At 41.1% G+C, this 108,506-nt stretch overlaps 1 protein-coding gene and 1 long non-coding RNA gene across 2 annotated transcripts; both read right to left on the bottom strand.

Annotated features, from left to right (window-relative positions):
• Positions 1-3,970: 3,970 nt before the first annotated feature.
• LOC147243870 (uncharacterized) lies at positions 3,971-27,816 on the bottom strand. The gene is made up of 4 exons (XR_015110381.1): positions 27,602-27,816; positions 25,846-25,945; positions 19,964-20,059; positions 3,971-4,727 (listed from the first exon to the last, which is right to left on the bottom strand). It is a non-coding gene; the product is annotated as an uncharacterized LOC147243870 (long non-coding RNA).
• Positions 27,817-28,934: 1,118 nt separating this feature from the next.
• Positions 28,935-98,949, bottom strand: hcn1 (hyperpolarization activated cyclic nucleotide-gated potassium channel 1). Its single transcript, XM_086188529.1, has 8 exons — positions 98,333-98,949; positions 91,179-91,602; positions 67,229-67,390; positions 56,308-56,526; positions 49,893-50,039; positions 47,011-47,251; positions 41,157-41,321; positions 28,935-33,891 (listed from the first exon to the last, which is right to left on the bottom strand). The coding sequence occupies exons 1-8, from the start codon at positions 98,680-98,682 to the stop codon at positions 32,753-32,755; spliced, it is 2,847 nt and encodes a 948-aa protein (XP_086044655.1). The 5' UTR covers positions 98,683-98,949; the 3' UTR covers positions 28,935-32,752.
• Positions 98,950-108,506: the final 9,557 nt, after the last annotated feature.

Genomic DNA, 108,506 nt, shown 5'->3' with positions numbered 1-108,506 from the left:
CTTTTCATACTTTGAGAATGCATCATAATGCAGGACTACAGGAGCCGACAACACTCAAATGTGGTCTTTTATTCACTCAGTGTTCTCACACATGTCGGATGGCAACGAGAATATTGCAGGCAGTGTTCACTCCATCATAACTCCTCTCTCTATCTTTCCCTCTTTCACAGTGCAGCACTGCAGTGCCTCTCTGCACATGCCCAGACAGCCTGGGAGAGCCACAGCAAGTTGGAGCACACTAGAAATATTAACAGCCTGCATCACAGGCACATTCATGGACTCTTGTAAGCTCTGTTTGCATTCAGAACTGAAGTCTTATTCAGTGAAAGTGAAAATGAATTCTTCTGTGACACTGTGAAAGGTTCAAATTCAATCAGTGGGCGTGTAAGAATCAAACCTGTGAGTTTCTCTTAACAGGGTAGTCTCTTGTCTCAAGGTCACCATGCTTCCCACAAGCTTTTCATGCAAGCTGTTCAGCACAGAATGAAGACAGATGGTGGAGCTTTGAACAAAATCAGTACCTTCCTTTGGTCAATAATGACATTAACTCATTTTTAATTACCATCATTACTAGTGACTTAGTACTTTGTGTGTGTGTGTGTGTGTGTGGTCCCATATAATCTTCCTGCAGCAGTACATATCTCAGAGTGATTCTTGCCTGCATTTATATTTTATTGATTTACGTAAACCACATTCAATTACCTCATAAGGGAATATATTTCACAAAGTAAAAAATGAGATCTTTTAACTAGTCCAGTATTCAGAAGGCCTGGTGGTTTAGCAAACTGTTAGCAAGGTATTTAGAGAAGTCACAGCTGGCATCAGACGTCAGCATAAAACCCATCTGGCAGATGTTCGATTTCAGGTGAAAATGAAAATCAGGTTGATGTCAAAATCCAGCTTTTATCTGAAATCTTTAGTTTACTGTCACTGTAGGGGCAAGCAAAGTTCAAGACATGAAACAGAAACAACGTATCATCCCATCAAACCCGAGCAAGAGGCCACGAACCCCAGCGCATCCCTCAACAGCCCCTTTCAGTAGTTCCTTTTTTTTTTTTAAATCTCTCTAATATAATGAAGCACATACCGTCAGCATAGCAACCCGATCAGAAAGCAGAGCCCAGCAGGTGGACAGACTCTGGTGGCATGTCAGCAGGTTAATAGCTTCTTCCTGTCATTTCAGTGGGAACCATTTTCCCCACCACTTATCACAGCAATTCTCTCCCTCTCTGTACATGCAGCAGCTGTTCAAAGGTTCGCTGGTGAGTCACATCGGGTGTTAAGGGATGTAAAGAGGGTGTTAAGAGAAAGGTCTTGCTGTTCATCTGCTGTAGTCATGCCCATCCATAAAGAATCCAACCTGTAAAATAAAGTGCTACATGGACATAAGGAGGATGACGAATGTGATGGTTGTCCTCAGTATGACATCAATTACATTCAAAGTAATGCTGCATTGTATAAACAGCATTTTATTTATTTATTTACAATTCTCTTGGAGGGAAATTTTAAATCAGGCGGTGGTGCAGTGGTCAGCGCTGTCGCCTCACAGCAAGAAGGTGTGGGATTCGAGCCCCGGCTTGGGCACGGGATCTTTCTGTATGGAGTCTGCATGTTCTCCCTGTTCCTGTGTGGGTTCTCTCTGGTACTCCAGTTTCCTCCCACAGTCCAAAGACATCAAGAGGGGACGAGGCTGATTGATACTCTAAATTGACTGTGAGTGTTTGTCTGTCTGTATCCCTTGGCCTTGCAATGGAACAGAGACCCGTCCATGGTGAACCTCGCCTCTTGCCCAAAAGCCACCAGGATAGGCTCCAGCCCCCCCGCAACCCTTGACAGGATAAACAGAAGAAAAAAGATGGATGGATGGATGGAAATTTTAAACAGAGAAAATGTAGGTTAAGTGTGATATTTGAGACTACCAAGTGTGGACAGAGTACTTAAAATAGAAGACTTTCAGTACTCAACAACTGCAGAATCAAGAATGCAACAAGGGTCTCTGCTGGATTGATCATAAACCAGAAATTCAAATAATATACATTAAGTATAAGGCCAAACACAACCTCACAGAGAGCAAATTTTGACCCTCTGGAATATTGTAAAAAATGTAAAAGGCTACTAAAAATGCATTTTATTTCTCCAAATCCAAACAAACTATTAGGTGCAGCAACAGACACTATTTCATCCTCTCCATCTCCATTCAGTCTTCACTCCCTAATTTCACTCCTGTGATGCTCCAGTCAGCGGTCACCCTTCCAAACTTCTGCCCTGTGCAGCACTTTTGGGTCCATATTTCATTGGTTCATTTGCAATCAATCGTTAATTTTATTGGCTGCAAAGAAGTGGATGAAAGGTTTGGGGGTAAGCCAAATTGTAGGTAGCTTGGGAACCTGACGAATCTATGAGCTTGTGTTTTAATTTCTCTGGCTGATGTGATTTAGTCTGGTACTTTACATAGGCCCAAAGCACAAACTTGAAGAAAAAAAAAGAACATACAATTTGTTACTTCAACCTCTGGAAACTACATGTGACTGCACATGCCTGCTCAATGCTGCTGCGATCAATAAAAATAACCTCAGCGCAGCGTCCTTGAGATGGCCACATTTCAGCACTCCCCCCTGCCACCCCCTCCTCTTGGCTCATTTTATAGCCAGCCACACACACACACACAGTCCAGAGTGCCTCCTTGACTCCATCCTCCCTCTTTATCCTACCTTCACATCCAAATAAAAAAAGGTACTGGTCTCTTTACACTGGCCTTCGTGACAAGGTACCATGTGTGAAGCAGCAGTGGGATTTAATTAGAGGAGAAACAGCAGGTAATGGAACAAATACAGAGTGATGTAAACCAACTGAGGAAGGAAATAAGGCAGAAGTTGTCGAAAAACTATTAGAAGATGAGTCAGTCAGGTGCTTAGCACCGCTGCGACTCGCTTCACCTTCACTTAAATGCCTGACAGGACTGCTGGCACTTCCCATTTCAAACAGATAGTTTAATTTCTTCAGACATGGAAAATGTGCTGCACATTTCTAGATACGGATGCACTGATATATAGAGCCAGTGAGCAGATGGTTGGGACGCGGCAACCCATGCAGGACAAATGTGAACAAGAAGGAATTCTATTTCTCCGCAAGGCATTTTTGTACTAACGTGACATTTCACAGATCTAAAATAATGCATTTGGGTTTCACAAAACTATATGAAAACAAAACACTTATGTAAGAGTGTTCTGTGGCAAACTTAGCTAACCAGTCAAAAACGCTTTTACTTCAGACGGTTGCTTCCCCTTCTCCTGTTGTCTTCTGTGCTTTTCTCCAGCTCGTGCTATCTTAGTATGATCGCTCCTGGGGGTGGTGGTGATCAAGACTGGTCTGGTAATATTGCTCATCATCATTTAAATTAGTCCTGAAGCATTGGTTAGAATTGGCCTCGGGTAAAAGTGAATTTACGGTCCAGTTGAGGAATCATTCACCAGTACACGGCCTCATAACGTGTACCAGGAAAGCCATTATCATACTCATTTGCTGTGGTTCCACACTTGAATTTGCAGCAGTGACAGTCATCATTGATTTTCGCTCCAGCAGACTTCACTTTAAGATACAATTTTGTTTAGTTAGCTGAGATTAATTGTTTTGAGTGGTTTACTTCAGGAGTTTGTGTTGGTCAGACTGACCTGGGCATCTTCAATTCAGTGCTACGCATTGATCCTTGTTGGCCAACTATGACCACAAAGGTGAGATATCACCTCTGGATAGTGGGTCTTCATATCGCACAAATTCTTTTATTGGAACCTTTACTGGAACAGACATGCTGCATTTTCCCACTTATCCTGCCGGGCCTGTGGGCTCACTCACACGTCAATTGCTCCTGCCGTCTACTGCACTGCAGGTCATGGACTGTGTACACAAGAGCTGGCTGTCAGCATGATCTTTTTCAATCAGGAAATCGTACACAATCATCAAGCAATGACTTGAGTTGCAGGATTTTTTAATTTTCATGGGCAGAAATGCAATTACTAAATTATAAAAGGAGACTGACTGTTATTAAACTTGACTGACGCAATGAACCTAAAGTTGTCCCCTTAATCTAAGATTGGTTTTATTAAAACATAAATTAGAAACTGGTATTAGCAGCATTTGCATTTTGTTGTTGCTGCTTGTCAATCTGGCCTCTCCCTACTGTTGCCTGATATGGCTTTTGGTCTGATGACCCACTTGAACACAGCTTTGGCTCCAAGTTCTTCAAGTCTTCAGGTTTTTATTGGCTAAATTCTGTCTGTGTTTAAAATAAAACGCCATTTCAACATACTGAATATGGGCGATATGGGAATTGTACTGTAATTACAAGCCAGAGACAGATTCCTTCCAAGTCCAAGTCACATCTCAACCCCCCCATCCTCCTTCTCCAAATGTGGTAGTTATGACCCCCCATTATGTCTTTTATTTAAGATAATAGCAGACTAACGTACATCTGACGCAGCTCAGCTAACATTAAACATGTTTGTTAACCTCAGTGTTACATTCTTACAAGTGACTGACCAATTCCAATGCATTCCCAGGTGCCTGATACAGTTTGAAGTGATCGATCCATCCAGCATACGTAATTTTGACATCACAAACTCTGAATGTGGCAGTTCTTGTGAAGTTTCTACACACGGAATCTATGCCAAATGTTGCAGATGTGCTGCTCGCTGTGGTTTTCTTGCTGCAGTATTTGTGGCTGTGCACACCTGAAAAATGGAAGACACAGATAGGCATGAGGCATGAGGGAAAGGACATTCATCTTGTCAGAGAGTTCACAAGTTCAACAGTCCTATCGCCTGAGGCTGTGTCTCAGGTCTTTAGAGGATGATTCACGTCAAGTGTGTTGGACTCGAGTCCACATCTTCATTTGTCATCTGTCTTTTGGCTGGCAAAAAAAAACACATGTACCTTTCAAGAAGCACCCCCCCCCCCCCGTATGTGTATGGCTACACAAATGTCCCCATCAAGGTACTTTCTTATTTCATCAAATATTTAGCATAGAAATGATGATAAAAGCAAAAAAAAAAGATTGCTCTGCTGCTGGAAGAAAGCTTGAAATCTCGGTAGCAACAGTGACTGGCAGCTCTCAACATTACCACGAACATTTAACCTCCTACGATATAATTACAGCCAAACCCTGACAAGTTTGCACTGATTTTTCCTCATTAGACATTCCTGCTCCTTGTTCAAGCTTATGTGCAGTCATTTTCACCCTAATGAAACCATCTTAATCACTATAACTCATGCAGAATGCTGCCAAAACATCTGACTGACCTCTCTGAGCCGATATCGCCCGATTGTATCAGCTAATTATATTTCATGCAAGCTGGCCAAGGTGTCAATCATGCAAGCCTTATAGTCAAAGCCTTTGCAGTTTTCTTCTTTTGATTGATTTACCCTTCAGAAATGCCAGTGATCGGTTAGTCATACATTTTAAATGTCAGTATGGGGGTAACAGTTGGTGAGAAGCAAACAAAGTCAAACTGACTGTGTAGGTGGCAGCTTCAACTCAAAATTACTGCGGATCTCACACTGCGGGTCCAGCTGTGTCATTAGAGAACTCGCAATCAGCACCAACACTGCTTACATAAAAGAAAGGAGCATCTTTAAGTGTTAAGATTCCTTTTACCAATAAATACTTTGATGATTTCATTGTAACAAATAGCCTTTAAAGTCACCCAAAACATTTACATTTTCCCTGCATTCGACTGATAAGGTTTCCCTGTCAGCCTCCTGCAGCCACAGCACTCACATTCCTGTGGGATGAAAATGCTCCATCCTTGAGGACACCGAAGCTGTAACTTATCTCATGCATCTACATGCCATGTCAACGATATTTTAGTGTCAAACCAGAACAATCTGACCTTGATCAGGAATGACATATAGCCACAATTTATGAACTGTCACCACTCCCTGCATCTTTGATGAATAATAAACCAAGAAAACTGACTCCAATTGCACTTGATCAGCATTTTAGTTTTACATATGTCTTATTGCTCCAAATATTAATGCTGTCAATGAGGTATTCTTATAGTCTCATTTTAAAAATTTGATGTGTTAAGATGTATTTTTTTACTTTCATTTAAAAAATGTTAAAAAATCCACTAATGTATATAATGCTGAGAAATAGCAAGAAAGTATCTTTAAGTGTAATTTTAACCATGTTAAATTACTGTTGTTATTGCGTAAGAAAGGACATGAGCAGCAAGGCTTGTGATTATATAATTCAAGGCAATTTGTCAGAATATCAAAGGTGACTTGCAGCATCCCTCCTTCCTGTTTTATTTCTCCATCATATACTGCATTTAACCTCTGAGTGGTGTTCGGGTCTTTTCGATGTGAGATATTATTGGCCTTGGCTCATTTTCTCTTTTGAACATGTAAATAAACTAATTTTCACATTTATATTACATCATTAAATATGTGTTGTTAGGGTGTACTGCTGGGCCCCAGGGTAAGACAAGTGTTGGCATTGTAGGTAAAGAAAAAAGTTAACACTGCTGTGTAAACCTTCATCCTGTCTTCCTCTCAGTTGAGTGTGTGTTTGAGCATGTGTGTGCGTGCGTGTGGTCACTTGTGATATTTTTCATTTCGCTGTACAACACTTTTGTTATCTTGATGACGCTGAACCCAGACAGACAGTCTCCTCCCTGAGGAGACGGCTCTATCTCGGAAGAGCTGGCCAAAGCTTTGATAAGACCTCTAATCGAAAGAGGAAGAACCTGAACTAAGTGAGTGATGTTATTGTAATCAGAAGGTTACTGGTTTGATTGTTCAGCTTCCCAGACACCATGTCGACGTGTCCTTGAGCTCCTAATTGAGTGTGTTTGAGGACCACAAAAGCAGAGAACGCGCTACATAAATGAAGCCAATTATTAGTACTAAAAATAAACGTGTTGTGTGGCAGCACTGTATGTTTTGCAATTGCTCAGTTTTGATAATGTAACCCTTTGTATATGGCATTGTGGAGCATCCCTCTTGCATGACACTAAAAAGGCAAATCTTCAATTTAACAAAGTCATTTGAAGTGCATAATTAGAATTAATTGAAGCAAATATCATGCAGAGAGAACTTGATACAGAGAAAATTTACATCATATTAACATGCATGGAGAACACCAACACAGTCAGACATGCCTCATTTACATAATTTCTTGAGTTTGAACACATACCCCAGCACACTTGGGGCACACCTCTGGTCATCCGAGAGGCTTCACCACCAACTGGAGCATAATGACCAACAGCAGTCCTCGGAGCATAGTTGTATAGATGCAAAACGACCACATCTACTGTTTGTAACCACTGTCAATCCTGTGATCGACCAACAACGCCATGTCCTGCTGCTCACTTCAACTGTTGACGTGTAAATGATCTTATTATATTGCACAGGCCACAAAAATAATCATTACCTAATACAACTGATGCATGGCACTCGAGCATGAGACACCACTATAAGCAGACAGGAACCCAGCATGAAACATGATAGCTAACTGGCTACTTGAGGTGCATAAACAACAAACAATTTTCACACATGCATGCTTGTATTGTGCAGTACGTGCTGTTGTGTGTTTGTCCCCTCTAGCATTTTGCATTCCTACTGATTGAAGACCTTTAACCGGAACAGTAAGTACATTTGAATATTTGGATAGTGTTGAAGCATAACTTCTCATACTCTGTATCTGAACTGTTCAGAGGTCTTCAAGCATTTTGAATAATGCATGAAACAGTAACTTTCAGGTCAATGTTGGGGGGCGGCAGTGGTAAACACAGCATCAATATGGATAAGTCTCATGCAGCCTCATCACTGGAGTCTTGGCCAGTTCGCTCCCTCACTCTCTCTCACCTCAGCCACATTGCCATCTCACTCTTTCATTCTCTCTAACACACAAACTCTCAGCACTGGTAGGGTGTGATTGCATAACACTGACGCTCACAGCTGCTGGTTTATCATTTATTAAAGCCTCTTTCAGTGGCATAATTTGACGTTCACAGTATGGGACAGTAATAATTCAGGTGACAAGCTGAAAAATGTGAGGTGGACCAGGAAATGGAGCTAACGGAACTTAAAAGAGGTGTGTTCCTCCTTCAGTATCAGTGTCAAGTGAAATAAGATGCTGAAATCATACAAGCGGGTGACAAATGTGTTAAATTAGAGCAGCTTCAGTGTGCCCTAGCATCGCTTTAACACATCTCCGGAATTCCACTGGAGAGAATGAACTGGAATTTTGACAGACCAACAATTCTTTAACCCGAGACAGCATACAGTTGGTCTCAGCCCTTGCAACTGCCCGATTGTGTGATTCAACTTCAAAGTTAAACACCCACAATGTGACCTAAGGAACATGTGCAGAACTCTTAAGCCATTTTAAGACCAATTGAAGCGTTACAGTTGCATTATCTTGGTATGCTAGCTTCAGTCAAGCTATCACAACACACAACTCCTCCCAAAAAAGGGGCATATAGGTCATAAATAAGTGGTGTAAATGAACCGCATTGATGTTAAAGTGACATTGCTGGAGTAATTATGGCCCCAGGAAAGTGGTAAATCAGGGGCCATCAATATAAAGACAAAATCTGTGTTACAGGGCAGGCATCATTAAATTTTGGTGCAGGACATCACAACTGCAACTTAACCTTGGAAAAATCCAATTTACATTTTTAAAACCAAACCATAATCTCATCCTAATGATCAGCAAGTGATTTTTACCTAACTTACCTTAATACAGCATCTTAAATCATGCTCATGTGTCATATCGGGGGACTGGGACTAGCATGTCCTTTTTTAGGATGGGAGAAGTTTCCATTTCCTCTGCCCAGTTTCTCACCTCTATTCCTTTTAGTTTCTACTTCAGGATTGATTTAATTGTCACCATCTCATCTCATCAAGATTAGACACAAACATACCTAATATATTGCAAACTGAGGTTATGAACTCATCTAACACTATTATTTAGAGGAAGTAAGACTAAGGGCCCTTTTGATTCCATCATCAGCATTTATTGTATGCCGCTGCGTTCTGGCCCTGGATCAAAGTCACGGCGGAGATGATCATCTCAAAAGGAGAGACCTTGGCTCTTTCACAAAACTGATTAGCAAACAGTGTCAGTCAACCAGAGGGCTGCTAACTTTGAAAATGTATGAATCAGTGTTGAGCGGTACCTGCACATTTCATCCTGCTAATTCAATTATCGGAGAGCAACAAGGACAGAGGGATGCTGGTGACAAACTTGGGATTCAGAACATGACAGAATGGAGAAAGAGGTGAGGGCAATCGAACACGAGAGGATAGGTGGGAAATTTGATCTCTGTCCTTCAGAGGTTCGTTAATCATTTTACCTGCAGAATAATGTAATTCATATATTTCAAAATGGAAAACAACATTACAGAAAAGTGCAGAGACTGATACGTATTTTGCACGAACTGTAAGACTGATTGTGAGTCAACGGTAGAGAGATTTTAATTGCAAAAAGAGGAACACATGAATGACTTTGCCCAGGCCAGCAAAAAAGGGAGGTCTTAAATCCTATCTTCTGTTCTCTTAAAATCAAATTCACTATCATACACTCACTTCTGGTGAGGCTGAACCATATGTTCAGTCATGGTGCTCTGGATGATGGATGTATGAACCACGTAGGTTTATGGGGTGTTGGTGGGAAGACAGGAATGAAAGCCCCATTTCAAGGTTCTGACAGTGACTTCAACCCTTATTCTTAAGGGACAGGATGAAGAAAGACTGTAATGAGAGGAATGACTGCAACGCGCAAGGCCCCTTACATTTTACAGTCACCTGGAAGTAACAGTTAAATGAAGGATGGGTTTTTGGTAAAACCACTGGAATTAATCAGGCACCCTGTCAAATGAATAAACAGATTCTCAATATAATAAAGAATCTGTAGGAAGGGAGCAAATGGCTGGTCTGCCGTCTGGATGTGTGACTCTCCTGACTGATGTGTTCAGCATCATTGAGCACTTCAGATGAGGTTCCCGGTTCATCCTGTCAAAGGTGACAAAGTCTGCAAACTCTATTGTCATATTTTCATCTAATTAACTCCTTTTATCCAGTCCAAGAAAAAGGAATTCATTCTGATTCTGTGGATGCACTTTTAATTGGCTGTGCAGAAGCAAAAGCATAAGAAAAATGATTTGAAAATCCTCCAAATCGATATGACAAATGTGCTGCAAAAGGAGAAAAAAAACAATGCACTGTCACCGCCCTCGGCATTCATCCTTAACCATCGGGCTTATCACCATTTCCAGCAGTGAGCAAATTCCTGATTAATGGCTGCCACATGTCAGCTACGCAAGTCATCAGGGTATGCTCGGTTGCATAAGAATGGGCAGGGTGTGAATTGGATGCACAGAACCAAGAGCCCTGGGTTTCCTCTGGGGAACACTGTGTATGTTTTTAAGAGTTGGAGGCCTGGGCTTAACTGACCTATCAAACCTCAAACATTTGACTTCACACATTCATAGCAAGTGAGCAAAATAGAACATCATGTTCTGTACGACCGTTACGGTGACCTTGACCTCTAACCATAGACCATTCTTAGGTCCTGGTGGATGTTTAAACTATTGTAAAAGAAATAGTCAAGGGATCCCTGGGTGTGTTTGTGTGAGGCGATGGTGATGTTCGACCACCAATTGTTCGTGTGCTCTTACGGAGGTGACAGTTACCTTGACCCTCTGACCAGTTTCTCAGTTCATCCTTTAGTTCCAGTGGGCATCAAGGCATTAATGTGAATGCAACAAAGAGATGCACAAACATACACAAGGCACACCAGGACAGACATCACAAAAACATAATTTCAGAGGCCTAAAAACTATTTGGAGTCAGCTCTTTTCAGATAAGAGTGCTAATCCTGGCTAGCTCAGCTTCTTGAATCGATCTCACACTGGTTGTGGTGTCACCTACTTGTTGCTCATCCATCACAGAGTCTCTTAATGAGTCATTCCTTGGAAATTATGATGTCTGTACAAAAGTCCAAGGCAAACCATAACAGCTTACCTTATACATATTATCACATAGTTATACCAGCCTGGACCACAGTCATAGACTGACGTTTCCATCCCTGCAGCAATGCAGTCTGTGGAATACTTTAATGTTCAGACAAGGGTTGAAAAGCTCTCAGAGCCCTTGTAGCAACATCAAGTCATTATTGTAAATGCATCTGCTTGGTAACATGATATGAAAAGACTTGCACAGCCTTCTTTGAAAGAGAGTAATCATATTGTACTTCATGAGAGCAACGTGCTTTAGCCACCTGCACATCTTTCATTTGTAATTGCATTAATGATGCAACATTGCTGATGTGGCTTGGCTGACTGCTTAACCACATGGCCACTGAGCGTGCCTATTATACTTCAGGCTGATCATCTGTGTCTAGCTGGCCACTTTTGCGCCACATCTGTACATCGTGTTCACTCTGTGATGTAATGCTTCCTCTTTGGAACCATTTGGTTGCCACACAGCCTCTGTCAGAGCAGCAAGGGCAGGTCCGGCAACATTACGGGGGGATGTTGGGTCACACAGATGGCTCGTTCTGCCCTTAAAAGATTTTTTTTTGTTCACAAGTGAACACCTCATCACGGACGCACACGAACACCCAGAAATGAATACATAAAAATGTATAAATTGTAAAATGGAAAATCCACATTTGTGTGGGATGATCTAAAAAAAGAAAAAGAAAATCTAAATACTTTTACACAGCTGTCCCCAAACTAGTGGGCTTGATAGGTCATCTGCGTACTACAGACACAAATCTGCTCTACAACAAAATCCCAGAATCAAGGGCTTGCATGTTAAAGAAGCCACAAATATCTACTTCTTAAGACGCTGGCACTAATTCATGAGAGGACAAAGAAAAAAATTACCTCGTCTCTCTGTTGGTTCAATCTTAATACCAGATTACATCAAGATCAGACATCTGTCCCACAAGGATCTGAATAAAATGCACAATATGATTTATGAGGTACTCAGATTAAAAGTATCTGTTTGCCAAAGTGTGTTTATATGTCTGGATTGCTTTAACAGACATAAACTGGATGAGGAGTTATTGTGAGTGGGTTATTCTTTTACTTTTAAGCTTGAGAAACAGTGGTAGTCGTACATAGATCATAAACAAACCCAACAAGCTGGTACCCAGAGGGGTGATTCTTGACGGAGGGAGGAGACAGATGGCAGCTCATTCCTGACAGTTCAGATCTGTAGTGAAATTGAAAAGATAAAACCTAACATTGTAATCAAATGTTAGATCAGTTATTGTTCCTCAGAAATCTCACATGCAGAAAATAACTGCTGTATGTTATTAAGGTATTACTATGGCAGATATCTGTGCTGATGAATATTAAAAAATAACACTTTTATTCTGTCCCAGTGTTAATTTGAAGCAGGCAACTGGGCCCATGAAGAGTTTCAGCCTTTGAAGCCAGTTCTACATCATGGCCAAACTATGTAATTACAAGGGCTGAGCAATTTTATCGATTCTGCGATACATATCAATATTTTGTTTCCCCTGAGAGTATCGATTTTTCAGCCGTGAGTATCGATACATGAAGCCCCATTCAAATCCCCCGTGTTCCGCACTTTGCAGGAAGAGCACTGAGGTCTGCCAGCCGCTAGTGTTGCTCTAGAGCATTTCTAGATTCAGGAGAATGGTGGCGAGCATTGTTCCCTCTAATTTTTCATGTGTCTGGGTACACACACAAGCTCCCTGAGCACACTGAGGATCAATGTGAGCAACATCAGTCGTATCAAATTAGAGCAGCAACTTCTATTAGTTTATTTTTAATATTTTTGGGGGTTTACAACTCAACCGCTGAGCTACCATCACCGTTCTCTCATCTCTGCCGCACTGTTGTTAGCAAGCTAACCTGCACGGTGCCACAGCGCGTATGGGCAGGGCACATACGCAAGCACAGTCAATGCTATGATTGGCTGCGTAACCTAAGTGAACCGTATCGTATCATTGGCTGGACACCTGTCACTCATCGAGTCTATGCGCTGCATAGATTTTCTTGTGCGCTGAGAATGTGCGAGCGGTGCGAAAATTGCGCAAGCACGCAGTTTAGAGGAAACATTGGCGGCGGGTATAAATCCAGCGCCTGTATGCTAAATTACGGAGCCCATTGCCTACTTTATTTGTCAGGATTTGAGACCTTATTCGGTGGTGGAAAACACCGGCTTTAAGCGATGAAGCCCCGCTATGCTATAGTCACCCGCAAATTGAATTATTGGCTGCCATGGTTTATTTCTAATTAATCTGGTGGCTGGAGTGGCTAGTAGCTACCTCATATGTTCAGTGTCAGTACTAAAAATGCTGCCAAAGAAGGCCACTTGCTGCACCATTGTTCACTTTACTTTTCAAAAGCTTGCAAGCTACAATTTGAACTCAGTTTCAACAAATGAAACTAATTTTCTCACCACATCTTTGATTCTTTTTGTCCAGCATTCGTGAGCTGCCAGAGTGAGCCATATATTGTGTAATTGATTCTTTCAATTAATTCAATCCAAGTCAATGGAACACTCACAAGACGTCTCCAAAATCACTTTGTCTCTTTAAAATCTTTCATAAAAGGATGTAAGTGTATTGAACTGTATCGAGAGCTGAATATCGTGATATATATCGTATCGTGAGCCGAACAGCGTGTATCATATCGTGAGATTACTAGGGCTGTAGCGATGCACTAATTACAAGTATGGCATCCACTACATGACACACAAGGGCCTAAAACAATATTTACCCATTGATTTGCTGTTCAGTGCAGCTGTACACCTTCACTAAATGATTCACGTAATTATCAAAATTTCATAGGTTAATCCAGATTAAGCTGTAAATTAACAGATTCAGTAGACCGGACAGTGTTGTTATGTGGATGCTGAACCTTTTTGCTTCTATTGGGATGAATGAAGCCTCACCACAGATGCCGTCTCAATTTTTTCCCCTCAATTCATCAATGCCATAAAGTCAGTACAGCTACAATTTTACATCACTGCACAAATGAAAAACTACATTTTCGAAAATAGAGTGGGATGAAGAATACATTGGCCATAACAAAGATAAAGCCACAAATGAAAGGAACCTACCAACATGCAACTAGCAGTATTTTCAAAAATATAATACACTACTGATACCACATGGTCCCTCGGAAACAAATGCACCAGTTTTTCTAGTCCTGCCATGCGTCAGATCCTCCCCCTATTTGTCCAGCAACCAGTAGGACAGGGGCAGGTAAGATGTGACATTTAGAAAGAATGATTTATGACAAGGGGTAAGGGTACATTAGCAGAATATTTGTGGCCATTCTGGTATTGTGGTTTAAATAATTGTGCGATAAATGGCTTTTAATTGATGATTTCAAAGTCAATACTTCATAAATAACTGAGCTCATGAGAGAAAGAGCCCACAGTTGCACCTTGTTATGACTCTGAACTCTGCAGACCACTTAGGGCAAAGTACATTCACAAAACATGGACCACCTGCACACTCAGAGTATAGTTTGTTCTGTTGTTCCAGCCAGGAGTATGACCTCTATGAGGACAATAAACAACAAAAAAAAATTCCTGTGGGGCTCAATGGGCATTTTCGCTGTTAAAAGCCAGTAGCAGCGGAAGTACCATAATAGAATTACATCAGATCCTTTTCATATTCTATTTTTTAGGGGAAAAAAAATAAAATAAAAGCTTATGTCGTAACAGACGGTTCAGGATTCCAGAGCTTATAGACTCAGAGGTCAGTCACAACTCAATCCATTAAATTACAAATACATGTTTTGCATACTCCGCGTGTAATTCTGGTCAGTGACTCCCAGCTACTGTCATTTTCATGTGTCAAGATGGATGCATGCGTGACTTGGCTGTGTGTGAACTGGCCTTGGAAATCCTGCAATCTGTTCACTTCCTTGTCCTGATGATACACAGAATAGAAGCGGAGGGGAGAAATCATAATATTATTATTAATATAGTTACAGATACTACAACAAAAAGTCAATTCATAAGGGATTTACTTTAATCTGGCAGGGTTTAACGATGGCAGGATTATTTACTGTTACGCAGGAGGCTTAAGGTGTCACATGTTCATGGAGTCTAGGAAATGGATAGGGCTCTACATTGGTGGGAAACCTTTGACATCCATTTACCCTCCAACTGACCAGATTACAGATTACTTTGATGATTAATAACTGATAATGAATGACCAGGATTTGAGTGCATCTATGCACATTGTGGAACACTCAGCAAACCAATACTATCTCTCTCTATCTAGCGATAGATCTATGTATATCTCTCTCTCTCCCTCCATCCATCCATCTACATCATGTAAGAGTAGAAGAAGCTTACAACCCAAGCTCACATTTTCTGATAAAATATTGTCATCTCTTTCCAAACATTTTTGTTCCTCAAATTTTCTGAAGGGAAATTTCACATTCTCTAAAAACCCTCTAGAAATACCTGGTGATAAACTTTTTAATCTCATTTCTGCAGATACGTGAAGCCTTTATTAGATGATAAGGGTGCACTTTTGTGTTCACGGCCTAATTAAAAGTGCATGAGATGATGAGCAGGCTCAGACCTGATCCCAAATGCTGGAGTGTGCAGCTGTTTGTGTAGGAGCAGACTAATGTGAGCACTGAGGTGAAAACATGCCCTGCCGCACCAACTAGGTGGCGCTGGAGAACATACACTTACTATAATTCTTGTTGTAGTATATCACAACAACAGTGTCCTTGATGTACATCGAACAATGCTTGCTCCATTAGACTTACTTCCTGTAACCACTAGTGGTGCTATGACTTAAAATCAGCTAGTAGATTTCAGACCAGCACAGGCCAAGTGATGGCAAGTTACAGCAGTTTCCTGTTCAATAGCAAAATATCACAACTAGCTACCTCGTCAGAGTAGCAACGTTTTAAAGAAAACCAGTCATCAGATGCATCTGTTAAACTCACAAGGAAAATAAGTGTAAAACAAAAAGACATCATTCCTGGCTGCCACCAGGCGGTGCTAAGACTAATATGCCCAAAAAGTGAATGGCTTCTTTTGTGACACATACTAAAACCCCCCCTCTGCCTTGCTTTTGCATAAGTATGCTGATATTTCCTCCAAAAGATGACCTCCACAGCAGACAAACCTATAAAGAATTTAAGAACTAAACACACTATACTGTGTGTAATAAACTATTTAAGATCATAGACACAAATCTAAATCTTAAGTCAACATTTAGAGGGCCAAAAATGTGTTGGCTATCAAGAAAAAAATATAACGCTAAAGCCCTAATAGGGATTCACAGCTGACCTAGAAATATTTACAGCCATTTGACTGATATCACATAGAGTGTAACCAACAACCTAAACTTATGACCTCACAGTTAAATTATAACCAATTGCTAATCACACTAATGCAAAAATCAATGTGTTTCAGTCTAGAGTGGAAAAGCTCCCAGCCACGGCTGTCATCATGCAGCTAATGCAGAGAAATGGTGGTTAACCACAGCAACGATAAGCAACTGGGGCATTTTAATGCTGCAATCTCACGTGCAGTCACATGACACAACGCTCGAAGGCCATTCAATGCACAGTGAGAAACAGCTACGAAGTTACAGGGAAATAGATGAGATGGGTGCAGCAATTTTCTTCCCATTAGCAATGACCAGTTTCCAATAAACACAACATTGCTAAAGTCAGAATGGCTTGTGTGCACCCAGTGAAGGTTATGTTCCATTATGTATCTGGTCACGCAACCATTTTTATAACAGGTATTACAGTAGCATGTAAATGATCAGTCAGTAATTGATGTAGTATGCTGAATATAGGCGTGCATATTGTAATTGACATTTCATTAAATTTGAGTAGCAAAATAATGAGGGGATGTGATGTGTTCATATCAGCTCTTGAACCTTATTAAAGCAGGCAGATGTGACTGGGTACCTTTCAGCTCTCATATGAATGTAGAATTAACCTGGCAACAGGCACAAGCAAAAACACAACATGAAGTGTGTGAAACACAGTAAATAAGTTCAACACATCACACACTAACTAGAAATACACCACTTCTATGCCTCCTTAATTTGTACCTCACCATGCTTTTTTAAAAAAAAAAAAAAAAAAGGTGCTGAATCAGTCTGACTGCCCCATTCTCTTGACACTATCTCACAAACACTTGGAGGGAATTTCTCCAAATTTGTTTACAAATGCTGACTGGTACTCAAGGACGAACAGGATCTGCACAACAAAAATGTTACAAGGAATCTATATTTGCAGTTAGGGATAATTTTATAGTTGTTTTGAGATACATGCAACAGAAAACTCTACATCAAAAAACTCTACATCAAAAGGGAAACCGTAATGTCACAAATTATAGATTTACTTTATGTCTTTTGTGTCAAGAACTCATTGATGCATTTGTGTGAAATATTTTGCAATGCAGCTCTCTACACACACTGAATATAACATGAGGTGTGCACAGAGGTGAATTTCTGTTTTGCCTGTAAATCACACACACTAACATTTTGCAAATATAAAATTGCCCTCAGTGTAAACTGATTACCACTTTGGCAATCTACTCTGAATGACCATTTATCTCTGTAAATGGTCAGTAACCTTCCATGTCTGTGGTGCTCCATCATTCTAATGGAGAGTCCAGAAATTAATTATTATTACACACATCATCCCTACAGTAAAGTGGAACCTCATTACATAGCAAAATAACAATGATACAGAGAAGCTTAATGGGAAGAGTGGTGAACATTATGTGTCGCAGAAGGGAACATCCCAACAATGTCAGGCATGTTGTAGCTAATGACACGGTGCTCTTACTCAGGCAGATATGATGGTGTTAGCCCGGGATGTAAGCAGGGATTTGATCAAAGCCCAGGGAATTGACTCAAGAGCAAGAGTAATAATATCACAAAGAGACACTTGCAAGAAGAGACACTGGATAGCAGGCAGGTCAGCCACACATGAGTTCAGCAGACAGGAGAGAAATCCAGACACGGTCTAAATATACTGGGAACAACAAGAGGAACACGAGCAACACTAAATATACTCGAACATGGAACGGTTTGACAGTTTGGCTACAACTATAACCAAGACAGACTTGACCAAAAAAAAATATCTTGGTGGTAAGTGTAAGATCAAAGCAACAGACAAGAACTGTATTCTTTAGGTTTGAAGAGATGTAGCTCCATACATCCCCTGTGTCAAATAAATTAGCATGAGGGGGCTACAGTAGACCAACTTTTTTTTTTTTATTAAACAACCATTTCTCGTTTCTTTCCAGCACACACTGCCTCATGTCAGAGATTAGAGGGTAAGGATGGGGCTTGATTGTAAGGAAACTAAGCGTATGAGGTGGGCAGGGTGAAAACAGTGCTTTTATGTTCTGTCCTCTGTATGACAGTCATGGTGTTTTTCCTCCCCCATGAACAGACGAGAAAAGTAAAGCCACCTTCAGGACTATCACTACTCCATTTCACATTTGCATGCTGCCTGATCTATTCTGCGAATGAACAGGTGCCATCTTGGACCAGTTACACTGTCCTTGGCTGGCTGGAAAATTATTAGGGCTGCAATAAACCAAAGAAATTCTTGGTCAACTGAAGCCCCGAAAATTTCAACAAAAAAAAAAAAAAACGACTAATTTTATATATGAAAAATATACTGAGTCAACTATCAGCACAAAACCTGTTGAGGAATATTTAGACAATTGTTTTTATCACGTTATAATAATTGACCGACGCTATCATTTGTCCTGCGCGCAGAGCGAGACTGAACGGAGGAGCTCAGCATCGCGGCTGAGACACAAATAGACTTTTAACTTAAAACTTTACTCTTAAACACAAAAGGCAAGTCCACAGTAAGAATTTTAACAATTAAAACAAAACAATTATCAGACTAAAACATTGAAATATCAATTCTGATATGTTCATGTACTCAAAACTGACGGTGCAACCTAAGGTGGACAAGTTAGCTTACCGTTTCTAGGTGATACGCCGTCGTGTTTGTAGTGGAGCTGTGATATGAAAACTGTTGTTTGCAAACTTTGCATTCAACTTTTTTTCCATTATCTATTTTCATGAAATGCTGCCACACTGCAGATGTCTTTGACATGGTGGACGAGGACTGACTTCAAATGAAACTGTCAAAATTAAATATACGTTCATCAAACCACCAGACGTTGGCCTTCTAGTACTCTTCAGTCTGTGTCTCTAGCGGGTCGGGCTTGTCCTAAATAGCAAAAACAAGGGGGGTGTTCAAAGATAGTTATCTGTGAAACAGGGGTGCTTTCGGTACTGTCCTCCTGATGAAATTAACGAGGCAAAAAAAATCGACCAATCAGAATTTTGGTCGAACCAGAATGTATCGACTAATAAATCGACCAGTCGACTGGGAGATTACAGCCCTAAAAATGATTACTTTTAAATATTCTGTGCCGTTACTGGAAGAATGCACAGAACTTCACACGTTTTCACATCACAGTGACCCACATCTTGTACTGAATGATAAACAATGGATTTACTGTCTGTGCTGGAGTGTATATTTTTTTGTGACAATGTATGAGTACAAGAGGGTTGGTCTGTGACAAAAGCATGCACCGTTACACCACTTGCCACAAAAATCCGGAACCAGAGTATAATTCCAATTTTAATTTCATCATTCAGTAGAAGTCAGCTGCTATGCATTTTTTGGACACAATATGCACAGTTCAAATATTTTGCATTAAAATGTGAAGATCTGGACTGATTTGCTTTGGATTCAATGGACAGGAATACTAAATTGCATTTGTTTCCAGCAGGAAAAATTTTTTTTTTTAAATCCTTTTCAGCATTATAAGAGAGTAGAAAGGTTACTGTCAAGGCTCATTGCATCAATTCATTTTGCTCAGCATTGTACTCTCCGGTTGTGTTTACAGCATGTATGGTTTCTCCTGGTGGGGTCCTTCCCCATCTTACCATTCCACCTGCAGACCTGGCTCAGCATCCTGATCAGATGCCTGCTTCACTCTCCACACCCACTGGTTCGAAGACTCAACTCAACCCCTCTGGTTGCTGTGGAATCATCGGAGGCAAAGAACTACTTTTAGGTTCAAAATGACTCTTATAAAAGTCCATTCATGAAGTAACTGATTCTGGCACAGAGTACATTTGTCAACAACATCCAATGAGCACAAGGCCTTGACCTTTCGTGGATGTCAGGTCTCCCTTTGCCCCTTCTTTTGTTCATATTGTAGTCTGGCATTTCCCGGAAAGTATTAATCCTGGCTTGTTCAGTCAGATTAATGTTGGAGAGAGAAGGAGCGGATCTGGTTAAAGGATATTGTACGTCGTCCTTGATGCAGTTATCAGATAATCTGCCGATCAAGGACCCCTTAAGAGGACCCCTGCTGCATGTGTGGGATCAAAGACACGACTCATTCAGCGGGAGGAATTGCATCAGAGACTGAAGATACAGAGCTTCTCATGGGCTGATGTATTCACAGTCGAGTGGGTAATGCATGTGGATTTTTATATCATAACTGTAGCGCATCGCAAGACTCTGGATTAAACTGAAGATTTATGGTGTGTGACAAATTAATACTTCCAGTAAAAACCAGAGAGAATGTCTGCATGGAATTGAAGATGAATAATTATCATCAAGTCTGCAAATTTAACTTCAATTTATCCAGTATCCCTCTCACTGCAATTTATCGTAATTACGTCTAGATTCAAAATATCAACATCCTATTTCAATTTGAACATTTTACGTTCTCTCATTAATACGGAGTAAACAACCTGACTTGGGAATTTCAGTATCTCAGAGTTTTTTGTAATGTGAATATTCAAATGTTTAATACACAAAACACTTGAGTGTCCATGTTTCTGTAAATCGACAACAGTGCAACTTTGATGCAAATCAAATGAAGTCTGGCTTAATTCTTTTAAAAGTAGCTGACGCTATGACTATAACTTATATTCAGCTTGTAGCAGTCTTTTGGTCAGGATTCTGAAATGAGACTTTTTTTCCCCAAAGTGACCCATTGCTAAATTCTTAATTCCTTTCTGATAAATTTTGTGATGGATCTGGTTGACCCACTAGTAGGTGTACACCAAAAAACATCTGTTTTCCTTTTACCACCAGGTGGCGCTATGGCTAAGTTACCGCTAAATTTAAGGGATTCTTCCTCAGCCCACCCCAAACTACACCTCTCCACCAAATTTGAAGACATTTAAATCTGCAAATATCATAGAAAACATTACCCCTACTGATGAATCAGCACTGAAATGAGGCTAACTCGTTAATTCAATTAAAATGTTAATAGTATCATCACACAAATCCTATAATTTTCTTATTATTATTATTTTGTATTTGAAATGAAAAGGGAATAATTAACAGGGCTGGAGCGCCAGGTCTTCTTAGCAATAAACCAAAAATGCTATGCTCTACACCACTGGTTCTCAAATGGGGGTACGTGTACCCCTGGGGGTATGTGGAGGTACTCCAGGGGGTACGTGAAGCTTTACAAAAATATATATACATTTTTTAAAAAAGCAGTAAGCTTAATAATAATTAAGTCTTGAGAAATAATTATATTTTTAAAAAGTTTGATAAAATACAAATGTTCATACACTGAATTTTATATTCAGCATTCAATTTTAATATCCTTAAAAAAACAGACTCTCCCAAAACCAAGTTAGTTTGACCCATTGATCCAGCATCATTCGTCAATAACCTGCCGTTGCCATGACGACGCACTGTAACGATGGAGATGTGGCTAAAGCTTTGCAACAAGCAGCAATGCGGCTGAAAATACAGAGAAACAAAGTAGAAAAAAAAAGGCGAAACCAGAGCTGACGAAGTACCGGAAGTAGGCACCCAAGGCACTGTGTTTTTTTTGCGGGGAGCAATTAGCCGACGCTAGCAAATCATTGCTATTAGTTGTTTAACTTTAATAAATCAGACACTGATGGCACAGCACTGTACCTCCTTTATTTTGTACCAAAAATGTTTTGCGTATGTCAGGGGGTACTTGACAAAAAAATATTTTAAAAGGGGGTTCATCACTGAAAAAGGTTTGAGAACCACTGCTCTACACCCTGCTACTATTTACTTTGTTTTGCTCTGTGTTGAAAGCAGATTTGGGATCATGGGAAGGACACAAGAGGAGGGTAAAGATGCAGGAATAAAATAAATCCCCCAAGTGTAATTGGTAGAAAGATGTGATCCATGACGGAGATGATGAAGCACCTCCTGCAGCAGTTCATCGATTGGTGTTTGAAAAGCATCAGCCAAGTAAAGCCTGGTAGATCACGAGTTCAAGAAGCAGACAATAATCACGTGGAATTTGTGTTATTTCACTCTCATGCATGCTGAGTTTCTCTGCATTCATCCCTCTCCTCTCAAAATTATTTTGCTTAAAATCAGGATTCTGTGTGTGTGTGTATAAGAGAGAGAGAGTGTGTGGGTTACAAGATAACAAGAAGCCTCTAACCTCTTCAGTGAGGTCAGCGGAGACGTCCAGCACTCATATCTGAGGTTAAACGCTATGTGAAGGCAAGGTGCTCCGGAAAGGTTCAAGTGACTCATAGCACATCTGGGTACCACACGCACCAAGGAAGCCAAAATAGAAGGAAAAAAAAACATCCTGCCAGACAGAAGAAATGTCTAGTTCTCAGCTTGATCCCTCCAGGCTGAGAGGAAAAGATCCTGTATGCAGTCTGTTGCTCCAAGAGCTCATGGGATTGATTATTCAATCAACTGATCGATAATCATGAACAGCATCAACAAACCAATTGGTAATCAAACCAGTAAATCATTATTCAAACAAACTAATCAGTTACTGGAGGGGATTTATGACTTGGAAGAGTGGCACCTTTTGAGCTCCAGTACAAGTTTACAAACAAATTATAGGCAAATTGCTTGTAGTAAGTTGTTTTTTTTTTTTTAATTGTTAATTCCACAACATTGCTCGCAAACTCTAAACAGACTGAGCCGTACCAAAATCTAGTCTGGTACTCTTAAAATTGTGATGAGTTTTTCCTCCTCATTCCTCCAGGATTTGCACTGATGCTGCATCAGTTGACAAAAGCCTGACTGTGAAATGATAGGGAGAGCAAATTTCCAACACTGCTGTTATGTCAATTTACGTTGTTACGTCGTACACGCATGGTTCAGAAGGCCAACAGGATGCATTTTGCTTCAAGGAAAGCTAATAGCATGGATGAGGCTAAAAGCATTTCTCACCTGCTGCTTGCTCTTATCATAATAATAAAAGTGTAAGTATGGATTTGTTACATTTTGTTTTCCAGTGTTTAATTCAAGCTTGATGCCTCCTTACATAAAGTAATGATCCCTGTCTCTTCAACACATTGAGGCTGACAGCGTATCATTTAAACACTGCTAGGGATTGGTAATCTGTAAACCCAAGTATCTGTATTGGTATTAACGCTGTAGACACAAACTATTTTGTAGTTTTGTCACTCGTGTGATATGTCTTATGATGTGTTCCTGAACCAACAGGATGGCAGCAAAATCCCTGTATGCATGAGGAAGAAGAAAGGATGCTGCTGTCATTTGGGACAATGAATCAGAGAAAATGTCCCCTGAGCAGTTGCTTTCTGGAGGGAGTACAATGACAGAGTGAGAAGGGATAAATGTTGGCCAGAGTGGAGGTGCTGTTGGATGTTATCAATCTCAGTAGCACTAGCTAGCAATTTTGATTCTACTACCTGACCACCTTTGACCTTCAGTCATTGGTTGGTCAAGGTCATGCTTGTGGTGTTGCTCATGCCTGCCACACCGCAAAAATATGGCACTGTGACTGCTGCATTGGATGCTCTGATCGTCATAACAGATAAAAATACTACCTGACCTCAGCATAAAACGAACAGAGAGCAAATCTACATGATGTATGTCACATTTAAGCATATTTTGATGTTGATTTAATGACAATTGCAATATCAAGATGGAATGTAAATATTCTAGATCACTATTATCATTTTCATTGAGAAAGCTATGATTGTTAATGTTATCTTCCGTCTGTAGAATATGATGTATATGAAGGATACCTCTGCCGCACCACAATATTTAGTTAAAACAACTCAATTAGCCTTCAACAAATTTTGAACATCACGATTTTGATAAAATTTCAATTAAATGTGCAGCCTTCATTTGCAGGTTCACTTCCTAATGTAAACAACTTTCTCTATGTGGGTAAAAATTAGCACTGCAGTCAAGTCATACAGATTTACACTTAATACACAAAACTACTACTATCTTTTCTATCTATAATATCTTTTTTCTGGCACAAACCAACATAAAAAAGGAGCGCGGCTGTTGTGTATGTATGTGTGATCTGTAGACAAATAGAGTGGGCAGATGCAGGCAGAGACAATGCAGCAGAGAAAGAGGCCAAACAGCAGCAGGGCAGCCTTTGCATTCTAATTAGAGTCCCTTGTTTTGGCTGAAAGCTCCTGTCCAGCAGGCCAGGACACTGCATCTCATCAGGGCTTACACAGTCACCGAGTAAACACACACATAGACTGAGCCAAATGAGTGCAACTTAGGACAGTGGGGGGAGATGTGCTCAAACTGAAAATGAGGGGAGACCATAAGGGGTCCACAATCAAACTTGGAGGGCCACACAAATTCGGTTAAATTGACATCCTCAGAAAGCAAGTCTTTTTAACTGGACTGTGACCTTGCATGAGCACCCGAAGGAAAGTCACACAATTTAATTTTGAATGTCTTGAGCAGGCCGTTAGAAATTGAGATAAAATGGCGGGAGTGAAGATAAACACTTATTTGATTAACCTAATGAAATTCGATCACATGAACAAACAATGTCAGGGAGCTTCCTTTTTGTTATCCGACACGCGTTGTGCATACAGTAATTAATTACACGAACACTGTTTCAGACAAGGATAAAAGAAGAGCAATTTCTAGCTTGATATCATCGGCAAAGTCAAAGCTAACCAAATTCACGTGCATCACTTTGAGAGTTAAACCTGACAGCATAATTAAAAATGGAAACCAGGGCACAAACAGTTATTGCCCCTCTATCCTTGAAAAACATATTTCTTTTACTCAAGTATCCTGGATTTAAACACAGATGCCACCAAACCCATTAAACTTCACGGTGTGGAGAATAAAAAGTAGCTCATTAAGTCCTTGATGAATAGTAACCTGTTAACCAATAAATCAAATGTTATGACCATTTATGAGATTAATTAAAATCTAAATGGTAAGAAATAACCGATTTAAAACCCATTATTTTTTGCAGGAAATTGTTCGGTGTGTAACTGTAACAACAAAGTACCAGACAGGCTGCTGCACACCCTTAAATACATCCTTGTCTCCTTGTGGTTCAACTTATACGGCTGCTAAGTTACATTAATATACCAAGGACAGCGTGTAACTTACATGATTGTTGATGTGCACATTCAAATTGAATTTGTATTGGATGACATCACTGCTAGTTTTGTGTCGCAAGTCATTTCAAGGTTAAATGGCATGTTCTTTCACCGTGATGTTGAGATAACAACATAGGTGGGTTTTACGTGGGACCTCAACCTCTCCCTGACCTACCACAGTCAATTCAGTCAGTATCTCAATCTAATTACTAAAGTGAAGTTTTTTTTATTTACATGCTATAATGGAATACAAGTTTTCTGGAAAAAAACACCACCACCATTGATTAAACCTCCACTGTTTTACGCTGCTGAATCAGGGGTTTGAGGTGTGCACCACACAGGGATCCTGAATACTGTCTCCATGGAGCTATTGTCATGTCACAACCACACAGTGTTTTCTAAGTTTGTGGATCCGCAACACTTTAAAAAAAAAAAAAATCATTTACCTTGTCAGGCAGCTGGATTCCCAAGAGAATTTGTTTTAGCAGGATTCAAGTTACGTGCTTGTCCGTCCACACACCCCATTGGTTTGGGCCAATCAGCATCCTTCGAGGAGACAGGGGTGTGGTTTCAGATGCGATGACAGTAAAAAAAAAACTATAGAATCAGTTGTATGCCAGCTCTGAAGTTAAAAAAAAAAATTCTCAAAAAGATGTTTTCATTATTCTACCAACTGGCTTCTGTATTTTACATGCATTGTTGGTTATTGGCCACTTGGGGATTCAGTGAGCCAAAACCAGCTTGTGTTCAGCAAATGCATGTACAAGCAGCAATTCAAATTTTTTTTGGTGTAAGAGAGGACCTGATTACAGGAACGTAATGAGAATTGGTCATGTCACATATTGCATGATATAAAGTTGCCATGGCAATGGAGCCAGAATGTATTTTTTTTATATATATATACCGTATATATATTTCTGAGACTCTGCAGCTATAACAGTCATACTGCATTAAGTTGCTAAAGTTATGGATTGTCCTGTAAATACAGATTTACAGAGCACTGGATAGTGTTTGGTGGAACCGAAGAAGGTCCGCTATTTCAGAGAGGATTTCCGAATTGACTTTTGGTTTCCAGTTCAAAGGGGTTAATGGACACTCAATGCCTGTCAAAGTCTGTTTTATTTTTTTCCTTTTTAACAGAAGCAAATAATGTTGACTGCCTTTCCGATACCAGTGTTTAAGGATGCTAATCAGGCCATGCAATCATCCCATCAAGCCTGGGTATCCCTCTAATTAAACAGAAGTCCTACAATTTTAGCAGCTGAGTGTTGGATGAATGGATGGGCTCAGTCCCCCAGCCACAATAAAGATTTGACGAGCTTCATCCCACCTGTGAGCAATGTATAGAGGAAGATGCAATTCAACACTGGCTGTATGTGTATTCATGATCAGGTAATCAATTTGCATAATGCTACCCAACATTCTGGAGCTCGACTACATTAATTAGAACACTTCATCACTCACATAACAGTGCAGATGTAATGTGTTAATTTACAGGGAAATTCTGTTCTATTTCCTTGTGTGTTTGGGTTGATAGAGGCCGTAATGGTGGGAATATTTGCGTTAGTGAGCCACAAAAGGTAGACTTCAACTGTTTGAGTCAAAATCCACTAAAATGTTTGTGGCCTTAGCTTTTTTTAAAATCTCAATACACAACCCTACTGCACAGGAACAGAAAATGAGCCGCATTGACTGCTCACCTTTCCGGCTGATTCTACAATAATGACAGGCAGCTCAGTGACACTGCTCAGCGTCGCGTCGACGCGTCGTGACGTAAACGCCAAGGATTGTGATTGGTCCGCTCAGAGGAGGTCGCCGAATGCATGAAGAGGTGGAAGAACCTCCGCGACAAATATGTGCGTCTCCGGGAAAAAAAAATGGCCACAAGAAGTCATGTTTGTCATGTTCAAAGTTTACAGTTTGATTAATGAAAGCAAACAGTCGTTCCAAGAAAAGCACTGGACTTTCTGTTGTAAATAGTTTTGTTTTGTTTTGGAATCCGACAACAGCCCCCCGAAGCCATACAAAGACACAGTCACACACCCCTAGCGGCTTGGCGGTGATTTGCAGAGCAACGCGTTCCCTCGACGCAGAACATCGAATGTTCAAGGGTCTACGCCGTCGCCGCGACGCAGAAGCATAAACCAATAGTGGAGGTGAGTGTGTAGTACACAGCGTGGCCGCTAGAGTCTTGGGTCTTACCTCAGGTTAGCTTTAGCGGTTAGCACCTGCAGGGAGCTCCACAACTGCGGGCGGTTCAGACGACGTCCGTAGACGGGTTCTTGTTCAGGTTTTTAGTTGGTGAAGGGTTTCAGAAAATAAAAAATATAGTCAGCTTTTAGCTTCAAGACGGGAAAAAAAACCTTACTTTCATATGGCGCATTTTTCAGCTCAGTGCTGACACACACAGGCTTTTAGTACTCATCAGCACACCTGGGCCCCTGCGTTTAGCACTAAGCCCCGCCCACTACCAGCCAGCAAAATGGAGAAAGTAGGAATTACAGATATTATGAATTTGTCTTTGCTTTACAATTTTCACGATATGGGTCTCTTAACAGTAACACTCACCATTCAAAATCTTGCGACCGGCTAAAACACTATAATTTCCTTTAAAGTTCATTAAGTTCTCAAAGCATTGTTAGATCTACATCAATTACTAACACTACAATTGGTAGCGTTTGTCAGAAAGAGCTGTATTATCATTCATTCCTATCATTACCATTATAAACCATGTTAGTCGCAGCTGCACCACTTGTATAATGCTAAATATGGAGGTTTACCACAAGAGACCGCACATTCAGGGATTTCTCGTGTTAAAAAAGTATATTTTGCAATTGAATATTCAAGCAATAAGCTGCGGGATGGTTACAGGCCTACTCTCTGTGTTTACCACATGACAGTGAATCAGGTTGCTTTGGTCATTATGGAGAAGGACAGCTTTTGTTGCCAGAGTCGTATCTCACATGCTAAAAAATTAATTTCCTCTATATACAAGTACTCGCACTGAATCATACATAAATGAGGGCAGTGCTCCTTTTGATAATGGACTGACGGAGCGACTGAGGCATGTGTCACCCTGGCGTAACCCCAGTGAGCCCGCCTTTCAAAAGGTAACCTCAAACCACCTCTGTAATTTCAGCCGCGCTCAACTTGTGTTTTAAAGCAGGAGGGAGAAAGCGGTCGACCTTGCAGTGTTCAAGTACTTAAAATTAATTCTTCGAGGAAGTTTGCAGACAACCATTAAGAAATGTGTTTCACATGCGAAGTGAATGGAGGTTTCTGTCAGTAACAAACGGCCTACATTTACTGCCTTGTCCTATTAAAACCTACCTTGTGTTTGATGACTTTTAGGACTGATAACTGCATTTGAAAGGTAATGAATGGAAATCCCTGTGGGCCCGATATTTCACCTCGCTGTAACTGCTGACACACACTGTTTCTCCATTTTCGCCTCATTTCTGCAGCGCCGGTCGCCGTCAAAACAACAGACTGACACACACTTTGCTTTTTAAATGACAATATGTCGTTTATTTTCTATATTTTAAAGGTTTATTATTTACAAACAAAAATAAACAAAAAAAAGAAAATCAAAAGATTTTTTGACAAACACTGTTTGTCTGCATATTGTTGTAAGAAAGTTTACATTTATCTTTCTTTCCTCTGTATCAAGTAACCAACTGACAGTTCTTCTTCTCTAAGCCTTGGATTACATGAATGAGCTGAACAATGACCATGTGAGTGGCGTTTAAGAGGACCGAGCAGCTCCTTGTATAGCTTCCACGTCCCTCTCTCTCTCTCCACTACGCATATATCATCAGTAAACATATGAAACCTGTGATCATCAAAACCAAATAAAAAATTTGGTTTTTCCACTCTGGGCATTTCTGTACATTTTGCATCTCTTTTTTTTTAAATTCTTCTTGAACCAACCAACCAAAAAAAAAAGAAGAAAGAAACAAAACAAAAAAGAAACAAAACAAAAAAGAAACAAAACAAAAAAACCAATTATAAATATACAAATATATGTGCTGGTTTGTTGAGTCTCTATACTGCTAATATGTAAGCTCATTAGTTTGTGTACATCACCATTAATGCCCATTCCAGTATGTTAGTTGTGATTGGTATAGTGAAAAAAGCACATAGTTGGGAAGCTCTCCCTCCAAAGGCAAGTATCAAAAACAGCACAAACCAACAGTGCTGCTCTCCATCTGGACTGTACTAGTTCCTATACACTATGGCATATTCACGATTAAGCGCTCTTCGTTGTAAATCTCCTCACTTAGAACCTCTACAGCATCGGGGCAGCACTCACCGATATTGCTCCCTTGCTTCAGCATCTAGCTAAAAAGAATATGTACCTTCTTTTTTTTAAAATTATTATTATTAGTAGTAAATCAGAAAGTGCAATTTAAAACAAAGACAATGACTTAGAATGTTTTGCTTTGGCCAGTTTCCTTCCACACATCAACCCAAACATCAGTGGCTATAGCTACAAAGAAAGGTATAAAGGTGCTCCAAATTTGTACAATGTCTCATTGAGCGTGATATTACTGCTTAAGATTGCACTTTTTTCTTTTTCTTTTTTTTCTTTTTGAACTGTACAGTACATGACCTCAATAAATATTCTATATAGCTTGACTGAGAATGTGTGAAAAAAACCTGCCTCTAGTAGTTCACATTGTAAGTAAAGATACCAATTGGATAAACGGAGACATTTGGCCATCGTTGCTTACTCCTTCCCTGTCTAAAAACACTGAAGACATAAAAACACATAAAGGATAGTAAGAATGAATGTTGTGTGCGGAAGTGACACCCCCTCCCCCTCCCCCGTACGTACCGAGCTCACACTCATTAACAAAGGATGGAACATGGCTATAGTTTAGGCACAAATACTTAAGAATGTCCATGTGAAAAGTCAATGCTTCTGTTCACACACAGAGAACATCTAGGCAGACAGACGATGAACAAAACGGAATCTAACATTACATTTAACATTTTTGAGATAGTATCTTTTTTAAGTATTTGTGACAGTGCATGCTTTCATGACAGTGGTGGGTTGAGTGTATTGTATACTATCGACACAATCTGTAGCAAAGACTTATTTTTTAAAACGCTGTCTCAAAAAGGCTTAGCCGCTCTAAACTGACTAGATTTAGGTGCCATGAAAATTATGACTCGAAATAGGATAATAAAGTTGGCAAATGATTGTGTTCTACTACATAGGAAGGCCGTTAACACAATACACAATCTACTGTGTGACCTGTATGCCATAATAGTTGGCTTTGATTTTAATTCAGCTCTGTTTTTGAGTCACAATGTTCTTGGTTGGCCGCTCTGACCCACAGCATCAGTCATTTTGGAGTAGCTAAGCCCACGTTATGGATTTACATGAGACACAAACCTTAATGCAAACTAGCCTTCTTATCCTCACCTGCAGCAGCATAAAAACACCCCTCAGTGAAAATGTCACCTGTACACTTGGACCTTGCTCAGACTGCCAACCTAAATCTGACTTTTGGTACATCCAGATTGATTTTTAGACAGTCTTGACAGCCAAAAATGACAGCTCATGACATGCAATTTGATTTCACCTAACGTACCTCAGGATTTAAAAGTTTCCTTTTGAATAACTTATAACAGACAAAACTTGATCCAAGAAGGCCACAGAGCCGGACAGATGTTTCCCGGCACATTCTCAAATTTGCATGCCACCTATCATCGTCAGGTCCCGCAGAATCCATGTTCCCGCTAATTTGCTGATGGCACCATACATCAAGCTGCAAAGCCACTGTGACTGCAGCACGGTACATCATGCTTTACACCCGCCTCTTGCCGAGTTTGTCTGGTTGTGGTGTGCATACGTTAGTTCATGACACCCGTAGATGGGTTGGCGATGTCTGGACACAACAAACCTGATTGCATCACGAACAGAAAACGATAAGATTCGAGTAACAGCCCGCAGTCTGAACAAGGCCTTGGATACCCAAAACCTAAACCTTTGTGCAACTGTGATACGTATAAGAAACAGTGATAATGCAAGCCTCATTCTTATGTCATACATTTCTATAAAATGTTGATTTTGTTTCAGAAAATGAAACAGAAACACACATAAGCTCTGCACGACAACTTTGAAATCACCTTGTAGGTAAATATAGTGTACCAGATGAGAAAAAGAGAGGGGATAATATACAGTGAGATTCCTAAATGTCGTCCAATCATACGTCAGCGTCATGTTTTAGCTTTTTGCATTAAGGTTTGTTGATCTCTTATGAATTTGTCGCATATAGATGATATCCAGGTTCCTGATAGAAGTAAGACATTGTTATGATAGAGAGAATGCACCACACAGTATCTGTAAATACTAGATCTACAAAACTATTTACAGCACACATATAGGTAATCTTTATGTCACAGTCTATTGCATAATGGTGATAATCTTTAGTTTATAAATATTATAAATATACACAGAATTTTTAAGCAACATTACATCTCAACCATCTGAAATTAGGAATAGAAAACAAGAGCATCCATCCATGTTTTTTCACACTCCATTCTCCTCTAAAATAAAGAAAGCAGCATTTCTACCATCTAGTTTCCCTTTGGACCCGTAACACTGTCATGGTTTGCACGCAAGCCTCTGTTGGGGATCGAAAGGTTCAGCAGACTGTAGTTTTGTTGCCGAGAGAAACGTAAAACTTCAGTACGGTATTGTGTGGATTTCTGAAGATTCATAGTGTGTGCTTTTGGAGATTGTTAGTGTTGCTTGCATTTGTTATTCCACAGTGGTGCCTAAAGCTGCTTAAACAAAGAAGATTTTTCTCTCTTCCTCAGTGGTAGAAAAAAAACACAAACAAAAAAGAATCATCGTCAGAATCCATGATGCATTCCAGTTTAAAGAAAAAAAGAAAAAAAAACAAATAAAAAAACTTCATACATTGTATATAATTCATTATATTTCTCAGAAAGGAAGACTCATGTTTATACTACAGCTTTTAAATTGCCATTGCCAAATATTGTAGTTGGATTTTACACGCAGTCACATGCACGCACACATTCTTACACACACACAAAACCATATATATATATATATATATATATATATATATATATATATATATATATATATATGGTTTAAAATAAAAGAGATGTATCTGTATAATATACATTCTTAAATAGGGAGACAATGTGTCTAAAATATAATACAAGGGCTTGTATTTACAGGATTTCTATGAGGTTATTTTAGAAGAAAACTGGAGAGAAACAAAAATGCTGAAGTTTTTTATCTCTTTGTTGTATCTCCATTTTTGAAAAATGAATTGGAACATATTTAAAAATGAAAAGGGAAACAGGGGATCATAAATTCGATGCAAAACGCATTTTGTCTTGCTCAGTCTCTGTACTGCTGAGGACAGAATCTCTCCTAGAACCCGGGGATTCCTTGTGCTGGGTTGTGGATGATGATGCTGCTGCCACTGCTGCCGCCGCTGCCGCCGCTGCAGCTGAGCGCACTGGGGGCAAGGCTCCTGACGACATCTGGCGGAATAGATTGACCCGCTGGGGCACAGTGGTGCGGATGCCACTCTGCAGACTCATCCCCTGGATTGCTGCTGCTGTTGGTGGTACGATGGAGGCCAGAGAGTCTCCTGAGGCTGGGTGCACTCTGGGCCCCAGAGACGTGTCATGTGGCAGTGATGGTTGGGAGGCCGATAAGTGTCGGACATCTCGACTCAAGCTGCCTGACTGAAGAGCCTGGGTGCTCTTGTGGATATCTCCTCGCTGAGGTGAAGGGACCTGCTGCTGCTGGGGAGACTGCTGCTGCTGCTGCTGCTGCTGCTGCTGCTGCTGCTGCTGCTGCTGCTGCGGCGTAGCAGAGCCTGAGGCAGCAGATGACACAGCTGGTTGCTGCGAGAGCTGCTGCTGGGAGGAAAGAGATTGCTGGGTGATGGGCTGCTGGATAAGTGACAGCTGGGAAGCTGTGGGTGAGCCATACTGGAAGCTTCGGCTCGCCAGTGGGGTCTGCACTGGTGGACTACACATGGCAGCCGTGAAGGAGCAAGGTGACATGATCGCTCCTTGCTGCTGCAGTGGGGTCTGTGGGTTGGTTGAGGAGGAAGTCAGGTTGCCGTGTGACATGCTGGGAGCAGGGTAAACCGCCTGTGCTGCAGCAGCGGCGGCGGCGGCAGCTGGCAGCATGCGGGCAGCAGAGGCATTGGCAATAGCTGAAGCACTGTAGGTCATGGGTACAGAGGACTGCTGGAACTGATTCGTGCCAAAGGCAGTGGAGAAGGGTGGCTGGGCAGGTGAGTTAATGATGGAGTTTCCTGACATTGGTGTTGAGTTCATCCCGGTGACTGACTGCTTGCGGTCCACCATCATCACCATCTCCCTGTCCTGACGGATAATCTGCTTCAATATCTCGTTCTCCTGTGTGTTGAAAACGCCGGCATTCAGATCCTTCTGGAACTTCTGCAGCAGCAAGGAGTTCTTCTTCCCTGTCGGGGAGCAGTCAGGAGAGGTGAGCATATACAGCCGTGGCGGGTCATGGTTGCACTAAACCACAGGAACAGGTCACGACAGTCATAATCAAGATGCAGTTTGTATGTTTCAGCAGGAAAACCTCCAAATGTTTGGAGTACTTTGGACAAGTGGTGTCAAAGACTTTGATAGAGCTCATTCAGCTTCTTCTGATTATTTATTTATTACATTCACGCCACTAATGCCACAATATGTTTTACTTACAAGCTGCATCTTTTCAGATCCACTAAACTTTGTCATACTGAATGTGAAGTGTGGGGACACTGAATGGTAATGACAGTGGAAAGTATCAGGTTTGAGAGGAGTGAAGGACACATAAGGAGACAAAGATTACTGAAAATATATGGCGTGATAGCGTTGACTGTGAAAGTGCTGATGTGGACAATGAAACACAGAATACTGATGAGTCGTATCCACACATCATGACACTGGACAGTTTCTCTGAAGAAAAGACAAAAAGTCTAAAGGACTAATTTGAAGTCACATTCTATTTAAATCACAGTGACAACTCAGCTAAAACACATCACAAGGACATTTCTTTTTTTCTTAAATATTACACACAAGGTAAGAATAAAAAAAATCTATTCCTATCGCACTACCTTACCAACACTGTATGGTAAATCTTACCACAGAATGCTTTCCAAAATATTTGTTATTAGCATTTTCATCAAGAAAATTATTTGGTTTTTTCATAAACCAACTGGCCCGCAAATTTAAGTTATAATAAAAATAGCAACACATAGCATACTGGTATGAAAAGTGCAATTGTCAAGGGTCTCAGAAGTGTCATTTACTGTGCCGCATTTAAATCCCTTTGAGACAAAGTTGTGAATAGTTATATTTGGCTATGTAAATAAATTTAACTTGGACTAATTATATTCTATAAAGGGCACCATGGACCCACGGGCCTGGAAATCGTTCCCAGCTAGTCACACGTCACAGACCGTAAATATAAAAGCTTGACAGATGGCTTCAGTAACACATTTTGTTGTTTTGGGAGCAAAACTGTGGTAAAATGCTACCAAGGGCATGAAAACCAAAAAAAAAAAACAAAAAAAAAACCAACTTGAAATTGATCTTGAGAGAACCGTCTCTTTTAATAAGTTTTGATAATTAAGATCTATTCATCGTGGTGAGTGTATTTTACGGGTGTATCCGCAGTAATTACTGTTGGCCTCGCGTATCGACAGGCTGTGAAACGCTCTTTGTCAGTAAGGAAGACAGAGTGGACTTAAAGTGCCCTGAAGGCTTCAGCCCCAGTCGCTCAATCAGACCTCTCTCTCCTTGAGGGCAGAAGATTTTATTCCCCCCCCCCCCCCCCATTTAGTTTATAGTTGAGCAGCATTTTCTGGACAGCTGTCTTCTCTCAAGGCTGGCGAAAAAAATAAATAAAAAGGAAGGCACGCATCTAACTATGAGACAGGTCCCTCTAGCTGAAAAGGGATTGACGTTGTGTTTGCAGCCATTTCTCAGAATCAAGTTCTCTCACTTCAGACGTTGCTACGGGGTCTAAAAACTAGCACCACATACTCACTAGAGGCCTACGTTTAACTTACAAGGCTTGTCTTATTGCATTTTTAAAGGTGATAGGGTTAAACTCTGTAAAATTGAAAGGACAACACATAGTTATCATTTTTTAATGCATTCGTATGGGGAAACTGTTTACTTGGGACAGAAGAATACAGCAGAGAGCTGCTTAGAAACAGCCCAGGCGGCACCGCACGGTCAGAAATACACTGGACTGGAACGTCGGATTGATGATTTACATGAGAGTGAAAAGTTAAAATTGATGTTAAAAGCTAACACGGGACTTAAAACCAGCAAAATTCCAAATTAATTTCCTGCTGTGTGGATGTTAAGGTTAAGATGTTCAGCAGACATTTAAGTTTTGTCTCATAAATCAAGATGGCGCTGGCCAGAGACATTAGGAAAATACGACTTCAAATAGAACTGAGTGAATAAGTATTCAAGTGGACGTGTTTGACATGACAGCAAATTTTGGTCAACTGACATCTCAGCCTACGTTCAACCAAATTATTGGTCACACTGCAAAAAAAAACAAAGTCTGACATTTAATATAAGACGGAACCACAAACAAGTATTATCTCAGTGGCTAAAGGGGTTTTATATTCCGAGTAATGAGAAACCAGACTTTTGCAGTGCCGCTCTGCCAGGTGGAGCAATAGCAGGGAGGTCGGAGGCATCTACATTTTTTAACAACAAAATGCATCACTATAATATGTTCACATTACTTGGGCATTAGGCAGAAGAGTTAATTTCCTGACACATAGTGCTCTGTCAACAGGCTGTCAGAGGTTTCTAGCAGCAAGCTGTCTGTCTTATCTGTTGTTGTCCCAGCTGCCCTTCACCATTCCTCTCTGGCCTCCTCTTCTTTCTCGCCCCCATCGTAATCCCTCTTTGACATCTTATTCTTTCTGTTGTTTACTTTGCGTGCAAAAGATGCACAAAGAGTTATTAAAGACAGATTGTATGAGCTTATTAGGAGAGGAAAATCATTTATAATGAATCAGAAGAGCTGCAGAAGTTCATGCACTTGAGATTCATCAGCTGGATGACAGAGAACTGACGAGTACGACTGAGTTTGAATTGTTCCGCCACGTTTTTCACACACACACACACACACACACACACACACACACACGCACACACACACACGCACACGCACGCGCACACATGGAGCACGTGTGAGATTTACTTCTGTCCTGATACACTCCATATCGAAACATCAGCCTGCTTTGCTCACTTAAGCACCAAGAGAGGAAAACAGGAAGTTCAAACTTAACAAAGCTTTAAGGATATTGTATTTTTCTCGTCCACAATTTTCTGGACTGTTTTCTCTACAGAAATATTCCCTCACCTACAAATCTGGGTAGAAAAACCTTAAGATGTTATACCTTAAGAACAAAAATTAAAACAAAAACAAAACAAATAAAACATGAAGAAAATGTAAACTCCACTCATGGTTAAAGAAATATTTCTTATACTCATACTGAAAATAAAAAAAAGTAAAAGTAGATCAGATATGGGTTGAATCACCATTTTGAAATGATAATGTACAGCATTACATGACCAGATTTTCTGTCCTGTCCCGTGTGATTACTTGAATTCATACAGAATTTTAAAAAAATAAGGCATTAAAAGTAATTAACCCATACCTGAAATTGAAATTGGTCAAGTAACACACAAAAAAACAAAAAAAACAACATTAAGTCTGAATGTGAACAAACAGTGAAATAAAGAACGCAGTGTTGCATAAAAATTAAAAAAAAAATGAACACATTTTCCTTATATTCATTCATATTCATGGCTTTACAGAGCAGTAACATTGTACACTGTAATTATAATGCAATCTGGTAAAATCCTTTCAGAATTAGCAAGTCATAAGTTCAGGGTTTGTTATTTTTTGTCATTTGGTACACCACAGATCTTTAGAGAAAATGTTAAACGGGTCTACGTGTGTGGGAAAATGATTCTTTAATGAACTTCTAGGCAGTCGTCCTCCCTGCACATGGTCAACATGAAATTAGTTTGTGTCTAAATAGAGTTTTGGCATCTGATTAGAGACTAAATGTTTTTCCAAATTAATAACATGAAAGACAGAAGTCGTATTTCACGCCAGACAATCAGAAAGGAAGCTTTTCTGTTGGTGAGAACATGAATAAATAATGAAATGGGATTTCTTGCATGTAACAAAACAACTGTATGTGTAATTGCATTAGTAAAGTTTTTACTAATCTGTGTGAATAAACTTTGAACATAACATTCAAAGAATGTATTAAGAATGTGAAAACCAACGGGGCTGTGTTCATAATCCAGTAGATTATTCTATGAGTATCAGTATCAAAATAAACATGACATGTAAACACTGAATGAGAGATCTTTGTTTCCTCGATTGTCTTAGTTGTCGACATTTTGAATGTGTCCATCAAAACATCTGTAGGACTAGAGTGGATGGCGTATGTGTCACTGATGCAGCTGAACAGTTAATGTAACCTTCTTTTTGGAGGATGAACTTGAGACCGGATCCATTAAGCAAGCCTCTAGGTCAATCTGCCCCTGTTCGAATGTTGGAACTGGAATGAAGTGTTTACCTGATGCCTACTCGTCGGCCAGGACACTCTTGAAAACGAGATGTGCTCGTCTCAAGACGGACTCCTGGTCAAATAATTTTTAGATAGATAAAAGATAATGTCAAATGTGCAACACGTTATTGGTTTCAAAGCATGGTTACTTTTTTTTTTTCTTTCCTTTTTTTTTTTAAGAGCAAGACAAGCATGTAACCAAATGCAGTTCATAACGATACAACCAGCAAGGATCATGACAAAGTATCTTCCCTCGTATGAGACAAAACCCCCTTCATGGTCAGTCTGACAGGACGGATCCAATCTATGTCACTCTGAGAAGTGTCAATCAGAGTGAGCAGCTCTCATTGTCTAACTTAAAGCTGCTGGAGTGAAAATCGGCTGGTCAAAAAAGGGCAAATGCAGATAATTCTTGTTGAGAGTAAAGGGCAGATGTTGGGAGGGGCCGATGAATTCATACACTTGTGTTTTGAAAATAATACATTACTCCTAAATATTCAACCCTGTCTCCGATGACTTACGTTCACATAAAACAAATTTGCACATTTCTTTGGGGTGTTAAATTGATATTGAACTTGCAAAAGTAGAAAATAAAATCGTAGAATGACATGACGTTTGTATACGGTAGCAAGTGTGTGAGGTCTGGGTGAGCAGAACTCGGAGAGCCCTTTTTTTTAAAATAAAATTTAATTTAGTGGTATATTTAATGTATTATATTCTAATATTTTGATCAAATCCAGCTGGCAGAATGATTGTTGAATATCAACGTAAGTCTGAAGAGAAAAGGTTGTCTCATTATGTGAAACACTTTTTTGTTTGTTTGTTTTTTTTTGTTTAAATTTTATTCCGATTGACTTGAGTGAATGGACTCATCTCAGATCTGCTGTTTATCGCCTGGAGCTAACTTCCCTGACACGACCCGAGTCATCAAATACGCTACAAAAGCAAATCAATATCGGCATGTTTGTGTCAGCCACAAGAATACACAAATAAAGACATGACAAAGCAAAACAAGAAAAGAAAAGTAGATAAAGGATGAATCTGAACCGTTGAAGTGGGACACTCTTAATTATGCAAATTCAACTTTTGTACACAGGTGATCGTTGTGGCAGGGAAACTTTTCTAACATGATCTCTGTTCGTGTTGACTGACATTTTGCTGCAGCTTTTTCATTTAATGCCGCAGTTTACTGCCATCAGGTGGTTTTATTAACTTTACAGCGGCTGAGTTACAAATGAAAATGACTACAAATTCAGTGGTAAAGGGTTTTTTTTTCTTCTTCTCTTGCATCTGCCTCTTTACATTTTGAGTAATTTTGAAAGAAATAATCATGGAATTAAGAAATTGTATCCTTCGTAAAACAGGCACTGAGTTGGACTTTCATGATATCAACTCTTAACAATAAGCATACTTAGACCAACAACACATCAGGAAAAATGACTTAAAAATGAGTTTAACCAAATAAATTATTTTCATGGGTTGAATGGGACAGAAAAGTGTAAAGGAAACATAATGTGATTCAATTTTACTCTCCCAGAATCATAACTAGAGAATCCCTCTCTTCTGCAGCAACCCTACAGTGTTAAGAATTTTGCTCCGATTATGGAGTGAAAATAAGGATGAGAGTGATTTCAGAAAGGTTGGTGAAATACACAGATTCCATACGCGTGTCAGTTCGCGGCGTCTCATTTTTAGCTATGGTGGCTTTAGATGGTTCAAATGACATGATGTGTTGGGTGCCACAGGTCCTAACAGCTATTACCTCTGTAAAAAGTTTAAAGCAGATGTATTATTTGTGGGTCTTTCTGCAGGTCAGCGCTATACTTAGCTACAGAACATTAGCAGTGTCAATATTTGAGTCACATTCTTGATGCCGTGCCTGCGCTTTATTAATGTTGGATGGTTATAGTGCTGTTTCAAGGCGGTGGATGTGATGCTATGCTACATGAATATGTACCAGATTGAACTTCGCATCAGCAGATAACCAACAGAAGAACTCAACCAATAAATCTGTAGTAAACGGTAATCAGTATTCTACTCTAAGGAGCAACTTCTCGTCGAGACTGTGACGGACAATGAATGCGTCCCTGTTGGTGTTGGATCTGTCTGTGTCTAATTAACTGAAAACAATGCCAAGCTCAGTGTACAGTTGGAGGCATGAGAAGATGGGCTCAGCTCCAAAACACCCAGTGAAGGTAGCGGCGCTGTGGGAAGATGAGCTGAGTGGCAGCAGAGGGCTAGTCGAGCTTTCCGTGTATCAGGTAATGATTGGATCCTGTCATGTAACCGGTGGAGAGGCGTAATCAAGGACACATTAATCTGAGTCATAAAGATGCATATATTAAAGCAAAAGTGAAAACATACCTAAGGTGATCTTGATTTATTGTTTTTCGTATCATTTCTGATGAGTAGGTGAAAGGTTGATGGCTGAATGGGAGAATGTGCAACACTGGGAGTCAGCGAAACCAATTATTGCCCTCTTTATTTCTTACATGTGCCCCTTTTCATATTCTGCATTCCCGAACCATTCATCTTTATTTTAGTGCAACAGTAACCTGAGGTAATAACTGAATGGGGGTCCTGCCCGTGGACCTGGTGGATGTGCCTGAACCGACTTCCTGACGTCACCTGGCCCTGCTCAGTTTCTTTTTATTATTAAGGGGTTTGCTTCAGGTTGATTTTGAGAACTCTGATATGGGGTGCTGCTCATACCCAGGAGTGCAGATGAGTGGAAAGAGGCCAGACACACATGCATGTGAGGTTAGCTTCCATCCACTCGCTGGCGTCCAGTGGGGGGTCAACACCAAACCAACAAGGGGGGGCGACCTGACTCCCTACAGGACAGCGACATGCACTGCCTTCCAGTTAATCCAACCACAAAACTCTACTTTGGTTCTTTAGAAGGATTAATGCTGGTTACAACAAATTTTCTTGATGGTTAATCAGGACAAAGACAAGAGAGTTAAAAAAATGAAAGCATACAGGTCATGCAGCACAAGATGGCAGACACGATGCTTTGATGAGGAAAGAAGGCAAACAAATGACAAGACAACAAGGCACAATGACAGGCAAAGAGATTCGATCAGTCAGATAGGACAGGAGAATCAGTCCGTTCTTACCGATGCGATCCAATCGGTCGATGGCGACGGTTTCAAAAGCGCGTCGCATCATGGGATACTCCTCGAGCACCTCATTGAAATGGTCAACAGATAGCGAGAAGAGTCGACAGTAGGTGTCTGCACGTACGCTGGCTGTTCGTCTGCCCTTGGTGAGCAGACAGATCTCTGTAAACACAAACGAAAAATAAAGTGAGAGCGTGGACACATTTAAGACACCTGGAAAAGAGACCGACCACGGAGTGAAAGAGAAAGATAGAGAGAAAGAGAAGAGATAAAGGAAGTCATTTCACTAACAACAGATTACCATATAGATGAACCTTGAATATAAAAGTACAAGAACAGAAGCGTTTGTGAACTTAAATAAAACCTGAAGGAGCATCAGTCGTTCTGTCACTGGCATTATATGGAGACAACTCATCTTCCTGCTGGGAACTAATGGGCTTTTAATGCGATAGAGAAGTTAGCTTTCCCCCAAAATAAAACAGTCCCTGTACAGCATCACTGCATCGCTCTTCAAATGTAATATGTAACTCAATAGCGGTCTCGCTTCTGTGGCCTTTTACATGAATAATTATATAGAGACTGTTTTATGATACCTTTAAAACAACAGCATTAAAAGTGTCTCTCCTTCATATCAGGACACAAAATGGCATGCATGTTGCTTCCTTTCTTTTATCTCGCCTATAAAATATGAGGCAACGGCGACGATCACAAATAACAGCGTTAAGGCTGCTTTATTGTCTGTCGTGGAGGAAACTTGTCTTGGATGAAGGGAAGTGCATCAAACCAGAAGTTAGCAAGACAATTTCGAAAATAAAAGGTATGAAATATGCACAAACATTAACCTCAGCTAAAAACAATCCATACTTGACTTTCTTGTAGGCACGAACATCTTAATATATGAACAACTTTACAGACACACACAAGCCATTAGGGGAACCTGCAGTTATCGTCCCTGCTGCTCTGTCTGTCCTCTAGTTGTTTTTAATATGCACAAAAAAATATCCCATATTTTTCTTATTTGTGTGATGTCGGATGGACTGTTTACAACAATCGCTGCCAAAAGTGAAATTTGAGATGAAATCTCAACGAAGAATAGTGACAAACAGACATATTTGACATCTACGGCTCAAATTAAAATTATTTGATTGTGTTAGGCTGCACGGTGGTGCAGTGGTCGGCACTGTCGCTTCAAGCAAGAGTTTGAGTCCTGGCTCCATCACAGGATCTTTCTGTGTGGAGTCTCCATGTTCTCCCTGTTCCTGTGTGGGTTCTCTCTGGTACTCCAGCTTCCTCCCACAGTCCAAAGACATCAAGAGGGGACGAGGCTGATTGATACTCTAAATTGACCGTAGGTGTGGCTGTGAGTGTGAATGTTTGTCTGTCCATATGTGTTGGCCCTGCGATGGCCTGGCGTCTCGCCCGAAAGTTGCTGCGATAGGCTCCAGCCCCCCGCGACCCTTCACAGGAAAAGCGGAAGAAAATGGATGGATGGATGGATGGAGGTTAGGTTTGTTTATGTTTATCCTAATAAATCTTCCGTTGCATCTCTGTGTGGACGAGAAAAACTCAGGTGTGAGGGGAAACTTGTCGCCCACACTGACCCTTAACACAAAGCCTGATTAAGCCTAATCTATTAATGGAAAGTGTGTGACAGATTTTACTCTTTAGGGAGACGAGTCTTTGTTGTTGAAGAGGATAAGTAGAATTTCCTCACCTGAGCATCATATTTATTTTTTAAAAGCTGTGATGGTCTCCCCTTCACCACATCCATTTCCCTCAGTTTTCATGAATCAGTAAATCCAGATTCTGTACAACTGCATGTAAAACACTACCCGAGAGTTAAGAATCAATTTCCCTGTTGGTGTTCAGTCTTGTTTTAAAACCCCAACACTCATCAAACTCCATTTGTTCTTCAGGCCAACAACTTTCATCTTCATTAAATCACTAAATGTTGACGTGGTTGTGGTGTGATCTCTCATGGCATGAAAATAGAGCACAGAGTGTGCGTGATGTGAGGGAAACACTCTCAAGCTGTGGGTGTGAATAAGGTGTTGGTGCTGTTATATTGGAAAAGCTGCCTAGAGGAGCAATGGCAGTATTCACTTGCTTTACTGGAGTACTGATACCACCCCACAAAGTTGTTACAAGTAAAATTCCTACACTGAAAATGTAAGAAAAACATGGTTGGATATAATTTTCCTAAAATGTGCAAACAAGAATAGTTCAACTTTTCTTTTTTTTTTTTTTTTTATTAAATTGCAGGGTTCAAAACAACTCTTCTTCGCTCAAGAGGGCCAGAGCAGGAGCAATCAGTGGCCACTACAAACCCCTGCAGTGAGAACCTCAAAGAATACTAGGTATGCCTTTCATTCCAAGTACAAAAGCAGTATTTTAGCTCAGTTATGTCAACATTGTGCAAGGTCTGGTTAAGTTTAGGCACAAAAAAAACACGACTTTGGGTTAAGGAATGATGACAGATTGGGTTAAAATACAAAAAATGAAAACAAAAAAAAAGCTGGAACTAGCTCGTTGACGCACTAAAACCAACCAGTTCTGTCACAGAAGTACAGTCATAATGACACTCTGAAAACTAGCTTGTTCAACATAATGTTTGTGATTGTAATGTACTGCATGTATGTGCATATTCAACCTCTGAATGACAACCCAAAGTCCTCATTGTATGTCGGACTCCAACCTTTTACACCCACATATTTTTCTGTCTAAATACCAAATATCAGTCATTTCATATCAACAACACAACATGGAGTTTTGGGCCATTTTTGATCCCTTCCAAATGCTGATAAGATATACATGTAAAATTATTTCTAAGGAAAATATTAGAACAGTCAGGTGGAGGGCCTTTGTGTGTGTACATATGAGTTTGAAGGTGTGTGTTGTCTGTGTGTGTAAGGCGAGGCGCTGTAAACACCTCGCATGATGTGGTTTGACTCGTGCCCATTGCCTTGTCACAAAGCATCATCGCTGACCCCAGCAGGGATAATTTGCCATCACTTCAAGTGTCACATACTCTTATAGCATCCACCCTCCTCTCCTCCTCCTAGCTGAGACTAAGAAGATGAAGACTCTCGGGACCGATAGGGAATTTCATCTGCTGCCGGTCATTGTCCTAGCATTATTCCTCATTCGTCCCTTCGCCTCAGAGTGACTTCATCTTTAGAGCCCTGATGTACCAATATGTAATCCCGTTCAAAGAGGCCCAGGGGTGATTACTGTGATACCTTTTTAGCATGCAGGTGTGGCATTGACCATGGTTGGAGGTGCTTTGTGACCTACTGTCCTCGTAGATGTCCTGCTCATTACTATGCTAATAGTTTCCTGTGGCTCAGATCGTTCTGTTACTCTCTCTCGCTCCCCCCTCTAGTTTCTGTCTCAGTCCCCCTCACTGCCTTCTCATTTTAGCTATGTTTGGCCTGGTTGTAAGGCGAGGCTGAATCATCGGAGAAAGAGAGTAAGGTGCCTTGCACAGCCAGCTGCTCCCAACTCAGGGCTCATCTACTACTGCCATACACACTGGTAAAATCACCAGCTGGGCAGAAAACAGGAGCAGGTGGCTCGGTACAGGCAGAGCACAGCAAAATGAGCCTTGCATCCTTTATTATTATGACAGATACAACACATATTTTTTGTCTGAATGAGTATTAATTACTGAGGAACATCTCCTGTTTGTTCAGCATGTTCAACTGATGTGATCTTTCTCTGTTTCAACTCTCCCTCAGGATCTTTTAACCCTAATTGCACTTTTAAACTCCTCAAGAAACAGCTAAATTAACACGTATTGACCCGGTTAAGCAGCAAATATAAGATTGAAAAGTGAATGTTTTCGTGACATAACCTTCAAAATATTGTAGACAAAGCTGGTAAAAGATAATCCAAAAATCCCTGAAAAGCACGAACTGTCTGGGTGTCCTAATACAGTTCCTGGATTTATAGATTTTGGTCTCAGGAGGTCAGTTATCAGGGGAGCAGTTGGGCTGAGACTCCTGTTTGCTTTTAACAATTGCCTTCAGAGAAGAGCAGGGATATTTATCTCCTGCAAAGAGCCTCGACTTTAGCGCTTCTTAACAGCATGCTTTTATGATACAACGGTCTCCAGCAGAAATGTTACACAAAAATGTGCTGGAAACTCTTTGATAATGAAGTATTTGAGTCATTTTTTAAGACCAAATATGCGATGATTACAGCTTTTAGAATACCGGGACATTTCTTTTATGAGGTGCTGCTGAAGACATCTTCCGCACATCGATTGATCATTAAAGGGATTTTAGTGTCAGTTAATTTAGTTTTTAAAATTCACCAGAGAGAACACCAAGAGAAGTAGAAAAATAAATATTTTAGCTTCCAAAAAGCTGTTGCTATATGGGAAAGCACTCCGGCTGCCATTCCAACAAGCTTGGCTCTTCTTCTTCATCTGCAGGGTTCAAGACCAGGTTGGCGGGGGGTTGGCGGGGCCTCAGTTTGTACAACAACTTGAATGAGGTCTTGAAAACCTTGAGCAGTTGTTATGAAGAGGTTGAATGTAAAATCAATAAAATAAGCTTTAAATAATTAAAATATAGAAACCTGAAAAGCATTTTACACTCCTTTTTTTCAAATGATATTATTTTTGTTTATGTAGCAAAAAATTCAATCCAAATTGCCCATTTTTCCTCAGTTGTCCCTCAGCTGCCATAATTATTTTAAGTCTTCTAATCGTAAGCAATAGCTCGTTAAACTGCTGTGGGTTCTTTACTTTAGTCTGAATGGGTTGATAAATGCACTCGAACTGCCATTATGATCTATTTGTCAGAGTCCTTGTTGGCCAAAGCTTCTATCCTGACACCTCGGCTTAGTTTCTTAGGCAATATCTGCTTGTTCTGTGGCACAGTAATTCTTTAGTGGAATATATTTTGAGCTGCAGCCTCAAAGGATGAATTGCTTGAATGTGATGTACTGCTGCACTGCTACTGCCAGATAGATCTTTCTATTCGACACGTCCATTTCTTATAGAATTTTCCTCTTTTGCAGTTTTGCAGAGGGGTTGGTATGGCAGCAATCCTGTGTCTTGAAGAAGCGGTTTTAAAAAAAAAAGAAGCCTACTAATTTGTGTTCTGATTCACTGCTTTGGTCGGCTTTTCTGGGAGACTTGAAGCACACCGAGCAGGAGAGTGAAGGTATTCTTAGAATCCTCAGCTTCCTTCTATAGTGGGGATGAACTTTAAATAAAATATGCCAGAACTTCTAAAACAGGAAAATTTGCTTTCGCAAAGACAATGTTTGTTGTTGATTTTTTTTTAAAGAGTAAACAATGAGCAATCAAATTAAGTCTGACATTTTAAAAAATTCAACGATTTGGAGAGGCAGTGGGGCTTGTGCTGAGGGAAAGACAGAGAATTAAAGCAGAGCCGAGAACAAACCAAGGACACTGCTCCTGATTTTATACAATGTGGAAATGGCTTTTGTCATTGTATATGCAGCAGGAATGTATGGAGGGGGATGAAGAGTTCATGCTTGTGTGTGTGTGTGTGTGTGTGTGTGTGTGTGTGTGTGTGTGTGTGTGTGTGTGTGTGTGTGTGTGTGTGTGTGTGTGGGTGGGGGAGGAACCTTTGTATCCTTAGGGATGCCTGATCCACGCCTTGGCCTACTCCAGCAACCAGATGAGAGGTTATATAACTGCAGAAGCTGACTAATGTCCAACACTGGTTAATGAGAATCTACAATAACTTCAAACAGCATTAAACGGAGAACAACCTCAGGCACGTCTCACTACATAAGTGAATCAACACTGAATTCATGTGTGACCATCGAGGCTGGGAGAATGTTTTATGGTGGAAAAATATCCGATTGTTCGTACCTCCAAAGTAGGATCCATCAGTCAGCTTCATCTCCTTGTTGAACTTGGTGATGACGCTCGCGACGCCATGTTGAATGAAGTACATCTTCTTCCCCACCGTGCCTTCTCGGATAATGTAGTCGTTAGGCTGAAAGACCTCGAACTTTAACTTGCTCAGCATCCCCGTTACAAAGTTGGGATCGGCGTTGGCAAACAAAGGCATGGTGGCCACAAGCTTACGGCAATTGAAGTTGACTATTTCCTGATGGAAGAAACAAAAAACAAACAAATAACATCATGTGAGGAACTGTTGCCATAAATAATTCAGGCCTTTTTAAACTAAAACACAACAGTAATCATCAGGTAATACCACACAAACAAACCACAAAATCTCTATCTGCGAGCACAAAATGAAGCGGATGCCTATTGCTGCTTTATCCTTAATACTTCTAAAGCACTTCCCATCACAGCTGGGAAGAAACTTGTTGGCAGACTGGTCAGATCCTGATGAGTTTGCCCTCTGGTGCCGGCAGCAGGCCATCTCTCTGGTCTCATCCTGTCCCCTCAGGCCCAGCAGGAGATTAGGTGCTTGTTTTCTGTTTACCTACACATCTCTGTTGCTGTGCAGATGGAATGCCGGGGCGCTGGGCATCTGCTGTGTTGTGTTGTTGACCCCCCATGAGGGATAACTTCTCTTCCAAGTGACAACAGGACTTTAACAGAGAGATAACCAATCTCTGGGATGCTTGCAAGCTTGATGAGGGGCCACGCAAAGAAAAGCTCAGATGCCAGTGTCAGCTAATGCCACGGGCTCTGACCTCAATCACGGACCAGAACTAATGAATCAGATAGTAAGCAGTTTTTATGCCCAGCCAGGAGTCATCTTGGGGAAACAATCTTTGGCTATACCTATTTAAAGACTTGTCAAATGGTAGAGAAAGAGATGCAGCTAGACGGAAGCAGGGAAAAAGGAAGAAAGGGAGATGGAGCTGGGCTATTACTGCACATTGACTATTAACTAACAATTATATGCGAATCACTTCCCAAAACATAAAAGTATCTACATTTTACACAATTCAATTTACTACAATGTGACGATCAAAAAGGCTTTACTTGCCCGAGAAAGAAAAATCCATCACAATGGGCATTTTATATCTTTGTGTCATTTTCTCAAAGCTTTTGTTATTGTGTGGTAATACTGTTTCAAGCAGTGGCAGTTCGGGAAAACAACAACAACAACAACAACAACAACAACAACTCCCTTTTTGCTCTTTTAGCAGAAGAATTTCAGGATTATTTCAGATACCAGAGCTTATCAAGGATGCATTTTTTTGGCAGCTAGCAATCAATTGTAAGTGTCCTTGAACAGCAAGGAGAGTTTTTAAAGTACTTTCTGTCCGCCACTGCATAACACTGACAATCATTGTGATGAATTACCACCCTAAAACAAGCCGGAGTTATCTGCAAGGGGACCTATATAGAATACCAATTAATAGAACCACAGCTCCACACTGGGGTGGTAACACTGTACGCTTCATTACCTTTGACCCACTCAACTCTACATGCACCCTTGGAAGTCAAAACTGCTTGAGCCAAAACTAGCAGCCTAAATCTTGTAATGAATGACATGGCAGAAAGTTAAAGTATACTTAGGCTGATTTCACGGCTCTCCTTTGGCCCAAAGGTAGTCTGAGTGCTGCTAAGCGGAGCTGATTCTAATCCCAAATTGACCCCAGTCCACATCCTAAATTGTGCCGGGACACAATGTGCCAAGAGTCTGTGGCAATCAGCCCAAGTCGGCTACCTCTGTCTCACACTGTCTCACTCTACCTGGAATAGATTTGGCTTTTAAGCTGCATTAAATGATTTCTGGCTAGGGACTAGAGGTGCAGTCTGCAGATCCCAGCAAAATAAAATTTATGGCTGTAGCTAAAGTAATACACGGTGTAACAAATGACCAATCTACCTCTATACCTCTTGGGGGGGGGGGGGTGTTGGAATAAACCATAACTGCCATTTTTATCAAATCAAATGTGATGTCATAAAATGGCGACGTAAGCTAGTTTATCTATGGTGTTACTCATCAATCCCACGGGCATAGCTTTCATTGTGCAATGCCGTCTCTATGCGGATTTGAACTTTGCCTGCTACGCACCATGAACAATGCCTGTAGGATTTTCTGTGTTATTAGTAATAACTTTAAATCCCTGCACCTCCCTGTGACTGCGCAGCCTCTGCATTTCACACTGCAAGTTGACTTAATGGGGCTACATAGGAGATAGTCGCAAATTCTACGCTTGCACGGTTTTTATTCTCCTATTCTCTCTTATCCCTATGCATAATTACCCATGTAATCCTGTTGATATGAGGAGGTTGACCAAAAACTAGGAAAATGATTGTTTATTTCTCTGTAAATTTCAATTTTCCTTCTTATTATTCACCTTTGTGAGTAATACACACTCACTGATCCTAGGATTCTTGCTTAAACTTATAAATACAGGAAATTAAAAAAAGCACATTTCCAGAAGCTCTGCAACTCATGTTATTTATCACAAGTATAATGAAAAAGGTAAGGTTTTTGTGTGGAATTTTTGACTCCACAAAGGATGCCAGGAGAACACATTTTGCTGCTCTTCGAGCTGACCTTGGGAGATGAGCGGACGGTTGTCAGTATTCCAGTTTCAGGTTTTTTTAAGGTACCAGACCCAGTGTCACTCCTCACGGCGAGGGAATAAACCGCTTCAGGTTTCAAAACTGTGTGCCACTTACCTGTCATCTGCATTTCTGTGGAATGGAGTTATATTTTTTTAACTGCTCCAAAAATAAACCAAGAGCCTTCAGACGGAACCTCTGAGTCTAAAAAAGAGTTGCAGAGAAATGTTACGAAGCGGAGCCTGTCTCACCTCTTTGAGCGGGTCGTTGAGTTCACTCAGGATGTTGTCCTCGTCAAAGATTTTGCCTTGGTAGCGATGCTCATAGTAGTCGTGTATTTTCTGCCGCATATCTGCTGGAAGCTTGTGAAAGGACATGTACTGCTCCACTTGTTTGTACTGCGAAGGTAATGAAAGAAGATAGACAGCTCAGCGATGATGAAGGAATATGTAAAACAGCAAAACGACAGAACGATATGGTCTCCACAGAGTGTGTATTTTTTGTGTACCGATGACGAGCCACGCTCTCGCATAGTCACATAGTGCCATGTCGTTTGTGTGTGGGGAGGCAAAGGCAGATTGGGGAAGGCAGGTGGTGAGGGAAAGTCAGAATAAGTACAGGCCCGGGGCTATGTCAGACCAAGGTAGCAGTTCTGATTATCTCACCCATGCAGGAAGACCAGTCCTCATGGGCAACCAAGCCATGATCTAATATAACCAAGCAAGGTATACATCTGATACCACAGTCTTGGGTGTACATGGGCTGCATGAGTTTTTAAAAAAAAAAATGTATATTCCAATTCTGAGTCAGTAATCCAGGAATCCCACATGATCCCAAGATTTTAAATCGTTCGCGTTGCAAAATTTGTCCTTCATTACAAGTTTTTATGTCCCTATCACTTATAATTGTACATAAAGCATATCGTATAAATGTGTGGTGCTAAATTATCTTGCAATGTTCACAAGCTGATAACGATTCCTCATTCATAAGTGAGACTAAAAGTAACAGATGAGCTTCTATTGCTTCATAATCATATTTTACGTTTAGTTTGGTTTCACAGGAGAACGCCGGGCTTTTAAAGCCAGCAGGTAGAAATTTTTAACTTTCTTACTTGAGTAAATCCTACAGAGAAATCAGTGTATGATATACTGAAGTCTCAAAGAAGAGGGCTGTTCTGTATCCGACATCTCGTGCTTGATCAAAGTTGTTAATTCGATTAAATGTTGGGTTGGGCCTCAGAATTCCCACGTCTGTCGATGGCTCATTTGAAGGTATTCAAAAAGTGTTCTAGACGGTTGTTTACAGCAGACAGTTGTGGTAATAATTCTGCTGTTTGTTTCTGTTCTCTCTTCAAAATCAGTTTGAATAACCTGGGGCTTTGTTTAAACCTGTCTGATCTTCAGACTGCTTGTATTTCCTGCTTGTGTTTTGTTCCCCATCCGATTTATTTTTAGCGTTGTTGAAACATTCCAAGATTCAAGCAATCGACTCTGAGAACAAATGATGGCCAAAATGACAAAAATAAGGCTATATAAGTTGAAATAAATCACAGCCATCATTTAGAATCAATGCTTTTGTAGTTTAGAACTGAGAAAAAGAGAATGAGAGAAAAGCCAGATGGCCTTCAATTCCACTTTTTTTTTCCTTACTGCACATGCATGACTGGATTCAAGATTCTGATTTTCCATTGTTGAGAGGCTGCCAGGAACAAAGATAATACATGTTTCTGGTAATTAATTCAGTTTTAGTGGGTGTAAATATTCTGTAAACATTATTTTAAATGCAAGTGCTGATCCAAAGGACAGATGGAGGATACTTGCCGCAGACATACGAGTGAACACAATCTCCCCCCCGCCCCCAATCTGAGGACCTTCCACCTGAAAATAAGCCCCGTCTCTCATACTGGCACTGGTAATGACAGCTGAGCGGCAGGTGAGAACCAGTAGCAGCTGTGAGGTTTGGAGAAGCTCTCTGGCCGATGTGATGCAAGCACAGCCCACCAAAAGAAATTGTCAGTGAGAGAGAAGACCCCTCGAGTCCCAATTACCCCCCCCCCCCCCCCATTGATTCCTCTTGTGGCTGCAAACAGGTGATAAGAGGCCAGGGCTTTGTTTGTGGGAAAGTGATTTATCTTGAGGTCACAGTTCAAGTTTGAGAGTGTCTACTGTGGCAGAAACTGTCCACTTTGACTTGGGGGGGCGGGGGGGATAAGGATCTGGAGGCAGAGTACCGGTACATGACATAACCCCCAATATTAGTTTTGGCTATGGATTTTGCAGCCCAGTCCAACCACTCACATCTGACTATTTTCAATATCAAACTATATTTTTTGTGGCTGAGGCTGTATAGCACTTGTGGAAATTTGTGTAGGTTAAATTGTAAAATGAATAAAAAAAAACTTTAATGACAAAAAAAAAAAAAATCTAACTATCGCCAGCAGACATGTTCCTCTGCTAAAGCTAACAGGTTTGCCTTCATGCTACACTAAGAAGCTAGGAGGGGAAAGCAAAAACCATCTAGGAACCACAACTTTTTAGTTTCTAGTTTTTCCAGTGAATTAAACTGTGCTAATGAGTGAGCTTTAGGGTTGCTGTCAGGCAAATTTTGTTACATTTGGACAGAGACATTTTGGAGCTTTTTTTCCTCTCTCTTAAGTCATGATGCTAAACATAACTCAACTGCTGTCTGTTGTAGCTTCATGGCAGTTGAGAGATACTGTATCAAACAAAAAAATCAGCTTATTTGATTAAAATTCCACATATTACTTCAAGTGTCGCTGCTTTTATTCGTTGTCTGTTGTCGTCACGTTAGCATATACCATAGGAAATATTTTAATGTCTTAATAGTTTTAAACACTGAAAAGTGTAGCCTCTTTTCCACCAGCCAAAAACCTGCTAACACTTGCTAACATTTGGTTTTATGGGAAAGGGTTAAACTGGAAGAACTGACTCAAACAAACTATGTAAAATAGGAACCACTGTCACAGCCCTCCATGCTGCTTTAGAGTGTTTGTTTACCCTGTTTTCTTGTACAGAAAGACAACTCATCCCATCCATTGGAATGATTTAGCAGGCTATGTGCAGTGGAAGTAGGGTGTAAGTGTTATTACTTTCATTTAACCAGAGCATTATTCCTGGCAGCAAACTAGTTAAATTATGTATAAAATTGGCTCTAAGGCTAATTTTTTTTTTTTTTTAAAGAGCAGACCATGGATGTAAGGAATGATATTTGATAAATGAGACACAGCTGTACACTCGCTGACAGTGAATCAGCACCAGGACATCTCAGTAGGCGTAAGAGATCATGCATGCTTTACACCCTCATTTCCTTTCACCCCCTCCTACTATTTCTCTCCTGCCCATCATCACTCATATCCTTCTCTCAGTGCATCTGATTCCAATATTTGGCACGATCACATTGCTCTTTTTGATCATGAACATGTGAAAAATTGAGTCAACAGGAGACGAGACTACTGTTCTGGGCTGAATGACGAGCATTTTCTTGATCTGTGTTTTTCTTCTGCATCTTCTTCTCTTGCAAATGTCCTTTGCTAACGTCTGAACTCACACCCACATCCATCTCCTTACGACCCCTCAGCTGCAACCGAGATAAATATGATATAGAGGCTGAGCACCCTGGACCCATCCCTGCTGCTCTCCAGCCTGCTCCGCTGATATGCACAGCCATGCAGCAAAGTCAGCCCCTGGATGAATCAGGCTACATACTGGGGCTCTGTTACAATGAACATGGCATTCACAGCCTCAAAACTGTCCCTTCAGTGCCTGGAGGGATGTTAGAGGGATAAAGTGGGATGTAGATTAAGCAGATTTGCTGTGAAGCAGATGTACATCCATACTGAGCGAGAGACCTGTCACTAATTCAAACAGTGCCTTCCAATGCCTGACTTGTTTGCTAGGGGCGACCTGCTGTCAGCTCATCGTGGAATGCCCAGAGGAGAGGCTGTACGTGATCAGTTGTAAAATTATATTTTCACTTATAAAAAATTACTGGTGAAATTGAATTTTTTTTTCCAGAATAAAAATTAACTGATCAACATCTGCTTTGCTGTTCTAATTCTGGAGGGGGAATGGATCCGCTGTCAGTGAAGACCTGTTGTTGATTTGTACGTAGATGATTTTCAATTTGTGAGCGGATGATGAATAATCAGCATTTCATGTTTCCACTGAGGTCAGATTCTTAGGCGAAATTTTGAATTTGACACGTCCTCTGATAATTGTCCTCAAACATTAAGAGGATTTCACCGTTTTCACACTTTAGGTCTTTTGGAGGTTGTGAGCAGTGTTGCTACCTGATGAGGCTCTTCAGTTAAAGCTAAAACAGTGAGTGGAAACAGATTGTGTTCCTAATGAGGAGCTTTTAAGTGCCAGATACCACCAGAGCCAGACCGGCCTAAACTAACGAGACCCCCAAACTCATACATCGTTTGCTGAATGGACTGAGCGTGTCCCCTGGGAACTCTGTGTGATTATAATGCCATTAAGACACGTCTGGCCAAGTGTCGTTATCCACCAAAGGACTGCATTTAACCTTTAGCAGTCTTTACAGGATGACAGCCCAATGCGTGCATTATGAGATGTCATCCTTTAAAGGCAACAAAGCCACTCTATTTTACGAATTCATTGTAATTTCAAATTTAATCATTGTTATATTGATAATACAAAACAGCCCAGTCTTCATAGTGTATTACCCACCAGCTTTCAGACGAACTACAATGAAAAAATAACATCTCACTGTATTTGTTTTAACAAATTTAAAGTTTAAAAAGGTCCCATAAAAACTAAACTGTAATCGAAATTTAATAAAATAATTTTGCTGCATTATGCCCTGCTATTATCCTGATGTACAATGAAAAATGTTTAAAATACACATTCTAAAAAAAAAAAGTCTCATCACCATATTTTTTTGCCGAATCCAAATCACTTGGTGGGCAGCAGATGGTTTTGCTTTATCCAATAAAGACCTCTGAAAGCTTATAAAACAAAGTAGTACTGCAGTCAGTCAGCTTTCACAGGAAAAGAACTGTGACTAATCATGCTGATAGAGCTACAAATAGGTCATGATTGCATACGGTAACAAGTTCAATCCACTGCAAGGCCCCCAAACTTCTCCTGCTTAGGGCCCCCTTATTTACAGGCCCGGCCCTGCAACTAAACCATAGCGGGCTGTCGTCTAGCTTGAATTGACCATGGGAGAGGCTGCCAAGGTCAGGCCAGCATTTTCGAATAAAATGATACCAGCTAAATGCTTTTATATGCAAGGTGTAAATTATTGACCTGGTATTTTAGCATGTCCTGTTACAGTCATATCCAAGGTGACTCTGCTGATGCTCTGATAAGAATTATGGCAACAACCTTCCCGCGGGATAATTGATGTGTACTTTGTGTGTCAGCTTAGCCTTGCCTTAGTGTGCGCGCGCGTGTGTATGTGTGTGTGTGTGTATGTAGTCTACTGTTTACAAAGAAGGCTACAAATTGTAGTCATTTTTATCATGAATTGATGCTGCATAGCTAACAAAATGACAGAAATTTAATCTGTAGCTATTTGGATGATTAATTCAACATACATGAATTAAAGTTTTAGCACTTTTTTCAAGTACAAATGCATTTAGGCTTGCAAACGCAAAAGAGATATAATCAACATGATGTTTGTGGAATATGAACACTAGTATAGTGATGTATAGATTATGAAATTACATATTTAAAAAACAACCTTTACAGTCAATGTGGGTTTCTAAACTCTCCACTGACATCAACACCACAAGAGAAGATCATTATCAATAACGAGTCGTGGATTTTTTGTCCTCTTGACGCGATGTTGCTAAATCAAATTCAATCATCTTCTTTACAATTAAACCTTGCAGTTCAAACCATGCACTGCGTGACCATATTTATGTGAATCGGTCTAAGATCACATTATTTTTTATCACTTACATGCAGTAGGTCAAAGGTCAGCTCTTCATTTTTTATCATAAGGACGTCAACACATACTATACGGCACTATAATCCCCGGCACTACAACGGTAAATACATTCATTTCTGCAGCATGAGCACAGGAAAAGTTTTGACGCTGGAGTCGGCTGTTGCGTGCGAACACAGAGCACATCAGTCATGTGTGTTCTGGGAATCGCAACATGCCCATCAGCGGAATCACAGATGGTGGCTTGGCTGAAATACTGGATAATCACCCTCCATGAAAAAAAAAAAAAAAGATAAACAAGGGGCTGAAATGAGGATATTGTGTTCACTGGCATCCTCCAGACAAAGAGGTGACTGGTCATGTCCTAAACGACCGCGCCCTGTTGGCAGCCTTACATGATCTGCTTGGGGGGGGGGGGCATACTGTGGATAACGTGGTCTGTTAGAGTTCAACGTGTTGGTCCGCAGGGCCACCAAGAGAAGACCTCATTTATATAAGTCTGACTCCAATGAGCAGGATTTTATGCAGTGGGAAAGAGCAAAAGCCTCAGATTAATACTTTAAGACCATCTCAACGGTAATTAGCATTACATACCTTGAAATAAATATTAAAGATTTACGTGTAATGTGATTCAGCTCTGTTGTAAAGGATTACGGTCAAGTTAATTGAAATAACATGTGAATACAATCTTTAAAATCTCAGGTGTGTGAGGCACTGCTCGGATCTTACCTTCTCTTGGTATTGTCGGCGTGAGGAGTCAAGTGATTGGATTAAAGCCGTGGCGTGGCCCACAAACATGGCGTAGCACGTGGCACCAACGATCATACTCAGCATGGTGATCCACAGGTCAGACATGCTGACCGGTGCCCGGGCACCGTACCCGATACACAGCATGTGGCTCATAGCTTTGAAGAGGGCGTACGAGTACTGCTTACCCCAGGAAACATTCTGCAAAGGATGGAGAAAAAAGAGGGGGGTGGGGTGGGGGGCAGAGAGGGGGTGGGGGAAGTTACTGCGAGGCAAGGCAGGAAGGGAAGGCTCTCCAGCAGGCAGAGTGGAGAGACAGGCTTTTCTTTGATGGATCACTGAACTTCTACCAAACACTCTGCCAGCATACTCTCTATGCCTCAGAGCTCCATGCCCAAATTGAGTGACTGAACTTTCTACCTTTCTTTTGCCTCAGTCTCACTGTTACTTTCTGTCTTCCCTCTGCCTGGACCTACCTGGTCTTATTCATTTTTGCCAGTGGGTGAAAAACAGTTCATGTTTGCAAGGACTCAAAAAACAACAACAACAAAAAAACAAACAACACAAACCCAGAACTTCCATTATTCACACCAGTCTGAGGCATGGTTTCTCCTGGAGCCCAGGGCATCGTTCACAGAGAGAGAGAGAGAGAGGAGGAGGAGGGAGGAAAGGATTGTGCCCTCACAGGTTTGATGTCTTGTGATGGGATTCATTGTGTTAGAGGAGCAGATAATAAGAACCTAGGAGGTTTTCTACACATCAATAGAGGACTCAAAGCTGACAGTCATGTATCATATCAGATGGAGTGTATACGCGCTCCTCCTAGCTGGAGATTTAGTCATGGAACTGGTCTTTTGAGCAGCTCTTTGTTTCAAAATAAGAGAACAGATTTAAACTGAGGGAGAGAGAAGAGCGACTCCTTCCACTGCATGTGATGCCATCTTGAATCACAGTCAGTTTAATGGTTGAAATGAGCCTGCATAAGAATTGAGGAGAGCACATATAATATGATAAAAGGAGATGCTTTCTTTCCTATTATTCATAAAAGATTGTCATCTTTTATATTACCAGCAACATCAAAGCTAAAAAGCTGCAGCAGGCACTCACAGTCAGGGTGGAGGCTGACTTAGTCATGACGACCAGGTCACAAAAGCTCCCATTTTCCAGCTTAAAAGTACATTGAAATAGAGGTGAGGAAATAGTCAATGCAGCAAGCGAGGCTTGATTTATATGTGAGCAGGAGAGAGTTTGATCCGTGCTCTCGGAGGCTGGAGCGCTGTGCTTGACGGAGCTCATTTGCATATGTTACAAACCACGTCCACTCCTGGTCTGCTTTCTGAATACAAACACACATATGTTTGGAGAATAAATACGAAGACTCAGATAATCAGAGCTCTGCACAGCCCTACGTGATAGGGGTACATCCCAATACCTTCAGCCCTGCATGTATCAGGCTACGTCAGCAGTGCGTCTTTGATAAATGACATACATGTGTAAATGAAGAAGAACTATGCAGAGAACAAGAATTGTGTATTTATCACTTCAACGTGCATTGCAGTTGTGGTAGTTGTGTTATTTGAGTGTAATTCAAAGTAGGCATCGAGGCGTATTCCTGCCCTACAAGTTGATGGAACCCTGATTGCACAATAACGCGTCCGACTGAGTTCATTAAAAAAAACAACATTTTCATTATTGACTTCTTAAAGTCTTTGAAAAGACCACAACAGGTTTCTGACAACCAGGAAACAATCTGATTAGCATAATTCTGCAACTTCTGCTTCTATAAGACGTTGGTCCTGTGGGCGTAGATGTCTCAAAGATGCCTGCAGCATTTTGACAGTCAAGCGCATTTGAGCGTTATCATCAGATCTACGCACCCTTTTTTTCCTTTTCAATCAGGTATAGAGAGAGTCTTGGATCCTTGACCACTGAGTTCTGGTCGCATATCACTGTTACACACCCACATTAAAAGGAAATGTCTCAAAGTTTGGAAATTTGGAGTCAGGGCTCCCCATTCATACTGTGTAATACATTTGCAGCGTGCCCTCTCCCTGCCCTGTCGAGGCTACAACTTTGACACCCACTGAGCTATTTGGAGACAAATGTAACAACTTGACGGGAAAGCCAAGTTGCTGACTCTTCAACTATAGCTTCAACTCCTATGAAGAAGAACTGCTGAGAAAGCACTCTGGCACCGAACACCCATCTCAGCCACAACAGAAGAGTTAATTAAAGATATATGAAACCTCCAGAAAACGTACTTAATCTCTGTCTGTATCCCACTGGCTGACATACTTCCACATGCCACATAGTAATAGAGCACATGCTGTCATGTCTCTTTACTTAGATCATGCCAGTTTTGTCTTTTGCTTGACTCCGTGCTGTTCATTTTTTCTAAATCAGTACAATTACAGCTAATCATGAGGCCCGGATGCTCCTCAGTTCTAACCTGCGTGCTGATTAGTTGTTTCTTCTGGAGATTGATGGGACAATGTGTGATAATTACATTTGCCAGCTTCATTGACAAATAGAGTCCAGTTTGTTTACATTGGCGGTTTTGGTTCAAATGATTCATTTCATAAAATACAGTCTTCAAATGGCACACAGATGACTATGTTTACGGTCACGCAGCGAGCATAAATATGGGTTGTTGTTTTTTTCTATCTGAATATCAATTTAGACTCAACGAAAACACAAACCCAGCCATCCGTTTAACTGGAACAAATAGCATTTGTGAGGTGTCCTTGCACATGTGTACATTTAACGTGCGGTTGAGATGGTGGGCTGGCATTTATTGAGCAACACTGCTGAATGTTTGTGTTCACGTATTTGCATGCATGGAGAAGCAGAACCCTTGTTTTGCCAGATGATATCAGATAAGCCGAGTGACTCACTGCACCTTTTGCTCTCTGTATGCCTTTGGTGTGCAGATAAATAGATGCAACACCAGCACAGCTCTTTTGAAAATGTTGCACGACATAACAATACGGCTCTGATGTTTGGATGTTTGTACGTAAAGCTTGAGAAGCCACCTTAGGCTTAGTATATGATGGGGAGTAGATGGTGAAGTAGACTCCCACCCACTTACCTAAACACGCCCCCATCAAATAGATGACACCAATCTAACACTATAGTAGAGGTCATGTGATCGCTGGTTTTGAGGTGTATGTGAGCAGGATAACTCAAATGTTGTGGAGGGATTTTGATGAATTTTAGTAGGTTCATGAAAGTTGTAGGTTTTAATTGTTCCCCAACCTAAGATTTTGGAATGGATACAGATCTGATGACATCATATTACCCCGGAGCAAGGTTATCCTCTCCGTGTCCTGCGGTTATATTAATAATGAAGAACCTTTCCACAGACAAAAATGCTCTACTGTACCCTGTGTTATTTGTCTGACTTGTTTATTTGCAGAAAAAAAATCCACAATCACTAGATTATATCCTTAATATTCCACTAACTCATTCTTCCTCTTTAAAATTCCAGAATCTATGAAAGCAAATATTTTTCATTTCTCAAGTGAAACTGCTAGACGCAGTTCTATGAATTCAGTCCAGTGTTTTTTTTGTTGTTGTTTTTTTTGCACTGCAGGCTTCGGGTTTCGAGATTGCGCTCGCTTGTATCAGCTGAATTCTGGACCGGATTTGGCTTGCAAAAATATTTGTGATGTCAAAAAACCCGCTCAAAGGCCCGCCTCTTAAAATTAAGTATGTTTGTTGGATGTCTTTCCAAGCACTACAACTATTCAGAGAAATAACCCATCAGACTTGGCTCACCTTGTGATTCAAATCATTGCTAAGTGTTGGTTGCTACGAGCTAGCTCGCCCAGAGTATGTCGCAGCAAAGGAGAGTCCGAAAAACGTGCAGCATGGAGAAAGCCTCCTGAGATGATCAGCCAGCTCATATATTGTTCCAGTACACATGACTAGTTTTTGATCAAGCCAACTTTTAAACAACCAGTATATTCTTTGTTGACTAAGAAAATAACAGCACTAACGTCTGCAAAGTTCTCTCTATTTGGGCTCTTGATGCATGCTGCAAAAACAAAAACAGCAATCACTCTTTTCAGGAGCCTGCTCTCAACTCATAGTTGCTCAGATGCTTGTTTCTTGTATTTTTCCCTGCTTGCAAGTCTCGACAGCTCTGAAGCGGTGCACTGTGAGCACAGCAGCCAATCATATACTTTTCTTTTGCACTGACATTACTAATAATATATATTTTTCATCAGTATGTTGAAAGTAAAAAAAAAAAAAAAAAAGGTTTCTCTACAGTACAGCCTTCCTTTTTCTTCCTGTGGGAAGAGTGAGTCACTGCAGTATTGACACATTTTCTTCCAAATAAAATATGGTTTCTGCTTTTATACTACAATCCTAAATGTGGCCAACACAGCAGATGCATTTTATGACTTCAGAGTTCTTCTAATTAAACTCCGCCTACAGCAAAGCAAGTGATGTCAGATCCATCGTCTTTCTGCAGCTCCGTCTTTGTTACCAACTGAAGTGAATTGTCCGACTTCATTATCTCGTGCATTAAAAACTCATCTCGTCCCACGTCACCGTCAACGTGTTCCAATCAACATAAATAATTCTGTAATTACACTTGAGTTTTTGACTGTGTTCTTGCAAAATTGATGACATTTTAATCCGTCAGTCACACAACACACTTCCCTCACACTACATGGAGCCGGTTGTGTGACCAGGAAGGCACCGGATGAGTCACCATTGTCCCAGTGCTGTGTGTGAGCCGAAAGCATTGGTTGTTGTTGTTGTCGGTACTAATGAATAAGACTAACAGGATGCGGCATTAAAAAATGTTTAAAAAAAAACAACAACAACCCAGATTTGACCTCTGAAGGACACGTGTGCTCATCCTGAAAAATAAAAATAAATCTCATCTGTAACACCCACAGATGAACACTGATTCATTAGCTGTCCTAGTTTCACTGCAGCACAACACATTAGGAAGGAATATACTTTTTCTTTCCTGTGAAAAACGATAGCTGAAAGAGTGTTTTAGAGTGTGTGTTTCATTTTGGAGCATCATTCCAGGTAAATGTTCATATTTTTTAAAAGTAACTGAGCAATGTGCAAAACATCCGCATTAACTGAAGGTTTTAATTACTCAGTCATATAACTCTCTAAAACCTGATAAGCTGTCCCATGCATGGACACACACACACACACACACACACAAACACACACACACGCACACTCAAAAATGTGATGCACAATATTAATTTTTTTCCAATTACATAATCAAACTACAAGCTGTTCTCCCTGCGAGTGCACAGAAGGCAGAGCAGGGAGGAAGTACAGGGATCTGGATCAGGCTTGCATGAGTTCCAAACAAGTTAGCAAGAAAAGCACTGACAGTGGTGTATCTCAGCGTGAAGGCTGCAGTTACCCAAGATTTGTCTTGAAAGTTCTTTGGCTTATTGCCTGCTCAGCAGTCCTGATGAAGGCTCTCTCCTGGATTTGGCCTGAAAGATTTCTGCAGTGTTTTTTTTTCTTTTTCTTTTTTCGTTGTCGTTGTTGTTTTTCTCTCTGTGTCTTTTTGGTAAAATCTCATCTTTTAAAAGTGCTCCAACTGACAGCTATTTTCAAACACATCTTGTTTTTTATTGGAAGGTATCTTAAGGTTATTGCTGTTATCCAGTTTCATAATTTGTATTAGTCATGTAGCTGCGAATGCTCCTTGTATAGCATATTTCGACATATTCAAAGACATTTTATACATATACAAATATAATGTAGTTGGTGATGTCTTAATATCCATGTGTTTTTATTATTGTGTGATATATTCCTGAATATCCCTTGCTAGGCTGTTTTGTGAGGGGTGAATAAATGTTCATTAGTGGCATTTGGCTGCGTGAGGGGACTTGTATTTCTTTCGGTGTTCAATATTCAGCCATGTATGAAAAGAGTCACTTTCACTGATTAGCACAATCTCAGTCCAAAAGGTTAAACCAGGGAGGGAAGCAACTTGTTTACAGTGGAATTCATCTCAGGTATCCCGATGAATCCGAGCTACTGCAGCTGAGTGGTGCTGTGTCCTTCTAAACTCAGCCTCATTGTTATCCAGTCATGTCCCTGGTAGACATCTTGACAATTCTGGTGCAAATAATCCTGCATTTCTGAATATAGTGAGTCACTTGGTGACGTCCGTGAATGAACCCCCCAATTATCAGCGAGGACTCTCTGAGACTGAACAGTAAATAAAACACCCAACAAATAACAATGTAACAATTTTAACCCATCAAAGGTAATTCATTAAGAGAGCTACAAAATGTGCTTTCTTTTGCACATCAAGGCAAAAGCATTCAGATGAAACAGAAAAGGGATGTGCTACGAGAAAAAGCACAAGAAGTTTGATTAATTCATAAACTCTGGACTGAGCCAGGTTTTGGAAGTGACTCATTCAGGGGTTTGGAAAGAAATAGATAGAAAGTTTGTGGGTGGTCCAAGGATTAAAAAAGGCCAAGAAGGGGTGAATGATGCTGGACAGTTACGTATGGTTAGACAAGTCTTTGTGTGTGTGTACGTTTGTCTCTGCGTGTGTATGCACCTAGAGTCTGCCTGTCCATTCCCCTCACATGAGACACGAAGCCTCAGCAGGCTGCCGCACAGCTGCCTGTCTCTTAATATGAGCCTGGACAGAAGCGGCGAGCACACACAGACTCACAAACCCCACATTCCTACGGGAACCTAAAGACTATAACCCACACTATACATGCAGCCAACGATATACAGCCATCACCCTCTCACCCGGCAGCAGCTTTATCTTGTCTGGTGATTAAGTAAATGCAGCCTCTTAAGAGTAAGAAGCTACTCTAAGGCCATTAGTCAAGATGATAACAGAGCTACACCGTGTACAGCACCACTCAGCGGTATCTGCAGTCCTTGTTGGCCCTACTCTTCTGCTCACAGCGGGAGACAGAATGCCAACAACAGGGGGAAAAAAACCCAATGCAACCTGAGCAGGCTTTGATGACAACATTCACCTGACAGTCACTCTCCTGACAGGCCAGACGAGCACATCATCTATTAAAACCTGGGATTACCTTGTCAAGATTTTTTAGAGCAGAGACCCTAATGCATTATGATGGCTGGAGAAGAGAGGATCCCACATTTGGGAGAGTTTTTCACTTTGGATTTGTCAGACAGGAGTCAGCAGCACACAGACGTCTGCCTCTGCAGGGATCCGCTGGGAAAGATTCCTCAAATTGCTCATTCTACCACATCGTAATCAGCAGAACTATATCAGTTGCCCGTGAGCCCAAAATTTGATTGCAATATGTCTGATTCGGCAATAATTTTTGTGATCGATCATTAAATCACTCGTTATTTCTTTAATGAGCTGTGTCTTGCTCAGGTAGAACGCAATCATTGCAAAAACGGTGCCGAGATGAAAGCACAGAGAGAGCAAACACCTGCCGAGGAGGAAGGTGGTATCGTCAAAATCTGTGCAGAAATGTTCTTCTGTGGAAAATAGATCTTCTAGATCAATTTTGTAGGAGAAAATCACGATCATGTCCAAATAGATCTCCTGGATGGATTCAGAATGTGACTCAGATGTTTTCCAGACGCTAAAATTATTTGGAAATTCCTCCTTGATGTGTCCAGAAAAATACCGCTGATACCATCCAGTCAATGTCCTAAAAGAGCAACAATTTGATCCAGATCACCTACAAATGTTCATCACTGTAAAATTACTCTTAAATTGAAACCAAATTCAGCCATTATTTTTCAAGATATGTTGCTAACAAACTGACGAACAGCTGAGAAAGATAAATGGGCGTGTTTTTATGACAGTATAATCCAAAGTTAATCAAGTAATTGACAAGTACTACTGCATAGCAAGATTACTTCACTTATTATAATGGAGTCTTCTATGATAAGTAACATAATCTTGAAATAAGATGAAATTGTTCCCTTTAATCTGACTGTTTCCACTTTGTAAGGATTCAGTGATAAGTCTGATTTTTTTTTTTTTAACCAAAAAAATGACACAAAACGCTTGGCAGGACTTTGACTGCAGTGCATCTCTGATTTATTTGTATGTGTCGAAGCATCCAGACCCCTCAGGTCATCTGGGACGGGTTCTGTCGGTGTTCCCTGGATCAGAACCAAACACGATAAAACAGCTTTTATGCACTTCACCTGAGGTCCAAGCTTCCTGAGTACCTGCAGCGAATCGAACTCAGCACTGTAGCTTTCCAATCATCCAAAGAGATAACCCTTTAACTATGAGTTGCTTTCGCTGTCTTTTAAATATACGTTCAATGACTGTTATGTTTTTAATGTCTTTAAATGCACCTTTAATGTAATCTTAATGGCTCATTTAAATGCTCCTGTGGAAACTTGTATCTATTAGCGGCTTTTAGCCGTCTTTGTCAACTGCCTGTACAAACTGCAAACAGATGATTCGTCAGTTTGTCTTACTAGAGAAACAATCGAGACTAATCAGCCCTCACAGTTGGTTTAATTTACACACAAGCTTCCAGCGCAGAGATATCCTATATTAGCTCTGTTCAGCAGCCTCCCATCGTGGCTGCAGCTTTCCATGCAAATGATCCTGCCACACAGGACACCGTAAATTAGCCTTTTACATGATGCCATATCGATCTGAGTAGGGGCTTATATTCATTCACATATTCAAAAGGAGCAGCACTCAGCATAAAATAGACATTTATCATGAAGCCTGCTTATGATTTATACATGTAGGTAAATCTGAAAGTCTTGATCTAGAATCTGTGGAGTTTTGTGTATAAAATCATTAGCAAGGATGAACTGTGACCGTTGTTTGAGAAATTATCTCACCTTAAAATCATTTTTGGTGCTAACAGAGATGCATAATGTCTGTTTGGATGAACAACACATGTTAGTTGGAATTGGGCTCACACGGGCAACGCATTGCCTCCAAGTAAAGAGACAGATCCAGAGCTGTGATGCTGAGGAAAGCTGACATTTGCACCTCCAGCCTGATGCCTGGGAACAGTCAGTTTGCATGTGGAGTACAGAAATGTTTGCTGCAGAGAGGGTGATGAGAAGGCAGATGAGTTCCCGCAGCAAGCATTTACAATTGGCCTCGCTTCTGAGGCCTGTGAACACAGCTACACTATCACGTCAGTCGGAGAGAAGCAACAGTCCATTTCACAGAGAAAGTAACAAAAACAAATAAATTCAAATGAAGGCCAGAGGAAAAAATAGAATCAGTCTAAAAACATCCAAAATTCATATTGAGGGCGTCAAACTAAAATGTGTTATGCACACAAACTTTGGAAATTTTATTAAAAGAGGTTGCTTCTAGTATAACGTTTGTAAAAGTGCAGTTGAGCCAGACCTAAGTTCCCAAGTGTGGTGACGTGATGGGGGAACGCCCACTCACTTAAAGAAACATTACGTCATTTTGCAAAGCCGCAGCCTCCAATAATACCAGTACTCATATGCAAGATTCTAATCTGTAAATGTGAGAATTAGCAGAGTACTGCACTAATGAACATGAATTAACAAGTGTTTATTGTTGATATGATACTGTCAATCTGAACTGACAGACACGCTAATATCAAGTTCCTAATAGTTCACTTCACACCAACGAAGCAACTTTTTGCTTGTTTTTCAGTCTCCTCTTAGCTTCCTCAGTGAATGTGCTGTTTGTCCTTTCCCCTTTGCCCAGATTGATGAATTCCAAGCTACCTTCTCATTCCTCAACGCACCATCACAAGCTCAGGTCAGCTCAAACTGCAGGAGCAGGTATTCAGAGCTCAGAGGAGGAATAAAATTCATCTGAACACATGTCAGTCTACCATAGTGTGAGCAGCCCCAGACTGCGCAAGAATTGCCTTTCATTTGAATGTCACATATTTAGGATTACAGATTTCAGACAGCGAGATTCAAATCAGTCATGTGAAAAATCTATTCACACTATCTGAAAAGTGAGCATCCTGCATTCCGCTTGCACGGCGATCACAGACGAGGAAGAGGAGCCAGACGCAGGATGGGTAAAGATGGTTGTGCGGACCTTCAACGCTGAAGAGAAAGGGTGAACATGGCCGAGTGTCACTTCTCTCCTCTACAGATTTTCTATTTTTACAACGGTTCTGTTGACAAGTGAGTAATTTTGGTCCATGGACGGTGATGCAGCACGAAATGTGAGGTTGGGTGAGCTAAGGCTAAACTTAGACTCTTCCACAGTAAACAATAATCGCTGAAGTCTGCCCAGTCACTGTTACACTTCTCAGGCAATAAAGTTTAAATATCAGTTATCATTTTCTGAGGCCCTTAGATGAACAGATTGTTGCCTCATGGCTCGACCAGGTATTGCATTTCATCTGCCAAAAATCTAGTAAGAGGGAGTGGTGCTTTTTTTGCTTGCCCACAACCCAAACACAGCCAAAACTGGGTTAAACAATTAAGTGTGTCTGGCTAACTATCTGTCTGTATCAGTTACAACCATCTTCAGGGAGCGCAGCACGTTACATTTATCTTTGTGGGTTTACAGGTTATAAATCATAGGCTGTATAAATGAAGTGGATGCAAATTCCAGGTCTAAAATGTGGGTCCAAGTCCAGCTCAACCAGCATTTCGAGAGTATCAATTGGATGTTGAGATACTTGACTTGAAAGCAGGAAAGTGGGTGTGTCTTGAGGTTTAGGTGAAGCCCGACTCTGACAGGAAAGCAGTTATCGAGCTCAACTCCTGCAGTCTTTCTACTGACCAAGAGGGGGCGCCTCTACTGGTTGCAAGTCTGATTGCAGAACTTAATGAGCTTCTTCAACATTTCCTTCATGGATGTATGGTTCCAATCCCTAGTTTCAAGGCTAAGTTATCATTCTCTGTGTTTTGACCCCATTCAGAATAATAGATGAAAATAACAAACAAAAGAGAAAAGTGTGATACTTACAACCATACCGTTTAGGGACACCCAGCAGTCAGGGGGGAAGTCTTGGAGGAGAGGCACCAGATACTGGAGGCAGCCATCCCAGTGACACAGAAGCAGCATCATCCCTATTAAATTAAATATTCTTACCACAGCACTAGCCAGGTCATAGGTCATATGGAAAATCTGTCGAAAGAGAATAGAGGTGGAGGGGGAAAGAGAGGGAGCGAGAGAGAGAGAGAGAGTTCAGTATTTCTTTGTCTTGTAAGAATGCAAAAAAAACACAGTTTACAGTTTAATGAATGATACGTGGATGGAGCTGTTAGTACTGCTGAAACATCACATTTAAAAGAGTGAAAAGAAATACTACGAGCGCACAAAGTCACCTTTGAGGTGGACAAGATGGTGCGCCGGCAGCCACCAGAGAATTCAGTTGCTGTTAGTGTGCGCGCGCATATGTTCGTGTGTATGTGTGTGTGTGTGCGTGCACGCACTCACAGTCTGTTCATAACTCAACATGGCTGCTTTCCAAAACAAACTGGCTTGAAAATACACATAGAACAGCAAGTAGCAGGTAATGCAAAGTGAGAGGTGTTAGGATAAATAGTCATGATGAAGGGAGTGTACACTTCTGGTATAAACAGTTTAAATGCCACAATCAGACGACGATTGCATCGGCGGGGGAAGTTCCAGAATAGAAAGTCATCAATTCCGCATCTGCAATGAGAAGCAGTTTCATTTTATTGGATTCGGGTGAGGAGAATGGACTCAGGCCTGGTGAGCTGTGGCTTTAATACATGCTCCTCATTAGCATGAGAAACCCATTACTTCCTTCTTGGACTGTTATTCCATGATCTTCTGCATGCAGAAGCTTAATTTCTTATTCTAAGAAGAAAAAAAAGGAGTTCTATATGGACAAAGAAGGCCACCGATTGGTGGGTTTTGGCTGATAAACTTTGCCAATCTGTTGAGTGAAAGATTGCAGGTCTTTGAAATGTATTTTTAATGATGGATTGGGATGGATGGGATAATGTAATAGCAGTTTAATTGAGCCTCAGGTGAAGGTCCACCACACTGGCACTGAAGTTCAAAATGAATTCACATAAAACGTTAAATTGAGATCATTTTTGTTGTAAGGTTCATTTTGATACTCCAAGCACAGTAGTCACAGTAGAACACCATGCAAATCGCCAAGAAAAATTACTTTTATAATGATGATTGGACTACACGAATGAGAGGCAGGTATAGAACGTACGTACAATAATTCTGTGCAGATATGCACAATAATACCGGAAGTCATCAGTATCGGCTGATACTGGTTAGTTTTTTCAAAATATACATTGATATGGTCAATACTTAAATCAGCCCATGAGAAACAACAATAAAAAAATTATTTTCCAAGTTGTGGACATAAATAAAAACATTCCTTTTTTTTTTAAATTCATGATATTTCTCTGAAGGCATCCAAACTCTGTTTTAGTGATGTCAGCTTCTTATTTTTCTCCTCTGTTTTTGTGTGTGTGTGTGTGTGTTTCAGAGGTAAATACTGACCACTTATTACAAAATTGCTTCTTGACTCCTTTTCCACCGCAATCACAACAGACTGAAAAAAGAGGCTGCATGGACTTCACACTCAGCCCTCATTTATTTGTGCACAATTCTGACCAGTTGTATGCAAAGCGTAGCCTGTGAACCCCGGTAAACCCCAGGTGTGTTAAAGGCTCTTTGAATCCACGTCTCTCCACCCTGGCCCATTGTGATGCTCCTGTAACCTTTCTGCACAAAGGACAGTGTCCACACTCTGAACAGATGAGAGAACAAGAGGCAGAGCTGATGCTCAGATCCCTCTATGTTTCAACTCATCCACAGGGAGATACAGTGAACTGCCCTGAAAGGCTAAAATTAGCCACTAGCTTATGCTAGACTAGAGAATGGCTGTCTCAACGCACCCTTCTGCTGCCTGCATCGTTATTCCTAGAACAGAACTCTCTCTCACTCTCACACTCTGTTTGTCTTCATATTCATCACAGTTTGATGACTTGATAAGAAAGAACAACAGACTCGGGGGCCAAGAGTGAAAGGCAGAAAGCAAAACAAAGGCAGGAAGATAAAGGTAACTAAAGGTACATGCTCCTGATGGATCGCAATAGGTTTAGAAAGCAGGAGGTAGCACTTAGGTCCCCTCTTTGAATTGCAAATGACTCATATTAGGCAGAAATAGAAAAGGGTCGACTGTCTGCAGTGTTGTTCTTCAATTAATGCATAATTGAAAAACACTACAGAGGAAACTGGGTTCATGGTAAGGCAGTATTCAGAGTTTTTTATGAGTTGAGTCAGACGTTAATGTTCAATACAAACAGTCTGATTACCGTCTGGCATCAGAGAGCCAGTAAGCAGGAGTTTCCGTGATGAGTTCAACCCCATTAACAGCCTCATACAACAAGAGTACCTGGAACATATTTTTTAACATTTAAAAATGAAAGCTGCATGATGAGAGATTTGAATCGCTGCAGATCTGAATTAATGACACCTGGTGAAATACTGAGCAATCACATAGTTTTGTCAGAACATTAAGACAGGGAGCAGCCATATTTCTGTCTAATTAAACTTTCAACTGAAAGCTGAAACTTTACTTGAAGAGAAAAAATTAGAAGGAAATGTAAAATAATTAAAAAAGAAAAAGCATTTAAAATAATCTCACAGAATTAGCCGCTATAAAATAGGGTTTGATCTTGAAGCTAGCCCGCGGCTACCACAGACAGCCACGGCTACATAGACTGCAATTCGTAGACAGCGTTACGCCAGGTGCATCAATTTCTACCTACAAAAAAAAAAAAAAATCAACATGTCTTCGTTAGGTGCCAACAGCTTTAATGCCTTTGTTCTGTCAAGGAGCTCTAATGAAGGGATGCAACACCATTCAAGCCATTTCTTCATGATGATGATGATGACGATGATGATGATGATGATGGCTAACACTGTTCAACACGTCTGTCCAAAATCTCCCATGGGGGTTCAATTAGTACAGTGACTCATTGAATTGTGACTCATCAAAGCATCTAGTAAGGCCCGCTGTCATCTGGTTCCTCCACTCATTCATTCATTCAGGACTTTTCCTTCATCATTCGTCTCTCATCATCCGTTCTGTTGTGTCAGTTCCCACCTCCTCCAGTCAGACTCGACAGTGGTTTCACTCTCTAAGACACTGCGTGAACCCCTCAAGCGCCAGTTGTGGCCATTTTCAAAAGACAGAATGTGATGATGTTTATTAATAGTGAATAAGTGAGTGCACTGGATGGACTGCGTGCGTGCACGCGAGTGTGTGTGTCCACGCGCTTCAACTTGTCACTGTGTTTGAGAGTCATGTGTTTTCAACCAGACATCGCAATGTGAGACTCCACGTTTCTTTTTCCAAAGTGTAGTGTCACATTTCCAAGTTATTATTGTAGCCATGACAACAGAATTTATGTAACTGGGAAGAATTAATAACATAAACACCCGTCTAAAACCAAACGTGTACCTGGTCTTTCTTATTTTGGAAGGTGATAAAACCCTTTGATACGTTATCTTATTTTGAAATGTTTGCAAAAGGAACGCTAGAGGTGGAGCGCCCGCGAGGGGGGTAACTGATAGAGTTTGTCGATGAGCTTCATTTGCAGAGAGGCTTTAGAAATTCCCACGGACTGTTTCACTTTGCCAGGAAGTCTTTGCCACCGTTTGGGTCAGGCTCCCCGAGGGCGGGGAGAGAGGATGTAGAAACTCATTACGGTGAAGTGGAACCAGCTTGAAACGACCATTAACAGAAGCAAGCAGTCGATTTCACAACAGATGTACAGGGATCGTACTTTTTTTTTAATCAATACATTTCCATGACTTTCATGACAACTTCCATGATTCTGAGTCTCACTCCATGACTTTTCCTAAACTTTCTGGCTTTTTTCTGCTAATTTTAAACTTTTCCAGGTGGGTGTTAGCAGACTGAGGCTGGTGCTCCCGCTGTGGGCCTCCGGTCCTCCTCAGGATATCTGACACATTTTCCCACCTCGCAAACACTTCCAGTGATTTGTAACATTTACTAAGCTATACACAGAGAGTAAAGGCACAGCCACAGGAGGCTTGGTTGCCTTGTACCATGATGTAGCATAACACCAACCCCCCTGCACTAACATTGGTCTGGGCCTGACCTGGCCTGAGCACCCTTACGTCCTCACTGAGCTGCACACTAGAGCCTGATATTTAGTCTGGAATCTCGCCAGTCTGGATTCCAATTCACTGCAGGAGCAAGAGTAAAAATCCTGCTTCACACACACACACACACACACACACACACACACACACACACACACACACACACACACACACACACACACACACACACACACACAATCGAGGTGATAGGTGCGCATCCCACACTGAAAGTTGGTTTAATAAACATTCGCAAGAGGAGCAAAATACCAGCATTGCGCTGCAGCATCACTCGCTGTATCTGAACACGTTTTCGAGCTGCATTTGCTGGAGTTTTCTGTCTCGCTGCATGTAGGACTGAGCTGCATCAGGCCACTGGCCATATTCTGTTTATATTCGTGTGCTGAAGTCCACCTCGTCTAACAGTTCCAGGGTCAGGAAAGTGATCACACAAACTAGAATCTGAAGGACAAACATGCTCGGGGAGAGCATTTTTCTCTGTTATCGTTCTGTTCAGAATAATCAAGCCTACATGTCAACTGTCAAGTATGTTGTTTTCCTTTCTTTTTTTTCTTTTTGGAGAGTTCAGTAACCTTGCAACCCCGGAAATGTGTTGCAGAGTACTTTCTCAAGCTTCGACAAACAAGTACTGTTCGGGATTGATGACACAGCATTTGTCTGTCAGTGGGGAGAACGTGTGCAAAGCTGCAGCTCTGGGATAAGCCTACTTTACGTGAGCCCTGCCATGCAAGACCTCACTGCCTTCTGCAATTGTCTGATCTGTCAGTGTAGGAGTATCGATCTGATTTTGTTACTGCCACTATCAGTTTGAGCCGATCCATGTAGTTTCAAGGTGTAGCCTGACTTGACTGTAGTCAGACACATTCTAGGGGGAGAAATATCCATCCATCCATCCATTGTCTTCCGCTTATTCCTGTTAAGGGTCGCGGGGGGCTGGAGCCTATCCCAGCATCTGCAGGCGAGAGGCGGGGTTCACCCTGGACAGGTCACCAGTCCATCGCAGGGCCAACACATAAAGACAGACAACCATTCACACTCACAGTCGCACCTACGGTCAATTTAGAGTATCAATCAGCCTCGTCCCCTCTTGATATCTTTGGACTGTGGGAGGAAGCTGGAGTACCAGAGAGAACCCACACAGGAACAGGGAGAACATGGAGACTCACACAGAAAGATCCCGTGATCCCGGACTGTGAGGCGACAGTGCTAACCACTGCATCACCGTGCAGCCGGGGGAGAAACAACCAAAAAAAATTAACCGACTGCTCACACTACAAATGCACAGGAAAGAAAGGCGGTGACCCCCTGCCATAGACGTGAATCTCATGTCCTTTGCATGCCATCTATAAGCTCTGAAACTTCATAACGGTAAGGAAATAGGTAGCGCTGACACGAAGCCAAAAGCAACACCAACACTCTCGGCTGGCATCGGCAAAATATAGGCTTAGAACTAAGTGCATCAAGCTTAAATTTGACTGGGGACAAGGGCAAAGGTCAGCATAATCCTCTAATACAGTAGAGACAAACAGCCAAGATGTGATGTGATAGCAGCATAAGGTCACACGCTGGTTGTGTCCCGCCAGCACGGCACTCATTCACATTTGGCCCTTTGCTACCCATTCAACAGCACAGTAGCATAGACGAGTATTTGGCTGCAATCCTACAAGTAGTCAGTGCTCACGAATAGCAACACACGTCAATAAATAAGATAGAAAAGACTGAGTCTTTAGCATATCCAGGCCGTCTCTACCTTAAAACTGCATCATTTCTCATTATAAAAGGCAGAAGAAGTGATGCAACATGTGACTTTTATTTATAGGGTTTACAAATGCAACTGTCAGGTTGAGAGTGACTTTTTGAACCTGATGCGCAAGAAAAAGAGCATGCAGGAGCATTACTCATCGTCAAGCTGAGGGCCTTGAACGCGTTCTTTATGCATCTTCAAATTGGACATGAGTGACCTCTGTTTGAGGTTAGTGAGGATTAGCGAGGGACTAATTTGAGGGGATTAAATCCACCACTGGCATTACACATTGAGGGATAACAAAACGGCTTCTAGGAAAATCTGGAATTCTACCGCTTAACATCGTCTTGTAAATCTCCTTTTTGGAACTTTCTTGGTTTTTGCTTAATCACAAAATTACAGTTGAACCTGGATTTGACCAAAAAAAAAAAAAAAAACAAAAATCATATCATGTAATGGTAATTCACTTGGATTTAGTCTTTTCTTCTCTAATATCTCATCTGTCAAAAGACTTACTGGATATTTAATTCTCTCAACTAAACTAAAGACAAAAAAAAAAGTGTGAGACAACAAACTAGTTACGAAATGAGGCTTAATCTGGAAATCTTATGTGCATCTCCAGTGCTACTACGTTCTCCCTGAAGAAAGCCATTTCTCTGGAAGTAATTAGGACTCACATGACTGTGATGCACTCTGCGTAATCGCGTTGATACGTGTACATTTGAGAGATAAATAAGCATAAATCGAGTTGGCATTATTTCAGAGCTTCGGGCACAATAATGTATGCATTAGAAAGCTATTCAGTCTGAAAATCTGTCTACAACCCCAGCTAAAACAGACCAGACTACACGAGCAGAGAGAAAAGCAATACTGCAACTTCTGGTTGCTTCCAAACTGAGCCAAAGCAGAGAGAAAACAGCAGAAACATTGATTTTCTGCACAAAAACTCGGACTGCTCGGCTTCACAGCAGTACATTTAGATAATGAGACCCAGCAGCAATATGGAGCCAGAGACCTAATTAAAAGGCAGGTGGTGATCGATGGGATCTTTACACAGCCACAAGACAAGTTGTGATCGCATAATGTAAGAAAAGAACTCTTTAGAGGGCTCAGTGGTGCTTCTGCGTATGAGCGTCAGCGCGGCATCTCAGCGAGATCATGGCAAATAACTTCACTTTCACTTTTTCTTTCCGATTTTATTGACGCGCCTCATTTGATGTTTATGTTTTTCGTGAAGTGCTTATCTGTTATAATTAAGGTTCACAGACATTTACACCAACACATTTCTCCTCCGTGATGTTTCCATGTCCATGAGGACAATTATCATAACTGTGCAATGTCTTAAACTACAGAAATCAACATTATAACTTTCGGTGACGTGTTCAGCTTAAAATAATGGCATGGGTTTGATACACCATGAACATGTATTAAAGTCAATCAAGATTCACCAAGAGAGATTTCTCAGTCGTATCTCAACAACACAAGACTTTTACAAAGTTTTCTGCTTTTTACTATTTTTTAAAAAACTTTCCAGGCCTGGAAAATGACAATTTTCAAATTCTATCACCTTCTTTGGCTTTTCATGAGTGTTATGAACCCTGCCAAGGTACATGAAAATAATGCATGTGAACAAAAAGACTCAACGCATCGTTCCTTAATTTTTCAACGGATAGGAAATGATTCTCCTCACAATGGTTCACTGAGTGATCAGACATAAATGATAAGACATAAATCATCTTCTTATTTGGAGAAGAATTCTAAACTCTGACCTGTTCCCTTCAAAATTAGAGTTCTAGCCATTTAAGTTAAAGTAAAGTTTATGCAACATTTGCTCCCTTTTCATCTTATTAAACAAATAATCAAGCATACATGGATTCCTGTTTTCAGCTTTCTCACAAAATGACTCTGAAAGGTGAAAGTTACAGTTTGACACGATGGTATGGTCATATATGTATTATATATGTATATGACAGCTGTGGCACTGAGTGGCGACCCGTCCGGGGTAAACCCCGCCTCTCTCCCTGTATCTGCTGGGACTGGCTCCAGTTCCTCGCACCCCTGTACTGGGTATAACTGCATAGATAACGAATGGATGGGCATTTCTCGGAGTCGGTTAGATCAACATCTGTTTGGTCATCAGACGTGTCATTTCCCCTCCCAAAGCAGCAGACGTCATCATATATACCAACACTGAAAAAAGGCTTCTAAATATCACATTTAGACTTTTTCTGTATCACCCAGCGCTGCACTTTCAAATGAATTATACAATCTAATCAATACATGTCCGCGTGCAGCTTTGTGACATCAGCAGACGGACGTATTTGATCAATGAATACTAAAGTTGGTGACCGTCTTTGAAACACTGAATACACACGGTGACGTGTGTTGCGTTTCCACGTCTGAACCGACTCTGATCAATGAAGCTGCGTCTCTCATGTCGGTCTGGGTTGAGTTAACGACTCTTTCCATCCAACCGTCCTATGGGAACACCGCCGTTCATCCCCTCTGTTTTCCATCATTTCTGTGTCCGTCAGCAGTATTCGCTTGTTCTCTCCTCCGAGCACATCACTCTATACCTCCAGCCCAGGCTCTCTTGCCCGCTGTCTCACCCGCTCTGCATCTATTTTGGTCGTGTGAGCGTGATAACCTCAACACTTCTGTTCTGCCTTAATCTGTGCTCTACTATTCGGAGCTGCATTGGCAGAAGCGGCGTCCTCAGGGGCATACATGGGCCTGGAGTTCACGTTTATGATGTTTTTTCGCCTTGGATTTAATTATTTTGGATTGTGTGGAGATGGGGTTTTTTTGTTTTGTTTTTTTAGGACTGAAACATGAACTTGTTATGTAAGAAGCCTGGTCAATACATTCTGACACACACTGCTTAGCCATCAGGCAAAGTTGAGGGGCATTTTACAAAAAAACGTGAGGACATTAATCTGTATGTCAGGGATTAATGTATACATTTAATGCATGCTGTTAACTTTCTGCGAAGCTTATAGAAGTTAGTCGGAAGGGCTGAGCACATCAGGAGAACAAGTAAATATATTTATAGATGAGGAGGAGGTTGAATGTTGTATTGATTTGTACCTGCAACCTGAGCAGCGCAAACAAAATAACAACATCAGCTCAGCACTAAAGAAAGCATGTACACATAAGTGACTTCTCCAAATTCAGAGACACCTGTACGCTGCATAGCTCATCAGAAAATGTCTGACAAGGCAAACGGATGGAATATGTGTGGACATATGGTTTCAAAACATGCCAGCAGGCTCAGGAACAAATGTTTTCCCACATGACCCATTTTTCCCTCCAATTGTCTGGTTACGCAAGTCTGTTTTGGCATGACAATTTGACAACATCATTCCAGGAAGTAAAGCAGTGTCCTCAGTCTGTGATGGAGGGCTGGATGAGGTACGGGATGGGGGGCGGGGGGGTGGGGTGGGGGTGGGGTGGGGGGTGGGGCAGCTGAGGGATGACTGGGAGGTAAGAGACACTGATCCCCTTAACCCCAAAACAAATTAATTCTGTTAAATGCAAGAACATATCTGCAAAATAGCTGCAAACAAGCTAAAATCGCAGCTGTGTTCCTTTTTATAGTTGAGTCTGCATTCATGTCAACGTATTTCTAACCGGCGACAGCATCTGGAGACTATACAACATGTTTTATGCGTGTTCATCATGAGTCTGATTACAGCAGGAATGTTTTGCTGCCTTGTTGTGATGAAGTCTACTTCTATTTTCTTTTCCATTTTCCATTTGAGACACCTTCATATTTCCCATCTTGCATGCAAAGCAGATACTTGTCGCCTCTTCTGACAGAAACTGAATAAAATATGCATCATGAGACGCCTGCCAACGCACCACATAATCATTCACATACACTGGTCGTGCGCGTGCCGTTGCAGCAGCATGATAAAATGCAAAATTTTAACTTAACATTCATAATGCATGCTGAGTTTAGTAATGGTAGTCACCATATAAACAGGTGAATGTTGGTTGTTTGCTTCCAGAAGGAGCCACGCGATGAGGCTGTCATCCCCCTAATGCAAGGCTTTTTTTTTTTTTTTTAAGGACAGCTGTTTAGCGTATTTCTTCATTTATTTGTGTTGTTCAAAACCAAGATAATCCAAAATAGATGATTTCAGAGATTCCCAAGGGTTCACTTATTTACGGCAGCCTCCTGCAACATCAGAATTAAGCCACACAATGATTGAATCTCATGGTATTGCAGAGCTGCATGTATACATTAATGAATAATTTAGTTTAAAAAAAAAGAATAAAAGACAGGCATCTGCATGTTATTTTTTACATGTGCATATCTGGAAGATGAAAACCATCCCAGTATAAGGAAGAATTTCTGCTCGAGGTGCACAAGCGCAGCTCAAAAGTAGATTTTTGGTATTTTCTGGGTTGACAGAGGCCGATCGGGAGATTTTAACGTATTGCCAGCACTACGCTGGCCCTGAAGAAATACCCTTGTGTCTGTTTCTGCCTGCCAACATGTCAACACTGAAAATGGATTTTCGGAACATTTTCCCCCTGGAAGCGGTTTTCAAAAAAAGGTCAATTTTTTGAAAAGGTTAGTTTACGCCAAAACACATAGAAAGAGCTACCTGTGTATGTGAAATTCAGGCCATAATACTATTTTATGTTCTCTGACCAAAAAAATAAAAATAAAAAAACAGCAAAGAAGAGAGGAAGAAAGAAAGACTCAGAGCAAGTAAGAACTGCTGTTTTTGCAATAAACATGAAGTAACATGGAGCGAGGGAGGGAGCGAGGGAGGGAGGGAGGGAGGGAGGGCGAGAGTCTAAGTTGTGGCTGTGCTAAGGAGGCAGTCAGGGAAGATTAGTGCCCATGTGAGAGCAGGAGGGATTTGACTGGATTGCACGGGGGTGACCTGCTGTGCTCATGTGAACATCAGTAAGACGGACCCTTCCTGGTACCACAGTTACAGGGAGAACACACCCTTCCCCATATGCCACAGGGCTGGAGATGGCCTGTCAGTATGATTTGGTGAATCATCCATATTCAAAGGCGACATGGATCGTTTTTATGTACCGTGGCCTCTGAAGCTCAAACAGAATATATAATCTCGAATATAGTGGAGCAGATTTTATTCCCTTTAAAAAAGGTACATACTGCAGTAGAGGGGAATAATCTGTGCTGTAGTCACAAAGAAGCCCTGTGATTATGCTTTTATACAATATAATAATAGCTTATTGCTCCAATTATGCTCACAAAGTCAATATGAATGGTGTTTTGATTCATATAAAATTCAACAGACGAGCACATCAGCAAATCCATCTACTGTAGCAGCACATTAACTCTTGGGAAGTGAGGAACCCTGAATGCCTCACTAGTCTCTAATTATTAATTTGTGCATGGCATCATTACAGGACGGCTGCCATGAATGACTGATAATGATAAAAAAATAACAAGGGGATTATAACATGGAGAATCAGTTAGTAAAAGATCATATAAGTAGCTGCCCCCCCCCCCCCCCCCCATGAACCCTCTCACATACCCTCCACACTCGCCCGGCAACCACCGACAACACACCAGGGAACCAAAATAACTGAGATTAACCTAATCTCCACACTTATCAGTTTAGCCCCCTCCCAAGTCTATATCTGTCACTCGTCTGCTTACTGTACCATGCACACTATGCAGCTAGAAAGTTGTGCTCACAGGGGGATATCCCGGGGGCTGGGGTGGGGTGCTATGGTGGGTGGGGGTGGTGGTGGTGGACACATCTTCAACAGTGCTTTCACTGACATTCTCAAAACGCTGCGAGGGATAATCTAAATTAAATATATATGTGTATAGTATTGCTGCTGCTGGATATTGCACTTTGACATGAGGTTTCAAACAAGAACCATTCTAAAAATAAGCAGCAGCTGCTGGAAAAAGAGCAGATGCTGATTTTGTTTGACTGCTGTGGGGCTGCTGAAACGGCTCGACTCCAGGCAGGATTACTGAGGATAGCGGAGGTTGGAGGACACTCCTGAACGGCAACAGGAAGAATCCATAGTATTAAATCAGACTCCTTTCATCTTTCAAGATGATCAAAACACTTTTTTTGAAATACTGCATGACCTCACCGCATGTCAAAAAGAGATACTTCTTCCTGCTTCTCTTTTTCTCAGCCCCTTCCTCTTGCTGTCTCTATCTGTCTTACCGTGCAGTCTTGTCTGTTTGCATCGTGCGTCAAAGAAGTGAGCGACCGACAGAGTGAGAGGAAGAGGTGTGATGAACAGAAGTAATCCCAGAGGGGGAGTATTTTAAATGCGATACTTCCATTCACGGTGATCGCATAACGTTAAGACGGAGTAACCTGTATAACCAGGAGTTGTTGTTGAATGTGGGATGACTTACAGGAATCAAAGCTTCATTAATATGCTTTTATTTTATGTTTACAAAAGGCTAAATATAAACTTGGCAGTGAAATGGTTCTATTCTCTACACCGTATGTTGTCACATTCACCGGGGAATCAGGAAAATGCGCTTTTTCATGCAAAGTTACATGAAAACATGCACCCCCCCAACAAAATTAATTATTCATCGAGACCTAGTACATCCCTGTAGTTAGAGTGTAAGTGTGTTAGACTATGTTTAGATCTAATCTGTGATTCAAAAAAAGACAAAACCAAAGTGAGATGCTCTAAACAATGAAGCCGCGCTGCTTCTGTCCTCTCATGTCATAGAATCTGTACTGTAAGACACATGCCATCAAACAATTAACTTGTCTTCAGCTAACGAGACCAAACGGCGACAGAGGGAGCACCATGGGGACTCTAGCAGGGGGAAAAAATGGGTTAAATCTACAGGATAACAGGAGGAAAAAAGTCTTTCTTTCAGGCAGCGGCGTCTGGGATTTTCCACCCCGTGGGCCAAAAAGTGAGCTTCCCCCAGTGAGCTGAGCAAGAACATGATTCAAGGCACATTATGTTCATCGTCAGAAAGCCGTGTCTTAAAACAGAGAGGACAAGAAAACAGGGAGCATGAGAGGGGAGAAAGCGTTATCCCTCATTTCTGTCTGCTCGACAAAATTGGACCGGAGGAGTCCATTAGGCTATTGTGTGTGCTTGTTTTTGTGTGTACGTGTGTGTGTGTGTGAGTGTGTGAAAGGGTGAAAGAAAACCAGACAGACAGGGAGAGAGAGGGAGGGGGATAATGTGAAATTTGGAGATTAATTGCCAACTGCTGCATTTAAAAAAAAAAAAAAAAGAATTGCAAGCTGTTGTTTTTTGTAATGTACTAAATTCTTATCGGCGTGAGGACAACAATTCTACATTTTAAATGCCTTGAAGCTCAATGTAAAGAACTAATAAAACACGTCTCCTACAACCCTGGTAGCTTCCATTATAAAGCTGCAGTGATTTAAAAACATAAATAAAATACATTTATGTGCATAACAAGAGAACAACATGGATTAAAAAGCCAATCATTTCTAAATCTGAAGCCCACAGTTTCCATATTAAAACTGTCCAGACAACAGAAAGCAAAGCAACTTCAACAGTGAGGTGAACACTGCTACCACTGCCACTCTGTTACACAGAGGTCCCCCTCCTCACAACATGTCAAATGTTTGACAGGCAGATTGTCACACTTAAAGACACGTGATGGACTTTTTAATTAATTCAACCTGAATAAAAACATGCACCGACGTTGTCATTCACACAAAAATGCTAATTTTTGTCTTTTTTTTTTTTTTTTGTTCTTCCCCATAAAAACAGGCTGCTGCTCTAAACCGTGCCCAGCCAAATGGCATAATTGTGTAAAAACAAGAAGGTCTGAACACTGATGAAAAATGCAGTGGTGAAGAAGATGGAGCAGCGAATTCGCTGGTCCATTAAGTGCTTAGTAGCACTGAACAGAAAACTTGATCCGTGCATGTTTTAGTGGAAAAAAGCCCACTGGTCAATAGAAGTAATGAAACACTTGTAGCCAGCGACTTTAACAGAAAAAAACCAAACCATCGCAAGTCTGTTGAGTGCAATTAATATCATGTTTCATTTCTTACGTTACGGACTGGGGATTTTATGTCAGTTTTTACCAGGGATGTGTTCTGGTTCAGGAGAGATCAAGATAGGACTTTTTTTTTTCTTTCTGCACTCTCTTGGAAATATTTCAAGGCATATACGACGACAACAAACATCAAAATTCAATGTCAACTCCTAATATCAGGCTATTTTTTTAAGTAATATTTTGCTTTCCCCCTCGCTTTAATGTCTTATTCATGAGCTAATCCTTCACCAAGTTTTGAAAACTGTCTCAGTAGTTGTTGGTTTTTTTTTTTGCAGGATTCTGTACACATACACAGATGAAAACATCTGAGGTGGTTAAGATGTAAAACAGCAATTATTTTAGCACATCAGATCAAAGATGGAGGCTGTAGATGGTACATTACAAATGTCTCATTAAACAAGTGTCTTAGTCTGGTTTCATTAACCTTGGTGTAATTTACAATGGCCAAATAGAATCGACTTCTATCTCTTTATGCATAAAGAAATAGCTGAGCATCACCGCTGACGCACAAGCTGCTTCCAGGCTGCTGCCTTTGTCTGATAAATAGCATGTACGTCTCCAGGGACAGCGTTCATCTGCATTGGGTACAAACATTTCAGTTGATCCTCAGTGTCCTCAGAATCCCTCTGAGTGCAGTCAGGCCCCCCCCCCCCCCACCCCCCTGCAAAGTTCCTCTCGTTGGGGCATTAAATATAAACAACCAGCCTTGAAGATGTGTGCTTGGTGGAGCAGCAATGTAGATCTGGGTTAACTCCCACCTGCTGCTCTGTAGCTTCCTCCCTTATACACTCGTCTGGTAGTGACTTTGTTAGAGAGCAGGCTCACTTCAAATGTCTTCAAGAGATGGAGACGATCAACGGTTCCAATATGTCCATTATTAGTTTGATGGAGACTCTGATCAAAATGCCGAAGCAGATTCAATCGAGGTTCCAAAGCTCTGGCAAGAGCAGAAGTACTGTTTTAACCTATTTATTCCAAAAAAGTAAAGTACAGGCTCTTATTTGCACCCAGTGCTGAGTACACTACTGCATCTTTTGTGTGTGTCTGTTTCACTTTCCTCTTCTTCTTCTTCACACATCGATGCAACTTCTCCTCTACTGACACTCTTCATTACACCAGACACACGTTCTCCACATCGTCTCTGTTCTTTTGGAGGCTGGTGTCTTCTTCTAGCTCCTTAACATTTCGCAAAGGTTTTCTCATCCTTCCTCTTGGCAAGTGGTGGCCAACGTTTACCCCCTACTTTTGCCAGAGAAGTTATCTGCCGTCCGTTTCTCTTATTTATATCGTTTTTGCCCTTTAAGCATCAAAGCGAAATGTAGCCAGTGGCATGCAGTGAGGGCAGGGGCCAGTCTGGCTGAGGTGGTTCCTAAACTCTGCATGTGGAGTTTACAACCAACTACCAATCCTACCTAGCACGGAAGGTCACAGCAGTTTGTATACTACCGATGCTAATTCCAATGAGTGGCAGTGCCATCAGCGATCAACGGGTAGCCCACAAGAACAGACTACAGGATCTACCTTTTAATCCTGATCACCTCCAAAAGTAAATCACTTGTTCCTAGTAATAGTGCCCATACTTCCACCAAATTTTGATAAAATCCATCCACTGGTTTTCTAGATATCCTGCTCACCGGAGATAGATATCTCTGCCAAAGAGATATAAGATCAATCAGTGTGGATCAATTCCAAAATCGAATCCTCATCCTGCAAAATTCAACTGAAATCCACACACAACTTTAGGAGTTGACAAAATACACACACCTGTGGTCACACTACCTCCTTGGCTGAGGTAATTGGAACACATAAAACACCTTTTTTTTTTTTTTTTTTTTTACAATTACTGCATTTATATTTATGATTTTGAAAGTTTATTTAAGAATTGGTAAAAGATCAGTTGTGCATACAAGCTGCCATATGTCACCTCAAGGCGACAGGGTACAAAATATCCAGATGGATACATGCAAACACATAGGCTGATACAATCCTCAGAGACACACACACACACACACACACACACACACACACACACACACACACACACACACACATCACATCGCATCAAATCATGTCACATAACAGGAAACAGTTGTATACAGTCATCAGCCAACTGCTCTCCTCCAACACAGCTTACACCGAGGAAAGTCCTGCAGCCAGTCACATCGCGTCTCCTCGCCACCGTATGTGTGTCCTACAAATAAATGCCATTTGAGAGGACATGATAATGAGGCTGGGCTCCTTTTAATTACCCCCCCTATAAATGTCATTTGCTGCTCTCTGTGATAAATGCATTGTGTCATTTCTAACAGATTCCATGTCTCTTTGTTTAAGATAGCACTGCAGTCACTTTGATCAATTGCGTGTAGGTGTAGCTTGAATAGAGCCGGGGGGGCAATTGTGTATCCTGAGATGCAAACAAAAGAAATGACCTCATCACATTTTAAAACCTTTGCTGGTACATAATTTTGCATCTTTTTTTACAAGCTGTAATTACAGATAGAAATATACATACGACAGGTAGTCCCTAACTCACTGTTGTTGCTGTGTGACACACAAAGATTCGACATGACACACTGCCTTCCTCTCGACGTCAGTCTCTTTCTTTTTCCTTTGCTTTCCCTCTCAACCTCATGATTCAGCAGTGTGTGTTTATACGTGTGTGTGTTTGTGTCTGTGTGTGCGCGCTCATGCACCTGTGCCTCTGCATGAGGTTGGGGCGGTGGCCCGCAGGCACAGAGGACTTGGCGTGCCAATTGAGACAGGTGAATCAAATCCACAGGACTCTGTCAACCAAAGCCGACTAATCTGCTTTGGCGCCAAATTGTCTGTTGCTGAGGTGGCAAATTACACAGAGGCGACATCATGCACCCCCTTATGTCCCTGCACGATGCCAGCGAGGAAACTTACTTTAAGACTGAATTCAGTTGTTATTTTTTCAAGCAAGTGACACATTCACTATTGTTAGGAATCATTGTGAAATGCTCATTTAGATCTTGAGTCCTGGAGCCAACAAGAAACCTGAAGCTGTTTGTTTGTGTTGGTTTTCTATCTTTATTGTTAACAGAGGACGTGGTAGATTTGAGGGTAATGTTATATTGCAATTAAAATAAATGTGTGACTGTGTGAAATTTGTGAAAATTCATGAGCTATTTTTTTTTTATGCCAATTCAATTTCCAAAACAAAATTTCATACAACTTTTGTTGTTGTTTTTTTTAAAGAGTTTTTTCAAAAGTTTGATAGCTGTTGAACTGAGTCTCATGGGTGGAACATGTTGAATTATGTTTTGGAGCAGACAATGAAATGTAGAACTACATTCTTACGCACATTTATTTTACTTTGCAGTGAAACGTCTATGTTCTCAAATATAAATTTATTGGTTGGACAATGACGATACAAAAAGTAGCTTCATAAAAACATCACCTTGTGCTCTCGTTGTCACGTTATCACAGAAAATGGTCTGATTTGCTTCCCGCTCGTCTGATTCCTTCAGTATGAATTAAACTCCTTCACCAACATGTTATTACAGTGAGTGTACAACTTAAAGTGACTTGTTATAAATCAGGACAGTCATCCTTTGTAGTTCCATCTGAGGTCAGTACGGCTAAAACAAAAAGACGCAGGTATCAGAGAACATCGAGGAATATTCACACCAGCACCTTCAGTCTGTTTACACACTCTGGGAGAGTCTAAAAAGGTCTGCTGTCAAGCTGTCAGACAATAGTGTGGGTTATTTTAGAGGAGAACAGATTTAGACGGGTGTAATGTAGTTAAAGTCTCACACAGTGAACTGGATACCCAGGTCAGATGGCTCACATTTTCCCCCCTTTCAGATCAATTTACCGACTGAGCTGTGAATCAACCGTGCACCTTTGCTCAGGATGAAGGATCCCTTAAGACTCTCTAATTAAACAGATCACTAACGTGGTGCTCTGCTGTCAGCTGAAGCAGAAATAAAGCCAGATGAAAGCGCGAGACGTCTTCCTTAACCTGTGTCTTTGTTTATACCTGAAGTAAGAGGTCATTCATGGAGAATTAAAAGAAACTTGAGAACTAATGCAATCATTCGAGTTTACAGAAACAGGCAGAGCCGTTTGTGACAGCTTCCTGATGCTGATGAGGCGAGAGCGTGAATCAAGCCCAGCGAAGCCACTCCAAAATGGCCCTAAACACCTTATATATGATGAAAACACAATCTCAAAAACAAATGTCAATCAAGGCTAATGCAATTTAATGGGATTTTTAAAAGAGCACTCGGCTGTGTGTGTGTGTGTGTGTGTGTGTGTTTGAGTGTGTGTTGGCGTTAGCATCTGCATCTCCAGCTCCCCCCATCAAGAATATATAATGTGGATATACAGGCAGAGTGAATAATGATGCTTCAGGTCATTTATCTGACACAAACTCAACCCCGGTGATGACATGATGGTATGAGATGATGACACAGTTTCATCAGCAAGGGTATTCTTTCAGAAAGAATAATAGTGGGGGGGAGGGAATGTGAAGAAAGACAAGAGCATCGCAGAGGACCTACACTAGCACACTAGCTAGAACTAGAGGAAATAATAATGATAATAATTAGAAAATATAGCTCCAGCAAACACATTATGGTAAACTGCTGCATTACCAGCTGATGAATATGTAACATTACACTGCAATTATGACTGCTTGCTGGGAATCATCGTGTAACTGTGTAGCAACAGTATCAAAGTACAGTGGATGTGAAACAAACAGCACAAAAAAGCAATGATTTAAATGCACACAATGCATCATTATTCAAATGCAAAGGGTAAAAAGGTTACACGTCTTCCCACTGTTGTACCGTATAATGATGCTGCAGCTAGTTCATCAAAAGAGAAATAAATCTCTGCCTAGTTCTGTAGTTTTCAAAATAAGCTTGCAAAACATTGTATGAATGTCCCCGCTGATACTTCCAATCAGACCCCAACAGATGTCTTACGAGGCAGTCAGTCATGGCTTTTCTACAGGGAAAATACAACATGTGGGGAAGCAACTAATTAAAAATGTATGTTCATGTATTCGCCAGTAAAAACAGGCTATTTCAACACAAAATACTTTGAGTCTTTCAGACTTTAGAATTAGAGATAATTTTGTATTCTCATCATTTCCACAGGTGCTGCAAAAGCCTGAGATCCCTTTGGAGTTTTCTCGTCGGTCTCAGTTCTGTTCTTTGAGTGTACATTTAGATAGAACTACAAAATATGCCTCTATTTACGTCAAAAAACAGAAGGTACTATTGTGCATCAGTACACAAAAGACAATGTTTCAAAGATTGTTATTACTGATTTTGTTATTTATAAATTTACTGGTGACCAATAAATTCGGCCTGGTGCCCCAGAAAGGGTAGAGCCACCCTGGGGGCGAGTATGTTGCCACAAGCCCAACCTGAGCCCCTGTGTTTGAGCAGGGATCTGGCAGGAGGCCTGGTGTCTGTGATGAGCCAGATGTGGTACTGGGAGCAGTGGGGATTCTCTACAGCCGTTAAAAGATGTCATCCCCTTTATCCGCCTTCGCTTTTACAACAAATGCAAAAAGCAACACAGAGTAGGCTGCTATATGCAAGACTAGGCAACATAAAACTGGCAACATAAATACAGTCACTTAAATCATAAAGATCCGACCAGCACTATTCATAGGTAGTAAGAGCAGGAGTCTGTCATGACTTTAAGGTCATTTGGATAATTAGCTTGATGTTGGAGAGGGCATGAAATAATAAGAGAAACATAAGAGAGGCAGGGTTAGACATGAATAAGAGCTGGGGGGCAAAAAAGTTCTTGAAAGAGCCAAGTGAATTTAAAAATGAAAGGGCAAAAAAAAAAAATTGCCCCTGATAACTGTTCTCATTATTTCCTTGAGTAGTTGAATACTCGTTAAATATGACTCCCCTATGCACCCTTATAGGTGGGTGTTAGGAACTAATAACAGGGGGATTTTTCCAAGTGTTCTGTGAGTACTGAGCAGCAGATTTTAACATCAAATAGCCGAGTTTTAGTCGATTCTTGTTTTTTTTTGTCAGTCAAGGGTCACTTGAACAACAGAGCACCGCTAACATGCTAACGTCTTCATCATATTTTTGAGTGATAAAGATCTTTGCAAACACAAGCCTAAAACATCTAGCTCTGATGCAGCTGGTTGCTAAATAGGTTTATGCAGGTAGAGTAATGTGTTTTTTAATCATTTTGCTTTTTAATTTTGATTTTGTTTTGGAAATGAAGCCCAATGGGAATTACAGCATCAAAGAGTAAAAAAAAAACAATTAATTTACAGGCAGCTAACGAAAAAACATGAGCTGAGAAAAACAGTTTATTCACACCCGAAAACCAGGCCAAAAATGGATGGAGCAACCTCGTTTACATAGGCCAGTCACAAATATATTGAAGGGTGCAACTTAAAATAAAATGCTTCTCTTCTTTTCTTTTTTTTTTAACACAAAAACAGAAAAAATAGGAGTAAAATTATTAGTTAAAATAGTGCTAAATTTTGTAAATTCATCTCTTACATTAAAGCTCTTGCCATGCTAACAAGTGAAGCTAGCTAGTTAGCAAGCAAATTAGAGAGCGCAAGCTCAAAAACAAGCAAGTCAACAAGTTTAGCAAGCTAACTGGTAAATTAAGCTAGCTACGAGCTTATCTTCAAAGTGCAAAACCTGTTGAAATAAGCATCGCCCGTTACAGTTCCACTTTAATTCCCCTCCCCCCCATTCCCAAGTACATCTACAGCACACAGCCTCTTTTTGTTGGTGCTTGTTTTTGGTTCAGTGTGGTGAATGAACAGTTAACTGCTCCACATGACCTTGACATTGTGTACTGCTATTTCCCAAAGTACTGCATGTTGCAAAAACCTTAACCAAACCAATGAATCCATGGACGACTGATGTATCTAACACACACACCAACACACGGTAACACCTGGCATCCATATCAATTTCCAATTTATGTTACAGTAGAAGTAATATTGTGTAGTCATATATTTTTACCAATGTTATTTTCTGACTAATTGACAGGGACATGTGGAGTCATCTACTTCTCCTTTCTAATGAGGGAAAATTGAGTGTGTTGCTTAAATAAGATCCATTAACTCCTTTGTGGGCACTAATACTGTGACCATTCAGCTGTTTCACCTAAATACCCAGCAGCCACTTCCCAAAGAATACAGAAGCCAGAAGCCCAAGAAAGGAAACTCCGAGGCTTTTTTGACACTTGGTGTCGCCACCATCTTGGACAAAATAAGTCAAAGGAAACAGCACAGAATAACGTCTACAGATCAACAGACAAGATAACCGAGAAGAGTAATGTTTTTGTTTACTATGACATAAAGAGGAAACCATCATGAGAGACATCCATGAACGGCTCTGGTGACTTGTAACTGTCCAGCCTGATGAGATTACAAACTCTTTACAGATGGAGGAACGAGATGGTGAAAAAGTGAGGCGGGGGGCAGTAAACACGTGACAGATGAGGAAATGATGGACATGTGGGCTGCAAGATGACTTATCATTGAAAGTGACTGACTGAATAACTAACCGCCTCACACTCACGGCCGATTTCATGATGCTTCACTGCTTGAACCCCATTATGGCAGCAGGAGACTGCATTTGTCCCTCCATTAAAGTGCAAATCCAGCATCCTACACCTAACATGGTACGACAGCTTGGAAATTTTCCACTGGGTGCCTCTTTTCTTCGCTCTCACAGTTCCTGTGGATGTGTCTGATTCATTGTTGTTTTATTATGCAGTCTCTCAACACCAAAATAACTATATTCTGTACCACACAATCTGCATTCTTTAGCAAACAGAGGCTAGATACAACATCTAGCAAAAGAAAAAGAGCTGCAGGAGGATGTACTGTGTGTGTGAGAGAAAGGGTGTGAAAAAGCAAGCAAGAGGGAGAGAAAGGAAGAGTTTGATAAGCAGAAAGACGAATGGAGACAAAGAGGAATGACTGAGCATGAGAGTGCAGGGCTGTGAGCTCTGCTGTTGTATCCAGGCATTATGACACATCTCTATATACTGCGCTGCCTGCCAGCCTGCATGCTCTATGCAGATTTTCATTAACCTTGCGGCACTGTCTATTTGTGTTGCTAACCTGACCCATACTATCTCATCCTCCTACTTCATATGGCTCTGCTAACTACACAGCAATATACCATACGTGGCTATCTGGAAATTTTAATCAACATCCCATATAGTGCAGAGATAACAACCAGGCAATCTGGGTCTGTACAGAGCTTGCTTTCAGAGTAAGCTTGTGATGTATGTGCTTGCGTGTCCCTGGGTAAAGCCAGACTGGAATACTGTTTTCCTGAAGCATGAAAGATATTTCTTTTCCCGGTGCTGCATTATGCTTTAAGTACAACATAAAACACTTAAAACAGACACTGAAATACAGTATAGGCTTAAATCTGCTGGCTAAATGGTACTTGAGCACAGAGATGTTTCAGCTCCATATATGTTCACTGATCCATAGCAAGGGGGCTAGGAACTGAACACAATTGTTCTATTCACACCAAGTTCTGGCAGGAGGGATATTTTTACCACCTGGAATATTATTCTATGAAACATTTAGGCTGTAAATGGTTGCTCAATAACCCCTTTTTGAGTGGTTTAGAAATGAGTTTAAAAACGCAGGAATGGGTTAGCGTTATTGAACTCCAGTTCCCTTGTCTCAAAATCAGCGGGATATTTCTTGAATGGGTTTTCCGAGAAATGCCAGAAATAAGGTCAGTGGTTCACACAAAATATTTGAGGGTTTTGTTAGACGGAATAAAACATGTCGGTAAACAACAGATTTCAAAGCCTTTACGTAGCTTCAAAATGGCAGTTGCAAACAAGTTGCAAGACAAGATTAAATTGTTTGACACAGTTGCTTCATCCAGTAGCATGGATGTTTGTACTTCTAATGATTGCATTTATAAAGTGGTGTTCATTGATGGAGTTTATCATGCGGAACCAAATACGTAAATCTCAGACCTTTGTGGGCTAAAGAGCTTACTCCTGGCAATAATCAAAAATCTAATGTAAACATCCATTTGGTTTTTGTTCAAGGCGATGCTAACCTTGGGTTCGCCCTCGCACGGTATACAGCAGGCATTTTTACCCTTCCGATGTCATTGCTACATCATATGTAAGCTCAGGTTGAGCCTTGACACCAATGCAATTTGCTTCAACCAGAGTAACATAGATAACAGCAAGAGTACAATAACAAGGCGGGGACACGGAGGGGTGAGGACGCGCAGGAGGCGAGAGTTACGGTGTCCTATTCACATCCTATCTATGCTACTTTTCAAATCAAAGATGTTGTCAGCACTTTGAGAATGATATTTAGCTGAAATGGTCCAGGGTTATGATATTGTGGAGCCCAATCTCTCAGCTCAGTTGGTGTGATGATATTGTTACCAGGAGAAGAGGAAGGCTGGAGCTGGGTTAAATAGTCTGTATCAGGGAGCACAATGACTCAGAGGAGGGTAATAATTTTCCCCTCTCGGTTTTGCCCTTACAGACCTTTGGTTGGTCACACAAAAACAGCCTGTCGTCTGATACACAGGAACATTAACATAGTGGCTCATTTTGCCTCTAAACTACATTTCTTTCATACGATATTTAAAATTACATTACGCCCTGAATCCCAACATAATATACCTATCATATAGATACAACTGAGGCATTTCTCTCTAGAAAAAAAGGATGCAATTACTTCTGAACTCAATCTATTTCACAAACCAATGAGCTCAAACTGATATTACCACAAATAAGCCTTCTGACCAGTGGTGATTGACATTGCTAATTAGTTTTTAACATGTACAATTACTGTATATTTCTGCATTAACCTTTCAAGGTTGTTACCATGCTGCTGGGAAAAGCACCCAGCTAGAGCAAGAGGCACCGCACTGCAAAGAAATCTAAATAAAATTAACACATCCGTAACTTTGCTCTTTGCTTTTTTTCTATGCACTTATGTAGACAGACAAACACAGACCTACCTCCTCCCACTGATGTATGTATCGGATGAGTCGGGACAGTCTTAAGAGACGTAGGAGACTGAGGATCTTGGTGAAGCGGACGATTCGCAGGGCACGGGCTGTTTTATATACCTCCGAGTCAAAGCCTTTCTCTACTATTAAAAAGATATAATCCACTGGAATGGAGGAGAGGAAGTCCACGACAAACCAGCTCTTCAGGTAATTCATCTTGATAACTTTGGGGTCGAGGATGATCTCGGAGCTCTCCTCATTGACAATCCCCGTTCTGAAGTTCATGACCAGGTCCACTAGGAAGATGGTGTCCGAGGCCACGTTGAAAACCAGCCAGGTGGTGGTAGTCTGCTCTGAGAAGAAGGTTATTCCCACAGGAATGATGATTAGATTCCCCATCATCATGATGAGCATTATCAAGTCCCAGTAGAACCTGCAGAGCAACACACACACACACAACACATATCGGAATATAGTAACGTGTTGCAGAGGGTTGCCGGAATAACTGAACACAGAAATGCAACCATGGACCTTTCAACATTTCCAAAGAAAGTGAAAACAATATCAAAGAGTTCAAATGAAGTTGTTCAATGTTTGCAGTCAAGCTGTCAGTGTTTTGCCATTCATGTTTTGCTTGGTGTTCTTTTGCTTCAAGCTAATGTGGCTAACAATTTCTGAATTCCCCAAATATCATATTTTCTGTATAAACTCAGACGTTATGGCTACAACTTGATTTTTTTTAATAGTTTTTTGATCTGCTCTGACTGTTGTTCGGCATAAAAGGGCAAGTGAAAATTAGCTAGATGCTAACATGAGCCTGATAACATTTACCGACTTAGTCCGATCACAAACCAGTGTCCCAAAACATCTCCTTATTCACATGAAAATTATACGTTTTATTACAATACACAGTACGTATTCATTTTATTTTGTCCAAGATGGCGGACTTTTGCTCATGTTTTCATATGAAGGCTCATCATCTGAACTCAGTGTGCTTGCATGCTAACATTTGCCAACTAGCTCCACGTATGATTTCATTAGTTTTACATGTATTTAGTGATTTTAAAATGTATTTGACAACTTTAAACTTTAACCTGGCCTGAATGATAACACAGTAACTGCTGTCTGTGAATGTAGGGAGGATGTAATATCCTGCTAAGGGGAAGTAAAGGCAGGTGCAGCTCTAACAGCTACATTATGCTTATGTTGTTACCGAGTCTCTATTTAGTATTCCGCCAGTCAGCGCGCAGTATTAACAATGACTCGAGGACATCAAACATGGTGCTACCACTTACTGAATGTATCAGGTGCCCTGTAGTATGAGACTCATTCATTCTGCCAGGCTGTGTTAATGTCCCTGCCCTCCGTCTTGAGATGAACAGTGCTAGAAGTGATTCATCAGCACCCTGCCCTCTTCGCAAAGTGTCCCGGGCCTCGATAAAGACAGAGCAACCATGGATGAAAATAGATGCTTTCAGGAATTCTATCTCATGCTAAAAACTCTCCACTGACGCCATCCCTGCTCCCTGCCGCTGCTCCACCTTCCCTGTCCATCCATTGCCATTGTTGAAGATGGAAATGGACTGGCTGGCTAGTTGGCAGGCTGCCCGTGTTTGCTGGCAGACTGGCCAACTAGTAATGGATCTCTTTGAATAAATTAAGCCAGGGCCTTGGCTTTATAAATACCCACAGATCATGTGTCCGATAATTGTCTTCACTTCAGCTAACAGTGACCATGCACGTTGTTCATAATACCCATCATGGATATTTTTACACCGGCAGGCATTTTAACTGGGACCTATATGGCTCTTCATATGGAGAGCCTTGACCTCCATGGGATGGACATCCAAGCAGACAATAACATGCATTTGGAACAATTTGATTTTATGCCTCTGAAGTCTTTACAAACACACTTATACAGCAAAGACAGAGAACATGCCAACCATAGGCTCTGTTGTTTTTAATAATATATAATTAAATGAGAGCTGGCAGGGAAGATGTCTGCCATTATTATTCCTCTTTTAAACTGCTTCATAACCAGATTCACAGAGAGATTTTTTCATTGGGGGTGTAGCTAAAGATGAAATCATGATCATGACAATAGTAGAAAACACACACTTTAGATGGCTCAATCGGCATCTGGCTATGACGAAGAGCTATATGACACACAAAAGACAAGCTCACAGGCTAATCTGAAGAATGTGTTGCGAGTAATGCTTCTATTGGGGTACATTATTTAGTCATTTTAGAATCTGTGGGAATGCAAAATGTGTGTAATGTTTCTCTGCAGAGACCAGGCCAACTTAAGTAGGCTACTGCCAAGCAGCTACATGAGAAGGTCAATCAGAACCAAAAGAATGCATGATGAAGAGCGGTTCAGATGTGTTTTTATCTAAAACTAAAGCAAGTGCCCTTTTCTTTTTAAAAGGACTGGTCACAAAGTGTACCACTGCAGTCAGCCTCTACAAAAGCATGTACACTGCATCCAGCTCTTTCAGCTACATTATTGAATTAGGCTCTTGCTTCAATGCTCGGAGAATGCACGCAGCCCCAGATAAACCAGTAGCAGAGTGAAATGCACCCAGCTGGAGCTGCAGCTCCCACTCCAGCAGAGCATTCAGCCCCCAGTTTAACTCCTGATTCAGGATCAAATACTTGGCATCAGCTCGTGACTCCAGCCCACTGCTGCACCCACGTCAACTATGCACTCACACCCAGATGATTTGTCAATCAGCTCTGGAACACACCAGCAAACTGTTGTTGTTCCCATTGATTGGAATGGGAGTTGCGATCATTGATTCCCAGTAGGCCGTGCGGTGACGCTGCAGACAGCATTGGTTCCTCTCCCAGATGTAAGCATGTCACACTGATGTGCAGTTCTCAATATATCCACAAAATAACCTTTCAATTATCTAAGCCAACCAGATGTCATTCTACTGTATATATTTAGATCCTAGTGTGGATACTTGTTTTCTATTTCCAGTTTTGGACCTGTCATTATGTGTCAGAAAAATACATGCATTGCATTTCCTAACATAACTTGGTCAACTGTTGCACGATATTAACACTCTTCCCATTCAAGTCTTGTTTTTAAAAGATATCAGATGATCAGTATTGCCATGGGAACCTCAATGAGACCCGATGTGGTTGCAACTTCCTCTTTACTTATTTTCAGTGCAGTATTCCCCCCCAGTACATTGGGGGGAAAAAATCAATTTCAGAGAGACAGTGGACAGGGTGCTAGCAAAGTAACAGGCTATGAATTAGCTGCTATGCTTATTCTGCAGCTAACTCTGTATTGCTCCATGTGCATATTGAGAAGGTGCAGAAAAAAGAAGGGCATAACTAAGTAAACTAACTTGGCTTGAGCAGGTGGTGTTTCTATCCATCCATGAAGACAGCAGACAAATCTATGCAGAAAGAAGACGACATTTCCATGCAAAAATATGGGTCTTTTTCCTCCAGGAGAGAGATAGAAGCCTTCCATTTGATATAAGACTGCACTGCTACTACCGTGCCATACTGATGATCCTACACACCACTGCAGAGGTACATTCCAGAACCTGCTGCTCCTGAGTGCAGCCAGCCTGCAGAGGAATCACCATCGAGACGATCCTTCTTCCAAATCAAGCTTCTTCCAGCAGGATTTCCTCCCCACGACACATGTCTTACATGTAACATGCGCTCCACCGTAATCAATGCCAGACCACTCCTGCCAAGCAACAGAGGGAACCCCACGCAGTCTTACTCAGCACAGGACGACGCTATACAGCCTGTGAATGTGACACGTATACAAAATGCAAACTCCGGCCCCAATAAAGACAGCTCCCATTTTATCTACATGTGTTAGAATCTGCTAAACTGGCTTCATTACTATCAATCCGCTAATCTTGAAATGTGTGTATACTTAAGAATAAAATAAGCATTATCAGTGACCGTGACAGATGACCAGAAAAAGCTGCCCAAAGCATCCAAACGAAAAAAAAAATTCAAGCACCAATACCAATTTAAATGGAAACAGTGAGACGTTTACAGACAATACGTTTGGTACAGAAACAACACAACCACGTGTATTCAGCAAAAAACATGCCGAAACATCACTCAGAGTCTTTTAAACTCTAACAAAGGCCTCTCCTCAGTTGTATGAGGCCATGCACGGAACCTCTCTGAAAAGCCATGAATAATGGATATTACTAACCTGCCATTAATCTTTAAGCAGCCACTGTGTACAAAGAATATGTTGGATATTACATTTCAAACAGTCCCACAAAGTAATATAAAGCCTGTGTGAATGGCGGTGTCATTCATGGATGTACTTACGTAAGACTTTTCATTAAAAGACAAGTGCATAGTTTTTTTGTTTTGTTTGTTTCTCTGTGTGGGACATATGGGGTTCTGCCCCCGAATAACCAGAAGAGAGAGAATGAATGTATAATGTAGAAGGGAGGGGCGGCTGGAGACACACACAAAGCAAACAATAATTAAGAAGATTAACTTTTAAGCTTCAGTGCAAGAAAGGCTGCACCAGTGTGACAGGTAGAGTGAAGTGCTGGGATCTTACCTCCCTGTCAAGCCAGGAGGCAAACGCTACAACTGCCTTTAGACTGGCTTGAAAACAAAGATTTCCTTTGAAAAACGGCTTTAGGCAAATGTTATGAAGAAGGAACCTTAGGGGGGCCGTCACCAGCCCGACTTAGTTGTTTAACACGTCAGCCTCCTTGTCCTAACCGTCTCTCAACAAGCTACGGCGTAGAGTGAAAAGACAGCCCGACAAACACAGCCATCAATGAATGTGGGAAGGGTGTGTATATCATTAATACTCTGGGTCCTACCCTTTGGCCATCTTTTAGTGGGGGTCAATCGCCTTACGTAATTGTTTTCAGAGACTGCTAAGCTCATTGACTGTTGTGTGACTAATCCTAACCAACAGTGTGCTTGCATGTATGTGTGTGTGTGTGTGTGTGTGTGTGTGTGTGTGTGTGTCATTGTGTGGGTGAACCCAGGGTGCCTGTTCAGCATCGTTACCTTCACCAAGGTGCTGATGGTTTTTGGTGGTGATGTTTGTCTTCAGCGGAATTATTAGGCTGGTTTTCACTAAACTTGGTGGAGCAGTGCAGAATGGGCTGTGAAACAGCCGATGAGTCAGAGCGCCACCTGACAGCAACAAGAAATGCGTGTGGTTTTGGTCTAGACTTTGATGTGTTCCTTGACCAGATCCATCTCATATTCGATCAGAAATGCCTTAAGAACTTGATGATGGCTGACTATGAAGACTGGGGGTTTTATTTCCACGTTGTTACCATGGCGATGTGGTGCTATAGTTCTGCTACAGAAAACAACTGTAGTAAATCAACTCCACCTGGTCCGACCCAATTCATCATAGCACCACCTAGTGGTTAAGGGAATTAATCTTGACAGCATGATAATACATAGTATATACATTTTATGTTCGTGTAGATTTGGGATGAAGAGTTCACTGCTGGATGCAGCAAAGTAAATAAACACAGCAGGTCACGCATTAGTCTGCTCCTTCACACAAAATATCATGTTTCACTTCCCTCTCGCTCTACTATTCAGCCACACACTCGGATGCACTCTGACGCTGCTTGAAGATTTAATTAGGGCCCGAGTATAAAGGTGCCAGGGGCCAAACGTGCATACTGGCAGAGACTCTTTGAATTTTTAGTTATTATGTGGAATTATAAGATATAAGTAGCAAAGTGTTACAGGACAAAGACCCACAGTCCTACTGTGTTACATGCACTTCCACGTCAACACGCTCGCTGTGCTAAATCTAACTGCTGCACTGTAAAATCTACCAATTCAAGCTGTCAATCAATCAACTGATCAAGACAAGCAGGCAACATGAAGGCGTCTGCAACTTTCAGCTTGCAGCTCCAAATGCAGCAGAGCTCCTAGACAGAGGAGTGCTGCAGACTCAGGCCTGCTGCCTTCAGGACCACGGACAGCTCTGTGAGGGAACGACAAGCCCTGGCACGTTACATGTGGCTACAGCGGAACACAGGGATGGTTTTCACCATCAAGCTGTGCCAGGGGACTCTGGTGCACAGTCTGGCCCGGATGAGACGCTTAATTGGTTAAGTGGTGAACTGTAAAAATGAAAAATAAAAAATAAAAAAGCAGCTTGCAGAGACCTAATCTAGTGTGTGACATTTGTGTTGAAATATTCAACAAACAAGAGAGCAGGCAGGCAGTTTATGAACACCTCCAATGACTGAGCTCACTCTGCACTGATGGTGGACGGGTGATGATATGATCCCGTGGTTTAGTTTCACTTCCTCTCTCACTTGTGGGACACTTGTTTAGGTGAGAGAATGACAAAAAGAAAAAACCTAATAATAATAATAATAATAAAATAAAAAAATATAAAGAAACATGCTCGGGTCATCGCGGCATCATCTGAAACTGAAACAAACACATTCCATCACATTTCCTCCCCGGAACCGCGACAAAATTCATCTAATCAAAGGTCTGAGCAGACGGGAAAACGTTTCATTTCACTCATTAATCCCGGTTGTTTCGCGTTAAAGGTTTCCCTGCATGATTCTACCGCATTTTGTGCATTTCTCCCCCACCCCCCCACCCCAACACACACACACACACGCGCGCGCGCGCGCGCGCAGGGCCGCCGCGCGTCTCTCCGCCGCCTCCAATGAAATGTTTACAACATGATGCTGCATTGGCATTGTCACGTTGAGCGCAGGTACTGTCGCGCCTACACAAGCGGAATATGTCGCAATGAGCACCTGCGTTTACTGAGAAACACACCGGAATGGGCGCGCTTGTGTGTGTGTGTGTGTGTGTGTGTGTGTGTGTGTGTGTGTGTGTGTTCATATCATGACATTCACCAGCCTTTTTCCAAGGACATTTCACTGATACACCATAATGCGTTTTTATATGATTAAAAAAAGAGAGAGAGAGAGAAATAAATGGCGCAATGAGACGTTGACTGAGGCTGCTGTGACAGCCTAAATACAGACGTAGATTAGCGCCTCGGGACAGGCTGTGCGTGTGTGTGTGTGTGTGTGTGTGTGTGATGACAGAGCGTTATGTGTGAAAGTGTATAGCTTGCAGACCCTCGGGTGACGCGAGGGGCGGGTAGAGAGGGGGGTGGGAGGGGGCAGGGTGAGCAGGTGTCTTACCTAAAATCGCTATATGGATGAATGATCCAGTATCCGGCCGTCTGCACCCTCTCCTGCTCTTTCTCCACTGCTTTCTGACTGCCGAACATACGCAAGGAGAACTTATTGACTCCGGGCTGCATCATGGCCCCAAATTGCCTCTGCATAAAACCATGTTGCCTGGCCGCCCCCTCCAGATCGTCAAACCCGACCATGGCCTCTTCCCGCTCCCCCTTGAAGCCCACTGAGTTGCCATGGTCCTTCTGGCTCCCCGTGTTATTTTTCTGTATCGAGTCTTGCCTCTGAAAAACATTATTTCCATCCGCCTTCTCCTCCTTGTTGCTGGAGAACGAATTCGATTTGTCTTCCATGGTGTTAGTTGTCCCGTGTCTTCTTGGCGACGAGGCGTTCCGGCTCCGGCTCGGGAGGGCTGCGCGCAAAACTCGAGAGGACCCGCCGTCAGCTCTCCTGTTTCTTTTTGATGTCCTTCAAACTGTTCGAGCTCCTCTGCCTTCAACGCGAGTGCTGCAAACTGAGACAGAGTGCCCGAGAGCCCGGTAGCTGGATCAGGTTTCTTGGGTTACCGCCATCTACCGACGGTCCCGGCTTCTGCCGTCCAAAGCCTCGTCTCACTTCGCACGGCACTGCGGTTTAACTGGCACATGCTCCTGCACCTTATTTACATAATGTGGCTCATGATAGCGCCCCCCCCCCCCCCACAACTCCTCTGTCATCACTTTCACACATGATGACACGATGACGAAGCCGACACAACAGGAGCGAATGTAACTCAACGCCATATGAAGTTAATGGAGACTTTTGGAGTTTGGTTTTTTGGTTGTTGGTTTTTTTTATGCTTAAAACGCACCATGTGTGCTTCCTGCGTCTCGGCTGGCACAAGCCTGGTTCCCTACTGAAGAGTGATAATAGAAGACAACACGAGAAAACAGATTGTGATTCCGGCGTGATTAGAGTTTGGGCCACTGGTCATACGAGAAAAAAAACTGGTCGAACATCTTGCGGATATCACACCTTTTAAACGTGTTGCAGCTACGGTCCAATATTTAGAGTTGGGATATAGACTTCAGTCTATAGCTGCGGCATAGAGAAAAAACTAACAAAGATTCCAGTAAATAATGATGACGATGAGAATGTTTGGTGTATTCTGAAGCAGAGGTGGCTGGGTAAAATATGCAGAATATACCATGACTGCCACGAACGTCTCCTCTTTCTCACTTTTAAACATTGGTGGACATGTTGAGGTACTTGCAGTTTATTAGAGTATTTCCATGATATACTGACAGTACTCTTACAGTGTATATATATATATATATATATATATATATATATATATATATATATATATATATATATATAAAATGTTAAAAGTAAACTAGTAATCTAATCATCATGTTTCATAGTGAGGGGAAAAAGTACTTTTACCTAGGTGCTATCAATGACATTTTGTTGCTAATACTTTTACTTTAGTGGGATTTTTTATTGCAGGATTTTTACTCGTAACAGTATGTATGTATGTATTTTTTTTTTTACTTCTGTAAAGGATCTAAATACTTCTTCCACCACCTCCTGACTCTTAGCAGAACTCACTGAAGTAACAGATGAGCTTTTTTAAGCACTTTGTTTGGATGGAGATTTACTGTATAATTGAATTATTTGGTTCATCGCTGTTTTGATGAATCGACCATGTGTTCATAGGGCACCAGTCTGAACAAATGAGTGTAATTAGAAATAAGCAAATACAGAAGGGGAAAACACACGGGGGAGGAGGATGATTGTAGACTGGACTGTCAATATCGTGAAACTGTAACCTGAGATAATACAATGGAGAAGTATTTATGAATGGACAAAGCAGGAGGATTGAATGGATTCCAATTGGGACAGAGGATGAGGAGAAACGTAAGAGAGATAGCACAGAGGCTCCAGAGTTCTCCAGTTCACAACGCACAAATCTGTCGACCTCATGAACTAAAGTCACGAACGTGCAGTTTCTGGGATGTGCCTATAGTCATGGAAGGAGATGAAGATTAAAGGTTGTTTCCATGTTGATAAATTACACAGGAAAAAAAAGGAGTGCTGCTGTGGTTTTGAAGGCAGAGCGGATGGGTTTTTTAGCTCCAGTCTTCGCAGGTTCTGCTGTTTACGTGAGTGAGAGGGCAAGCAAATGTGTAATGGTCATTCACCAGGGTCAGACTTCAGCAGATGAGCCAAGAGGGAGAGCCAGAGCTTCACCACTGAGATTAGAAGTCATTTTGAGGGGAATATGAAAGTCAGATTACATGACAATCTGGATCAGTCACCACGCAGCTGGCATTTTATGGTCACTGCAATCCTGAACTGTGGTACTGACAGTCGATTTATTGATTTTTGAAATGCATAAATGAAGTTTTACCAATTTGGAAGTGAATGAAATATTTGGGAAAAACGACTTTTACTGAACCTGAAAGTTATAAAAAATAATCCAAATTTCATGGAATTTCTTAAAAAAAAAAATCAGACCATGATTAATAATGATCAAATGACTGAAGTGTTAATTTATACATTTTGGTCATAAGTCCAAAAGTAAATTTAAAAAAAAATCAGGTGGTCAAAGAAACATTGAGACAATTTTTCTAAAGTCATCAATAACAATGACAGTTTTCTTTGACTGAGATTAAAAACAGTGGAACTTTTAGTCACCTAAAACCTGACTAAAGATGAAATTTGAATAGAATGAAAACTAAAAGTTCACAAAGGATTGTGAGTGAGGCCGAATTAAAAAAAAAAAAAAAAGCAGCTGCCAAATTGAGCGGTAAAACCACCCTCCAATGTTCGTGTGCCAGGTACATGACATTAGCTCAGATATTTAGCATGTTTGGTCGTGGATTATTATGTAATGATTCAAACGTTATCCTAATTGAAGCAGACATCCCTTGAATTTTTTTTTTCCCCCCAGTTCTTTTTCTTTCTGCGTTTTCTCTCTGGGTTTGTGTTGGGTTGGATTAGTTGGCATGCCAACTGTTTCCCCTACACAAGGCTTGTGTAACTTCAGTTACAGAGTTAATGGGGCAGGGAGGGGTACTGAGAAAGAAAGAGGGGGAAAAAAAAAAAAGATTGCGTAAGATTTATGGCTTAAAGTAACACTGATATTGAACAAAGTGCAAATCCCAGATGGTCCATTCACGTGTCAGAGGATAAATACAGCAAAAATGAATTTACCAAGTAGAGTTGGTGCGTCACAGAAGAAGACATGGGGGTTAACGTTCATTCAGTTTTACGAAGGTCTCATTGATGCGGAGCATCAGATAAGTTCATGTGCAAAAATTGGTCAGCTGAAATATGATTTAAACCATTTTCTGATTTTATGAATGAATGAACTTCAATATACAGTGTTGCCTCAAGCCGATTAGAGCAGGCAGTAATCTTTCCTTATATGAAAATACAATATTCAGAAAACGGTCGGTGAAATAATCCGCCTGCGAGTAAATACGTTCCCCGTTTTTCTGATCATCTCATGGGCCGGCTAAGATTGCATTGTGTCTTGAGGATTTCATCCTGTGCTCTCTGCTTACAGTCAATACTTCATCTGGACATGAAACATTACATACCCCTACACTGCCGGCCTTTGCTTAGGCCACAAATAGCATCAGCCGGCTTTACAGAAGGGAAGCGTTGTGTTACAGTGATCATGTTGGTCCCTTTTTCTGCAAGTCATTCAATGTATGGACTGCACAACACTTGAGTTAAAGCTGGAGTGCATCATTCGCAGAAAAATTGAAGAAATATTTGCAAACAGTGTATTGTAGTGACACGGAAATATCAGCGAGTCTAAGCTCAATAACCAACACAAATTTAAAAAAAAAAGTCTTCCACCTCTTGGGCCAGGCATGACTACTAATTCACTTGTCATTTCTGGACTCTTGCCCCACGGCTGCCTGCTTTAATTAAACCATGATTGGAGCTGGGAGTTGTAGTGGGAGTAGTGTTGTAATAGGATTGCAAGTTTGGTCCACGTCCAGTTGAGACTATCAGGGTATCACTGACCTCAGGGATGAGGCTGAGGAACCAGCTGAGACCAGGGTTGGCTTAATCAGAAAACCAAAACAATGAGAGCATTACCAATCCCAATCCAGAAAATTATTTTCATCAGATAATGGACAGAAACCAGTCTGTCCCGTTGTTCTTCTGTGAACTTGTGGATCCGGTGTTCAGAGGAATCCCTAGTTGTTGGTACTCAGAGCGCCGAAGCATTAAAGGGTGCATGTTGCAACAGGATAGTAGTTTTGGCATCAAACATGTGAACCATTACATGTCAGCTTGGTTAATGTGACAGCTGGCATTTCTATATCATAATTACATCCACACAGCTGAGCTCTTACTCATCCTCCCCAGATTATACAGTTGATATAATACAGATGCACCTTTAAGCTCATATCCTTGAATTAATGGCCATCACTTATCGCTCATCATCACCTCAAGAGAAACAGATTTGAGCCATGAAGCTAATGAGGCCTTGTGACCGAGGTCATGGAATAGTGGACGGCGTCAAACCCACGGCGTGCGTTGCCACAACTTCTAATTGTTGCACTGCTTAAAATTGTGGCAGACTGTGACACTGAAGTCTATATAAAGATATTTTGTGTGTTATCCTGACACAATTAATTAAGTATATTCTAATTTCACATTAAAATTCCTTTTTCTGTTGCACTCATGTGCTAACTTAAACAACTGCTGTAGTCCAGACTGAGGGCTAACGACAAGCATGGAGGATGTCAAAGTAGATCCAAAAGTTGTTGTTTTTTTTTTTACTAGATGCTAAAACATGTTTCTGCTCCTCGAGTAGCCGCTATCAGTTTTCAAGTTCAAGTCAGGGGAACAATTAGCAAAGCAATACTCTGTCACTTCGCTGATTAACACATTAGGATGCGCCAACGTCCTGAACGTTACTGCTGCTGCTCAGCAAAACTACACAATTCAACTAAGTTCAATTTTTTGGAGAAGAGTTCTGGAATCACTTATTCAGTGTCCCATTTTGTTCTTTTGGCATTGAATTTTAGCATATTATTCGCAAAAATGTGTGTGGGGTTTGTAATGTTTACTGTTAACTACATGTCTTAACAAAAAGGAAGCGTAGCAATCTCCTAATAGCGTAGTGGGCTGCCTGCCTTACCTGGATGCATCCCAGCTTTAATCAGACACACTGATCCAACACCTGATCCTGATTGGCTCAAGACACCGACAGAGGGTTGCTGCCAGTTAAAAGTACATCATTTTACTGCTTTCATTAAAAGGCATTCACATGTCCTCGTAACATCCTGTATATATTGTACTGCGAGGAGCTGGTCCTGACATCACCATTGCTAGTGAAGGAAGCCTGTGCAGCCCTATGTGAAACAGCTTTGACCGAAATACTGTTGCTAAAAATCTTTTTTTTTTTTTTATTCCTATTCATTTGTTTAGAAATATTAATTCAACAGTAAATCTTGTATCTGTTATGTATGACACACACGCTCGATGATTAATCTCTCCTTTAGATAATAATCCAACTCATCTGGCAAAATTTTAATCACCGCAATCTGAAATTCAAACAGGTGCACAGCTGCTTTTATTGCACATTTTACTTTTTACATTTCGCACACGGTTGCGTGCGTACAGCCGTCAAACCCCACAGGTTAGATCTTCATCGTGGTTTTGGCACCGGTTTCTTTTTGACCTGTCTCAGAGTTCAGTGTAACATATGGTGCAGGTCATCTGAAAAGACAGGCACCTTTGCCCCGAGAATACACACGCTTAAACAGTGGATCAGGTGTTGATGCACCATTGACAGCCTTTCACTGCCTAATTCCAGATTTGTGGCATACACAGTGTCCACTTGCTAAGCATCGTAATCCCAAAGGATTGGCAAGTATTTTTAGTAATGGATTTACTGACGTCTGTTGATCCCTTGATGGGTAGCGTCTTTCAGAACAGACATGGAGGAGTGTGCACCTCCAGCCTCACTCAGCTACATGTTTATCAGTTGATGCGCGTGTGTGCGTGCGTAACTTTGATAGAGGAATGCAATCAGGTGTTCTTCCATGCTGATTTAAGATGCAATTTTCTTCTGATGGCAGTTTTTATCTGAAACCTTTCAGCATAGGTGTAGCTCTGTCGTCTCCTCTCGAGCCACCAGCCCGGTTTCTTATCATGTCTATACTGTGTATCTAGTGTAGCATTCAAGGAAGATCTTTAAAATGAGTGAAAGGAAGTAGCCGAAGGAAAGGCCCCCGCTTGTTCTTGATTACCATGCCAGATATGATGGTGGTGTGAAGGCAGAACCAAATGCAGAAATTAATACATTTACTGATTTCACCAACAAAAGTGAACCTTAACAGAAGACTACAGGGAAACAACACCTGAGCAACCAGTGAGCCCAACAATAAAACAGCAGACAATCAGAGGAAGATGAGAGAAACACAACTAAAATACAAACTGAACTCGTAATCATAGAAGAAGAAACAGGTGGGAGGGCATGAAGGAAGGAAGCTGATTGGGTGAGAAACACGAGGAAAATGGCTGAGGCTGACGAGGACTGGTTAACTAACAAGACGCAGCTGAATGACTCTTAAAAAGGCGGGAAACAGACAAAAACAGGAAGTAAAACACAATAAAAGACAAACGAGGGGGGAATGTTCCGTTCAAACCAAAAGTAAGTGATGAAGAGTTTCTTTTTAAACACAAAGAAACAAAGCAGCCATCGAGAAAAAGGAGGAACGAAACTAAGGAGTCTATGGTAAAAATGAATATTGAGTCCAAATCTGAGAGTCCAGAACAAAATTCTTAACAGCTGTGATACTTGTGCTTGTCTTCCTCATCAATGATAGCAGACAAGAAACTGAGATATTTTGATTCATTGAACATAGCACATTTAAAAAGTTAATGACTTCTCAGTGTAGCACACCTGGTTTCAACTAACAGTGGATGGGGCAGGTGTGCAGACTGTTCCTTCATCATGTCTGTGCCTCTCATTTTCTGTGTCCTGAGACGTCATCTCTTCATACCAGCGCTGGGCTTCGATAGCAGAGATTAGATTCTTTCTTTGCAGGTACTTAGCGGTGTGACGCTTGTCTGGCATTTGTGTATAATCATAACTGGTGCACTTTATTTCTGTTACTCTACATTTTTCTCTTTTTAGGCTAAATAAGTAATCTGCAGGCCATTTTTAAACCTCAGCAAGTTACATATCCCGTGTTTACATGCCCACTGGAGTAAGAGAATGTTGAATCCCCAAAGTAAAACAATAGTTACATCACGACTGACCTAGTATAATAGGAATTTGATTGTTGATTATGTCTCCAAAAAGTCAAATTGCCAGCCAGAGATTTTGGATGCTGCTGGGAAAATCCCATAGTAATCCATGGTGATGTGAAGTACTCTAGCTACCAGACAGCGCCGAGCACAGCCAGCTGCAGACAGACAAGTGGACAGCTGTGAAAGGGCATTTGTGTGTGTTGTCTGCATTTAGGGCTGTGAGCGACAGGAGGAAATTACTTTAGATGATTCACAACCTTTTAGTGTAAGAGGATGTGTTCCTAGTCCAAGACAGGGGAAATGAACTGAGGGGTAGTAATGGAGGAAAAAAAGAGAGGGAGAGAGAGAAAACACCACTTCCTGCGCTGCATCCCACTTGTTCCTGCAGACACAATGAGCTCCTTTGTCCACTTCCCTTTTCCCCACCCTTTCTTAATATGTCCTCCCTAAAACCCAGCCTTTTGTTCATTTACTGTCCAACTCTGTCATGAAGGAAGGACGTCCCAGTGTTTTGGTCTGCTGCATCAGCAGTGTAGCGAGGTTATATCTTCTAAAAGAAGGAGGTTCCCTCCTCACCTTGGGAGAGTGAGTGTTGTCACAATTGATTATCCGCGTCACATATAAAAAGCACAAACCCAGAGGAAACACTGATGGAAAAATTGTGATCCGAAGTCAATGAATGCAGAGGAAAAAAAACACTCTAGGGTGCCATAGGGTAGGTGAAGGTGGCGACCTGAAAGGTGATCTCTTGGAGGTCAGCTACAGGTCAGAAAGTCTCTCATTGCTTTTTGAATTGAATGCAGACACTTAGATGGTGCTTAATCCCAAACGACCCTCAAAAAGCTCCACCAATCCAATGATTATGTTTAGGGGTGGGTTTAGGGTCTGCAAATCCTCATAAAGAAGGAAGGATTTGTATGTAAGAAGCGTGTTGCCCCATGCTGAAAACGTGTGGCGTGCAGTCGGATTCAGAGTGTTCAGTGAGTGGCGGTGGTGATTATAGGGCAAAAACATGTATTCCTGAAAAATGTTAAATGGATTAATTTGGTGAAAATGCCCCTCTCGTAAAAAAGAAAAAAAAAACACCTTCTTCCTACAATTGGATATTTAAACCTCACTGAGTAGAATGGTTTCTGTGCAGAGTTTGGTATTTGAAGGCTGTTTTCATCGGTGAAAGTGTAAATTTGATGAACAAGACATTCCTAAAGGGATGATTTATGACACGGCGAATATTTATCAAGCAGATCCAGGTCCAAAATTCAGAACATCTAAGTATGATTTAGAAATTAGCAGTCTCCATTGTGCAAACAGTGAGGAAGGACCTGTAGTATTTGTATCATCTTATTTGAATGCCTTTACACATGTGTTTAGGGGAGAAAACCAATCCCAGGTGTTCGTAATCCTGATTCCTACCGCTGTGTTTTCTGAGGTTAGGGGGTCCTTTCACTTGATAGCCACGATTGTTCTTGTTCTGCTAAGACAAAATGTTCACTGTGCGAAATATTCATTAAACCATGCTTGGTGTTGCCAACAACTGACAGAATAAGAGAAGAGAAGTGCTCCCAGATAATTAGGATTCTCTCCAGATTTAAGAGGTTGTACTTGGAGAGGGAGTTATTGATTTGAGAGTCTCACGTGGGCTATCTGTCTCTTTATGGTTTCCAGCTTGATTGCCTTTTTCTCGATGTGTCTCTTTATTTGCATGTCGGACAAAATTTAACGATCAGTGGTCATGCAGAAATTCCAGAATGTATTTGCATTTGAACAAATTGAAGGTGTAAATCTGTCAATGAAAATTCATCATATGTGGCAAATGTGTTCCCTGAGGGGCTTTTGTTTGAAACCAAATCCCAGATGCATCAGGAGGAAGGTAAACAAGATGCTGTACCTGGCACACATCCCACCCTCCTGCTACGATGGAATATGACTCCATTTTTTTTGTTTTTCATTTTATCTTGTCCCATGTGTACTCTTAGAATCAGAACCTTACTCAATAGTGACAAAGTGGTAATAATATTTGCATTGTCTGCACGTTTTAGGAACACCCTTAATGAACACACTGATCTACTGTATAGAGAACAGCTGACAGCTCGTTACTGTAGCTTAGCCCAGTAAATGATTTGTAGTAGTTGACGCTATTTGCCAAACTTTATCCCTCCGCCAAGCCAGGAAAAAAGTTCCAACTATATGTCTGATTGTATAATTACTCCTCTTGTGCTTTCAAATTTTTATTTCATAGCAAAAAATTAACAACTCTGCTTATCTTAATTCAGACAAAGACCTTTTTTGGAGGAAAGTTTCTTTGATGACTTTTGATGGGGAGGTATGCTAATCTACCCGCTGCCACTACCATTCATTGTGCTGCGCTAACTAGCAGTCAGCTGGTCTCTGTGGGTCTCAGACAAGAAGAGAGAAGGGTATCTATCTTCTTGTCTGGCTGTCAAATCAACTGAATGTTCCTTTAGGCAGGACTGGTGAGAAATGATTCCATCTTCAAATGAAATTTCAAACAATGAAATAATATCTCGCTGACGCATTGGGTCGGTTTGCAGTTGGAAACTAAACATTGAAAAATTCAGTGTTGTCCGTCTACCAAGATCAGAAAGTGAGAAAGGAAATATCCTGTCACAGCTCCCATCTGTCACGATCCCTTAATGATTAATTGGCCATTGGGAATCAAGTTTTTTACAAGTGTGTGGTGTCCGTTAAAGTAGACACCCCGAATGAAACATATCATTCCTTAGTGGGTAATTCATTAGCTTTTAGGAGAGCGGTGAGGTTAGGGTTTCTGTTTGGAAAGCTGGTGTAGAAACTAAATTATCAGCCAATTTTCCAATACCTGAAGAGCTTATATTCCAATAAAGCATGGATTGTCGTAGGCAGGCCACTTCCAAATTCTGTGAAACAA

Source organism: Aulostomus chinensis, chromosome 19, assembly GCF_037954235.1.
Source record: "Aulostomus chinensis isolate RoL2024-O1b breed Wild chromosome 19, RoL_Achi_v1.0, whole genome shotgun sequence".
In the NCBI taxonomy this organism is placed as follows: domain Eukaryota; kingdom Metazoa; phylum Chordata; class Actinopteri; order Syngnathiformes; family Aulostomidae; genus Aulostomus; species Aulostomus chinensis.
Note: the sequence above shows the minus strand (reverse complement) of the source record. Positions and strands in the feature narration are given on the sequence as shown.

What these genes read in the sequence shown, in the direction of transcription:
- hcn1 (XM_086188529.1), bottom strand. Translation starts at nt 98,682, where the DNA reads ATGGAAGACAAATCGAATTCGTTCTCCAGCAACAAGGAGGAGAAGGCG. An exon ending in TCAACGACCCGCTCAAAGAG is followed by an intron (nt 47,252 to 49,892) that starts GTGAGACAGGCT and finishes TTCTTCCATCAG; the next exon opens with GAAATAGTCAACTTCAATTG. An exon ending in CGACCGATTGGATCGCATCG is followed by an intron (nt 33,892 to 41,156) that starts GTAAGAACGGAC and finishes GCTCCCCGACAG; the next exon opens with GGAAGAAGAACTCCTTGCTG.